Source organism: Lynx canadensis, chromosome E1 (assembly GCF_007474595.2).
Source record: "Lynx canadensis isolate LIC74 chromosome E1, mLynCan4.pri.v2, whole genome shotgun sequence".
Classification (NCBI taxonomy): Eukaryota; Metazoa; Chordata; class Mammalia; order Carnivora; family Felidae; genus Lynx; species Lynx canadensis.
In genome coordinates, this window is record NC_044316.2 from 27,878,412 (window position 1) to 28,021,479 (window position 143,068).

At 42.4% G+C, this 143,068-nt stretch overlaps 4 protein-coding genes across 9 annotated transcripts in view; all 4 read left to right on the forward strand.

Annotated features, from left to right (window-relative positions):
• Window positions 1-726: 726 nt before the first annotated feature.
• Window positions 727-23,874, forward strand: SEPTIN4 (septin 4). Of its 2 annotated transcripts, XM_030296494.1 has the most exons (14): window positions 727-2,293; window positions 2,938-2,982; window positions 4,231-4,238; window positions 17,197-17,490; window positions 17,870-17,963; window positions 18,408-18,494; window positions 18,999-19,122; window positions 22,050-22,184; window positions 22,297-22,414; window positions 22,503-22,604; window positions 22,791-22,887; window positions 22,976-23,138; window positions 23,302-23,401; window positions 23,656-23,792. In XM_030296494.1, the coding sequence occupies exons 1-14, from the start codon at window positions 727-729 to the stop codon at window positions 23,713-23,715; spliced, it is 2,994 nt and encodes a 997-aa protein (XP_030152354.1). In that variant the 3' UTR covers window positions 23,716-23,792. The 2 variants fall into 2 exon arrangements, with proteins under 2 accessions (XP_030152354.1, XP_032447056.1); XM_032591165.1 differs by lacking the exons at window positions 727-2,293; window positions 2,938-2,982; window positions 4,231-4,238; window positions 17,197-17,490 and adding an exon at window positions 12,222-12,307 and having other exon boundaries at window positions 23,656-23,874.
• Window positions 23,875-25,498: 1,624 nt separating this feature from the next.
• On the forward strand, window positions 25,499-52,170 carry MTMR4 (myotubularin related protein 4). Of its 3 annotated transcripts, XM_030295674.1 has the most exons (19): window positions 25,499-25,598; window positions 26,784-26,822; window positions 30,535-30,624; window positions 30,982-31,098; window positions 31,638-31,720; window positions 33,746-33,906; window positions 34,018-34,114; window positions 34,285-34,398; window positions 35,248-35,444; window positions 35,693-35,821; window positions 36,250-36,361; window positions 36,849-37,044; window positions 37,276-37,461; window positions 37,538-37,708; window positions 37,860-38,014; window positions 44,618-46,016; window positions 48,731-48,841; window positions 49,077-49,165; window positions 49,876-52,170. In XM_030295674.1, exons 2-19 carry the CDS (start codon window positions 26,820-26,822, stop codon window positions 50,051-50,053), a joined length of 3,588 nt encoding a protein of 1,195 aa, XP_030151534.1. In that variant the 5' UTR covers window positions 25,499-25,598; window positions 26,784-26,819; the 3' UTR covers window positions 50,054-52,170. The 3 variants fall into 3 exon arrangements, with proteins under 3 accessions (XP_030151534.1, XP_030151533.1, XP_030151535.1); XM_030295673.1 differs by lacking the exons at window positions 25,499-25,598; window positions 26,784-26,822 and adding an exon at window positions 29,009-29,105; XM_030295675.1 differs by lacking the exons at window positions 25,499-25,598; window positions 26,784-26,822; window positions 31,638-31,720 and having other exon boundaries at window positions 30,537-30,624.
• Window positions 52,171-53,638: 1,468 nt separating this feature from the next.
• On the forward strand, window positions 53,639-95,877 carry HSF5 (heat shock transcription factor 5). Its single transcript, XM_030296917.1, has 6 exons — window positions 53,639-54,266; window positions 59,385-59,759; window positions 71,449-71,546; window positions 74,382-74,903; window positions 77,198-77,375; window positions 95,744-95,877. Exons 1-6 carry the CDS (start codon window positions 53,639-53,641, stop codon window positions 95,812-95,814), a joined length of 1,872 nt encoding a protein of 623 aa, XP_030152777.1. The 3' UTR covers window positions 95,815-95,877.
• Window positions 95,878-100,890: 5,013 nt separating this feature from the next.
• The window catches only part of RNF43 (ring finger protein 43), a 64,278-nt gene continuing 22,100 nt past the window's right edge, over window positions 100,891-143,068 (forward strand). Inside the window, exons 1-2 of one of the 3 annotated variants that reach the window (XM_030295027.1) lie at window positions 100,891-101,454; window positions 102,496-103,135. In XM_030295027.1, the coding sequence (XP_030150887.1) occupies window positions 102,884-103,135 (252 nt within the window). In that variant the 5' untranslated portion in view covers window positions 100,891-101,454; window positions 102,496-102,883. Of the gene's footprint in view, window positions 103,136-133,497; window positions 133,835-143,068 lie in introns of those variants that run through there. The other 2 variants (XM_030295026.1, XM_030295028.1) reach the window with 2 other exon arrangements.

A 143,068-nucleotide genomic window follows, 5' to 3' on the forward strand; every position in this document is an offset into this window, starting at 1 on the left:
GCTCAGACAAGTCAAATAACTTGTCTAAGGTGCACAGTCATTTACGATTGAAACCAATGACTAATTCCAAATCTTTCCTACAATCCTATACTCACTCCTAGGCCAAGAATGTGAGACTTTATGATTTGAGAAATCTGGATTTTTACCCCAGGGTCAACCAAACCACTTCTGATACCTGGAAAAGTATGGAGCTCTATTTTTTTACTTCTATACAACTAAATTGGGAACAACTTTGTACTTGCATCTTATTAAAACTGGTATTAACACGGAGTGATTGAGTTGAGTAGCCTTGCCTTAGCAGGATATTCAGACTGATTCCTTCTCTAGATGAGTCTGGGAATTCCTAGAATCTGTGGAGAGTAACAGAGAGTCTGGAGCCTTCCCTGTGTACTAGGGAAAACTGGTTTTACTAAGAACTTGACCAAAGATCTGGTGGTGTCAACTCCAAAGACAAGTCGCAGTTTCCTTGCAGTTACTGCTTGAGATTCTCTGAAGAACTGTGGCAGTATGCCAGGATGTTTAGTAGGAAGCTCCTTCCTTTATGACATCACCAGGCAGGTAGCTAAGGGGACTATTTGAGACACTCTTAGAATAACAGCCACTTTTGTGGGAGTACAAGAGCAGCAGCTTTTAAAGCCAAGGGTAAACATTCAGACTTCATTAGGATCCTCAATACAAGCCAGCCAGTAAAATATGGGATCTACCCAGAGGAGCTCAGTCTATCGGATGGTCAAGACAAATAAAACTGGGTCCAAGGTAGCAGTTTCAGCACAGAAAGGGTCTGAGGTTACTAACACAACCCCTCAGCGGGGACAAGGATATATGATTGCCTCGAGCTCACGAACCGCTGCAGCCCCCCGAAGTCCTTCGCCCCATCGAAGATCAGAAGCTGGGCATCTCCCCTCTTTCCATTCAGCATCAGACTATCCACGTTCTATCTCCCCCCAGTCAGGGCCCAGTGGAACACCCATCCCTCGAGGAAGCGAGGCCCAATCAAAATCAGAATCATACCGCCATCCCTCTATTCATCGAAAGATCCAGCAAACTCAAACATCAGCTTCCCATGCTGTCCAGACGCAACGGAATGTTAGCCCATCCAGAGAGGAATCAGCACGAAGAGGGGGTGAGAGCAAGCCAGGGCGTGACATCAGTAATCGCTACTCATTAACCCCTGATGCCAAATCCTCTCGCCGGTTGAGTTTTGTAGACCAGAAGGATAACTTACAAATCTTGCAAGAAGACCCACCCTCCAAGGTCCAGTACCCACAAGGGGTCAGAGTTCCCCGTAGGACTTTGGTTTACCCAAAGGATGAAGCAGTCCAAACTGAACCCATCCAAAAGGGTTTGACTGCTACTGAGATCAGATCTCCAAGAAGACCTTCTAGCCCAGAACATAGCAGTGGCCGAGTCAGTGCAGACTCTCGGACAGCCCAAAGAAAGATCCCTGGCCAAGAGTGTGAAATGAGTCATCCCAGCCCAATTTACACAGAACCCAAGACTTTGCATAGGAATATGAACTTGGAATCATCCCTCAGACTCTCTATACTAAAGGATTTGAGTGGTGGACACCGAGTTTCTAGGCGTTCAGATCCTGAGACTATCCCTAAGCAGTCTGTCTACACTGACACCAAGACCTCCCCAAAGAACTTAATATCATCAGAAGTAGAGTCCAACCTGAGGTCCTCAACTAGAGGAGATGGCGAGGTCAGCCGCAGGGTCACCATCTCTTCAGCAGAACAGTTATACTCAGCTCCCCGTGTGACATCTCGAGCAGTGTCTGAGAACCCCCACAAATCTATGTTTGTCACTCCAGAACCCAGCTATAAGCAGCACACCCAAAGACCCTCAGAAAGTGTCTGCATGTCCCCAGGACCTGCACTCAGGTATCCAGAACCCTCCCCAAAGCCCTCGGTCCATGCAGAACTGGAACTGACCCCTCGGCCCTTACCCCCTCGGGCCTTACCTAGGTATGGACCTGACTGTTCATGGTGGGCCTTACTCAATCCTGAAGTTGAAACATCCCAAAGCCGGCCGACAACACCTGATTTTGAGTCTAAGTCCCCTCTTCCCCCAGACCCTTTATTGTCCTTTTTTGAAATGGACTCAAGTCCTTTCTGTGAGGAAATGATGTTCCAGCGAGAGAAGGCAAGTCCATCACCACCACCATCAGCAACACCACCACCACTATCACCACCAAAGGAGTCTCCAAACCAGGCACCATTGAGGGAAATGCCACAAGCCCTCAAGCAGACCTCCAAACAACCCATTCAAAGGTTTAGTGCTTTCTTCTTGGGTATGTGAAGAAGCAGACTGCCCAGGTGCAGCCCCAATTTAGTGAGGTGCGACATTGGGGTGGGTAGGAAAGTCAGTCCCCTTCTTCATTCTGGGCCTCAGAGCTGCTCTCCTGCCAGTGCTCAAGCTAAACCTTGAGCCTGTTGCCCCATTCCTTCCCTGCCAGCTTTTTTGAGCTCCAAGCTAATGACATCAATAACGATGCTTGGGCAGGCATCAGGCATTGATTCTTCCAGGCAACGCTGCTTAACCTTTCAATGGAAAGTAATAGAGAGTGGTTTTCAGGGTAGGAAGCGCTTCTCAAGAATGGAGATAAAGAACTGAGTTGGGACTAGGGCTGGTTAGGGCTAGTAAAGAAAATAAGGTTCTCAGGTAAATATTCTGACAACAAAGTGGAGAAGGTGAAGCACAGATACGCTAGGACCTAGACTTCCAAGAGGGGAAAGGCATTAACAGTGGCACAGAGGGTGGAGAAAAGGGTGGGGCAGGATTTAGTCCTAGACTGCAGGGGCTTCTTGGAGAGGATCAAGGGCTGAGGGCACCTTTGGATGGAGAAATGTAGAGCCTAAAAGGGAAATGTTAAGTAGTGGGGAGAGAGGTATACATCCCACAGTGAAAAAGAGCAACAATTTCTGTTACTTTCAGATGTGTCTGAGGAAATGTATAATCGTGTCATCTGGTGGCTAAAAGGTCTGTGATTTTCCCTCCTGTGGGTCTGTTGTTGGAGTTTGGGAGGCAGGAGGACAGGTGGAAGGATGACCGCTATGTATCTACAGAGCTAGGTCTATTAGCACCACACATACTAGAGGGTTGACTATAATTCCACTATTAGAGTCATTCCTTTGGGACTTGGAACCTTTTTCATTTTCGAGAGCCTCCTTTCAATGGGAAGTAGTCATTTCTGAAATGGAGAACAATTTAAGCCTATGCCTTTCAGTTTAGCTAGTCTTACCTCTCGTGATTTTTAACCCCCTCCTCCCCCCCCCCAAAAAAAGTCACCAAGACAAACTACCTGTTTCACGGTTTTACTCAGGGTTTACCCCGCCCTAATGTAGGTTGATGGGTCTCCTCTTGGGTCTTGTGTCAGAACTCTCCTCAAGCCCCCTTGCCCAGACTTGGGAGGTATTTATTGGCTGCTTCCCAGGCACAATCTCCAGGGATTTCCAGGCCTCTGTCTTGAGGCCATCAGTGGGTCCTGTAGCCAACTCTAGAATCCTTAAGTATCCCCAGGGCCTCGTGACACCCTCCCCCCCTTTGTACTCTTGACCTCTCTGGTGGAGAGAGAGGGGACCAACCCTCGTATAGTGAATATTAGTAACAAAGAGTTTCTGCCTTGAATGTTGTGGCCCAAGATATGCTTTATTCCTGTGAGCATGAGGGAGGCCAGGGCTCTGGATGAGGAAGTCCCTAGGGAGGAGAGAGTCCTGTGAATGCAATCCAGTCCCAACCGCATGAGCTATCAAATTGGCAGCAAAGAGCAGAGAAAGTTGTCCCTGCCCCGCAGAGAGAGCAAAGCTCTATAAAGCTGAAGTTTAGTAGTGTGGACTCTGGAGTTATAGTATTAGGTTTGAGTCCTGTGTCTAGTATTTTTTCACTGTGACCTTGGGTAAGTTATTTTATTTTTCCAATTGTTAGTTGCCCCAACTGTCAGTGGGAACAATGGCTACCTCTAGGGTTTATAAGAGGACTAACCAAGCTACTACATGTACAGCACTTAGCATGGTGCCTGGTAACAGTGAGTCCTCAGTATTTACTGCTGTAAATTTACTAGCTGTTGCTATTTGGGCCACTTTCACTAGAAAGGATGTTGGGCCAGGTTATGCCAAAGTCCACTGGAGATCTTTAGTAAAATTCTCTTTTTCCCTTCCTGTTGGTACTCTCTGAATTCCATTTGCCGTCCCTTGGGAATGCCTGACTTCTACTTCTCCATTATGACAGATGAGGAGGTAAGAACACCCCTGGGAAGTTACTTCCAGTCTTCCCATGCTCCCCCTTATCCAAGTCCCTCTCTTAACCTCTTATGGAAGCAGGAATGGAGGGAGACAGACAGAACTCTCCCTATAGTTGGGCAAGTTGTTCATTGCACAAGGGTACCTAGCAGAGAGGGCAAGTGGGGGCTGAAATCTAGCCTGTGTTCTACTTGCCATGCTGTGCACTTGGCGGGGTGGGGGGAGCTGCATCTCCCCAGGAGGAGATTTGCACAAAGGTGATCTAAAAGCTGTCTGGGAAACCATACATTGGATCAGCCCCCACTTGGCTCTCCCCTCTTCAGCCTAGGGCAATCCAGAAAGGGAACACTTTTCTGGGTTACACACTATTTGAGTCCTCAACTTGGAAAGGCACAAGGTAAACTCTGCTCTCAGCAGCCCTGTGTCCTGAATTTGGCAAAGAGTGTCCTGATTTCAGAGTGCATTATTCCTATAACTACTTTAGTTCTTCTTGGCCCATGTTTGATAAGATAGTCTGAGCTCTTCCTGCCTCCATTCTTTCTCTTACCCTATCTCTCCCTTACCTAGAGCCTAGCATGGCTTTTAATGGGTCCCATCCATAGGTTAGCCCAGAATGGACAGTTAATTACAGATAGAAAACAAATAAAGGAGGTGGAGCAGGACAGCCTGAGCTCAGATGATGGAACAGCTGAAGGGGAGGTGCCAAAAATGTGGCTGCCACTCCCTCTGCCATGGCTTCTTATTCAGCCCCATGCCCTAAGCTCAACTGTGGGTGGGAACAACTACATTTAGAGATCACCTCCACGAGAGACAGTAAATCCTTCTCTCCCTCTTTCCTTTTGCTCTTCCTTCCTTCCTCCCTCTCTCCCTTCCTTTCATAAACAACTTCATTCAGATACCTAGCACTCTGCTAGGCACTACTGGAGAGAGCATTGAAGCCTCAGAGCACACACATTCTTTGGCCATGAGAAACTTACCATCTGGTTGGGGAGATAAGACATGGACAGGAAACATTTAAACAACAATATGAAATAGTTTGTGCTCAAATGTCCAAATAAATGCAACAGACTGAATATGTGCTCTTGGAGGAACTTAGGAGAGAAGGAGTCATTAGGGGATGTGTGTGTGTTGGGGGGGGGGGTGGTCAGGTTACACTCGCCTTCTCAAAGCTAGAGATATCTTAATAGCTAGTCTCTTACCTTTGGGAAGGGGTTAGTGTTTTCCCTCATTCTGGATATGACGGTTTTGACTGAGAAAGTTCTTCCCTTTTCTCCCCCATCCTCACCCCCTTTCTTTGTGCATCTTGTTTTAGTTTAGAAAGTCAAAAGCCTTGGCAGCAGAACGGCTCCTTCCCAAAATAGCTCTTATCCTGTCTGGATAATTGCAGCTCTCCAGCCCTGTTCGGCGGCAGAGCTGCTCCCCAGAAGCTGGGAAAAGAAGCTGGGGAGAGACCAGCTGGGCCTGCTGGTCTTCTCTGGCTCTTTGGAAGTGCGGTGTCATGGAGGTGGGCCAGGGACTCCTCACAAACCATGAGAGTGCTAGGCTTTCCCCAGCCTGTCCTCCAGGCTGAGTGGCCAACAGACCTTCCCACATTAGAGACGATGGTGCTAGTGTCCAAGGCCTCTAGTTCCTCCGATCTGGGAATGGTTGACTGTAGAGTCTGTTCCAGATTCCATTCCTGGCAGGAATTCTCTGGTGGCCAGCCACAGCTCCTGGCTTGTGAACAGCAGCATGTTTGTTGTTGAACTTCACAGGCCCTTCTGGGTCCATAGTTGAGGATGGAGCCTGATTCAACCATCTCTCTCTCTCTCTCTCTCTTAAGTGTCAGTCTCCTCCCAAGTGGCTCCTCAAGGCCCTTTTGTCTAAGGAGCAGGGATTACAGATGCTTCTCATCCTTGGATTGGTAATTTAGGGGCTAGAATCTCCCCAGAGAAGGTTATGCTGGAATGAGGGAATCATTCCTAATGATTTTGTTTTTTTGTATCAAGACTAGCAGAAGCTCAACAGGAAGGTCTTGAGGGTGCCCTATGGTGTCAGCTGGGGCTGTCTTCCCACACGGTCCTGGGGAATTCCTTGGAATAAAGCAGCTCTTGATGGGAGGGGCTTCAATGCTCCAATGGATGGAGCTGCCTTGGCCCTAAGAACCTTGTCCTCAAAGCACCTAACCTACTTGCCCTTGCAAATGACTTCTCAGGCTGTCAGCAGACAAGGTGGTTTACTCCCTTCTATCTCTATCAATTATGCAAGAAACCAACTCTGGAAAACAGGCCAGGAAACAGGGGAGGCCATCTCAGTGATACCTAAGGCAAACTTCAGTGTCTTTAGAGTGACCTGTCATTTGGCCCCTGGGGGATGGTATGGCCAGCCTCCTGTTGGCTTTTGAGTCTCAGGGAAGTTTTGCTCAGACTTCCTCGACAGAGAAAAATCCAGAGTCCAGGAGGAACACAGGGAGTCTCTGGATTCATGGGAATGTTAACAGAATCCCAGGATATGGGCTGTCTGAAAGGAACCTTAGAACCATCTTTCCCACTCCCCTTATTTTCTCTTGCTTTGTACCAAGGCTTATAGTTGAGAGGAGAGAGAACTGAAAGAATGGAGCAGAGCTGCTAAAAATGGGGCAGGGCACCTCGGGAGGCTTTTCATAGCAGCCTGACCCTTGATACCCAGCTTCTTTTCGTGTCAGATGGCACCTTGTTCATTTTCAGCTACCATGGGCAGCAAAGTCCAGAGCTGGATGGGAGGCTGGTAACCTCTGACCCACATTGCTATTCTGGGGACAGGCTAGGTTGACCCAACTCAGGGTTTGCCTGGGATGTTCCTGGTTTTAGCATCCTGTGTCCTGGGACCCCCATCAGTCCTGGGCAAACTAGGACAAATGGTGACCGTAGGACAGGCTAAAGTGCATTATGCCTCAGCAAGAGCCACTGGAAGCACAGGGCAGGGGGGGTGATGTCCTGCCTTCACTGTGAGATCTGAGCAGATTGCTCCCTCTGACTATAAAATGGGGGCAGGAAAATCCTATGCCCCTCCCTTGTGGTCGATGGTAGAACTGAGGCCAGAATCCTTTAGTTTTTTACTCTTCTCAGAATGATCCCACATAGGGAAGAACCTGCCACATTTATTTTGGACTTTCTGGTGTATTTCCAGAAGTTACTTGGTTCCCTGCTTGGAACCCATCTCCAACATTCTATCTTTCTATCAGAGAGGTTTGGTGGTGTTTGAAATGGTGGGGTTTTCAAGTAAGAGGAGAAATAGCAGGACTGGATAGATTAGGGAGCTTGGTCTCAGAGAGCAAGGAAGCATACTTGGGCGAGGAAGAAAATCTGTAACACAGAAGCCACCCTGACAGCTGCTCAGCCAGAGGAAGGTTATCCTGAGTGACAAAATGACCATGTCCCTTTACCCTCTTCTGCTCAGCTGCCTTTGGCCCAGCTGCCATGAGGGGAGAGGCCAGAGACAGCTGCACCTTGGGGGCCAAGTGCGCGCTTGAAGGAAGGGGACAGAATGTGAGGCAGCTCCTGAGAGAAGCTCAGGCTCTGACGCTGAAGGTGGGAGGGCAGGGCCAAAGTCATTTCCTTGGCACACCCACCACAGGCAAAGTCATTTAGCTCCAGGAGTCTCTATGATGGCTGTTTTTGGGAATTCAGCTCAGTAAGTCTGAAACCAAGACTAGTTTTCTAGAGATGGCGTGGGGTTCAGCTGGAGAAGCTGACTCTACAGTTGGTGGCAGCATGGTCATTCCAATGTCACTTTAGTCAAGGGCTCTTTTCCCATCCCTCTATACTATTACACATGCACATTCCTAATTGTTTGTAGAGAAAGCATTTGAAATGGTCACAGTGATAGTTGCTGATTTGGTGTTGATAATTTTCTCATTAGCTGAGATAGTAGCTACCACTCATTTTAGTGCCTGCACCATTCTAAGTGTGTTACCTTAGTGAATCTTCACGGCAACCTTATGAAGTGAACTTTTGCTCCCCATTTTGCAGAGCTGGCTCCTCAAGACTGAGAGTATTTTAGGGAGCACCCTGCCCCAGGGATTCATATGTGGTGTAGAAACCCTTCTTCCATAGCCACATCTTCCTGGAAAGTAACTTATCAATATTTCAGCAGCACCTTCAGATATCACAAAATATGAAGGGAAAGGTTTTAGTGAGGGTAACATTTGTGTCTTTGCATGGAAATTACAAGGCTGGGAGATGAAGTATGAGCTGGCAAGCAGCCAGAATGAAGGGCAAGTTATGGATGGGTCAGTGAGGCCCAGAGCCTCAAGGCTTGTCTGTGCTCCAAAATCAGAGTGGAAAACTAATCAATGAATCCTTTCAGTCAATTCATATTGATCAGACACCTCCTGGGGGCAGAGTCCTGGGCATCCAGGAGGACATTATATCACATGTTCACTGAATTGAAGTGAGTAGAGGTCATACTCGCTGTCCTTGAGGGGCTTATGGTTAGTTTGGAAGAGAAAAGTCTATAGATGGGTCACTTGAAAGAGTGTGGACATCAAAGAACAAAACAAAGTCCAGTGAAATGAGTTAGCAAAGCTTCTAGCATGGAGGCACTTGGAGGGTAAAGTCCAGGTACACACAGGTTTCAACTCCAGGTAATGAAGACCTTTGATAACACACTGCCCAAAGATTGAAGGTCAGTAGAGTCAGTTTTTAGTCGTGGGAAACTTTTAAGAAGATGGGATGTAGGGTGGGGGCTCTTGAAGGGGTCACACACCAATGCATATGTAAGTCTCTTCCATCTCTCAGCTCCTGTGCCCTGCCCTACTGCAGAGAAGGTGTTGGAAAGGTCCTCTGGCAGGCCTCTGGCAGGCCTCTGGCACTCTACTGGCTCCAGAACTGCCTCTTACCACAGCTAGACAACAGGTGCCAGGAAACAGTGCTCCCTGACATTACCACCCACATTTCATGCCTGATCCAGGATCATGAGACACTGGGGAACATTAGGGGTGGGAGTGAGGTTGAGGGTATTTTGGTTTCTTGCCTTTGCACAGAACTTTCTGGACAGGCTGGCTAAGGTTTCCTTGAAAGACACAACCCGGTAATAGTTCTTTGCCCCTACCAGAGCTCTCTGACTATATCATCAGTGACTCATCACCTCTGGGGGAAGGGAGATACAATTAGTTCTTGTGCCACTTAAGAAAACTCTGCTACTGAGAGGCAAAAGTGGCCTTTGCTAGTCATGCAGATCCGAAATCCTGATTTCCTGTGATAATCACTCTTTATTCTTGGCTTTTGAACCTGGACCTTGACTTTGCCCAAGTACAGCATCCTTATTTAGTTTGGTGCCACACAACCTTCACCCATGGGTAGGCAGGAAAGATCCAATGGAGGGGGCCAGGAGTTTTTCCACATAGACCATGCTAGCCTGACCTAAGCAGAGGGACCTCCTGATAGCAGACTGGAGGTGTGTGCTGATCTGAGTTCCCAGAAGAGTCATCCCTTGTGCCAAACAAAGTGTTCATTCCCCAGACCCTTGGCTTGAAATCCCCACTCCAGCAGTGCATGGGGAAATTGTACTCTAGTCAAGGATATCATTTCCTGGTGGGATGTTGAATTTCAAGGAAGAGTCAGACTCTAAGGACTGAGGGGTACCTGAGGCAAGGTTGGCCAGTCCACATGCTAACTGGAGATGGGGAGGAGCACTCAGTGGTCAGTGACTCATACAAGGGCAGCTATATTTTGGCCCTGCTTCTGACCAGGTGTCAGACGCTACCTGCACCATCACAGAACACAAGAGCTGGAGTTGGGGGGAGTCCAGTTCTCTCTCAGTGGGGGAAAAAGAGGCCCATGAAGGAGAAGGGATATTCAGGCAGTGAGCTAATTGCCAAAGCTGGTATGGGGTCCTAAGCCAAGGCCAAGTTCTCTCAGAAACTCACAGTGCTTCAGAGTTAGTATGCGAGATTTATGTAGATGGAATGGCTCAAAGTCTGTCTTTAGCTTTTACTTCACCCAACATGCCTCATGTTGGGCAGCTGATGTAGTGATTACAAAGACACTGGTGAGCATCAAGACCCTAAGAGTCTTGGTGTAGAGATGAGTTCCACAGTCCCAGGCCTCTCTTTGGGGCTCACTTCCCTCAAAACAAGCTGGCACCAACATGCCTCAGGACACACAGGGCTTGCTGGGGGCCAGGGCAGCTGGTGCCAGAGCAGAGTTGGGATTCCAGCCACAGCTGAGGATGAGCTAGCTGGGCTGCCTTCTGAGACGTGTCTGTGTCCACACTTGGACTACAACCAGGACTGGGGGGAGGAGGGAAGTACACTTGGCGGAAAACAAGGGTTTGTTTGTGATGGGGCCTGTCTTCCTTGACATAGGTTTTCTCCCCTCGGCCCAGCACTCCCAGCCCAGGCCATGCAGAATGCCAGTGGAAGCACTCAAGAAGCAGTCTTATGAGTGCATACGTGAGTGTTAGTGGCCTATAGCTAGTTCCCAACAGTGGGGCTTTGTGTAGTGAGTTTGATGTTCGGGTCTGACGGCAGCAGCTGCTGCTACTTCTGTAGCCTTCCAATAGCCATTGGTTTCTCTCTAAAGAAACTCTTTCATGTCTTTGTTTTCCTGAGTACAGCTTCAGATCTCTTCATCTACCCCAGGCCTTTTCCAGGAAACTCTCTATACATTCAGAGGCTCCCTCTTATCTGAGCCAAGCTGCTGGCGATATCCTAGTTTAATCCCCTCATTTTCTGGTGTGGGAACTGAAGTCCAGACAGGTAAAGTGAGTTGCCCAAGGTCACCCAGCTAGGAAGGTTCCTCCTCAACTTGCTAGCCCGTGAATGCCCCTGATTTCTTTAAGCAATGGCACTCCTTCCGTCCTTCAGTCCACCAGTGCCAAATATCTAATAACGTCTCCAATAGCCATCCCATGTTTTCTGAACGTGTTCTCATCTGTATACCTAGGCCCCCCTCCGTCCCTCTGCTAAGTTCTAACTTGATCCCAACCATGACCACTGGTCACAGATCAGACTGAAATAGAGTAGGCAGGCTTCTGGGTGTTCTACCAATAGAGAGGGCCATGTCTGTGGACCTGTTTTATTCAAAGTGTATTCAGGCAAATCAGCATGCCCTGGAGGAGAGTTTGTGGGAGTCAGGAAGAGGCATACTTCTGGAAACTTTCACAGAAGCCTGACCAGCTCAGCCCTGTATTAGCTCGGAAAATCCTCACCAACCCCCACCCTCTAAGCATCTACTTCTTCCTTGCTGCTGCTGACCCTTCTGAGCCTCTAATGCTTCTAAAGCTGCTGAGGCATCTGTCCCCACAGCATCTCACCTGCTTGCCCAGCATAGACTGGCTCACACCTGGGCTGCCACTTCCCGCTTCCCTCAGCCCCAGACAAGACTCTACTGCCCCATAAAGGCCACTCAGCCTCTTCCCTTCCACCTTTCCAGCAGATGATCCCTGGATAATTTATGCAGCAAATCCTCTTTAATCTTTAATCTAGGGTCCTGCAGGAAGGGAACATTTTGTCTCTTCTTCATAGCTTGGGTAAAGGTAGAGAAAGTCTGACATTCTACCTTAGGAGGTGTAGAGGGGGTAGGGACAATCAGTTAACTTGGACATCAGTTGGGTTCATTTCCTGAAAACCTTCGGTAACTAATGGAGTCTCTCCCGACTCGTGGGGCAAACCCCTCTCCTTCGAAAGACCTCTCCTAGGGATGCTAGGTTGGCCTTTCCCTTTTCTTGGGGGATTTGCTCAAGCCCCCACGGTGATGCGCTGCCTGAAGAGGCTACTATTACGGGCTGAGTAAGGAAGACCCAGGTGAGCAGTGCTGCGCTGTCCTGAGCGCCTCTGCTCATCAGGGGGGGTCACGGGCTGCAAGGCCCGCCTCTCCCCGCAGCCAGCCGCCCGCGGCCGCCTTCAGCTTTGCAGGCGTCCGCGCCTCAGAGGGCAGGCCCCGCCCCAGGGCCGACTCGCCCCGCCCCCGGCCCCGCCCCCGGCCGGTCCGCACTCTGGGCGGCGGGCGGGGGCCGGCGGTCCCTCGAGGTCGGCTCGCAGCTCCGGCCGCGGGTCGCTCGGACGCTGTCCCTGCGGAGCTGGCCCGGCCCGGGCTGCAGCCATGGTAAGGCGCGCGGGCGCGGGGCAGGGCCGGGGCGCGCAGGGCCCGCTGCTCCCAGCGGCTCCGCGGGGACCAGCGGCGCAGCAGCCCCGGCTGTGCCGGGCGGGAGGCGCTGTCTCTGGCTGCTGGTGGTGGACGGCGTTGCGTCGCCGCTTCCAAGTTTCTCGCTCTGATCCGAGCAACGGCGGAGCGGCCCCCGAGGGCTGGGGTGCTGTCCGCGTTTTGGGACCGGGGAGTGGGTCGGTGCTGACGGGAGGTGGGGGGGCCCGCCGGCAGAGACGCGCGTGTTAGGCTGGGGAAGGCGCGTCAGCGACACGCGGAGGTGAGGGTCCCCCGCCCTTTCCTGAGTCAGCTGTTACCTGGATGACCCCTCCTCACCCACCTACCCTGGGCTCAGGGGCAGCACCAACTTCCTTGGGAAGACACACAGAGGAGGCCTACAAACACTGCCTGCCTCCCGGAGAGGGATGGTGAGACGCTTGGGCCCTCCTTCCCGCAGCCTGGCAAAGGGCATCTCCTGGCTCTTCCCACAGCGCCCTCTGCCCAGGGACCCCTGAGAGAGGGAAGCCTAGCCTACCATCCTACCCTTGGGATCATCTATACATCACTGCCTCTGAGACAGGACCCATGGGGAAGCTTCCTCCTGCTGCATCCTACACTACCCCAAACCAGGTCCCTCTGCAGTGGTGGGGGTGGGGGAACTCATTCCTGCCACCCGCCTGTACTGGAAGGAGAGATACTAACCCCAGTCAGCCTCCTGGATACCCCCAGGTAGGAAGTTTTGATGTCTGACTGTAAGGGTGCCAGCTCTTCTGCCATCCTTGCCAGAGCCTGCCACAAACACATTATGCTGGGTGTCAATGCCTCCAGGCCCCATGCCAGCCTCTCCTCCCAGGTTGGAGGCCCCCCAACATTTGCCCACTGCATTAGGAGGCACAGGCTGTTTACAATAGGAGGAGATCCATGACCAGCCTGTGGGGCAGGATGTTGGCTGTGGGCAGCCTCCAGAAGGGAACTCCCTGGGCCCCATGGAATCAGAAGCTTCCAGGTCTGGAAAGGCCAACCTTTTGGGCTTTTGTCTTTCAAGCTGTGTCCAGGCTGAGGCCCAAGCTTTGGCTAGGAAGTCTTGGTGACTCTGTGACCTTCCCCAGAGGGGGTTCCTGGGAGAGGCCAAGTGGTACTGGTCTTTATCCCTGCCCCACTTCCCTCCACATGGGTACCGTCACACTGATTGTTCCAGTGATAGAAGCCTGGGGAGAACTGACTGTCCCCATTGCCAAGCCCAGCAGGGACCAAGAGGGGCTTTTCTGCCACACACTAAGTTCAGTTCAGCTGAGGTCTTGGTGCTTTCAACTTGGCTGAAGCCACCCTCTAATTAAAAGACATCCCCACCATCACCACAGTCCTCAGCTTTAGGCCTCTTAGGCCGAGTTCTTAGGCTGACTGATTTATGTCAAGCCAGACTTCTCTATAAGAGGTCTCTCTGTGAAAGGAGATCAGTGTCCCAGCCACTATGGAGGTCAGTGGGTACAGTGGGGAGAGCTCCCCAGCCTCCCCTGGAAACCTCCCCAGGGGGTTTTAGTTTGCATGGGAAAAGAATGATAGGCCAACATTAATAACAGTCCTGTGACTTGAGATGTACACTCTCTCTCCTCAGCTTCAAAACAGCTTGAGTTATCTCTCCCCAGCCTTCCTGGGAGGCAAGGAAGGGCCATTCACAACTGGACATTAGAGGCCTGAAATTAAGACAATATTCAAAATCACAAAGGTTTCTGGACAAACCAGAAACACTGGCCTCCTGATTCCCAGTCAGGTGCTCCATCTGCACCCTTCCAGCCAAGCCCTTCAGTTTGTCTCCCACCTAATTGGCAACTCTGAAGCCTCTGGGATGCCAGCCTCCCTTTGGTCTCTCAGAGAACGAGTGCTAGCAGCTCTTCCATTGACTCTCTAGAAGCAGTGGGGTGATGGAAGTGATATGGGTCCCCATGAGTCAGAGGTCAGGTATCCTAGGGTGGGAGGAGTCCTTTTGTGGCTGGGACTCTGCAGGGAAATCTAGGGGCAGATGTCTGAAGAGACTGGGGTTCTCTGCTGGAAAACACAAAGGGACGCTTAGGAAGAAAAGCAGGGCTGTTCTCATGAGAACATATTTCTAGGGGATTATAGGACATCCCACCCTACTTCAGCACTGCTTAAAGTTAAGGTGAAAGAGATTGGAGTCCTTTGACAGTGGAGTCTCCTGGGTGGCTGTCCTCGTGTACTGATGGGCCAGGTCACCTTGGGGACAGCTCATGACCCTCTGGCAGGCCTCGGTGCCCTTGGGGGTTAACAGGCCAGGTGGATCAAGAGCCTGTGCTGCAGACAGACTCGGGAGGCTGGTGCTGTGCCCACCGGGGTAGGCAGAGGGCAGGCGTCATGAGACAGCCAATCAGAGTTGGAGGGGACTGCAGAGAGACAGAGTGATCCTGCTGCAGCCGAGCTGTCCTTGGAGGGTGGGAGCCAAGGGAAAGGGAGGAGGATGGGGTGGGGAACGACATTCCACAAGCTGTTTTGGCCCCTGACAGAGACAGGGAGGGGGGAGGGGGGGGCCAAAGAGAAAGGGAAAGGAGCAAGCCAGGAAGCTGGATTACAAGAGCATTGAGACCAGGTTGTTTCCGTGTGTGAGCAACTTTTCCTGGGGGATAAAATTAGACCTAGAGCTTGCCGACAGGGTATCTGAAGTGTGGGAGGGACATGGACCATTCACTGGGATGGCAAGGTAGTTCTGTCCCTGAGGTTCTGTCCCTGGGGTAAGGTGCTACCCTGGGAGCTGGGGGTGGGGAAGGACAGGCAGCAGGTGAGGAGGAGCCTAGTGCCTGACGCCTTGTCTAGGGCCTCTGTGGGCCGCTTCCTGCTGACAAGTAGCCAGGACTGGCAGGGAGAATGATGCTGGGTTCCTGGTGACTTTTGGAAGACTGGATGGTAGGGGTCCCAATCAGGGCCTTCCTTTCTCTTTTAACTGCTGCCCCTCTGCTCAGTGCTCCTGGGGAAACCAGGTGGAACACAGTCTTCTTTCTTCCACCCTGACCAACTGCTGGGTCACTGTGGGGTCATGCAGAGAGGCGGGATTTCCTGGAATTCCCCAGACTCTAGCTGCCAGAAAACAGGACCTGTGGGACCCCACCCTCCTCAGTCCCATCTCTTCTCTGTTGCATATAATTAATTGTCCAAGCCGGGACACTTTTGAGAGTCAAAAGGGGCACAATTAATCATTATGCTGCAACAACAAACAAACTGAGATGTACGGTTGCTCCATGGGATCCCATAAATACTTTTGCTGAGAAGAGCCTGTTAGGTCAGGCTTGCTTCAGGACACCCTCTTTTGGTCACTAAGCCCCCACATGCTGGTTCCAGTTTCAGTCTAAAGGGCCTCTTTCCTCCCCTCTGTCCAGGCAAGCCTTGGAGATGATGGCTACAAGCAGGTGTGGGGACTTGAGAGGTGACAGCCTAGAAGTAGTTCTTAGGGGACTTTTCCCTGTAGCCTCTAAATCACTTCCCTCTAGCATAAACCTGGCAATGTGTATGTCTGCCTCCTTCAATTCTTCCCTTTGTAAAAAGGGGACCTGCAGAAGACTGTGGCCATCTTCTCTCCCTCCACCCTGGCCGGGTCTCCACAGTGGTCCGGGATAGCCCCCACTGGCTTGGCCAATCCCCAGGGAGTGAGTCAGCCTCTGAAGCCAGCCCTTGTCCATTGTCTGGAGGTGGCATGTGGGTATTGTGAGGCAGAGCTGAGCCCAGCACTGCCAGGCACTCCACAAAGGGGACTGGCCCCCAAAGGAGAGAGGAAGTTTTAGGGTCTAGAGTTGGTGGCAGGAGTGGGGGGAAGTGGCCTCTCTTCCAGGTTGGGAGATGGGGTGGAACAGGTCTCTACACAGAGCCAGTCATTGTTTGTCCACCCCACTGTGGTTCACCACTGGGGCCAGATCCCTTCCTGCGTGGCTGGCTGAATCTTACTCCAGGCAGAGGGGGCAAAAGACAACCGATGGGTGCTGTCTCCTATGTGTCCCTCACAGGTAGGGGCTGTCAGCAGCCTAGTGTCCTCCCATCCTCCCTCACTGGGTCCCTTCCAGCTCCCTTCTACCCTGCACTCAGCATCCACTGGTGGGTTTGCCCTAGTCTCCTGGGGCCTACCCTCAGGCTCTGGTGTGGCACAGTGTCTGGAATAAGGGACAGAGGTGTCAGATCAACTGTACTGAGCTCCGGGCAGTGAGCCCTGGAGAGTGAGCACCCCCAGTAGAGTCTGCATCTCCCTCCCAGAGCTCACTGACCTGCAGTGACAGGAGGCACAGGGCTCTCTGCTGGCTCTTGATTTACCTGGGGCTGGCAGGTCCCTTCTCCCCTCCCTACTTCCCTCCTGCCCCTGTCCCATTCTGACTGACTCTCTGCACTGTCCTTGGATCCTGAGCCCGCATCCTCGTCTCAGTTCTAATGCCTCTGTTGCTCCCCCTTATTCAGTCTGACTTCCTGGCCTTTAGGGCATTCACTGGCCTCTGGCTTGGCCAGACCCCCCAGGAAGGGCAGGGCAGCAGGCACCCTGTCAAGAGGGAACATCAGGACTGGAGCTTCTCTGATCCCAAGAACAGTTGCTGCCTGCAACAACTGGGGGCTGCCTAGGGCTGCTCCAGGACTCCAGGGTCTTTCCTGGCATCTCGGCTGGGGAGGCACATGAGCAGGTGAGGGAGGAATGGTGAGCACTTCCTCTGGCTTGGCTGCTAGTGCAGTTTCTTTTCCCTTCTAACCACAATCACTTTCCTCTCTCTCCCTCTCACCTTCTCTGGACTTCCTCCTTCATTCTTCCCTTCATGCCACCTACCCACTCCCCCCCATCCTCCCACCACCTCCCCTCCAACCCCCAGATCAAGCGCTTCCTGGAGGCCACGGATGACACAGAACTGAACAAGTTCGTGAAGGATTTCCCAGGAAGCGAGAGCTGCCACCAACCAGAGGCCAAGACCTGGGTGTCCAGGCCCCAAGTTCTGGAGCCAAAGCCCCAGGCCCCGGACCTCTACCAGGATGACCTGGAGTTCAAAGGCCCCTCGTGGCCCCAGCCCTCTGACAGCCAGCAGTACTTCTCTGCCTCAGCCCCTCTCAGCCCCTCAGCCCGACCCCGCAGCCCATGGGGCAAGCTTGATCCCTATGACTCCTCTGAGGTAGAGCCTCCAGCCCTGTCTTTGCCTTTCAGTGGGCTGGTGCTGGAAGACCCAGGGAGGGAGCACAGAGATCCCGAGTGTCTGTGCATGTATGTGCATGTGTGTGTATAGGTGTGCACATATGCATGCATGCATGTTGAGCTGGGGCCTCTCCTGTCTAGTGTCAGCACCAGTTCTGCGGTGTTGGCCCCCAGGTGCATTGGAAACTGACTATCAGCAGGGGCAGGAGCCCTGCTGGTGGCCCCAGATGGGGCCTCAAGGGAGTTTGACACCATTCCTCTAGGGCTGGGGCAAAGACCTAGGAGGGAGGGAGAAGGTGTTGGGTCCTGGGACCCCTCCTGCCTCTCACTCTGACACACTCTGCCTTCCTGTCCATTAGGATGACAAGGAGTATGTGGGCTTTGCGACCCTCCCCAATCAAGTTCACCGAAAGTCTGTGAAGAAAGGCTTTGACTTTACCCTCATGGTGGCAGGTAGAGCTGGGGAAGGGCTGGGCTAGGCAGGGGGTGTTTCAGGTGGGGCTGGTATGTATTTGGGGAGGAGGTATAGGTAAGGAAGGAAGAAGCAGCCAGCAGCCATGCAGTTTTGCAAAGTAGCCAGGAGCCATGGGTGGCCAAAAGTGTGTATGTGTGTGTTGGGGGGGAGGGGGGTTGAAATGGTACAAAGAACACCTGACCAACAGTTTTCTAGTATTTGCCTTGTTCTGTGTGACCTTGGGCAACCTCTTATCCTCACTGAGCCTCATTCAAATAAGAAGGCTAGACAAGCTGTTTTCTCTGCTTCCTTCTCGCTCTAAAACGCTATGGTTCAGTTGGTCTCTTCCCAATTTGATGAAAAAGCAGCTCTCTACACACCTTGTTCTGGTGGGGTTGCCTTTTGGCTATAGATCTTATCTTCTGTCCTCTCTCGCCTGTCAGGAGAGTCTGGACTGGGGAAATCCACTCTTGTCAATAGCCTCTTCCTCACTGATCTGTACCGGGACCGGAAACTCCTCGGTGCTGAAGGTAAGGCAAGGAGAGGGGCAGGGAGACTGGCATGCAGACTTGACTTGGGAAATCAAACTCATGCCACAGCCTGGGGGCTGGGGCCTTCCCCAGCATGCAGGAAACCATGGCTTCCTAGAGGGCCTTGACGGCATCTCTCCATAGGCCTATCTAGCCTGGCAGCCCACCAGCCAGCTCCCTAAAGATTTGGGTGCTGAAGCCAGGCAGGGACCAGAATCCTGCTCTCTGAGTGAGTCTCTGACCCCCAAAGGATTCCAGGAATCCAAGAAAAGAGCCGGGAGCAGAGAAGAGGCTGGGGCCAGAGCCAACAGCCACCGGCATTTCCTGTGTTGGGAAATGTGCTCCTTGCTGGTTCCCAGAGAACAGGCCCCCAGGCGGCCTGGGGTGGGAAGGGGGGCAGTGTGGATGAGGCATTCTGGGCAGCAAAGCTGATTGGGGTGGGCGGTTTGTCCTGACTGGGCAGGTCCTTGCCCTTGCCCTGGTCTCAGTTTCCCTTTCCTGCAGAGCGGATCATGCAAACTGTGGAGATCACTAAACATGCAGTGGACATAGAAGAGAAGGGTGTGAGGCTACGGCTCACCATTGTGGACACGCCGGGTTTTGGGGATGCAGTCAACAACACAGAGTGGTATGTCTGACCACGCACAGCCCCAGCTGCCCCCTTCCCATTACACACACACATACATCCACGGATGCACACATAAGCACAGACATAGCCACAATTGGTCAGGAGTTTATGGCCTTTGAGCATGCCACCACCCTTTACAGGGCAGCTGAAGTGAGAGGAAAAGAGTGGGAATAGAAAATCTTTTTTTGTTTATTTTTTCCTATTTATTTATTTATTTATTTTTAATTTACATCCAACTTAGTTAGCATATAGTGCAATAATGATTTCTGGAGTAGATTCCAGTGATTCATCCCCTATGTATAACACCCAGTGCTCATCCCAACAAGTGTCTTCCTTAATGCCCCTTGCCCATTTAACCCATCCCCCCACCCACAACCCCTCTAGCAATCCTCAGTTTGTTCTCTGTATTTAGAGTCTCTTATGTTTTGACCCCCTCCTTGTTTTTATATTATTTTTGCTTCCCTTCCTTTATGTTCGTCTGTTTTGTATCTTAAATTCCACATACGAGTGAAGTCATATGATATTTGTCTTTCTCTGACTAATTTCACTTAGCATAATACTTAGCATCTTGCAAATGGCAAGATTTCATTCTTTTTGATTGCTGAATAATACTCCATTGTGTGTGTGTGTGTGTGTGTGTGTGTGTGTGTGTGTGTGTGTGTGTCACATCTTCTTTATCTGGGAATAGATGATCTTTAATGAACTTTCTGACTCTGACCTAATGTACTTTCTGTAATGGGGGTGAAGACACAAGATAAGAAAGAAGAGCCTCAAAAAAAGCAAACACATGTGGAAACATGTAGCACAGGGCCAGACATCTAGTAGGGGCTCAATAAACACCACCTCCCCTCCTTCCTTTTCTTTCACCAGCAACATTTTAGGTGCCACAAACAAGTTTATTAAAGGGATGAGAGTGCACTGATGGAGTGGTGAGGAGGAGAAAGAGGAGGCAAAGGGTAAAAAAATAGGTTGAACTTTGTTTAAATTCCAGGCGTCCTCTAGGCTACCTTCCAGAAGAAGAGGTGGCTTTGCCACATACCCCATCATCCTTGGCTTTATTTTTTCAGAAACTGGAGGGATGCTTAGATAATGGTCAGACCTAAGTGAGTAGATGAGAAGGAGGATGAATGATAAAGACAGGAGAAAAGGTGGTGCCCTTGATGAAGAAGTTAGGCAGGCAGTGTTAAGATGGCTAGCCCAAGAGTTCAGATCTTGGGTCAGCATATAGTAACTGCGTGGTCTTCAGCAAATGACTGCATTCCTGTTTCTTCAGTTGAAACATACTGGCCCTTACCATCTTATCCAGTTGATCTGAAAATCACCCAGATTGATGCATGTGAATGTGTATTAGCAACTAAAGTAGGGTGTCCAGGTGGCTCAGTCGGTTAAGTGTCCAACTCTTGGTTTCAGCTCAGGTCATGATCTCACGGTTCATGAGATGGAGCTCTGTGTTGGTCTCTGGGCTGACAGTGTTGAGCCTGCTCAGGATTCTCTCTCTCCCTTTCTCTCTCTCTGCTCCTTCCCTGCTCACGTGCATGCTCTCTCTCTCTCTCTCAAAACAAATAAACATAAAAAAACCCCTAAAGTAAAGGGTTGTTTACATTATACCTATTATAATTGCAGCACCAGTACAAAATGTAAATGCAGGGCCCCTTGGTTAGAATGATTAAGAATTTCAAGACAGCCATAGCAGAGAAGTAAACCAAGCATAGGCCCTTCTGAGATCAGGACCTGGTGTTGATTGCACAGTTTGCATTCCCAGAAAGCTGACCCTGGGTAATTGCCTCACAGACTCATCAGACTCTTACAGACCTTTCTGTGCTCTGAGTCCTCAGCACATGCTTTATCATTAAAACATGTGATTTTCAGCTCAGCACACTGGTTCATCTTCAGCTTCAGTGTCTTAGTCTTGAGGGGAGGGCCATTTTTTCTTATATTCTTGCCACAGCACTGTGCTGGCACATGGTACATGGTCTCCTGATGTAAATATTCCTGATGAATCGAGGTGGCCTCCGTGTCATCATGACCCTTTTTACTCTTGGTATATGCCTCAGTACACTGGGCTTGCCATGACACTGTACCCAAACCAGCACCTGGTTCGTACTGTAGCAAGTATCACCCTCTCCTTCAATCAACCTACATACCTTTCCTTTCCTTCCACAAGAATAATCATTTCATTTGCTTGGCACTTCACAGTATACAGTGCACCTCCACATATACTTTAGTCAACAAGTAGGAGTTTATTGAGCATATACTAGGTGTCCAACCAGTGCTGGGCATTTTAAGGGATACAGAACAAGTATGAATCATCCTTGTCACTGAGAGGCTTATGGTCTAGTGGCAGCGGGGATGGGAAGGGTTGGCAGCAGTTCTCTGACATATGTGTCAATCAACTTCAGTTAGTAAATAGGTCAGACAGTGTAGTGGCAGACACAGAGACAAGTCAGAAGGCCAAGTGTGTATATGTATACATATATATTTACAGTGTGGTGGAGAGAAGGGGAGAATAGTGTACATAGATGTACACTGGAAGGAGCCTTCATGGAAGGGTGGGTTTAGAGTAGAAACACATAAATAAAGATTCTGAGGCTGGACTGTGAACCTGACTGAGGGCTGTCCTGGCTTCCAATTGGTGTTCACCTGCAGGCACCTTATTCTTATTGGTTTGTTTGGTCACCTAGGCTTTTTTCCTCTCATCAAACTAGCATTTATTGAACTTTGCCTGTGTGCTTAGTCTGATTTTCTATTGGGACATGTCAGATGCACCCCTGTCCCACCCAGGGACCTCCATGAAGATGTAGTAAAGCAAGCCAGGGGATAACAGAGTCTTGAAAACACTGCTCAGGATGTGGGCTACTCTGTAGTCCCAAAGCTCACGAGGCAGCCCCCACTCCCACAGTTTCTCTGCTTGTCTGTCCCTGCTCCAGCTGGAAGCCTGTGGCAGAATACATCGATCAGCAGTTTGAGCAGTATTTCCGAGATGAGAGTGGCCTGAACCGCAAGAACATTCAAGACAACAGGGTGCACTGCTGCCTGTACTTCATCTCACCCTTCGGCCACGGGTATGGTCTGAGCCTGAGGCTCCCAACACTACCAGGTGCTGCCAAGGGAACAGGCTGGGAGCACCAGGGCAGGGCTGCCACTAGCAGGTGGTCACAGATTCCTATCTCCCAGGCTCCGGCCATTGGATGTTGAATTCATGAAGGCCCTGCATCAGCGGGTCAACATCGTGCCTATCTTGGCTAAGGCGGACACACTGACCCCTCCTGAAGTGGAGCGCAAGAAACGCAAAGTGAGGGAAGCCGGTGGGGGGAGGGTAGCAACTGGGCTTCTGGAAAGGATGGGGTCCCCAGAACTGTGGGCCCTCATGTGTTTGCCAGATCCGAGAGGAGATTGAGCACTTTGGAATCAAGGTCTATCAGTTCCCAGACTGTGACTCTGATGAGGATGAAGACTTCAAATTACAGGACCAAGCCCTAAAGGTGGGGCTACGCGAGGGCATCCCTTTCCATCTTGTTTCTTCTGGGCAGAAGAGGGAAGTGGAATTCTATATAAGGGGTGGGAGAGCACGCTGCTTTTCTAGAGTGAAGCAGAAAAGATAAAGATATAGGTGAAAAAGAACAGGTGAGAACAGGGAGTATTGACCAGGCACCCTTAACTTCTTCCAGGAAAGTATCCCATTTGCTGTAATTGGCAGCAACACTGTGGTAGAGGCCAGAGGGCGGCGAGTTCGGGGCCGTCTCTACCCCTGGGGCATTGTGGAAGGTAAAGCATTGAGCTGGTGACCTGGGTATCTCCTTGCCCTCAGTGGCTCTCCCAGTGCTCCTGGTTGACCCCTAGCCTTGCTGTGCAGTGGAAAATCCAGGACACTGCGACTTTGTGAAGCTGAGGACAATGCTGGTGCGTACTCACATGCAGGACCTGAAGGATGTGACACGGGAGACACATTATGAGAACTACCGGGCACAGTGCATCCAGAGCATGACCCGCCTGGTGGTGAAAGAGAGGAATCGCAAGTATGACCAGAAGCCAGGACAGAGCTGGCAAGGGTGGGGATCCCAAGCACAGCCTTGAGTGAGACCAAGCCCTTCCTTTGTTCTTCTACAGACCCTGGGCTCAGTCCAAGCAGGTGCTGGGGTCCCCCTAGCCTTACCAACCCTCCTTTCCCCTTCCCCTCAGCAAACTGACTCGAGAGAGTGGTACCGACTTCCCCATCCCTGCTGTCCCACCAGGGACAGATCCAGAAACTGAGAGGCTGATCCGAGAGAAAGATGAGGAGGTGAGAGCAGTGTGGGGTGGTAGGGGTTGACAGTCTGGGGGCAGTCCCTGCTTAACTATAAACCTCAGTATTTCTATCTGGGTTTAATGGTCCATTAAACCACCTGGACTTGTGGTTTAATGGTTCTACCCCGGGTCTCCATCACACCTCTGGGCTTCCATGGCCCTGGCTCAAGGGATTAGAGCTTGGGGGCACTTTGTTAACACTATAGGACTCTCTAAAAGGCCCCATTTTGATGGGTGTGCCTGTTCCAGCTGCGGCGGATGCAGGAGATGCTGCACAAAATCCAAAGACAGATGAAGGAGACCCATTAGCTGGCTTTCAATCCTGGATATTTAAATCTCCTCTTCATCCTGCCCAGGCCGGCCCGTCCCAGCACCAGCTCTGCTCAGGCCCCTGCAGCTACTGCCACTTCGCCTTACATCCCTGCTGCCTCCCCAGAGACTCAGAGGAAATAAAGTTTAACAAATCTATGGCTGCCATATGGTGTCACTGTCTGTATTTTTACCAGCCCCTGGAGACCAAGAAGATCCTAGGACCCACTTTTGAAAGGGTGCTGAAGGAGGGTGCTGGTTTCTGGCTTTTAGTAGGGAAAACTTTCCTTTCCTATGACAGGTTTCAGTCCCTGCCTAGAATCCAATCTGGCCTCTCCATCACACTGACCACAGCTCTATTATCTAGGGCCTGATCCCCTCTTCATCTTTCCCACATACAGTAGTTTCAGTTCTATAGAAGATTTGGATCTGAAATCTGCTCTTGGGAAAACATGGTATTACCTGCATGCAGCCTCCTGACTTCCTTTTTTCCCTGATTTGGGGAAAGGGATATACAGAATTAAACTCTGCACTCTAGGAAGCCTGTGATAGAACACTGAACAAATATGGAAACCCTTGTGATCTTCAAAAACTGTAGTAAGTGCTAGGAGTAAAGTACAATCGTTGTCCTGGAAGAGTTCAGTAGTCATTTAACAAATATTAAGCATCTGCTAGGTTGCAGACACTGTTCTAGATCCTGGAGTTAAAGCGAACACGGGCAAGGTTCCTGTTTTGCTGGAATTTATCAGCTGTGGTAAAAGTTCCAATGTTCTATAAACAAAGACACGTGAAGACAGTTTTGTCCCCAGGGGCTAGTATTAAAGCATTCAGGCCAACTCCCAAAGTGAAGCTATCGGTCGAGAGTCTGAATCAACGGTTCTCCATTTAGGCTGGGTTGGTGGTGTCGCACGGCCACGGCGACCTCCAGCGGCCACCTTCAGCCATGCTATGCTGCCTGCTCTGGTTCCCCGGGGCCGGGGAGGGAGAAAGGGAGGAGCGAAGAGCCGGGTGAGTCCTGTTCCCACTCCTTACAGACCAGGAGGTCGCAGCTAGCTAGTGGCAACCTGAGATCCAGATTTCATCTCTCACAAGTGAGAGATCTTTACTCAGGACTGACGGCACCATGCAGGTCCCGAAGGACGGCAGGGTCGATTCACCGATGCAAAGTGAGGGTTGGAGGAACCCGTCAAGATGCAGAAGAGAGGAAACCCTTTCGCCTCCAGTCGAAGAAGACCGAGGCAGAGCCTCGAGCCTAGGCCTGCCTCCTCCCTTAGCCCGCGGGGTCTTTTCTCCCCTTCTGGGTTTGGGACGCGATGACCGCAGCGAAACCAAAACTGAAATGGATAAACTGAGGTGCCACCGGGGATCTAGGGATCTATTTGAGAACTACACCCAAAGCACGGTCGTTTCCGGAAGTGGCTGTAGGGCCACTACCAGGCCCCGCCTCCAATTGCGCTACCAGTAGGCGACAGCCACCCCCCACTTCCGGCCCCTGGAGCCTAAGCCAGCAGCCCCCCTTTTACTGCTCTCCCATTGGCTGCCGCAGGGACGCGCTGTGATTTCTCATTGGTCGAGCCTCCTCTCCGGGGCCGCACCTCCTCCTCCCAGGTACTGTCTTGTCTTCCGACACCCGATAGGCTAAAGGCTGGGAGGGCGTCTGCCCTATTCGACCAATGAGCGGAGTGAAGAGTGAGGGCGGCGGCTGCGTGGTGGGGGCAGGGCGGGACTTGGTGTGGCTATTGGCCAGGGCGCGCACAGACCGGAGATACGATTGGTTGGGGTAAGAGGCACCGTGGTGGGGTCGAAGCTGCGCGGCCTCAGCAGCTGGGGGAGACGGAAGTGGTGAGAGCGCGGCCTCGGAGGGTCGGGCGGACGCCGCCTGGGTGAGTCACCGTGCCCCGTGCACTGCCAGTCTGGGAACCGCAACGACTGCGTCTTGCCCCGCCCCGCCCCAGCCCCTCCGCTTTTCATGAGCCCCGCCCTCTGTCATTCGGGGCCCCGCCTCCGAATCTTTAGGCTCCGCCCCTAGAACCTGGACACCTGGGCTCTTCTGCCAGCCTGGCCCGCCTCCCCTCTCCCCCCTCGCCCCGGGGCCAGATCCCCTTGGTCTGGGAGCCCTGGGCATCGCAGGTCTGGTCCTTGTCCTTCCCTTCCTCCCTCCCTCCGTTTCCCTGAGGCTGCGTGCCAGTGGGCGGTGAGGCAGCACCTCTGGCTTGCCGCTTGCTGGCTCCCCCGTGAGGAAGGGTGGGCTGTGATCAGGGAGGCGGGCAACACCACAGATGGAGGCTTTTATCCCCACAGACTTGCGCAGGGCACTGCTGGACTGCTTCTGAGCTCGGATAGCAGGCATGAAGGAAAGTGTCAGTAAAACCGGGGCCTGGCTCCCTAAGTGGGCCAAGGAGGCCCATCCTGAATTTCTGTTGCTTAGGCCCATTTGACAGGTACTGACTCGGAGGCCTTGAACTGGCCTGATTCTGTCCCTGTTGTGTGTGGCCTCCCACAATCCTGCATCCCACTTGGTGTCAAGTACACTCAGCAGGACCTATCCAACGCCGCTGCCTTCTGCTCACAGGTTGTGGTCCCCTCCCTCTTGTCCTCTGCTCTGGACTCTGCCCCCAGTAAACAGGTCAGGTGGGTGCTACTCCCAGACTTAGAGGCTGGCAGAGCATTCCTGTGGATTCATATCCCTACCAAGGCCTGAAGTAAGTCTTGGTTGTGCAGCCTCTCGTTTCAGAGTTGGAAGTTCCTTTGCTCTCCCAAAAAGAATAGGGTTTGGAGTGTTCTCCTTCGGGTCTCAGAATCAGGACTCTTGAATTTTGCTGAATAATCTTGGATGACACTCATTCCTGCTCCAGAACTTTGTAACTGACTTCATGCCCTGCAGAATCACTTGTTGCTTTTCTCCCCATGTAGCTCGCATTGCCTCTGTCTGGCATGGGGACTTGTGGAGAGGCTGGATTGTCTGTGAGATTCTCTGTTAGAGGTCCGGAGTAGGTGTGTGGCATTTGCTGATTCTAAGGTAATATTAATGGTGCTCTTGAATCCTATGTTTCTCTGTCTTCTTACAGTAAGAAGCAGGCAGCCAGGACCCTCACCACAGTAGAATGGTGAGTACTCTCCCTTTCCTCAGATCGTTGTGTTTTCTGTAGTCCTGTCTTTCTCCATGAAGCTGCCCTGCCCCTCCTGGACCTTGAGCTCCAGGCTACTCTGTTCAGCTCCTAAACGGGTTCATCTGTGCTGGAAATAAATTAGGGTTTCTGTAGATTGCAAAACATCAGCCAGTATATGGCCCTGGGACAGGGAGCCTGTAGAAGTCTTTTTTTGCACATGCTATGCCATGCGTTCCCTACACTACCTACCACTGGCACTCTTAGCCTTTTATAATGGCCCTTCTCTTGCTTTTCTTGGGTCCCTGGTGGAAGCTCTCTGTTCTCTTTGTTCTGGCCTGAAAAACCAGGCCTCCTTTATCTCAAGATTCTTGTACTTCCTAGTGGGCCCCTTGGATATTGTGGGTCCTGTATCAGGAGTGACTCCACCAAAACACTGGGGCTTCTCCAGCTCTAAGGTGCTGCTGTCTCTTAAGCTACTGCAGCCAATAGCTGACTGGATATACAGCAGGACAGCAGCCTCAAGATGCCCAGAATATCACTGGGCTGTGCTGGGGATGGGTTAGGGAGGGGGTTGTAATGATCCTGTATACTCTTCCACTGACTGTAAGTGCCCTTGTCTCACTTCAAGTTCAGGGAACCCCTTACTTTATCCCTGAGAACTAGGAGAGGAAGCAGTGAGATGAGAAGAGAGTGGAGAATTGTAGGCCCTGGCCCATACCAGGCCCTTGCTCTTTTCAGTTCCTTTAGGTATCTTCTGTACTTAGGGACATGTTAGGGAATTCAGCTGGTGAGAGGACTCTCTCCTTCCCTCCCTAGGCATGTGGGTATGTGGTGTGTGCGGTACTGTTCTGGTATCTTCTTAGAAAGCTTGCTGGTCTTGGTCCCCACCAACTGATAGCCCCTTTCCTTTTTCTTTTCTGTAATACCCTGAATAGACTGTTGGCTTCAGGGTTAGCCTAGTTTAATTTTGAATCCTAGCACCACCACTTAAATAGCTTAGGTAAATGGCATACTTTCTTTTTAAGCCTGATGTCTCACCAGTAAAACAGGATAAGGCTTAATTCTTGGGGAGCTGAAAGGTTTTAGTGAGATAATATTTGGAACATGTATGGCTCATAGTAGATGCTTAATGCAATGTCAGGTTTTCTCCTATTCCTCCCTTGCCCTCAAATCCAAACCAAAGCCTTGGTTTCTGAAAGTAACCCGGCACAGGAAAGTGTGGGATTCTCACCAGCTCCTTCTGTGACTCCTGGTGGCACTTTGAGCCTTTCACTGCTCCCTATTCCTCGGCCCTCTACCCAACTCCCTCCATACTCTCGGGTTTCAAGTTTTATTCTGCATGCTTCTGTGGTCTGCAGTTCCAGTCTTCTCTTTCCCAGCCTAAAAAATTCTTTTCCAAGAAAGACTTTCTTACCCAGATGTCAGAGGATGTGAAACAAGAGGGATGTGGAGCTTAAAGAGTAGGGTTGGGCAGGGGTCTTAGAATAAAACACTTAGAGAACTTCCCTTTCAGGAGTGTGGAGTGACTAACTGGCATAGATCAGTGTACGTTCTAAGGGGCAAAAAAAAGGGAACGGGATTTAGTGACGTTAGGGGATGGGAGGACATTGATGGACAGGGGCATGGTGGGTGGTGGTTTGGGAGGGAAAGGAAGAAGCCTTGGAACTGGAAAGGTCACTGGGTGGAGGTAGGCGAGCTCCATTTTGAGAATTCAGAACAGGCTTTGAGGGAACTCAAGGTGGGGAGAGCATGGGGATGGAGTGGGAAAAGGGGGGTGTGGGGTGGCTCACCTGGGAATATGGGAAATGAAAAGATGTAGGAGGTCTTGCCTTACCTTTTCACGCTATCTGGGGGCAGTCCCGCACCCCAGACTTCAAAAGCCCCTAGACTTCCCCGGAGGACGCCCTCGCACGCTGCGGAGGGGCTCCGAGGAGGGAGGAGCCTTGGAACTGTGGGCGGGGCCGCAAGGTTCCGCCCCATCCCTCCTCTCGCGGTCTGGGTCTCTCCCCTCTCTTATGCGCTCGTGCGGGAGGGCGGAGCCGGGCTCGCTCCATTGTGGAGAGTAGGGGAGAGGCGCGCGGGAGTCCGCGGAGGCCCTGCTACCAGCGCGCTCGCCTCCTGGCCGCCGCGGCTGCCCCTGGCAGGCACCGCAGCCGGGATGCGGCGGGCGCCCGGCACTGGCGGGCAGCGCAGCGGCTCCGGGGACATGTGCGCTGGCCCAGACCGCCCGCGACCATGAGCCTGACCGCCCGCGTCTCCTGCTCAATGCTCAGCTGCTTCGTAAGTGTTGGCCTCGCCTGCGGGGGCCCAGGGGTCCTAATGCATGCTGCACCCCCAGCCCCGCCCAGGGCCAACCCTTGAGATTCCGGATTTTCGCCCATCCCCCTTCCCTAGGCCCCTGGCAGGGGAGCGGGGCGGGGGGGGGGGTGCGGGGGGCGGCGGGTGGTTCCCTTTTCTTTCTTGGACTTGCTTTCATCTTCGGGTGCCGGGGGATGTGGAAGGACGGGATGGAAATTCTTTGACCCATCTTGGCCCCGGAGCCACTGCCCTTGACTGCAGATCTCCAGGCCCCGCCCTGCAGGGGTACATCCCTTTACCTCCACCTCTCCATCTTGGTCCCACCCGCTGCATCCTTGCATGGGGATGTGGGATGTGGCTGGGATGTTAGGGGGGCAGGTCGGGGAGCACAGAATGTCTGAGCTGTTCCCCTGGCTCCAGTCCCCTCCCCCTTCTACCACTCCAACCCTCACCTGACACGCCAGTCTTTTCTCCTTGACTGTCCCCCAGACAGCCTCTCTTCTCCATCTTCCCTGCCTCTGCAGGGCTCTGTACCTCTGCATCATTCCCAGTCCTCCCCCACCCCCTTTGGCTTAATGCTCCTTCCCAGCTTCCCCCATCTGTCCTCTCAGATGTTCCCACCCTTCCCCTCTCACCGCCCCCCTCCCCCATCCCTCGTGGGTGGCTGCCAGGCCTCCTCTCTCTCTCCCCTGGCCTTCCTTGGGTCTCCCGGTTTCTCCCAGGTGCGTGGATCCCCTCTTTACCCCTCCCTGGTGGTTGGGAGAGGAGTTACTTCTGCTTGCTGTGGTTATTCCTTAGGAATTCCCCTCTGATCAGGGGGCAGGGCAGGTTGCTTGGCAAGTGGTGGGGGCTCTTTAGCAGTGTGGGCCTAACTGGAAGATAAGCTCAGCTCCAAAAGACATCCTCCTTTTGAAAGCAACCATGAAGGCCCTCTAGAGGCTTGGGACTGAATCCCCCAACCCACTCCTCTTTGTCTCCTTCACCCACCAGATTGACAGGTCGTGGTCTTAGGTGCCTGTTTTCCCTCTCATCTCTAAAACCAGCAACCACACCTGGTTCCTTTTTCTCAGGGCAGCACTTCCCATTCTCACTTCTGTCTTACCCTCACATTAGTCTTTTTCTTAGTTTTCTCTCTTCTTCCGTTTGGGAAATTTTGGTTCTTTTTGGTTCTGCTTCTTTTTGAGGAGTGCAGATTCCCAGGTCCTCTTTGGACCTTACTCTTCCCTTAGGCTTAATAGGCTTGAGTACCCCCCTGTCCCAACCAAGCCAGGCCTCTTTTCTCTCCTCTGGTGACCAGAACCTTTATAAGTGTGTATGGGGTGTATCCCGGTTTGTTGAGGGGAGGGGAGCAGAATGAGACCTAATGGGCCAAATGGAGCCTGGTGACTTAGGGCTGAGGCCTTCCCCACAGGGTGAGGAAGGGCCCCCCAGCCTGGAGTACATCCAAGCCAAGGATCTGTTTCCCCCCAAGGAACTAGTGAAAGAGGAGGAGAATCTGCAGGTAAGGAGGAGTTGGGGGCCCAGGGTGGGTTGAACTCTCTGCCCAATTAAAAACACCTTTTTTTCCCTCCCTTCAAAAAATATCTCCAAGGGAATCTAGTTCTGGGCTTTGGCTTCCTGTTTCCAGGTCTCTGGAGGGAGGGGAATCTGTCTACATGTGCATTGTAGAGCCTTTGGCCCCAGGGAGGGAAAGGCAGCTTTCCTGTACAGCTGTTGCCTGGTGCTGTTACCGTGGAGAGGACTCTTCTGTTCTGCCTTGGCCCAGCTTTTCCAGAGGGAATCCCACAGATCAGGGTTTGGGGAGGGGAATGGAGGGGTGACTCACTTCTGGACTAAGGGTTCCTCTGCCCTTCAACAGGTGCCCTTTACAGTGCTGCAGGGTGAGGGAGTGGAGTTCCTGGGCCGGGCAGCTGATGCCCTCATTGCCATCTCCAACTACCGACTGCATATCAAGTTTAAAGATTCTGTCATCAACGTGAGTTCCTGTCTTGTTCTCCCACAACCACGGTAGAATCCCTGTCTGGTTCAAGGTGGGATTGTTCCAATGCTCTACTTGATCGTGTCTCCGAACAGTTGGGGTTCCCTTCTTTTTCTCACCAACCTTTTATTTTCCTGCCTCGTTCTCCTAGCTATAGGTCTGTCTTTCTGCCTGTCTCTTATTCTTCCATCCCCTCTTCTCTCTTTCCTTTTACTCTGTTCCTGGCCCTTCTAAGGGGTGCAGTGGCACTGTTGGAAGAGTGCCACTTACCAACCGTGTGGCCTTGGTCAAGTCACCCTACTCAGGTCAATTTCTTCCCTAATAGTTTGTTGTGAAAACACTTGGCTTGCAGGGTTCTTGTGATTATTAATTAAGGCCCTGTATGTAGAGGACCCAGCACAGTTCCTAGGCACTTAACTGGCCCTCAGTAAATGTGGGTTTCCTTCCTAGTATTGATATATCAGCATCTGGGCTGGGGTGGGCATGAGGAGGGGTGAGAGTGGGGATCTGAGCTTTCGTTTGCCCTTCCTCTGAAGGTCCCCCTCCGGATGATTGACAGTGTAGAGAGCCGTGATATGTTCCAGTTGCACATTGCCTGCAAGGACTCCAAAGTGGTGAGGTGAGAACAATGGGGCTGCACGCAGGTCCTCTGGCCCTAGTCTTGCCCAGGCCTCTCTGATGCAGGGTTTCTCTGCAGCAAGAAAGGAAAAATCCTGCCTCACTTTCCCCATTTGGAAGAAAAGGTAGAAGCCCTGTCTAGGTTGGGAGGTCAGTTTATTGACCCACAGTATCTTGACCTGGAAAAATGGGGATAATGCATAGCTCATGGGGTTGTCATAAGGATTAAATAGGATAATGTATGAGAAAGCACCTAGGGTTAGCATACAGCACTTTATTGTTGGTTCGTTTATTAATTCACTTAACATACACTTATTGAGTACTCTCCTCTATGGCAGACTGTTCTTTTTTTTTTTTTTTTTAACGTTTATTTATTTTTGAGACAGAGACAGAACATGAATGGGGGAGGGTCAGAGAGAGAGAGAGAGAGACACAGAATCTGAAACAGGTTCCAGGCTCCGAGCTGTCAGCACAGAGCCCAATGCCGGGCCTGAACTCATGGACCACGAGATCATGACCTGATCCGAAGTTGGATGCTTAACCCACTGAGCCACCCAGGTGCCCCTATGGCAGACTGTTCTAAGCACTGGAGATACAGCAGGAACAAAGAGACAAAATTTCCTACCCTCATGGAGCTTATATTCCATCGGGGAGATAGCCAGCAGTAAATAATGAATAAAATATGTTAAATGATGGTAAATGAAAGGTGAAAAATAAAGCAGGTAAAAGGGATATGGAGTGCTGTGGAGGTGAAGGTTGTAGCTTTAAACAATGTGATCACAGAAGGTTGCATTGCAAAGGTGACATTTGAGTCAAGACCTAAAGAGAGTGACCATGTGGATATTTGAGTGAAGAGGGTGCCAGAGAGAGAGAGAACAGCGAGTGCAAAGGCCCTGAGGTGGGTATATACCTAGCATATTGGAAGAAGAGCAAGGAAGCTAGTGTATAGCTGGAGTGGAGTGCATGTGGGTGAGGGTGGTGGAATGTAAGATCTGAGAGGTAAGGGGGGGTGTCACATTGTCATAATGACTGGCTTTTACTTTGAGGTAAATGAGAAACCACTGCAGGGTTTTGAGCAAAGGAGAGATGTGATCTGATTAAATGTTTTATAGAATTGCTTTGGCCGCTATATTGTGAATAGATGGAAGTGAGTTGGGGGCAAAAGCAAGGGCAGAAGCCGAGGGATTAGTTAAGCTATTGCAGTTAGCCAAGTGACAGAGCATGATGGCCTTGCTAGCGTGGTGGTGGTCAAACTGGTGAGGAATGGTCAGATTTTTGAAGGTAGAGATGACAGAATTTGCTCTCAGATTGGATATGAGAGAAAGAGGAATCTGGAATGATTCCACGGATTATTAAAAGAATGCTCAGTTTAGAGGCTGTCATGTGCTCAGGTCTGTAGGGATTCAGAAAGAGAATCCACAGTGGCCTTGCCTTCAGGGAGGTTGAGGTCTAGTTGCTGAAGGAGGATTTAACAGTGGCAGTATGCTATGGAAAAACATACTGTTTAATACTCTAAGCATATTAAGAATAAAAGAGGAAGGGGTCTTAAAATGAGCTGGGAAGGCTTCAAAAAAGAGTTGTGACCAGAACTATCTTCAGAGTGTCAGTAGGATGTGGCTTGGCCAAGACGAGGTATAATCAAGCAGAAGTGAAGAAACAAGGAGACAGGAATGATGTGAACAGGACTTCCTGCCTGAAGCAGGAGTCATGGGAGATAACGTGGAATAGCAGACATTCAGGGACATGCGGTAGCATTTAGATTTGATATGAGAAATGAAATGGTAGGGCCCCCCACTAGAAGGTACAAGTATGTCTCAAGGACTAGAGTTCTTGGGAAGAGAATTGTCAAAAAGATAAATTCTCTTGGGTATTCACCAGTATCCCTGGTTCTCCTCAGGATCCCCATGCCTTACCTCCTGCTTTAAAGCCTCCTCTCCCCACAGCCTTCTTGTGGCCTTGTTTTTGACCCTTATGGCCCCAGTGCACACCTGCCTCTTATCTCACTCTGTCGCTTCTTGCCTGGCAGGTGCCACTTCTCCACTTTCAAGCAGTGCCAAGAGTGGCTGTCACGGCTAAGCCGGGCCACGGCGAGACCTGCCAAGCCTGAAGACCTCTTTGCCTTTGCCTACCATGCCTGGTGCCTGGGGCTGACTGAGGAGGACCAGCATACTCACCTATGTCAGCCAGGTAAGGCCAGGCTGTTTTCTTTGGAAGATTTCCTGTCTCTTGGTTCTTACCCTCCTCCACCCCTGGCCATGGTTCTGTTGGATGCTGACAGGTGTGGGGGCTGTGTTGCAGGAGAGCACATAAGATGTCGCCAGGAGGCTGAGCTCGCGAGGATGGGCTTTGATTTGCAGAATGTCTGGAGAGTCTCCCACATCAACAGCAACTACAAGTGAGAGGGCAGGGGTGGGGGAACCAAAATACCAATCTAGACTTAGACCTTGCCGGGCACAGCCCCTGGTTCTGTGAGGGGAGGACTCCTGACTCACAAAGCCATCTCTGGGGATCTTGTCATCACATGTCTTAGATCAAGCTTGGTGATCCCATCTGTTCTCTTCGCAGATTGTGCCCCAGTTACCCCCAGAAGCTGCTGGTTCCTGTGTGGATCACAGACAAAGAGCTGGAGAACGTGGCTTCCTTCCGCTCCTGGAAGCGGATCCCGGTGGTTGTGTATAGGTGAGGCGGTAGGGGACAGGAAGTAGAGAGGATACTTTTTATGCAATAAGGAAAGAGTCAAAACTGGAGATTTGTCCTAGGTGACCGGGAATTGACACCCTGCAGGGAATGAAATAATTTCAAATCAAAAACTGCCTCAGTTTTTTTCTCCTAAAGATGAGGCTTTTGGAGAGTACATTCACTTTACTCTTTTTTGGAGGGTGTGTGTGTGTGTGTGTGTGTGTGTGTGTGTGTGTGTGTGTGTGTAAAATGTTGCATTAGAACAAGAGTTGGCAAACTGTCGCCTGTGAACCAAATCTAGCCTGCAGCCTGTTTTATGTACAGCCCAGAACTACGAATGATTTTTATATTTTTAAAAAGTTATTTTAAAAAAAACAAAAACCAAGAAAACCAGAAAGGAGGATGTATGACAGAGACTGGCTATGACCTGTGAAGCTGCATATTTATTGTTTGTTTCTGTCTGAAAAAGCTTGCGGGTTCCCTGCAGTAGAACATTATAGCTAACATAGAGCGAGGCATATAGTAGCGAGGAGGTTTGGAGTTGTTCTGCTCTGGGCTCAGGCTTGCTCTCCTGCTGGTGTCTGTACCTGGAGCAGGTGCTGTGCAGATTCAAGAAGTCAAGGTCACCCTGGCAACACAGAGCCTATTTGAGAAATGTGTATGACAGCACTTTCTAAACTATAAAGCCCTCTAGATATGTCAAGGGCTCTTGGTGTTTATTATCATGGCCTGGGTGAACTGGTAGCCCCTGTTGGCTCTGGAGATCTTAGTTCTTGGGGCCTTGGTAGTAGGCCTGGGGGGTGGGAGCTGCAACTGGCAAGGGCATGATGGCTTCTTCCATTTTGTCAGACACCTACGCAATGGGGCTGCAATTGCCCGCTGCAGCCAGCCTGAGATCAGCTGGTGGGGCTGGCGCAATGCTGATGATGAGTATCTGGTCACGTCCATCGCTAAAGCTTGTGCTCTGGACCCGGGGACAAGGGCCACTGGGGGCTCCCTCAGCACTGGGAATAGTGATGCCAGCGAGGCATGTGACACTGACTTCGGTAAGGTGTGGGTGGTGCTTACGCCCTGGGGAGCAGGTCCCCTCCTTGGTCTCATTGGCTTTCAGGGAGTCCCCAGTGAGAGGATGGGAAGAAGATGACAACACACAGGGTGCCAGGGTCCCTGCCCTTTGGGAAGCTGTGGGGTGGCAGGGGACTATAGTTGTATGTTCTCCTCTGAAAGGGAGTGTCCCAGGGTAGGGTGAGGCTGGGCTGGCTGACCCAGGGTCTGCTCCCTGCCACATGTTTAGATTCTTCCTTGACTGCATGCTCTGGAGTGGAGAGCACAGCGGCCCCCCAGAAACTGCTGATCCTGGATGCTAGATCCTACACAGCGGCTGTGGCCAACCGGGCCAAGGGTGGAGGCTGTGAGTGTGAAGGTACTGCTGTTACCCCAGTGTCTGCAGTCAGTCTGTGCTCTGGGTGGCTTTGGTGAGGAGGGACCTGGGGGCAGCTCGTGCAGTGGAAAGAGCCAAACACTTGGCTTGGAATCGGGACTCTGCCACTTAACTAGCTATGACTAAATTGCTTAATCTAAGTTTTATTTTCTTATCTGTCAAGTGGGGATGATAATAACAATTATTGGCTAGAGAAGCTACTATATATTGAGAGTTTACTATGTATTGCCATTGCTAGTAGTAATAGGACTATCATTTGTCATTAACATCATTATTACTACCGTTAGTATATGGCTCCTGAGCATCCAGACATAAGTGGTCTGCGCTGCCAAGGAAGCCTGGCCCACTTGTCCTGGACGCCTGTTTTCAGGACATGCTCTTATGCTCCACTCTCCTCTGTATGTCTACAGAATACTATCCCAACTGTGAGGTCGTGTTCATGGGAATGGCCAATATCCATGCCATCCGGAACAGCTTCCAGTACCTTCGGGCTGTGTGTAGCCAGATGCCTGATCCCAGCAAGTAGGTGGTCCCTGCCCCAGTTCCATCCTCTCTTGTCTTGTCCTTCACCCAGTTCTAGTTCTTAGGAGGTGAGAGAGGGAACTGGGGGGTATAGAGGTATGGGAGACCTGAGAGCCTGGGTGCAGTGGGCCAGTTCCAAGATCACTTCTTCTGCTTTTTAGCCAACACTTTGGAACAGCCACAGGACACTGGGCTCCCTTTGTTTGGATCCTCTCCTACTTAAAGAACACAGAGAACTGGGGAAAGAATGGCTAAATGTGTGTGTGATGCTTCCCGTTCTCCCTCGGTCCCTAGTCTCTTGTCTACCTCAGGTCTTGTCTTCCTTCCTTTCCTGCCAGATACCTCCTGGCAGAAAGGCCACAGACTGGACCGCTTGGCTTCAGCCCTCCCTAGGGACTTCATTAGTTGTGGCTGGCCATGGGTGGTGGAAGAGACCATTGGATCCTCAGCGCCCTTGGTGACAGACTTGATTTCTGCTCTTGCGTAGCTGGTTGTCGGCACTGGAGAGCACCAAATGGCTACAGCACTTGTCGGTGATGCTAAAGGCAGCTGTGCTTGTGGCTAATACTGTAGACCGGGAAGGCCGGCCTGTGTTGGTGCACTGCTCAGATGGCTGGGACCGGACACCGCAGATTGTAGCCCTGGCCAAAATACTACTGGACCCATATTATAGGACGTTGGAGGTATTGAGTGGGGTTGGGTGGGAAAGAACAGAGGGAAAGGGGGGCGGAGAAGGCGTTGGGTCCTCTGGATCTGTCTTGGGGATCTTTCAGTGGAGGCCATGGGTGGCTTTGAGTCGTAGGATTGGTTCTGCTCTTCTCTGAAGCTGCCAGCTCCTTGCTTCGGGCATCCCCTGGGGAGTAGCATACCAGCCTTTCCAGAAAGGCCCTGTACTTGGACTCTCTTTTTTGCAGGGCTTCCAAGTTTTAGTAGAGTCTGACTGGCTGGATTTTGGACACAAGTTTGGAGATCGCTGTGGCCACCAGGAGAATGCAGAGGACCAAAATGAGCAATGCCCTGTGTTCCTCCAGTGGCTTGATTCTGTTCATCAGCTGCTCAAGCAGTTCCCCTGCCTGTTTGAGTTTAATGAAGCATTCCTGGTAAGTTAAAGCCTGTGGCCAGGGTCAGGGAGAAGGTGGCCGAGGCTCCCAGTTGCAAGCTGTCTTGGCCCTCTAGGTAAAGCTGGTGCAGCACACATACTCCTGCCTCTACGGCACGTTCCTGGCCAACAACCCTTGGGAGCGAGAGAAGCGCAACATCTATAAGCGGACCTGCTCTGTGTGGGCTCTCCTGCGAGCTGGCAATAAGAACTTCCATAACTTCCTCTACACACCTGGCTCAGACATGGTAAGTCCAAACCCTTATCCTGTCAGTGCTTCTTCGAGACCTATAAGGAGAACAGGCTGAGTCAGTGGGGAGAACGTAGAGCCAAAAGCTTGGGGAAGGAAGAGGGACCCGGAACAGCTCACAAAACACTAGTATGGTGCTGCTTCCCTAGGTCCTGCATCCTGTGTGTCACGTACGGGCCCTACACCTCTGGACAGCTGTTTATTTGCCAGCATCGTCTCCATGTACACTTGGGGAAGAGACCATGGATCTTTACCTTTCCCCGGTGGCTCAGAGCCAGGAGTTTTCTGGCCGTTCTCTGGACAGGTAAGAAGATCCTTTCTTGCTCTCTTCTCTCCCCACCAGGAAGGCAATACTGCTTTGTGTCTAGCCTAACGTTCTCCTTCTTTTATGAGATATTTAAAAGCAACTTCTTGATATAGTTGAAGGAGAAACTTGGCCCAGGACTTGCAGCTAGCATGGAGTGTACTCTGTGTGTCTTCAAGGTCCTCTCCTAAGATAAGATTGGTTACCTTCTTTCCTGGAGCTGCTCTCACCCTTTGTGACATAGCCAAGCAGAGGACAGGAGAACAGAACAGAAAGGACTGTTTCAGGAAGGTTTGTGGGAATGGGCTTGATTTATGTTCACTGATAGAAGGCATTGATGGGGCACTTCCAGAAGCATCTGATTCTCAGGGAAGTGGGTTTCCAGAAGAGGGATGGCCTTCATGTTCTCCCACAGGAAAAGGCCAGAATTTAAAGTTTTTATCTTTTTGATTTATTTTGAGAGAGAGAAAGAGGAGGAAAAAAAAAAAAAAAAAAAGCGTGAGCTGGGGAGGGGCAGAGAGAAGAGAGAGAGAGAGGAGAGAGAGCATCCCAAGCAGGCTCCTTGCCATCAGTGCAGAGCCTAATGCAGGGCTCGATCCCTTCAATTGTGAGATCATGACCTGAGCCAAAAATCAAAAGTTGGATGCTCACCAGGTGAGCCACCTGGCCAAAAAGGCCAGAAGTTAAAGGGAGACATAAAAATTAAAGTTTATCTTCTGGCTGAATATTTGGGGGAAGTACAGTCAATGTTGTTTACGTTATAAGAGTAACACAAGTTCCTATTTTAGAAAAAGTTGAACGATGTAAAAGTAGAAAATGAAAGTCCTCCCTCCCTGATCCTTGTCCCCACAGGCTGGTAACACTTTGCGTGTCTTTCCTGATGTTTATGTTTACATACATGTATCCACGCTTTCATATAGAAACGTTTTTAAAATACAAAAACAGGGGCACCTGGGTGGCTTATTTGGTTGAGCGGCCAACTTCAGCTCAGGTCAGCTCAGGTCATGATCTTGAGGTTTGTGAGTTCAAGTGGGCTTGCTGCTGTCAGCACGGAGCCTGCTTTGGATCCTACTTTGGATCCTCTGTCCCTCCCTCCCTCTCTCTCTCTCTCTCTTTCTCTCTCTCTCTCTGTCCCTGCCCCTCTGCCGCTCGTGCTCTGTTCCAAAAGTAAATAAACCTTAACAAAATAAAATACAAAAACGGAACCATATTTTGCATACTGATCTGCAAAATGTTTTGCCCGCTTTGTATTAGGCTGTCACCCCTGTAAAGCACATGTAAAGCTGCTGTTTTTTGCTTTAGCGGCTGCATATGTTAGTCTAAAATTAGAGTGTAGCATTATTTATATAACCAGTTTCCAACTGGTGATCATTCAGGTGATTTTTTTTTTTTTAACTATTACTGGGAGTGCTTTAAATAACATCCTTAACTATGTGTAAGTTTTTTAAAACAGTTGTCAAATACACATAATAATTATCATCTGAACCATTTTTTTTAAATAATTTTTTTAAGTTTATTTATTTTGAGAGAGAGACAGCATGAGCCGGGGAGAGACAGAGAGAGTGGGAGAGAGAGAGAAAGAATCCAAGTAGGCTCCATGCTGTCAGCACAGAGTCCGATGTGGGGCTCAAACTCACAAAACTGTGAGATCACAACCTGAGCTGAAACGAAGATTTGGTTGCTTAACCAACCAACTGAGCCACCCAGGTGCCCCATCAACTGAACCATTTTTAGGTGTACAATTAAGTAGTATCACCTTATATGTGTATCTTGGCATTTGTGCTAGTGTTTTTGCCAGATAAATTTCTAAGCAATGAAAATGCTGGGTTCAAAGGATATGTATGATCTTTGTTTCTTGGTGGAAGATTTTTATTTTTTATTTATTTGTTTATTTATTAAAGTTTATTTATTTATTTAGAGAGAGCACATATGTGAGCAGGGGAGGGGCAGACAGACAGAGGGAGAGAGAGAATCTCAAGCAGGCTCTGTGCTGTCACCATGGAGCCCAATGTGGGACTTGATCTTATAAACTGTGAGATCATGACCTGAGCCAAAATCAAGAGTCTGACACTTAACTGATTGAGCCAGCCAGGCACCCCTTGTGGAAGACTTTTAAAGCTAAAATATAGCTTAAATTACTGGTTGAATATTATAAAGGAAAACAAAAAAAACCACGCCCCTATAAATTACTGGTTTTAGGGTCTTGAGTCCATGGTCAGCTGCCCAGGGATAGGCTTCAAGAATTCTGTGATTTTTCCTCTTTCCCCAAACTATGCAGAATTTGAGTATACTCAAATTTATAAGTTTACTTTGCCAGGGAGAGGGCTCAGAACTTTTTATCAAATTCTCAGTAAGTTCTGTGACTTGTGTAAAAATCACTGTCTTAAATTAATATCTAATTTTTCAATTCAATCAGTGTTTTTTTTTTTAAACCTACTAGTTGTCTAATACTAGGTTTATGGGCCAAAGAAATACAAGATATTGATTCTATTTAAGATATTCTTTAAAAGCTGTAATAAGATAGACATAGGAGAACTACTACTAGAGAACATTTCTAAGTCAGCATCCAAGCAAGTAAGAATGTGTATAGTTCAAAGCTATTAGAGAAATGAGAAGTCAGAAAGGGGTCATTTGGTGACTGTTTACTCAGAGAAGTTTTAATGGAAGACCAAGCAGGAAACCTTGGCTTTTTTGTCTAGCATCTGGTGCAGGGCCTGGCACATAATAGGTGCTTTAGTAAATGCTTAAATGAACAAACAAATGAATGGAATACCTGGTAATAAGTAGTGGAGAGGGGTCCAAAGGAATTGGATACATGAGAGTTAGTTGTTTTGTTTAAAAAAAAATTTTTTTTTTGGGGCGCCTGGGTGGCGCAGTCGGTTAAGCGTCCGACTTCAGCCAGGTCAGGATCTCGCCGTCCGTGAGTTCGAGCCCCGCGTCAGGCTCTGGGCCGATGGCTCGGAGCCTGGAGCCTGTTTCCGATTCTGTGTCTCCCTCTCTCTCTGCCCCTCCCCCGTTCATGCTCTGTCTCTCTCTGTCCCAAAAATAAATAAAAACGTTGAAAAAAAAATTAAAAAAAAAAAATAAAAAAAAAAATTTTTTTAATGTTTGTTTATTTTTGAGAGAAAGAGAGACAACGTGAGCAGGGGAGGGGCAGAGAGAGATACACACAGAATCTGAAGCAGGCGCCAGTCTCTGAGCTGTCAACACAGATCCTGACATGGGGCTCAAACCCATGAACTATGAGATCATGATCTGGGTCAAAGTTGATGCTTAACCAACTGAGCCACCCATGCACCTCTACATGAGAGATAGTTCAAAGAAAAAAAGAGGAACCTCTTTGGAACTGGCAGGGGTTAGGAAGGGGCCATTCTGAGGAATAGAAAGAAAGAAATATGGGATAGTTCATTGAGGGCTTTAAACATTTCCCTGAGGAGTTTGAGTCAGTTGTCAATAGGAAGTCATTGTAGGAAGTCATTGTGACCTGGTGACCATGGGATTTTTGGAGAATGAACCACTGAGCTGGGTAGTTGGGGACACAGAGAACAGCCAACACTATTGTAATTCAGATATGAGGGGAAGAGTCCTTGGAAAAGGAAAGGATTAAAATCCTTGAAGAGGAGTCATTAGCAGATTATGGAGTGACTGAGTGTGGGAGTGTGGAAGTGAAGAGGACTCGTCAAAGGTCATGACTCTCCGAGCCTAGAAACTAGATGGATATTAGTACTAACCTAAAGACATTGGGAAGTTGAGAAGACGAGTCAGTTCGGGGAAGAGGAGATACAGGCAGGTTGGGATTGAAATATTAGCAAAGAGAAGGTGTGCTATAGGCAGTTCAAGATGGAGAGTTGGATTTGGAGGACTAAGTAGCATGCAAATTAAAAAAAAAAAATGCTTTCTTTAACAGCTGGCCTGACTTGGTTCTACCTTTCTCTAGATCAAAAATATCCTGCCCTCTTTTCTCTTTTTCCATTAAAGTACAAGACATTCTGCTATACCCAGCTCAAATCCTACCTTCTCTACGTAGCTTTCTTTGACCACCCTTGTTGGATGAGTTGTCTCTGTTCTAAACTCCTCAGGCATTATTGTCTCTACCAGCATTATTGATTAAACCTTCTGTGTAGGTAGTAATTGGCTGTTGAGGCTTTCAGACTGTTGATACTGTTGAATTTGGGTCAAGAATACATGGGAGGTCTTCATACTCTTCTATTTCTTTTGTATGTTTGAAAGTTTCCATGATAAAAAAGTAAAATAAAGGGGGGGGGGAACCAAAGTTAGCTGTGGTACTTTTTAAAAATACAGATGCCTGGGTCTCACTCTTGGCCATTCTCATTCATAGGTCTTTGATGGGTCTGGTTTTCTATATATCTAGAAGATCTATAGGAGCTCCTAATGTGCACCAAATATTGAATCTCACTTGTCTTTTTCATTCAGTTGGTACCTAGCTGTGAACACTTGATGTTAGATTTTCAGCTCACTACTCATTTCTCAAATTGTTTGATTGGCCAGTGTTGGGAATTCAAATAAGAAACAGTGCTACCCTCAAGGCACTTTTATAGCAGGAGAGAAACAAGTAAATAGTAAGTGCAGTAATGTAGGAAGTACTGAGCGATGTGCTTTGAAGTGGATTGTTTTGTTTATTTTTTTTTTTTTAATTTTTTTTTTTTTCAACGTTTATTTTATTTTTGGGACAGAGAGAGACAGAGCACGAACGGGGGAGGGGCAGAGAGAGAGGGAGACACAGAATCGGAAACAGGCTCCAGGCTCTGAGCCATCAGCCCAGAGCCCGACGCGGGGCTCGAACTCACGGATCGCGAGATCGTGACCTGGCTGAAGTCGGACGCCCAACCGACTGCGCCACCCAGGCGCCCCTGGATTGTTTTGTTTAATCTTCACCACGGTTTTAAGAGATAGATACTGTTACCTTTCTCTGATAGATGAGGGAATGGAGGCTTAGAGAAAGAAGTTAAGGTCACATAGTTAAAAAATTGCCAAGCTAGGATTTGAGCCGAGGCTATGGGACTCCAGAGACTGTGTAATCATAACCATTGCCATTGCCTTCCTGGAATTTCATACCATACACATACACAAAATCAAAATTGATCACGAAAGTAAAATCACACATAAAAATACTTAAAAAACATAATAAGGTGTTTTTTAAACCTGGGTGGCACAGTCGGTTGAGTGTCTGACTTTTTTAAATTTTTTAAATGTTTTTTATTATTTTTGAGAGAGAGAGAGACAGAGCATGAGCGGGGGAGGGGCAGAGAGAGAGAGAGGGAGACACAGGATCTGAAACAGGCTCCAGCACAGAGCCTGAGGTGGGGCTCAAACTCAGGAACCATGAGATCATGACCCGAGCCAAAGTCGGCACTTAACTGACTGAGCCACCCAGGTGCCGCCCCCCTCCCCCACATAAAAAAAAAAAATTTTTTTAATGTGAGCGTCTGACTCTTGGTTTTGGTCCAGGTCATATCTCATAGTACACAGGATTGAGCCCTGGGTCAGGCTCTGTGCTGACAGCTTGGAGCCTGGTTGGGGTTTCTCTCTTCTCCCTCTGCCCCTCCCCCCACTTGTACATGTGCACGTGCTCTCTGTCTCTCTCTCTCAAAATAAGCACTTAAAAAAAACCTAAAAAACCCCCATAAGTTTCAAAAACCAAACACTTAAAAAATCAGCTATATTTTAACTCCATCTTTGAGGGATTTTTCTGTGTGGGCTGGACTGACTGAGGCATCTGAAAATAGGAGTCCAATTAAGTCTCCACTGTTTCCTGGCAAATTTCCCTGAAGTTTTCGTTGCTCAAAGGACTTTTGAAATGTTTTAAGAATCAGACATTCTTGAAAATGTCTGTTACCCGTTTGGTGTGCACAAATGCTTCTAGAACTCTTTTGAGTGCTTTATGCTAGGGGAATTTTCCATGGTGACTTAGGACTCTGAGGCATGCACTGCTGCTAAGGGGTTGTAAAAGGCTGTGCTGGTTACTACTGTGATGGAAAGATCATTTCTAACAACGAAGGCAGTAAAAATGAGAAGTTGTGAGTGTAGTCTTAGTAAGTTTGCTCTTGGCTGCCTATAGTTTGAATCCTCATAGCATCTCTATAAGGTATAATTTATGATGATCATTTTACAGAGGATGATAGTACATGTCTAAAAGGTTAAATAACTTTCTTGTAGTCATATGGCTAATCATTGTCAGAACCAGTATTGTCTAGCTCCAAAACTGGCTTGCTTCCATCTTACCGAGTGTGATAGAGGTAGTTGGACATTAGATTTAAGGCTCAGGTATAGTCCTGGCTAGCATAGTCAATTTAGATGGCATCAACATAGAAAGCATTGCAACCATGGGAGTGGTCAAGATCGCCCAGGGAGATTGTGTAGAGTGAGGACTGATAAAAGTTGGGGGCAGATGCTCAGTTCTGGAGGACAGAGTTCATGTCCTTCACTTTTTGCAGAGTAGACTTGTTGCAGTGAACATTGGTTGTTTGTAATCTTAAATGTTGTATCTTGGGAACTCAAGCTTTGATGTTGCTTTGATGGCCTGATTCTGCATATTAGAGGTAGCTCCCATTTACTGACCTGGAGGTGTGTTTGTCTTTCCAGATTACCTAAAACCAGATCTATGGACGATCTGCTTTCTGCCTGTGACACAAGCAGCCCCCTGACTCGCACATCCAGTGACCCTAACCTGAATAACCACTGTCAGGAGGCCAGAGTAGGCCTGGAGCCCCGGCACAGCAGTCCTGAGGGCTCAGAGACCTTTGTGGAATCTGTGGTAGGAGGTCCTCAGCAGACCGTAGGAGAAATGGGTCTTCCTTCCCCTCTGCCCAGCAGCCAGAAAGACTACTTGAGCAAGAAACCTTTCAAGAGTCAGAGAAGCTGTTCTCCAAGTTACAAACTGTTTAATACTGCAGTGCCCCAGGAAATGAAGAGCAACATCTCTGATCCTGAGATCAAAGTCCTGGAAGAGACTGAAGCAGCAGCTCCAGACCCTCCCGCCTACAATGAGATGAATAGGACTTTAGATGGCACAGAGGAGCCACCTGAACATTGTCCTGAGAAAGAAGCTGTCAGCACACTCTCCGAAGTTGTTTCCAACAAATGGAATGGAGTTTGTGATTTTCCTGAGTCTTCCCAGGACTCCCTTTCAGGTGCCCCCCAACAGGCCCTGCTAGATTCCATGCTAGGTGTGCCCTCTGGATGTGCTGCAGATCACAGTCTGGGTACCCTTTGCGACCCACTGAGTGCTACCAGCCAAACTCCTTCGGAGCCAAGCACTGACTTCCTCAGCCAAGATCCCCCAGGGTCTGTGGCAAGGAGTTCCCACCAGGAACAGCCCAGCTCTGTGTCCGATCTGATTCATAGGGAGGAATACGCTGGCAAAAGAGGGAATAATAGGAATGGGCAGTTATTGGAAAATCCTCGCTTTGGGAAAGTGCCATTGGAATGGGCCCGAAAGCCAATTTCTCAGAGCCAGATCAGTGAGTTTTCCTTTTTAGGATCCAACTGGGATAGCTTCCAAGGGATGGTGACTTCATTCCCAAGTGGGGAGACCACCCCTCGGCGGCTGCTTTCCTATGGCTGTTGCAGCAAAAGGTCAAGCAACAAGCAGGTGCGGGCAATAGGGCCCTGCTTTGGGGGCCAGTGGGCTCAGAGAGAAGGGGTGAAATCACCGGTCTGTTCTAGTCATTCCAATGGACACTGTACTGGTCCAGGGGGAAAAAACAACCGGATGTGGTTGTCCGGTCACCCAAAGCAGGTCTCCAGCACAAAGCCTGTTCCACTGAGCTGCCCTTCTCCAGTGCCTCCTCTCTACCTGGATGATGATGGACTGCCCTTTCCCACGGATGTGATTCAGCATAGATTACGGCAAATCGAAGCAGGGTACAAGCAAGAGGTAGAGCAGCTACGCCGACAGGTGCGTGAGCTTCAGATGAGGTTGGATATCCGTCACTGCTGTGCCCCTCCAGCAGAGCCCCCCATGGACTATGAGGATGATTTTGTAAGTATTCACCACTGCTATCCATCCATTCATTCATTCTTTCCATCCAGCCTTCCATGCATTCAACATTTATTCATTGGGTACTTGCTATGTGCCACTGTGTTAGGTGGCTGGTCTGTAGGATGAAGGACATAGTCCCTGCTCTCAAGGAGCTCACAGTCTATAGGAGAGAGAAGCAGACAACTAGAATGATTTTTTTAAATGTTATCCTGGAAGGAAGCATCAGGTGTTGGGGGCTCAGGCTTTCCTGAGAAGATAATACTTGAGGTGAGTGCTGAAGAACTTGTCATATTTGGCTAGGTGGACCATGAAAAGGAAATACCATTCTCAAAAGCATGGAGGCAGTAAGTATTCTGATGGGATGACTCGAACAAAGGGATGGGGGTATGTGTGTGTGTGTGCACGTGTGCATGTGTGAGACATGCATGTACAGGTGTGCTGGGGCCATGGAGGAGGGAGTTGGGTAGGGAGTTGGGTAGTGAGGTGGGAGCTGATATTGGAGAAGTAGACAGGGATTGGAAAGGTCAGCTCGAGATCCCTTCTTGTGTGGATTCTACCCTCAAGGCAGCATGATTTTGGCCACTGAGAATCATGATCAGATCTGTATTTTTTTTTTTCAATGTTTATTTTTGAGAGAGAGAGAGTGTGTGTGTGAGCAGGGGAGGGGCAGAGAGAGAGGGAGACAGAGGATCCGAAGTGGGCTCTGTGCTGACAGGAGACAGCCTGACATGGGGCTCAAACTCACAAACCGTGAGATCATGACCTGAACTGAAGACGGACACTTAACTAACTGAGCCACCCAAGTACCCCAGATTTGTACTTTTTAAAATATTTTTTAAAGCTAATTTATTTATTTTGAGAGAGTACCCACGTGGGAGAGGGACAGAGAGAGACGGAGAGAGAGAGAATCTGCAGCAGGGTCTCCATGCTGTCAGTGCAGACCCTGATGCAGGACTCAAACTCATGAACTGTGAAATCCTGACCTGAGCCAAAAACCAAGACTTGGATGCTCAACTGACTGAGCTACCCAGGCACCCCATCAGATTTGTATTTTAAGAATACTACTCTAGGGGCGCCTGGGTGGCGCAGTCGGTTAAGCGTCCGACTTCAGCCAGGTCATGATCTCGCGGTCCGTGAGTTCGAGCCCCGCGTCGGGCTCTGGGCTGATGGCTCAGAGCCTGGAGCCTGTTTCCGATTCTGTGTCTCCCTCTCTCTCTGCCCCTTCCCCGTTCATGCTCTGTCTCTCTCTGTCCCAAAAATAAATAAAAACGTTGAAAAAAAAAATTAAAAAAAAAAAAAAAAGAATACTACTCTAGCAATGGTGTGTCAAGTGGATGAGGCACTTGAAATGCAGGTTGGGAGGCTGGTTAAGATGTTTTGGAATAATCCAGGGGTGCCTGGGTGGCTCAGCTTGTTAAGCTTCCCACTTCAGCTCAGGTCATGATCTCACGGTTCGTGGCTTCAAGCCCAATGTCGGGTTCCGTGCTGACAACTCAAACCTGAGCCTGCTTCAGATCCTGTGTCTCTTGTCTGTCTCTGCCCCTCCACCATTCATGCTCTGTCTCTGTCTCTCTCAAAAATAAACATTAAAAAAAAAAAAAAAAAAAAAAACATTCCATTTTTTTGGAATAATCAAAGTGAGAGATGATGAAGACTATCTAACCTTTGCTGTGTTGGGAGCCTTCAGATTTGGGTCCACAATTCTTAAGAAGCTTCTAGGAGTCAGTTTCTTGGTCACAGTATCATGTCATCAACACGGACACTTCCCTTCCTTCTGTTAACACATTCCCACTTGCCTGCTGCCCACTTACTGGGATGGGATGGTCAGGGCTAACAACTTCCTAATATTCGGAGTGTTGGTTTAGAACAGGAGTCAGCAAACTTTCTGGTAAAGGGCCATATTAAATACTTTAGACTTTGTGGGATATATAGTCTCTGTCCCAGCTGCTTGTCTCTGCTGTCACGGCACACAAACAGCCATAGACAATACGTATAAAAATGAGTGTAGCTGTCTTCCAGTAAAACTTGATTTACAAAAACAGGCAGTGGGCTAGATTTGGCCTGTGGGCCATAGTTTGTGAATCTCTGGTTTAGAATGTAAAGAGAAATATGTCCGTGCTGTGATAAAGCATATTGGTTAAGAGCATAGGTCTGAATCCAAAATACATTTGACCCTTGAACAATGCAGGGGTTAGGGTGCTGAACCCTCATGTAGTCAAAAATCCACATACAACTTTTGAGTTCCCCAAAACTTAACTAGTAATAGCCTAAGAAGCCTGATAATACAGTAATTAACATATATTTTGTATGTTAGATGTATTGTATGCTGTGTTCTTACAATAAAGTAAGCTGGAGAAAAGAAAACGTTACTAAGAAAATCATAAGGAAGAGAAAATAATACATTCATAGGAATATACTATATTTATTGAAAAATCTCTGCATACAAGTGGACCTGTGCAATTCAAACCTGTGTTGTTCAAGGGTCAACTGTACAACGTTGAAAATTCAGGTTTACTACTTACTACCTTTTAATTTTCTCAGTGTTTAATTTCCTTATTTGTAAAATAAGGATGATGATAATATACATCATATGATTCTTGGGAGGAATTAAAGAAGTTCATGCATGTAATATTCTTAGAATAGTACCTAATGCATAGGAAACAGTACATGTTAGTGATGGTGAAGATGGTGTTGATGTCTTTGCCTTTCTTCAGACATGTTTGAAGGAGTCCGATGGCAGTGATATAGAAGATTTTGGCTCTGATCACAGTGAAGACTGCCTTTCAGAAGCAAGCTGGGAACCTGTTGATAAGAAAGAGACTGAGGTATGTCCAGGCAAATACATGCTTTTGTGAAGCACTGAATTCTCATATTTCTCAGAGATGAGTGACATGCTATAAACTGAACCTTCTCTTGGGCGAGTGTCTTCTTTTTAGGCAAGTAGAGACCAACTATAAAGACAGACCTCATCATTTTCTCCTGGAATGCTTTCCTTGTTGCAATGTTGCTCTTCTACTTTGTTGACAAGGACCTGGAATTTTTCCTTGTGCCTTCTGTTAGGTGACTCGCTGGGTTCCAGACCATATGGCATCACATTGCTATAACTGTGACTGTGAGTTCTGGTTGGCCAAACGAAGACACCATTGCCGGTAAGATGTTTTATATGATTCTGTAAGGCTCAAAAAGGAGTGATTGATGTATGTGTATCTGAGCTAAATAGAGTTAATCTGAAAATAGAGATATCTTTATAAGGACTACTTTTGTTTTCTGCCAACTTTTCTCTTTATTTACTCACATACGGCCTTTTAGAGTATCCTTCATGTTTTTTTTTTTTTTTTTTTTTTTTTTTTAGTGTTTATTTTGAAAGAGCAAGAGAGAGCATATGCAAGCAGGGGAGGGACAGAGGGAGAGGAGAGAGAATCCCAAACAGGCTCTGCACTGTCAGCACAGAACCTGATGTGGGGCTTGAACTTATGAACCATGAGATCATGACCTGAGCTGAAACCAAGAGTTGGATGTTTAACTGACTGAGCCACTCAGGGGCCGTGAGGATCATTCATTTCTTTTTTTTTTTTTTTTTTTTTTTTTTTTAAATTTTTTTTTTTTTCAACGTTTATTTATTTTTGGGACAGAGAGAGACAGAGCATGAACGGGGGAGGGGCAAAGAGAGAGGGAGACACAGAATCGGAAGCAGGCTCCAGGCTCTGGGCCATCATCAGCCCAGAGCCTGACGCGGGGCTCGAACTCACGGACTGCGAGATCGTGACCTGGCTGAAGTCGGACGCTTAACCGACTGCGCCACCCAGGCGCCCCGGATCATTCATTTCTGATGAGCTCTTTCCTCTTTGTTCTTTGGCAGAAATTGTGGGAATGTATTTTGTGCTGGCTGCTGCCACCTGAAGCTGCCCATTCCTGATCAACAGCTCTATGACCCAGTTCTCGTCTGTAACTCCTGTTATGAACACATCCAAGTATCTCGTGCCAGGGAACTCATGAGCCAACATCTGAAGAAACCCATTGCTACAGCTTCCAGCTGAATGCCAGAGGAGATGACCTGTCCAATTTTAGCAGGTTTGAAGGGAGGATCTGCTTCAGGTGTAGTTTTGAAGGTTCCTTGGTGTGGCTCATGAAATAACAGAGCTCAAAGATACCGTCTTGAGAAATCCTCCATGGTACCATGAGACTGGAGCAGAGGAATTCCAATTTGGCAGGAGGTCTTCTATTGGTGAGACCCTCACCTTGGGGTAATGGTCCTGATCCAGACCCAGAGTCTGGAAGCTTAATGTTGAGCTGGTGACTCCAGCTTTTGTCCTAGGGGCCACAAGATGATGATTTCATAGATACCGCCTGGTGATACATGCCCCAAACAGCAATAGAAAGGCATAAGTATAACCAAACTCCAAGTGATAAACAGATCCATCTCTCCTCCACCTTGAAAAAAGCAGATTTTAGTATACAAGATAGGAATTCCTATCCTATTTGAAATGAACTATATCCTGTTCCTCTGTGCTCTGTGTCTGTGCATGAAGGCTCAGTCTTTAGAGGCACTCCCTCTAGTTGCAGTAGTTCTGTCTCTCTGTGGAGTTTGGTTTAAAGACTGGTTCAGCAAGTGGAGGTTTTGCTGTATTTTTCACTTGGCTTATTGGCCAACATCAGTGAATATTCAGTTTAGAGGGACAGTTCTAAGGAGTCAGACATTCTTGGGAGCAGAGGAAAGCTCTGCTGATGTTCAGTCCTGGCAAAAATCAGTTATTTTGAGCTGCGAAGGCAGTCGTCTCTGTTACTCAGTGGCAGCTCTTGAGGTATGCACTGTGAAGAATGAGAAGGGAAAAGCAGAAATGATCCTTGTCAAATATTTGCTGATCGTGCCCTGCCCTTTGCGCCTGACTTTTCCTAGTTGTCCTGGTGCTAACACAGGAGTTACACCTTGATCCTCTCCTGGCATGAAAACAAAACAATGGATTTTTGTTGTTCCATTGCCCACTTCCCTCATGTTGTCTTTCCCTTGGCTGCTGCCTCCTCTGGGTCACACTGCTTCTTATCCTGAACACTTGACACCTTGAGGGTAGAATTTAGCATTTGGTTTTTACCTCCTAGAATATGCTGTTTGGTATGTGAGGGTTTCAGTACAAATGCTGCTGTCTATTTCTGTGCACTTAACAATGGAACCCAAACAGAAGAGAATAAAGCCTTGATACCAAAATTGGGAGAGAAAATGTGTCCATTTGGACCAAACATTGTTTTTTTTTTTGTTGTTGTTGTTGTTGTTTTGTTTCATCTTAATATGTACCAGTGGCACTTAACCAAAAGATACAGTGATATAGCCATGTACTGTGGTTGGGACAGATATAGTCTCCTTGATCTATAATGAAAACACTAGTATTTCCTTTATACATTTTCCTTAATCCATTGGTGTATAAAAGGTGAATTACACTTAGGCTTATCCTGTTTTAAAACTATGGTAGCTGTCTGTCTAACTGCTACTTTCATGTTACTTCCTAGAAAAAAATTTTTCATTTCAAAATAACTAGGATCTGCATTTAGAACAAGAATTGTTATTTGTCCTGACCTTTTCTTTAGTCCTACAGAGAAGCATCTGTGCTTTTATACTTGTCATGGATGTAACCTAAAAAGTTTTGGCGTATTTAGGTCAGCCTAGCAGAATTTTTTTTTTTTTTTTTTTTCTCATTTAAATGGAGTTGAATAATGGAGATTTGTGTCTGGGAAATTCCTGAGATCATTGAAAAAGTAACAAACTATTCCTTGTCTCTGATACGTGAAATTCTAAGCATTTTCTCAATCATTAAAATTTACTGCCAGTTGCGAGTGGCTTTTTAATTAACTTTCATTGCACTTCACTCTGCCCATTTTCAGGGGGAGTAAGATTGGTGGTAACATTTGAGGAGACTGTATCTGTCTACTTCGTGTGGCTGTTTTGAGGGACTGTCCCATCAGTGAACATACTGCATGGCCTTGGAGAGAGACTCTGGGCTCTCAGCTCAGATGTATTCATCAAATACTCCTTTCAGAGCTCTTGTGGGTGTAAGTGACATGATGTGGCCAAAAATCCAAACTGTGCAGTTGCGTTGTGACAAACATGCAATGTGCTGTAAAAACTCAATACAATTTAAATAAAATCTCTATATTAGTGCTGCTTTGTTGGGTCTTTTTATTCATTTTAATTTCTAAGTAAACTTAATACTCATTTTTTCTTTGACCATGAGAAAGGACTAAAACATTATACTCCTTCCTCCCAACCATTTCCATTTTTAAAGTTTTTAAAATTTATTTATTTATTTTGAAAGTGAGGAGGGGGAAGGGCAGAGAGAGAGAGAGGGAGGGAGAGAATTCCCAGCAGGCTCCACGCTGTTGGTGCAGAGCTGGAAGGTGGGGGTGAGGGGGGAGGGAGATGAGTGCTGGATTTCATGAAACATGAGATCATGACCTGAGCAGAAATCAACAGATAGAGGCTTAACCCACTGAGCCACACAGGTTTCCCAATTTCCATTTTTAAATGGACCTTTCTTTTCTTTTTTTATAATTTTTCTTCAATGTTTATTTACTTTTGAGAGAAAGAGATTGCAAGCTGGGGAGGGGCAGAGAGAGAGAAAGAGAGGGAGAGAGAGAGAGAGGCAGAGGATCCCGAGAAGCAGGCTCCACATTGTCAGCGCAGAGCCCACTCAAAATCAGAAGCTGAACTTACTGAGTCACCCAGGTGCTCCAAATGGACCTTTCTATCAGCATAGCTCTCACCATATTCTTATCTATTGATAGAAAGGGATTTATCATTATGACTACCGTAGAACTCTACCCCATCTCATGTCAGGTTTCTCTTCAATGTCTAAAATAGCATCAGCTGGTTGACCAGGTACAGAGGATTGTAATTATATTCTGATTCCCTCCTCATTGCCACCTCAGTTCTCATCCCACCTTGAATAAACCTGTCCTGAGCAAAATATTGACGTAAAAGAGTATATCTAAAAACATAAAATGCTACTCTTTAAAAGATCACTTTGTTTACTCAGGATACCATACCCCCATCACCATTCTTATTTTGGGAAGACAAGCAATTAAACTGTTCGTTTATACTTAGTTTATGGCTACTCAGATTATAGAGTTAGTTAGACCCTTTGTTCTCAAGAATGGCTGACTTTGAATTGGCAAGTGCACAGTTTCCGAATTCTAAAACCTCACACGCTGGTTGCGGTGATCAGCATGAATCTTGGTATTCCACCATGGATAATCAGGTTTATTTATTTTCAGGACTTAATAGTACCTGGTGGGCTGCAACACCACGGAGTCTGGCGGTTTGGGGACGTCGCCGAGGAAACGTGCCTTGCTGCCGCCGCGCCCCACGCTGCTGCAAGGGTCCGACGACGCGGAGTCCAGGGGGAGGGTTGGCTCGCGCCACGTCCGGCCGCGCGGTGGGAACTCGAGGCCCCATTGGCCGCGTTGGAAGGCGCGGCAGAGGCTCGTGCGCCAACGGTCCCGGGGTACGCGGCGGGCCTGGCGCAGGCAGGAGGGGGCAGGGCGCAGCGAAGGCCGGGCAAGGGGGAGGGGATCGAGAACGGGGTGGAAGAGCCAGGCTCTGCGGGGCGAGGCCCAGTGCCCGGGCGGGGGCGATGGAGGAGGCGCTGCTCTCCACCCCCATCAACCCCAACAACTTCCCCGCCAAGCTGTGGCGGTTGGTGAACAGTCCCCGGTACCGCTCGATCCGCTGGGACGGCCGTGGCGAGGGGCTGCTCATCGACCAGCCGCTCTTCGAGGCCGAGCTGCTCAGCCCGCCCGGGGCGGGGGCCGGGGGCGGTGGCGGCGGCGGCGGCAGCGGCGGTGTGGGGGGCAACGGGGCCGAGCCCGAGCTCTTCAAAACCACCAACTTCACCAGCTTCATCCGCCAGCTCAACCTCTACGGCTTCCGCAAGGTGGTGCTGGGCGGGCCGGGCGCGGCGGGGCCCGGGTCGGGGCCGGGGGGCGGCGGACCGGCGGGCGACGGGCCGCTCCACCACTTCCACAGCCCACACTTCCGCCGCGACCAGCCGCAGCTGCTGGTGCACCTCAAGAGGCTCACCAGCGCCAACAAGGCCAAGCTGGCCGCCGGCCTGGAGGTGCCCTGCCGGCCGCCCAACCGCTTCCAGAGGCTCCTCATTACGTCGGCCTCCGCCTCGGCCTCGGCCTCGGCCTCGGCCTCCACCTCCCCGCTGCAGCACCAAGAGCCGCCGCCACCCGCGGGGCCCCGGCCCGAGCCGCATGGTGAGTCCATGACCACTACCAGGCACATGGGGCGACGGGGAGCAACTGCCGCTTCCGAGGGCATTTCACACATCCTCAGGTGCCAAGGTGATCCACTGTCTGCTGGGCTTCCCGAGAAATAGGTCACGTCGCCCCCACCGTTTCCCACGACCGCCAGCACCCCCTTTCCGCCGGTGTGTCCCCTGGAAGGACTTGGCGTTTTTAGTCCGTTCTGGTTAATTGTCCACTGGCAGCCAAAGGGACCTCTGCTGTAGTCTTTCTGCTGTACCTGGCCTCTCTTGAACTCCAATCCCCCATAGCCATCTACCTTCTTGAGACTCTTCCCTTCCCTTCTCCAACATCTAGAATAAGTAGCCCTTTGTTGGAGCACTAGGTCGGGAAGAAACACCGGAGGGTCTCCTTTGCTCTAATGGGAAGCAAAACAGTTACTGTAGAGGGTGAGGATATGATGGCCAAGGTGGGGAGGAACAAAGTCAGCCAGGAAAACGTAGAACATTTATACCGACCGAAGGGAACCACGGTACCTTGAGTGGAAGTTTGCCCTTGAAGAGACATGCCATCTTCTACCCATTGACACATCTAAGAAGTCTGAAGAGATGTTCTGACAATAATCATATTTTAGGTTCCAAGTTATATATAGAAAGGTAAACATTGTGTGTCTTAAGGGCAAGTATATAATAATATATTAATTCTTCATAAGATACCGTTCCTGCATAGAACGATCTGGCCAAACGTTTCTTTCATCATAGCTAATTAGAGCTGATCTTTACTTGAGGTGTTATGGTTAGACAAACAGAAGGCAAAATGGTTTTCTTTACTGTCAAGTTGTAGTTAAAAGGAATTTTAGGAAGTTCACATTTATGTCTTTGAATCTTTCACTATTGGCTACAACCTTTCAGTCATGAAAAAACTTTGTATAAATATGTTTACTGAAAACTCAAAAATTCTTTCTGATAGAAAATTATTTTGTAAACTTGGCTTCCGATGCTCTTCCCCCTCTTCCAGGAAGGTGAGGGTGGCAAATATTCCTTTTCTCTGTTTAAAGAGTCCATGATATGAGGCAGTATTTCGAAACAGCAACTGGATATAACAGTGAGAATTCATTCTTGTCTTCAACAGAAACATTTTCACCATGTTAATTTGGATCTAACATAAATATGTAAGGATTATTTTTTAGTTATGGGAAGCTAAAAATATACAAATAAAAGTAACACTTTGTTTGATTTAACCTAGGCCCAGGGTTATGAATGAGGCAGCATTTTGTTCATTTGGAATTTAGAAGATAAGAGATTAGCTTGTGTGTGGAGTTTAGAAGATAAGGGATTAGGTTAGAGTTCTAGTAACAAGTTGGAAAAATAGCAGTGGCAAAGGAATGTTCTAAAGGAATTCTAAAGGAATATTAAGCCACTTCCATGTGATGGCCATTGATTTTGGTGGGGAATTGCATGGGGAAAGGCACTGGAGACAATACCCTGGCATGCATTTGACAGAATCTCTGACATGGGTATTTGTTTTTTAGGTTGTGTATCTGGTGGGTGTAAGGAGAAAAGACTGGAAAGTGTGTTCTTGGGAGTAATAGGGTAACTACTTCAGGCAAAGAAACATACAAATGTGCATACATAAAAACCAAGTCTTGCTCACTTTTTTCACTTCTCTTTTTCTCCTGATGTATCCTAAACCCAGTTGTATTCTAAGAATAGAGTCCATTTTAATGAAAGAAGTACAGGGGCTGCCGACGGTCAGATTTTCTTATAGTTGAACTCATATATATATATATATATATATATATATATATACATATATATATATATATATATTTATAGAAATTCAATGTGTGTGTTTATATATATATATATACAGAGTTTATATATATAATATATATATATATACAGAGTTTATTTATATAATATATATATACAGAGTTTATATATATAATATATATATAAAGAGTTTATATATATATATATACACACACACACACACATTGAACTTCTATAACTATATAGATGAACTTTAGTTCAGTTGGTCAGCATTTTGAAGATTTGTTGAATAACATGAATTTAATTCATATTTTTGCAGTGTAGATATTACATCAATCCACATATACCTAGATTATTGTAGTTTTCACACATTTCCTATTTTTTACCATTCTGCCTGTTGGTATGTGCAGAAGGTATATCAGTTGTGTATTGTCTACACGATAGGCTTGGTTCACTAGGGAATTGTGTTTCTGATGTGGGTGGAATGTAATTCTAAGTTCAAGAATACTGGGCCAACTTCGTTCGCTTTAATTCTGTGTTCTAAGCCCTTGGCTCTTCTGTTTCTCTTCACCTAGTTTTTATTCTGCTTGACCATTTCTTTAGTTATATGTCTGACTGTACTGCTACTTCTTAGTCTCCACTTTGTTTTCTGTGTTCTACTTCAGCTTATGGTTTGAATACTTATGTCATTTTTTTTTTTTTTTTTACAATAGCATCCTCTGTTCTAGTACCTTTTTATCTAGATCCATTGAAATAGTTGTCTTGTTCACCTTTCAGGAATGTCCTTGATAAGAAATGTGAAAATCACATGTTTTTCCTTTTTTTTTTCTTTTGCTCCACTTTGTTATTTTGTTTTTAGTGGCAATTTATTTTACAATATTTGTTAAAACTTTCTAAACTAAGTAACAAGTGTGAGTAATAGTAGATAATCTGTTTTGGCCTGGGGATATCAAGCTCTCAAGAGGAAGACTTTTTTCCTGGGAATTGATTAGTTCAGAGCCATTTATATAAAAGGAATAAGACCTTTGTGAACAGAAATGCATCCTGCCTTACATTTCTAAAATTCTGGATTTAAACTTTGTCAAATATATCTTGCAGATGTTCTGAAAACATACAGATGATATTCTGTGAAGTTAGTCAGAATAGAGCCCTATGAGGTAACCCTTAACAATAAATAAGAGCTGAATGTGTTTTAGTTCTTTATTTTTAAAAAACAAATGTAAAAGAATGCCCTTCTAATCCTATCAGTCTTCATATGCATCTAAAAACATCTAAAAGTATATGAATGTTTGGCCATCACTTTATCATGATAGAAGTAGATTTTATATTTTGATAAATCAAGGTAAAGAATTCTTTAATTAGCTGTTTAAGTTACTGACAATCTGAAAATTCATCAATATCTTAACCCTTAAAGAAGGTGGAAGAAGGGTTAGCTATTTCACACTGTAGCGATATATAGTTTTAGCATGTGAAGCATCCAAGGAAGAATCAAGTGGTGGGTAGTTTTAGATCTCAGAAACACCTGTTGTGAAGAGCAAAAAATGTTTCTTTAGGTCTTAAAGGATTGTTTCTGGTAGTTCAAAGTGTGTATACATATGGAATTGCTAGTCCAGTACCATAAAAACTGTTTTTTTTGTACTTTAAAGGAAAAAAAAAGAAAAGCAGTTTTTAAGAGGTATGTATCATTTGAATACATTCAGTCTTCTGAATTAGACTTTTTTCCCCCATTAGATTTAGACTTCTTGATTTCCAGGTTACTTTAGAATTTGTGTGTGTGTATATATATATATATATATATATATATATATATATATGTATTTGTTTTTGTCATTAATGCTTTATTTTTTTAATTTTTATTATTTTTTAAGAGTTTATATTAAGAAAATTGGCTTGAATCAGGCAGTGCCAAACCAGAAGTGGTTAGGAGTGCTCCTAGTGCTCTATTCTTTAGAGGAAATTAAACACCACAGAAATAGAATGAAAGATGTATAGCATGTTGAATGGGTTTACAATTAAAATATTTGGAAAAGTAGGTATTTGAGTGCCATCTTTTACCATATAGTTTAATGGAGGAGTAGCACATGAATTAGACGTCCCCTCTGTTTTATAGATTAGTTTAATAGAACAAATTGAAAGGAATTTGTGAATCACATAATTTAACATCCTCCCTGGGAAAATAAAGCTAGCTTTTTTTTTTTTTAATTTTTATTTATTTACTTTGAGAGAGAGAGAGAACCACTGGGGGAGGGGCAGAGAAAGAGAGAAAGAGGGAGAGAGAATCCCATATGGACTCTGCAGGTTCCATGCTCAGCTCAGAGCCCAATATGGGGCTTGATCCCATGACTGTGAGATCATGACCTGAGCTGAAATCAAGAGTCAGATGCTCAACCAACTGAGCCACCCAGGCACCCCAGGCTAGTTTTGTTTATTGTGTTCAAGAATCACAGTCTGAAAAATAAGCTCAGCCTGCAACATGTATATTTTCTTTTTTCCTCATTATATAGTAATGCCCTTTCTCTCTCTTCATCATCTCCACTTTTGAATTCCTTTCTACCTTACTAGATAGGAGAAAGCAAATATCAGAATCCCTGGGCTTGAGTATATGGATTTTTAACAAACTCTACAGGTGATTTCAGATGTAAATCAATGTTTGAGAGCTGCCGATACCTAGGATATCTAGGAAGGGACTCTACTGGGGATACTCTGAGGAAAAAAAGAGTATGGAAAATAAATTTTTTTTTGATCATAGAGAATTTTTGATTAGGAAAGGAAGAAAAGAACTGAGTCAAAGTTTTCAAGCCTGACTTTTCTGCAAAGATGAGCTTTAAAAAAAATTGAAAAGGAGTAAAGAGCATTTTCTTTTTGGTTTGTGTTATAGTTCTTATTTGATCCCCACTTATTTCTTTTATGTATATGGTTAAGTGTTTACTTCTGTGCATATTATTAAGGTTTCTCAATGATCTGAAAGACTGAGTGGAATTTCTAAAACTTCTACGAAGTAGCTTATAGATTGGAAAAATCTGGGTTAATCAACTGAGGTTAAAAAGGTAAGATGACTGAATCATCTATAAAAGTCTCTGAACATTGAATTTGATTTAACATTTGATTTAATATTGGAGTTTGGCTACTTTGTCTCTTACTAAGATTGAGAACCAAGCAAAAGTTTATTTGATTATTTTTTTAGCATTGTATGTGTAATCTTGTATTCTGGATCCTGAACTTGTTTTTACCAGAACTAAATTTCTGTTGTGTTAAACATGGCTGAGAATTGAACATATTCATGTTTTGTAACTTTTAGTTTACTACATCCAGTGGTACAATATAAAATTAGTAAACGCGCTCTTCCTCTTTTATGCAGGACCAGTGGCTGTAGGACAATTCCACCGGTCATTCCGGCGAGATAGTTTGTCTCCTTACTCCTACGTATCAACTTCATCCCACAACCATAGTACTTTCCCTCTGAAAGGTTTAGATCGGACCCCGATTCCTCCTAGAACATGGCAGAACTCCCTTGGAATGCATCCAGGACAAGTGGAAACGTCTCCCACTTTTTCAGATAAAGGGGTTCCATTTCCTGTACTGCAGAGGTTTCCGACTGAGGTTACCTATACCTTGCAGCCAAGCGCCACATCTGTACACGTTCAGCAAGGTCCTCAAACAATGGTCAGCTCCTCCCAAAAATACAGTAACTACACACCCTCAGCGCAGTACTCCCAAGCCTACTATCCAACAGGTATGAGAAATTCAAGTTCAGTGGCTTCTCTTAAAGTATTTTATAATGGGCATTTGTATTTCTATATGCATTTCTGCATTCTTAAAAATAGTATGAATATGCACATAAGAAATGTCAAAGATTTCTCATCAGAACATATTTTTGAGCAATATATAAAATTTCATTGTGTTCTTAAAGATTGTGAACATTTTGTTGGTACAGAAAGATGTATGTTTTTAGTGAAACTTTTATATCTTCAAAATGGGTCCTAGTAATGAAATTAGGACATAACTACACTGGGACCTTGTTCTGACTCTGCTCTTATTGCAGTATTTTGTTTCTTTAAAAAACATTCATATACATGTTATAGTTGACCCTTGAACAATGCAGGGTTGGGATGCTGACCCCATGCAGTTGAAAATCTGTGTGTAACTTTTCATCCTCCCAAAACTTAACTACTAGTAACCTATTTTCACTGGAAGCCTTACCTAAGATAACATAAACTGTTGGTTAGCACATTTTTTGTATGTTATGTGTATTATGTACTATATTCTTATAACACAGTAAGTTAGAGAAAAGAAAATGTTAAGAAAATCATAAGAGAAAATACATTTACAATACTGTACTGTATCAAAAATATCCAAAAATACCCACATAGTTCAAACTCATGTTATTCAAGGGTCAACTGTATATATTACATTTTTTAATGTTATAGGTGAGATTAGCTCATAATGAAATCATTTTAGCATCTCAGTAATGAAGTTTAATAAAAGAGCATACTTTCTATCTCTTAAAACTAAATTATATTCTTCTAGTAAAAATGTGATGGTGTGGTTTGACAGGGCAGTCCCTGCAGTGTTAATCCCAGCCAACTAAGAACTGCAGAGTAGCAGAGAAGAGAACCTGACAGTGACAGCTGACCTAGAGCTCAACCAAGGGTATTGAAGACATACTGTAGATCTCAAGCCACTAATCAGGAATCCTTATGATAGTGACCATGTGTTAAGCTTCTTGGGGTGGGTGGGAAGAGTGTTTTTTTTTTGGGGGGGGTACACTTTTGCAAGATAATAGCCTTACCTTTCCATTCAAATGTATTTTCTGTTTTGCAGGAACACCATATAATCGTGGTGTATTTCATCATGTAAAGTGCTTTAATACTGAGTGACAAAAGGGGCAATAGACATATGACAAGGGTCAAGGCTTTCAGAAAAGACCAGAGAGAGAAGAAAGAGGGTATTCCTTTGCCCAATGAATTAAGGTTCTAGGAATATTAATTTTCTCAAATATGTAGATCTGGAAGCACTATTTCTGCCAGGCAGGAAGAAATCCAAAGCTAGAATAGGTGAAAAGAATGTAAATTAGGGGAATTAAATAATTTGTTGACTTTTAAAAGTTATAAATCTGTTAACTTCTGTTTGTAACAGTACTCACTATTTTCTAGCTGTATCACCCAACTGTATTCTTTTACTATCGGCTTATTGCATTCTACCTAAATATAGCAGTAAAAGAGATTGCTTGATTTTCCCAAAATATATAATATTTTGATATTAAAATAATAAAACAAGAATTTAAATTAGATTGGGTTTTGTATATTTTTAGAGCTGCTACTGTTTTGGTGGATGGAATTAAGAGGGAAAAGGCAAAGGAAGTATATGGATTAAGGATGACTTAGCACTTTTATTCATTTTGCCTATTAGAAATTTTTTTTAGGGGCGCCTGGGTGGCGCAGTCGGTTAAGCGTCCGACTTCAGCCAGGTCACGATCTCGCGGTCCGTGAGTTCGAGCCCCGCGTCAGGCTCTGGGCTGATGGCTCGGAGCCTGGAGCCTGTTTCCGATTCTGTGTCTCCCTCTCTCTCTGCCCCTCCCCTGTTCATGCTCTGTCTCTCTCTGTCCCAAAAATAAATAAAAAACGTTGAAAAAAATTAAAAAAAAAAAAGAAAAATTTTTAAAATGTTTATTTTTGAGAGAGACAGAGCGCCCATGCGTGCACAAGCACGGGAGGGGCAGAGAGAGGGGGACAGAGGGTCTGAAGTGGGCTCTGCGCTGACAGCAGTGAGCCTGATGTGGGGCTCAAACTCACCAACCAAGAGATTATGACCTGAACTGAGAGATAATGACCTGAACTGAGAGATCATGACCTGATGTTCAACCGACTTAGCCACCCCAGTGCCCCTTGCCTATTAGAAATTTTAAAAAAGGTTGAAGCCTAGTATTTTTTCATATTTTCAGCTACTTCTTTGAAAAACAAAAAATAGATGACTAAATTCATGTTAGAAGTTTTATATCTTCTAGTGAATAGTATAGTTCAACATTTTAATGAACAGATTAGGCATTACTATCTAAATTATAATTTCAGCTGTGTTCCATGCATGCATACAATACATATACATATAGAGAGAGACAGTCTGTGTCTTCCTTACACTTGTTTTACATTCTGTAGTCCATCAACTGGATAATACCCTTACCTCCCTTCCCTTTACCAGTAAGTGTTTCCTTTCCTAAACTCCCTCCAAACCCCCTTCCTCACACTACTAAAGACTCAGAAGCTGTTGGGGAGTTTAAATTTGGAAGGCCTGCAGCAAGAGAAATGTAGAAATGTACTTGGCTTTCCAATTTGGAATTTTGGAGGCATTTTCCTATGGACAGATTAGATATGGTGGTTAGGTTCTATATTACTATTAATCCTACACTTATGGTACAGGTGGTTATAATCTGGTCTAGGAGCCAAATTAACTTATATGATGTTGTTTCTATGGGAACATGTATTTCAAGTTCCAGACAATCTTCTCAGAAACACCTAGTTCTAAATTTTTTGAGAACCACTTAAGTATCATTTACCAGAAAACACTACAAATAGTTACTATTATTCATTCATTATAGAAATACTGTTTGTTAAATTATTATGATTTAGGATATGTTATTTAAAAAGTATTTTATGTTAGCTTGGATGTAAAATTATAAGTTGAAAATTGTCAAATAAAGAAATAAATAGGTGAATAGATTAATTAATGGAAAATTATGTCCAAGAGTTCAAGGTAAGGGCTAGGAAACAGACATTAAAAGAACAGGAAAGTGCTGCTGATGTTTTGATAGTGTACAGTACATGTGAAATAGAATCTTGTGTTATCTGAATTTTTGTTTTGGGAACGTTGAAGTGACGATAAAGTTTCTGAGGTTCTGAAAATAAGTTTCATGATCTCATGATGATACCTACTACATAGACTAGGTCTATGCTATAATGTAATAAGCAAGACTGCTTTGAACATTCTAAAGTACTATATAAATAAAAAGTTGTATTGTTGGGGTGCCTGGGTGGCTCAGTTGGTTGAGCATCAACTCTTGGTTTCAGGTCGGGTCATGATCTCAGAGTTCATGAGATTGAGCCCCGCATCAGGCTCTGTGCTGGCAGGGTGGGGACTGCCTGGGATTCTCTCTCCTTCAGCGCCCCCCACCTCAAAAATACATAAATAAACTTAAAAAAAAAGGTTGTATTCGTAAGTAAAAGAGACCTACTATGGAAAAGAAAGTGCCATAAAAATACTGTAGAAGTATTTGACTCCTCCAAATTTTAGGTGAAGGAGGCAAAAAGTAGTGAGCAACTTAACCAGTAGTTAATGAGTACCTGTTTATGAAGAGCATTACAAATGACTTAACCAAAGTTAAATAGAATATCATTCTCAGAGGCAGGATAATGATCATTTTCAAACTCAGCTCTTGAAATAATAATGAAGTAACTAATTTTGGAATAATGGTCACACTTGAATCTTTTTGAAGTGAACTATATGATTTGAAGTTTGGATCAAATTTTAGTAAACAGCAACAGCTGACTTCATTTAAAAATTCTATTGATAATAGAGGCTCCTGGGTTGGCTCAGTTGGTTGAGCATCCAACTTGGGCTCAGGTCATGATTTCCGGGTTCGTGGGTTTGAGCCCCACACCAGGCTCTGTGCTGACAGCTCAGAGCCTGGAGCCTGCTTCAGATTCTGTGTCTTCCTCTCTCTCTGCCCTCCCCCTCTCACACTCTGTCTGTGTCTCTGTCTCTCAAGAAAATAAATAAACATTAAAAAATTTTTTAAATTATATTGTTAATAAACTTGAATCTGGTCTTCAAATATTATAGTCAGTAAAGTTTGAGTTTTGTATTACTTTATAATTTCTTTAGTAAAGCCAAACATTGAGACTAGAACATTGCTGTCCAACTGACTCAGAATGACTCATCTGAATCGTTTCTTACATTTGTCATTCCTCTCTTGAAGTGCTTATTTTCTTTGCCTAGTTGATGACATTTTTTCCACTCTTATCATTGCTTCAAAGACAAAATGTTGTAGATCCAGTATTGATTGACTCTTTTTAGTCTTGTCCTATCTTAGATTCATTTCTTTCTTTTGATATTATTTTCGTAGCATGTTACTGTTAATTTAATTTCCTTTTTTAAAAAGTTTTTATTTACTTATTTTGAGAGACAGAGAGAAAAAAAGTGTGAGTGGGAAAGGGGCAGAGAGAGAGGAGAGAGAGAGAGAATGCCAAGCAGGTTCCACACTGAACTGTCAGCAGGGAGCCCAACTTGGGGCTTGAACTCATGAAGTGCAAGATCATAATCTGAGCAGAAGTCAGATGCTTAACCTGCTGAGCCACCCAGGTGCCCCAGTTTCCCTTTTGTATACAAAACTTTTAGACCTTTTTATTTTTTATTTTATATTTTTAATTAAAAAATTTTTTTAATGTTTATTTTTGAGAGAGACAGAAACAGAGCAGAGTTGGGGGAGGGGCAGAAAGGTGTGGGGGAGACACAGAATCCAAAGCAGGCTCCAGGCCCAGAGCTGTCAGCACAAAGAGCCTGACATGGGGCTCGAACTCATGAGCTGTGAGATCATGACCTGAGCCAAAGTTGGACACTTAACTGACAGAGCCACCCAGGTGCCCCATATATTTTTAATTTTTTTTAAGTAAGCTCTACACCCAGTGTGGGGCTTGAACTCATGATCCTGAGATCAAGGGTCATGTATGTGCCTCACCAGAAGCACCAACCAAGCCAGCCAGGTGCCCCTAGATCTTTTTATTGTATTAATTCTCTACATATCTGAACATACATAATAATATTGATTGATTGATTCATCCATTCATTCATTAATTCATTTTTAAGTAGGCTCCACGCTCATCTCAATGTGGGCTTGAACTCATGACACTGAGATCAAGAGTCACATGCTCCGCTGACTGAATCAGCCAGGTGCCCCCAAAATATTCATATTTATATAGAGGCCTATATTGAGGAATGTTTTCCTTTAACTAATGTTATAATGCTAAATTGACCCAAAGTCAGCTTTGCATTGTTTTTAAAGTTAAGTTTTAAGCTTAAAGCAGTGATGAGTAATTTGTAGCTGCCCTTCATCTCATTTCTTTTCTTTATTTTTGAGGGAGAGAGGACACAGAATCTGAAGCAGGCTCCAGGCTCTGAGCTGTCAGCACAGAGCCCTATGTGGGGCTCAAACTCACGAACTGGGAAATCATGACCTCATAACCGACTGAGCCACCTAGGCGCCCCAAAAGAATAAAATATTTTAAAAGCTATCTTTCAAAAGACCCTACATATTAACATCTTAAAGGTTAAATACAGTCATGTGTAAGAATATACAACTTCCTCTGCAAGGTGCCTATGATATTTTATTTTTTATTGAAAAAATAAATATTGTATCATTTTTTTTGAATTGAATCTTGGGCAAAAAGAATTGATTATTATTGTTTTAAAGTATATTTAAATTCTCAAGAATTTATTTTTTTTATTCTATATAATGTACATAGACAAATATAGAACTGAAGTTATAAGAGCTTTCCAATGCTCTTATTCTTGTGCTCAGGCAGCCTTTATTGTCTGTTTCTTTGAAAAGGTCTGATTTTCTTCTTATGGAAAGAGGAAGTTCTCTTTAGCTGCCAGAAGAAACTAAGCAAAAGCACAATTATATTTGTCTTTCTTTTTATTGAGGTAAAATATAAATAATGTAGAATTTACCATTTTAAACATTTTTAAGTCTACAGTTTTGTGGCATTAAATGCAATCACATTGTTGTACTAGCATTATCACCTTCAATCTCCAGGACTTTGTCATCTTCTCCAGCTGAGACTCCATACTGTTAAACACTAATATCATATTCCCTTCTTCCCCTAGCTCCTGGCAACCACCATTCTACTTTCTGTCTATGAACTTGACAACTCTCTGACACTCATATAAGAAGAATCATACAGTGGTGCCTGGGTGGGTCAGTCAGTTGAGCATCTGACTCTTGATTTCAGCTCATGTCATGATCCCAGGGTAATGGGATCTATCCCCACGTCTGGCTCCACACTCAGCATGGAGAGACTTTTAAGATTCTCTCTCTTCCTCTGCCCCTCTCCCCCAATTTTGCGCTCCCCCCTCTCTAAAAAAGAAAAATAATTAAAAAAAAAAAAAGAATCATACAATATTTGCCCTTTTGAGATTGGCTTACTTCACTAAGCATACTGTTTTCAAGATTCATCGATATTTTTACATGGGCCAAAATTTCCTTATTTAAAAAAAATTTTTTAATGTTTACTTATTTTTGAGAGAGAGAGAGAGACAGAGTATGAGCAGGGGCAGGGGAGTGGCAGAGAGAGAGGGAGAGACACAGAACTCGAAGTGGGCTCCAGGCTCCTTGCTGGACTGAGCCACCCAGGCATCCCTAAAATTTCCTGATTTTTTAATGCTGAATAATTTTCCATTGTATGTATATACCACATTTTGTTTATCCATTCATCTGTTGGTAGACATTGGGTTGCTTCCACTTTTTGGCTATTGTGAACAATACTGCTGTGAATATGGGTGCACAAATATTAGTTTGAGTGCCTGCTTTCACTTTTTTGGGGTATATTCCCAGAAGACCTTTACCTTACTACAAATGAGGAAGTGTTGGGGTTCTAGATATATATAGTAACTTATCTTGAAACTAAATTTACTATTAGGATGTTTTTCCTGCTGAGCATTTATATTGAGAATTTTCTCACTGCTAACACTACTATTCTGGAGTAGATTCAAGTCCAAAACATTTTAAATATATATTTGAATAACTTCCATAGGATAAACAAGTATGAACTTGTTTTCCTTACCTGTAGTAGGAGTGAAAATTTTTACTTTTGGATAATTTTTAGTAATCCTGAATTTTTCTAATTACCATAATTCTTTTAAAAATGTCATTAACTATTATATTTATATCTGAAATAGAATTCTTTTTTTTTTAAGTTTTATTATTTTGGGGGAGAGAGAGAGAGAGAGAGAGAGAGAGAGAGAGAGAGAGAGAGAGAGAGAGAATCCCAAGTAGGCTCTGCATTGGAAGTAAGGAACCCGACGTGGGGCTCAATCTCATGAACCATGAGATCGTGAGTGGGAAGCTTAACCAACTGAGCCACCCAGGTGCCCCTGAAATAGAATTCTGTCCATTATTTCCAGTTTTATATTCTACATGCAATTTAATACCTTAAGTGAACAATGCCTTCAGGAAGATAGTGGAAGTTCTTTATGCAGATGAATGTACCTTAGGACATAGTGATAATTTCAGTTTTATAAATGTCAGTGCTTTCACAATGCTTTCATAATACACACTAGGTTAATTTTTCATGTACTAAGCGACAGTTGCTGTTCTATAGCTAAGTTTTTCATATTCTGTAAGCTAACTAGTATCTTACTTTGTTCTATTTTGTTGATTATACAAAATGGGATTGCACTGGTAAGGAAATAGCCATTGAGGAATCTTTTTGGATTATCTATTCATGTTCCCCTTTTCTTCATGCAGGTAACTTTCTACTTTCCATTTGTTACTGGACACTTAAAAGGATAGTATCCATTTTGCTGTTTCCTTAGATAATAAATCAGCTATCAACTATATACTAATATATTCTCTATTGTTTATTTTACTTTGTTTATCCAATAAATTTTACTATTATTATTTTTAATGTTTATTCCTTTTTAGAGAGAGAGGCACAGAGTGTGAGTGGGGAGGGGCAGAGAGAGAGGGAGACACAGAACTCAAAGCAGGCTCCAGGCTTTGAGCTGTCTGCTCAGATGTGGGGCTTGAACTCATGAACTATGAGATCATTACTTGAGCTGAAGTTGGACACTCAACCAACTGAGCCACCCAGGTGCTCCTTATTATTTTATTTTTAATGTTTTTAATTTTGAGAGGGAGAGCATGTGTGCATTCGGGGGAAGGACAGAGAGACAGGGAGACAGAGGATCTGAAGCAGGCTCTGTGCTGACAGCAGACAGCCTGAGGAAGGGCTTGAACTCACAAACCAGAGATCAGGACCTGAGCTGAAGTCGGACACTTAACTGACTCAGCCACCCAGGAGCCCCCAAGAGATTTATTTTAATGTACACTTTAACAACTATTCAAAATATGTAAGCAATGGAATCAGAGCAGTATTAGCAAAGTAAACCTAATACCTTTTGTTGTTTTATTTGTAATGAAAACACTATTTTATGGTACCCTGAAGGGTAAATACTGCAGCTCCTGACTGAGGGTTTTCCTGCCACTAGGGGGCTAGGTTTTCCTTAGCTGTTAAAACTCTAGAAAAAAGTCCCAGTTTTTTTTCAGAGTTTTGGCAAACCCTACAGATGCTTCCTTGGTGTTTTCCTTTTGGATTTAAGTTATTTCCCAGGATGTTTGAAAGCATAAATATCCTGGGAAATCAAATTCAAATCCATAACATTGAAATTATATGCTTGAATAATCTTCAAAGGTTAAAGTGTAAGAACCTGTTTGCCTAACCTATATTGGAAGTGATAAGAATATGAATTTTATATGGCCATCTTAGTCATGTCTGGCTTTTTAAATCACTGGAACTGTTAAAATGATGTAATTCAGAAAACATCAACCCTTACATGTGTACTGGAACTAGAATTCTGTCCATTATTTCAGGTTTTTCCTTCCATGTGCAAGATTTAATGGCTTAAACTGCATATGATATTAGAAAATATTTATTTTTAGCATACCTTTATGAACTTCTGACATTTAAAATTTTTTTCATGTTTATTATTTTGAGGGGGAGGAAGGGCAGAGAGAGAGGGAGACACAGAAACCAAAACAGGCTCCAGGCTCTGAGATGTCAGCACAGAGCCCTACATGGAGCTTGAACTCATGGACTGTGAGATCATGTCCTGAGCCGAAGTCAAACACTTAACCAACTGAGCCACCCAGGTACCCCCGAACTTCTGACATTTTAAAAATCAGTAGTCAATAACAGATAAGTTGGGAAACATTGCAATGAATTTTTATAACACAGGCTGATTTACTTTCAAAGATTATAGAATAAGTTTTTTTTAAGTAATTTTATTAGCATATACAAAATATGAAAAATGTGGACATAAAAGTAGAAAGCTGCCATCTTAAAGACAAAAATATTCATCAAATGGAGTTCTAGTAAAATTAAAGTGTTACATTTTAGGAAGAAGAAAAGATTTGGGAAGTATTGTGGTACACTAAAGAGCATGTGGGGGCACCTGGGTGGCTCAGTTGGTTGAGTCCAACTCTTCAGTTTGGCTCAGGTCTTGATCTTATGGTTGTGGGACTGGTGCTGGGTGTGGAACCTGCTTGGGATTCTCTTTCTCTACCTCTCCCTCTGCCCCTCCCCTGCTCTCACACTCTCTCTCTCTCAAAAAAAAAAAAAAAAAAAAAAAAAAAAGAAAGAAAAAAAAGCTTGGGCTTTGGAGTTTGATGCTGACCCTGTCAATATCAGCTTTGTGACTTTCAGCAAATTATTTAACATCTCTGAGCTTTAGTTTCCTTATTTTTGTAAAGTAATGTTAATACCTCATTTAATTGTTGTTTGGATTAAATGAAGCAATATATGTAAAGCACCTACTACTGTGCCTGGAACATGGTAGGCGCTCAATAAATGTCATCCTCTGTTTAATCCAAAGGTGTGATGTGTTATAACTGATTCTCATTCATTCTGGAGAGTCTCTCTCTGGAAAAGAGGAAACTCAACCGATTATTAAGACTGCATCTGCCTGGGTGGCTCAGTCGGTTGAGCGTCCAGCTTCAGCTCAGGTCACGATCTCACGGTCCGTGAGTTCGAGGCCCGCGTCGGGCTCTGGGCTGATGGCTCAGAGCCTGGAGCCTGGTTCCAATTCTGTGTCTCCCTCTCTCTCTGCCCCTCCCCCGTTCATGCTCTGTCTCTCTCTGTCTCAAAAATAAATAAACGTTAAAAAAAAATTAAAAAAAAAAAAAAAAGACTGCATCTGTGGGGCACCTGGGTGGCTCAGTTGGTTAAGCGTCCAACTTCAGCTCAGGTCATGATCTCACGGTTCATGGGTTTGAACCCCATATCGGGATCTGTGCTGACATCTCAGAGCCTGGAGCCTGCTTCAGGTTCTGTGTCCCCCTCTCTCTCTGCCCCTCCCTCACTCACACTCTGTCTCTCTCTCAAAAATAAACAAACATTAAAAAAAAAAAAAAAAGACTGCATCTGTAAGTGTAACTATCCCAATACAAAGAGTTCAATCTTTTTATGGTATCCTAACTGTAAAGAGAAAACTAGGAAAACCTACTTTTTTAGTTAAAATAATGGCATTAGCTATTTATTTTTTGATTGCTTACTGTATTCCAGTACTATTCTAAGTGCTTTATGCCTATTAGCTCATTCATTCCTCACAAGAAACATACTAGGGTATGTACTATTATTACCCCCATTTTAATAAGATGCAGAAACTGAGGCCCAAAGAGATTAACCTTGCTCAAGTTTATGTAGCAATTAAGATTTTGGTCTTGGATCCAAATTCTTAGTAATTTCTTTAAGTGGTTAAAACATTTTTGCCTGGATTTTACTGGATGTGTTATATAATGGTAAGAACATTTGGACAGTATTTCACTTATTTTATCCTTAAAATCACACCCTCCTCCAAATGTTTGTTACTATTAAAATATTTGAAACAATTATTTTGGAATTCCAAACATGTTCTGATATTTTCAGTAAAATGAAATTTTTTTTAATGTTTATTTTTGAGAGAGACAGAAACAGAGCTTGAATGGGGGAGGGGCAGAGAGAGAGGGAGACAGAATCTGAAGCATGTTCCAGGCTCCGAGCTGTCAGCACAGAGCCCGATGCAGGGCTCGAATCCACGGACGGTGAGATCATGACCTGAGCCAAAGTCGGATGCCCAACCAACTGAGCCACCCAGGCACCCCTTCAGTAAAATGAAATTACATTCAATAAGAATAAATATTTGGTTAGAAATGTGACAAAATGTTTAGGTGCCAGAGAAATCATTTAGAAAAGTAGACATGACCCTTTAAAATGACTTAAAAAAATTTTTTTTAAGTTTGTTTATTTTAAGAGAGCGAGTACAAGCAGGGGAGGGTCATAGAGAAGGAGAGACAGAATCCCAAGCAGGCCCTGCATCATCAGCACCAAGCCTGATGCTGGGCTTGAACTCATGAACCATGAGATCATGACCTGAGCCAAGATTAAGAGTCAGACGTTTAACTGCACCACCCAGGCGCCCCTAAAATGACTTTTTAAATTGGTTAATTACCATGTTGTTTTCAACAAATAATAGCACTTGATTGTACTAAATCTAATTTTATTGCATCCCCAAAGGAAAACCTTTGGAATTTTTCTTTCCAAGTTGAAAGGGGAGTGCTTTAAATGCTACACAGGTTAACTTGGTTGATGCCTCTTCTCTGTTTGAATTTGTCCCAGCTGTACTACAGTGCTGCTCTCCTTCTACTCACATGGACGCTCTAAGTAGTTGTGTGACTCCCACTGCCTCTTCCTATGCACACTGCAACTACTTCCAGGTAATATTCTTGGAACAATGGACACACTCTGTACTTCACGTGTAATACGATTGACCTTGCACAGTTTTAAAGTGTAATTTTATCTGAACGAGTAGCCAGAGGTAAGCTGTGGATTATGGCTTCAGTTTTCTCAATTCTAAAAAAAGGGAGTTGATATGAATGGTGTCTGAGGATTCTTCTAGGTCTGCACTGTCCAAAACAGTAGGCACTAGCTACATCTGGCTGTTTAAATTTAAATTAATTAAAACTAAATAAAATCTAAAATTCATTTCTAGTGCTCAAAGTCTCATGGCCAGTGGCTACCAAATTGTACAGCAGAGATAGCATTTTCATCATTGCTGAAAATTAGTTTGAACATTGCTGTTCTAGGCTCTTCTATGGTAAAATGAATACCAGGTAAATTTTAAAAGTGTGTGTCACTATTAACAGATTCTTCCAAGATAGTACAGATAATTACTTTTTTTTTTTAATGAGAAAGGAAAAATGAAATAAAAAATGAGAAATTTAAGTGGTGATCCCCTTTTGCCCCCATATTGTACACACTATATTTTAATTATTTTCTGATTATTTATTGTTAAGCAATTGCATTGATTTAAGTGTTTTAGACTGCTATTTCTAGGATAAGGCTAAGTTCCATGCTTTGTCTTTTAATGCTATAATTGCTTAAAGATTGGAATTATGTGTTTGCCTTTGATATCATCCAGTTGAGATAGCTTCTGTGTTAACTGACTGAGCCACCCAGGCGCCCCTATAGCTTCTGTTTTATTTTTATTTATTTTTTTTTAATTTTTTTTCCAACGTTTATTTATTTTTGGGACAGAGAGAGACAGAGCATGAACGGGGGAGGGGCAGAGAGAGAGGGAGACACAGAATCGGAAGCAGTCTCCAGGCTCTGAGCCATCAGCCCAGAGCCTGATGCGGGGCTCGAACTCACGGACCGCAAGATCGTGACCTGGCTGAAGTCGGACGCTTAACCGACTGCGCCACCCAGGCGCCCCAATATAGCTTCTGTTTTAAATGCTTATTTATTTTTGAGACAGAGAGAGAGAGAGCGCATGTATGTGTGCACAAGCAGGAGAGGGGCAGAGAGAGAGGGAGACACAGAAACTGAAGCAGGCTCCAGGGACCAAGCTGTCAGTGCAGAGCCTGACATGAGGCTCGATGCGGGGCTTGAACCCACGAACTGTGAGATCATGATCTGAGCTGAAGTCAGATGCTTAACTGACTGAGCCACCCAGGCGTCCCTGAGATAGCTTCTGTTTTTAAGAGAATATCTTACTAGTGGCATTCCGGTATGTAAAGGAACATTACTTTTTTGTGGGGTTTTTTTTTTTTTTTTTGACAAAGCTATGTAGGAAGTCAGATTGTTGTTCAAAGAGTATAGAATCAGATCAAATGGACTTAGTTGGATATTTTTAAAGGCAGGTACCATCAGGCATGATAGTCCAGTCTGTTCATCTTCACTAGAGGGACATATCTGTCCCACAAATTAGATGTTTTTGTTTGTGGATCCAGATGCTCTCTCCCTTGGATCATGCTGGAGATTCTCTGACAGTATTTATGTCTTGATTATGTTTATGTTTTAAATAAATTTTTAAAAATATCTTTAAAAGACCTTTTCTTACTACAAAGACAATACATGTTACAGGAAAATAAAGATAGGTAGACATAAAATTTTTTAAATGGAAAAAAGAACGTGTTTTAGGTGTCATTCTGGAATTAAAGGATTTGGTTGGATTGCAGATATCGGTAAGAGTGTGCATGCATGGTCAGGATAGCATAATGGTTAGGAGCAAGAGCTCTTGAGCTAGGCAACCTATGTTTGAAACTTGGATATGTCAGTTATTTCATTGTGACTTTGGGTAAATTACAGAGTTTCTCTGAACTTCAATTTCATCATTTGGAAATGGAGATGATCACATTTTATAGACCTCTTAAGAGGAATACTGTATATGAAGTACTTTGCATGTGTTTGGCACATAGTAAGAACTCGATAAATGGTGCTATTGGCTACTGTAAAGTGGCTTGATGCTTACACCATTTAAATTTACATTATTTGGCATTAATGTCCTTTGAATAATTGACACAGTCTTTGTAGTGTGTTTGGCAATATCAACCCATTACGTGTTTTATTTAGTTGTTACTCTTTAGTATTTATGTTCATAGCTTGAGATTATTTATCACTAAACATGTAATTGTGTGTCTACTCTGTGCAAAGTACTAGGTATAAGAGAATGCATCTTAAAGGTATAAAGGATACATCTAAAAGTGACAGCTATTTTTAATCTATTGTTTTATTATTAAAAATAAACAATCTCAGGAACCAAAGGACATTCGATATTCCATCCATTTTTTCCCAGATCATTTGGAACAGAATATCAGTACCTCCCCCTGAATGTATAGAAGCATTGGTGGACTTGTGAGCATCCTGTGTTTGAAATTTCACTACTACATTCCTAAAACAGTATATGATAGATATAAGTGATGTTTTTGTCAACTTTTATGGAAGAATTTGGTATATAGACATTTTATCAGCAAATAGGTATTTGAGTACTGTAGCTTTTTGATTTTGTATACTTCAACCCTGAAAATTATTCGTCCTTTCCAGTATTGAACTTGGCATAGTGGTTGACATCTATTAGTTGCTAAGTAAATGTTAACAATAGAATTGAAGCTACCATTGCTGAAAAGTTGATTGGTGTTCATGTTGTTTCAGTGAGCTTTAGTTAAATTTAATCTATTTGTTTAACATTTATGAGCCTAAACATTGTTGCTTTCTTCCTTAATCTCATATTCAATTTTCTATCCAAACAATCCTGTTTTCTCTTTTCCCAGAATCCTCCAATGCAATCCTCCTATCCAGTTGAATTTCTGCCTTCTAATTGGCCTTGCAGTACAACTGATGAAAATAAAAAGACAGAAGTTAACCTAGAGGCTGTTTTTCAGATAGTAGATGAGTTGCATTCCTCCCCTAAATTGGAGATGGTGAAGGTGGAGCCTGTTGAGAATCAGTGCCCAACATCTCAGTCTAACAGAGGCCAGCATATCGTAGCTAATTCAAACAACAGCAATCCATCTTCCACAAGTCAGGCTAGCCAGCTGGAGCCACTTACTCCTGTAGGCTCAGACATTACATCTTTTGTAGTCGGAACAGAACAAGCAATTACCTGCTCTCTACCACAGTCACCTGAGTACATCTATACCATCCACACAGCTCAGCCTGTTGAAAATACTACAATGCAGGAATCTGCAGCCATCCAACAAGCTCATGTCAAACTGAAGGAGCAGCTAAGTCATAATCCATCTCCATCTTCAGTAGTATTTGTGCAAGAAGGGCTACCATTCAGCACACACCAGGTAAGGGGGCAAAGAAAAAATCCTAATAAAGCTCAAAGTACCTAGTGCTTCTTGCTATAAACTGGTCTAGTGGAGAGTTTGTCCACCGTTAATTTGGGTTTAATACTGGTTCATTATGCTTTCCAGAAGGATCATGTCCCAGTGATTCTGCACAAAAAATTCAGAAGTAACCTTAAGCCCCAGACGTGTTCTTACTATGTTATGGTCTGAAGTCAGCCTCTAGAGAGGCAGTCTGAGCATTGTGGTATAAAACTTACTTTCATGTTAAAAGCATCCCTTGAGTTTTGCTTCCTATCTTAATTTGAATGGACAAGGTGTGCCTGGCTGATTCAAATCCACTACTCAGAAAGGATGGTTTATCTGACAGATAGTATCAGGACTTTCCAAGCTATTTGTAGCCTGGGGGTAAAGAGATGGTTAGAAGTCTGTTCATAGTTTCTTACAGCATTATTGAATTCTTATTTCACTTGTGAGCATACTGTGTTTGAATTTCCTTACTAATATCTACATTCTTAAAGCAGAATTCTGACTAGTTTGAGAGACATATTCTGAAGGTAGAAGCTAATTCCTTTATTGTTTATGACCAGAAAATGAATAAAGTTGATTCTAAATAAAAGCACATCTAAATTACAGTCACTTTTTGTGAATTAAGTATTTTTCCTACTTTAAATTTTTTTTCTTGATCTTAGCCTGATATATATTTTTAAATTTTTGTTTTTTTTTCTTTAATGGGACTGAAAATATTGTCACTGTTAGATTCCCAAGATAACTTTTAGATAGTTGTGTTTTGTTTTTGTTTTTTAATTAAAAAAAAGTTTTTTATTTTGTTTATTTATTTTGTTTTGTTTATTTTGTGTATTTTTGTTTTGTTTATTTATGTTCGTTTATTTTTGAGAGAAAGAGAGAGTGCAAGCAGGCGAGGAGCAGAGAGAGGGAGACACAGAATCTGAAGCAGGCTCCAGGCTCTGAGCTGTCAGTGCAGAGCCCAACATGGGGTTCAAACTCAAGGACAGTGAGATCATGACTTGAGCAGAAGTCGGATGCAACTGAGCCACCCAGGCACCTGATAGTTGTTTTTTAATGCATTATTTTTTAGCTCAAATTTTGGATCCAAAGTCTTAACGTATCTATCAACTCATTGTCCTTTTTGAGTCCAGCTGTGGAAATCCAGTATATCATGTGTTAAAATAATATTATAAATTCAGTAGATCAAAGATAGGCCCATTGTGTTTCAAATGTGTTGTGGAAAGAACATAAAATTTGTCTTTGTTCCTTCATAGTTCACATCCAAAATATTATATTTCATACCTTAAAATTGCATTTATAAAGTTACTTTCTCTTTAAAAAATATATTTGAACAACAGCTGTTAAAAGTTGTGTTTTTAACTTTTAGCTTTATTTCATTATATAGTTTCATTTAAAAAAAAAAATTTTAATGTTTATTTTTGAGAGAGACAGAGTGTGAGCAGGGGAGGGGCAGAGAGAGAGAGAAAAAGACACAGAATCTGAAGAGGCTCCAGGCTTTGAGCCATCAGCACAGAGCCCGATGCGGGGCTCGAACTCATAAGCTGTGAAATCATGACCTGAGCTGAAGTCGGATGCTCAACTGACTGAGCCACCCAGGTGCCCCATATAGTTTTATTTAAAATAAATTCATAAAGAAATAAGAATATTTCAGAAGTTGGTCACCTTTATGAAAGGATTTGACATTCCAAAGAAAACTTAGGAACTCTAAAAAAGAAACTCATATCTCATAAGCAGAACAGATCTAGATTTTGTAGGGGTTGAAGCTTATACAATTTTGAGGGCTTGTCTAAGACAAAGAATACAAAATTAGTAGAATAAAGTGTCCTCAGCTCCACTGACATTATCCAACAGGATTATGCCTATGACCATCTCAATGTTACCAATGGGGGTGGAAATCTGATGGAAGAGATACTAGAATGGAAAAAGATAGTGGTCTTAACCAGTTGTAAATTTGTGTGTGTGTGTGAATTGTACCAAAAAAAAAAAAAATCAACAAGCTTCATGGTTAATCTTCCTCTGATCATAAGTAAATGTTTTAACTCCATATACATTTCAGTGGTTTGTGTATAGGGAAATAGATATCTTACTAATGAATATTCAGATTAGCTCAACAAAATTAAACGTGGTATCATTCATAAGAATGAAAAGCCTTTACAAACATGTTTGTTGTATCATGTGTCAATAATAGAACTCCTCTGATAAACTATCTTAACTTTTAGTAGATATTTGAGGGAAATTCATAATAATTAGTGGGTTTAATATTTTAGGTGGATGCCAGTATAAAATGCCAGGCCAATCCACCTGAGAATATCTTGCCTTCAGAACAGATGGGATTCCTCATTTCAGAAATGGGCCCTGCTAGCAAGCCTAGTAAAGACACAGGTTTATCCACTCCAGCCAGATACAGAGAGCGAAGAAGCAACTCGCAGCAAGGAAAGTCCCCTGGTAAGGATTACTGTGCTCAGAATACTAGAATTAGAACCATGGTGTAAAATAAATGTATGAATGACAGTTTTTTTTTCTGAGCCTTCATTTTTTTTATTCATAATTGTATGATACTTATCACATTGCTTTTTTACATAACTGTAATTTTAACTCTATATGTTTTCTTAATTGTCCTTATAAAGTATGTAAAAGTTATTTTCCTAATATTGCATGTAAAAATTTGAGCTTTTGAAGAGCTAGAACATATTAAGTAAAAACACAGGAATTTGGGTTATTTAACTTGAAGACAAAGATGAAGGGTGATTTAATCACTGCTTCAGATGCCAAAGACTTTGTAATTATTGATGTACTTGTTCTCTTATTAGCAGACTGTAGGATAAGAGGGAATATACTTAAAATTGTAGCAGTAAAGAATTAGATAGTCATTAATAACATTATCCTGAACACATTATGATAATAGTATCAAGAGTGGCTTTTGCAGTGGCATTGTTTTTCCTGTAATTTATAGGAACCCAAAATTAATGATTGTTTTAGGCACATAGAGTTGGTTCTATTGTTTGTAAGGCAATTGGACAAAACCATTTTTTAAGAAAATAGTAACATCTAATAAGACATGTTTCTTTATGTGATTCAAAAACAAGTCATCAGAGTCTTCAATGGCCAGCTTTAATATTCTCAAATTGTATGCATGTCAGAGGCATGCAATCCAGGTAGAATTAATCAGGTCAGACAATCATTTTAGCCATAAAAAATTAAAAAATATTGAGAAATTATTTGAGAATTTCTCCAAAAAGTAAACTAATAGTGATATGATCAAGATCTTGCTCAGACTCATAGGATTCTTTCTGCAAAACACCTTTTAGGCAAAGAACTATCCTGGTCACTACTCTTATTCATTGGACTTAGCTTGTACTGTCACTTTTAGTTGAATCTATATGGTCCAATCCATGATAAAAGATTAAGAGATTAAGATTCCTTACCACTGGAGATGTTTAAAACAATGGCATAGACTTTGAAGGTGATTTAGAAAAGGACAGGAACTAATATTCGTGCATACCCATTTTTAATGCCATAACCAAACTTAATGAAAGTGGTATTGTCATCATTTTGAAGATTGGGAAGTTTAGGCTTGGAGAGGATTAATAACTTGTTCAAGGTCACACATTAACTAATGTAGCTAATATTCTACTCACAATCACTCTGTTGACTGTGTCCTTACATAAAGGACTGTGTCAAAACATAAAAGTTTTTAAATTTGATGTAGTCCAATTTGTTTTTTGTTTTTGTTTTGTTTTGGATTTTGTTTTGTTTTGTTTTGCTTTTGTTGCTTATGCTTTTGGTGTCATTTCCAAGAGATCATTGCTAAGTCCAATGTCATGAAGTTTTTCCTCTGTGTTTTCTTCTAGGAGTTTTACAGTTTAGGTCTTACATTTAGGTCTTTAATCCATTTTGAGTTACTTTTTGTATATGATGTAAGATAAGGGTCCAACTTCATGCTTTTGCATGTGGATATACAGTTTTCCCAACACCGTTTGTTGAAGAGATGGTCCTTTCCTCATTGAGTGATCTTGGTGTCTTAGTGAAAGATCATCTGATCATATAAGTAAGCATTTGTTTCTGGTTTCTCTATTCTAGCCCATTGGTCTATTTGTCTCTCTTTATGCTAGTACCATATGATCTGTTTAACCTCTCAGTTCTGCCCTTGTAGCACAAAACCAGCCATAGAGAATATGTAGATGAACAGTTATGGTGATGTTCCAGTGAAGCTATATTTACAAAAACAGGCGCAGGGCCCAGTTTAATCCAGTGGTCATAATTTGCCAACATCTGAACTAAACTAACAGCTTCTTTCTGAACAGCAATAATGGAAGCCAGAAAAGGGTAGAATCACATTTTAATATACTGAAAGAAAACTGCAACCTCAGAAGTCTCTACCCACGAAAATGATCATTCAAAAATGAAGGCATGACAATGAAGACATTTTCAGATAAACACAAAATTGAGTGCATGTGCCACACCAGATCAACACTAAAGGAAATTCAACTGGGTGTTCTTTTTTTTTTAAGTTTTTTTTTTTCTTCTGAGAAAGAGAGAGAGAGCAAGTAGGGGAGGGTCAGAGAGAGGGAGAGAGAGGACCCAAAGCGGGCTCTGTGCTGACAGTGTGGGGCCCGACACAGGGCTCAAAGTGGGACTCAAACCCATGAACCATGAGATGGTGACCCGAGTCAAAACCAAGAGTTGGACACTTAACTGACTGAGTCACCCAGACACCCCTACAGGGTGTTCTTCAGGCAGAAGGAAACTGAGGTAGAGGTATTGATTAATATGGGCTTTGATGAATCAAGAGTAGGTACTGTAGTTTCTAGGATAATCACCAACACAATAGAAATAATCCAAAAGAAGGCAGGAAAGGGGGAAGGAAGGAAAAATAAAGAAGACAATGAGAAAACAAATAATACAATGGTTGACCCAAATTCAACCAATACAATGATTATATGTAAATGGTTTTAAAAACTTTAATTCAAAGGCAGAAATTGCTAAAGTGGATAAAAGAGCAAACTCCTACAATAGACTATAGGAGACACATAGGTTAAAAGTAAGTGTATGGGGAAAGATATAATATGCAAACAGGAAGTATGAGAAGCCTGGTATGGTTATTTTTAAATATCAGATAAAACAGCCTTTAAGACAGAGTATTATAAAGAGAGTCTGCTTCATAATGGTGGACAGTTAATCAGTGAAGCATATCAATTATAAATGTGTTTTTGTGTAGTAATAGGGCCTCAAGATGTATGAAACAAAAATTGACAAAAGGAAAAACAGGCAATGCCCCAATATAGTAGGATATTTTAATACACCATCTAAGTAATTGATAGAATAACTAGACAAAATATTAGTAAAGACATAGGAGATCTGAACAACATAATCAGCCACCTTGATTTAATTGGCATTTATAGAACACTGCATCCAACAACTACAGAATATGCATTATTTTCAAGTGCACATAGTACATTCACCAAGAGATGTCATATACTGGGCCATAAAACAAGTCTCAATAAATTTACAAGAATTACAGTAATACAAAGTGTATTCTCTTAATATAACAGAAGTAAATTAGAAATCAATGACAGTAAAGTAACCAGGGAAACCTCCAATATCCGGAAATACAGTGACATACTTCTAAACCATAACTCAAAAACAAAATCTCAAGAAAAATTAGAAAATATTTGGAACTGAGTGACAATGAAAATATATCAGTTTGTGAGATGCATCTAAAACAATGTTAGCCGGGTGCCTGGGTGGCTCAGTCAGTTGAGCATCGGACTCTTGATTTTGGCTCAAATCATGATCTCGTGGTTCATGAGTTCAAGCCCCATGTGGGGCTCTGAGCTGATGGTGCAAAGCCTGCTTGGGATTCTCTCTCATTCTCTCTCTGCCCCACACCTGCTCGTACTCTCTCTTTCTCTCTCAAAATAAATAAATCAACATTTTTTTAAAAACTTAAAAAAATAAAACAATGTTAGCATGAAGTGTGTAGCTTTAATATTAAATTAAATTAGAAATTTTAATATTAGAAAATATTAGCTAATATTAGAAAAGAAGTAAGATCTAAAATCAATGACCTGAAGTTTCAATATAAGAAACTAGGAAAAAAAAAAAAAAGAGGAAAGTAAACCCAAAGTAAACATGAGGAAGGAAATGATAAAATAAGAATAGAAATCAATGAAATAGAAAACAATTGAGAAAATTAACAAATATAAAACTGGCTCTTTGGAAAGATCAACAAAGTTGACAAGCCTCTAGCTAGACTGATCAAGAAAAAAGAGAACCCAAATCATAACTATCAAGAATGAAAAAGAGGGGCACCTGGGTGGCTTTGGTGTCTAAACATCCGATTTTGGGTCAGGTCATGATCTCACAGTTCGTGAGATCAAACCCCACATCGGGCTTTGCACTGACAGCTCAGAACCTAGCGCCTGCTTCTAATTCTGTGTCTTTCTCTCTCTGTCTGCCCCTCCCCTACTTGTGTGGGCCCTCTCTGTCTCTCTCAAAAGAAACAAACATTAAAAAAAAAAAAAGAAGAAGAATGAGAAAGAGATTACCAGGGTGCCTGGCTGGCTCAGTTGGTGGAGCATGTGACTCTTGATCTCGTGGTCATAAGTTCAGGCCCCACATTGAGTTGTAGAGGCTACTTAAATAAATAAAACTTAAAAAAAAAAGAAAGAGATTGCCACCTCAGAATTTATGGATATTAAAGGAATAAGAGAATACTGTGGACAGTCTTACATCAATGAATACGAATGGAATAGACACATTTTTTGAAAAATATAACTTACCAAAATTCACACACTTCTATTAAAGAAGTTGAATTGGTTATTAAAAACTTTCCTCAAAATAAGAACAAAAATTATAGACCAATTAATCCTCTTGAATATAGATGCAAAAATCATTAACAAAATAGTAAATTGAGTCCAACAATATTTAAAAAGGATAATACTCTACAACCAAATAGAATTTATCTGAGGAATGCAAGGCTTGATTGATTTTCAAATGTTAAACAATGTTATTTGCTATATTAACAGAATAAAGGAGAAAAACTCTACGATGATTTTAAAAGATGCAGGGAAAGCACTTGACAAAAGTCAGTACTTATTCATAATAAAAACTCTCAACAAAGTAGGAATAGTAGAAAATTCCTCAAACTGATAAATAGCACCTATAAAATATGTATGGCAAAGATCATAATTAATGGTGAAAACCAAACTTTATACTTTAGAGACTGGGAACAAGGCAAGGATGCCTACAGTCACCACTTATATATTCAGTATTATACTGGTGGGCCTAGCCATTGCAATAGGAAAGAAAAATAAATAAAAGGCATAAAAATTGAAAAGAAAGAAGTAAAAGTATCTGTTGATGATATGATTACTTATATAAAAAAAATCTAGGGAATCTACAACAGAACAAATAAATGAATTTAGCAAGGTTTTAGGACATAAAATTGATATATAAAAAGCAATTGTATTTTAATAAACTAGCAGCACACAATTGGAAAATGAAATTAAAATACCAAACATTTACAGTAAGACCAAAATCCTAAGATACCTAGGAATAGGTCGAACCAAAGATGTCCAAGACCTCTACATTGAAAACTATAAATTTTGCTGAAAGAAATTAAAGAAGACATAAATAAAGTGGAAAGATATGCCATATTCATGGATAATAAGATCCAACATTGTTAAAGTGACAGCTCTCTCTAAACTGATCTATAAATTCAGTGCAATCTCAATCAAAATTCCAGTAGACTTTTTTTTTTAAGTTTTTTTTTTAATTATTTATTTTTTGAGAGAGAGAGAGAGAGAGAGACAGTGCGATCAGGGGAAGAACAGAGAGAGAGGGAGACACAGAATCCGAAGCAGGCTCCAGGCTCCGAGCTGTCAGCACAGAGCCCGACGCGGGGCTCGAACTCACGGACTGCGAGATCATGGCCCAGGCGCCCCTGTATTTCCTTTTAAATCTCAGAATCAGATTATAATTTTTAAAAAAGTCTACTGGAGGGGCGCCTGGGTGGCTCAGTCGGTTAAGCGGCCGACTTCGGCTCAGGTCATGATCTCTCAGTCCGTGAGTTCGAGCCCCGCGTCGGGCTCTGTGCTGACAGCTCGGAGCCTGGAGCCTGCTTCGGATTCTGTGTCTCCCTCTCTCTCTGCCCCTCCCCCGTTCATTCTCTGTTTCTGTCTCAAAAATAAATAAAACATTAAAAAAAATTAAAAAAAAAGGAAATACAAAGGTTATAGAGTTAACAAAGCAATTTTCAAAGGAGATTTTATCTGATTTTAAGACTTACCACAAAGTCACAGTAATGAAAATTGTTTGATATTGGTGAAAAGATAGACATATCTTTTCTATTTGTGAATGAAACAAAATAGTCCAGAAATAGATCCACACATATGTGGTCAGTTGATTTTCTAAATTTTTTTTTAACGTTTATTTATTTTTGAGACAGAGAGAGACAGAGCATGAACGGGGGAGGGTCAGAGAGACAGGGAGACACAGAATCTGAAACAGGCTCCAGGCCCCGAGCTGTCAGCCCAGAGCCCGATGCGGGGCTCAAACTCACCAACTATGAGATCGTGACCTGAGCCGAAGTCGGACACTTAACCCACTGAGCCACCCAGGCGCCCCTGTGGTCAATTGGTTTTCAACAATGGTGCCAGGGCAATGCAGTAGAGAAAGGTAAGTCTTTTCAACAAAAATTAGCGTTGATCCATACCTCACACCATAATTAAAAATTAACTCAAAATGAATTACAGATCTAAATATAAAACCCAAATATATAACACTCCTTGAAAAAAAAGGAGAAAACCTTTGCTACTTTGGAGTGAACAAACCTAAATATAAAACTCAAACATACAAAGCTTGGTGAAAAATAACAGAAAGGCTTTGCTACTTTGGAGCGGACAAAGATGTCTTAGAACACAAAAACGTGGGGCGCCTGGGTGGTGCAGTCGGTTAAGCGTCCGACTTCAGCCAGGTCACGATCTCGCGGTCCGTGAGTTCGAGGCCCGCGTCAGGCTCTGGGCTGATGGCTCGGAGCCTGGAGCCTGTTTCCGATTCTGTGTCTCCCTCTCTCTCTGCCCCTCCCCCGTTCATGCTCTGTCTCTCTCTGTCCCAAAAATAAAAAAAATAAAAAAAAAAAAAAACGTTGAAAAAAAAAAAAGAACACAAAAACGTGATCAATAAAGAAAAAATTGATAAATTGGATTTCATCAAAATTTAAAACTTTTGCTCTTGGAAAGGCATCATTCAGAAAATGGAAAGACAAGCCAAAGTCTAGGAGAAAATATCGACAACACATATGTGAAAACAAAGGACATATTTAGAATATAAAAAGAACTCTTACAGTGCAATTCAAAAGTGGGGGGAATATATGAACAGACATACCACTAAGTGGTACAAGTGGTCAATAAACACATGAAGAAATGCTTAACATGTTAAATAATCAGGGAAGTCATTGGGAGTCACAGGGAGACATCACTACCTGCCCATTAGAATGGCTAAAATTTTTAAAGAAAAAAACAAGACCGTACCAAGCGTTGCATGAGGCAGCTAGAACTCTTCATACACTGCTAGTGGGGAATAAAAATAGTGTAACCATTTTTGGAAACCATTTGGCAGTTTCTTAAAAATTAAATTAGGCATACACTCATCACAAGTTATGAATTACATATAAATTACAGTGTATCCATACAACAACAGAATAATATTCAGCAATAAAAAGGAACACATTATCAATACATACAAATCATTACGTTCATGTGGTCCTTGGGGAATATACATTTCTTTTCTTTCTTTTTTTTTAACATTTTATTATTTTTTAAATAATCTCTACACCCAATGTGGGGCTTGAACTCACAATCCCGAGATCAAGAATCACATTCTTTATGGAGCCAGCTAGGCACCCCTGGAATATACATGGTTTCGGAGCAGTCCAGTTTTTGTTGCCTATATTTTGTTAGAGAGTGTGTAAAGGGTGTGAGGATTACTTAAGAAGCTGAACAGTCCTATATCTTAGCAGGGCATGTTTGTTATTTCTCTGGCATTTCAATTCTTAAAAAAAAAAAAAAAAGGTAGACTACTGATTTGTTTGCCTTTGTTCATTCCAAATGTGAGTTATAGCAGAGATCTTATTTAGGTAGTTTTTAAGCCTGAAAAGTCTGGTATTTGATTTACTGTCTGTACTTTGTTCATCCCTTTCATTCAACCTAATGGAACCTATATTGAGGTCATCTAAAAGAATGGGTTCCATTGGAAAGATAATATTCTTAATCTGATCTTTGCCACAGAGCTCTCTCCCATTGTCTATCAGAAGTACTTGAGAAAAGCTTCAGGCCCTCTTACTATTATTTCATGTTGGGATAATGAAGTGGTTGGGTGCACAGTCCAAATTGCTGATCTCTAGACAATAGGTTATCAACTACAGGCAGAGAAGTATTCCCTTCTATCTTTGCTTGTGCTTTGGCTACCTCTAGCCTGAGTTCATCTCTTATTTTAGGACTTTGCTGAATGTGTCAAGAAACAACTAACACTGTGAATTTTGTCAGCCTTTTCCCTTATGGTTACTTGCTCACTTTGCATGTGGCCTGTCTTCCAGGGTATCACAGTAACAATTTTATCAAATGTTTTGACATGGGTTACAAAGATCACCAGTGTTCTAGCTAGTGTCTAGTGTCATAATTACCTGCTGTCTGACCACCAAGCTCATAACGTGTATTTTAATTTGAATAATAGCAGTACCTCACTTCTAGATTCCAAATTCCATATTAGTCCATGTATAAGTTAGGCTGCTGTAACAAAACAAAAAACTAGTAGCTTAAACAGTTTAGAAGTTTGTTCTTCCCTTATGATATATTCTGAGGATAAGCTGTCTAGAGCTGATGTGGCAGCTTTACCTCTCTCTGGTAGCCCTCAGGTGTTGCAGGGTTAAAAATGGCTCACCACTATATCAGTATGTTGGCCAGCAGGCTGCTATAAATATCCTTTCCTTTTATGAGCATAATCATCACTTATGCTCTCATCAGTTTGACTAGAACTTGGTCACATGGTCAAACTAGCTGAAGGGGAGCTTGGAAATGTAGTCTTTACCTGGGGACCATTTGCCTAGTTAAACAACACCATGATTTAAAGGAGGAATAAATATCAGGAGACAAGTAGAAGTTTCTGTTACATGGACTAAGAGAAAATATTTACAACAAAATACAAAGTATTCTATTCATCATACATAAAAACTCCTACAAATCAATAAGAAAAAGTCAACCCAATAAAAGTAAAGAAAATGATATTAATGTGCAGGTCGGAAGAAATAAAGTGGCCAATATGCTTGTAGAATGATGTTGAACCCCTCAGAGAAATCAAGTAGAGAAATGCAAATTAAATCAACCCAAAAGATTTTTTTTTTGATTGGCAAAACTTAAGCTGTTGATAATATCCAGGTTTGATAAAAGTTTAGGGAAAAAGGAACATCTTAATACACTGTAACTGGAATGTAAATTTGTATAGCCTTTTGGAGGGCATTTGGCATTATTTGCAAATAACTAAAATGCTCATGTGCTTTGACTCAGGAATTCCAGTCCTGGCAGAGTTCATTGTTGTGTCATATATGATAGCACAAATTTGGAAAAAGTATAATTGCCTAATAGGGAGCTAGATAAATTATAAAAAATTAATGTAATGAAATACTATGCAACCATTTAAGAAAATTAGCTTGATATGTTGTTACCTAGAAAGGTCGTAAGTGTTCATAACATGTGTTAAGTGGATGAGGCAAGTTGCAGCACAATATGTCTAGGACAGCCTCCTTTCTAGGAGGAAAAAAAGGAAGTATATACTATATAATTATAGAAAAAAGTATAGCAGTATATGATAAAATGGATTCATGTAATAGTGGTTACCTCTAGGAAAGTAGAATTGGAGGTGAAGAGAGGTACTTTTTTATTTTTCAATTTGTGTATGAATATACACAATAGTAGGATTATGGGAAATTTTTACTCCCTTTTTGTATTTTTATAGATTTTTAAAATTGAAAAAAAATCCAAAAATACTAAAAATTGTTTAAATATTTTAAAGTATTCTTTCAGTGTAAATTTAAAACCATCAAAATAATAGGAATGGGAAATTAAAAAGAATATTTTGAAAAAATATTTATATCCCGGTTATTAACCTGACTTCAAGGTTTAGATATGATTGACTCAAGCTAACTGTATCCCCCACCTAAAATGCTTTTCCAAGATTTTTTAGAATTTCTAGGGCTTACAATGACTTTTAGTTTTAAATTTCCTGTTTCTGTTTAATTCCAAAGTCATCCATTTCTCACCTCCTACAGCTCTTCTCTCTTATCTGCTCCATGCTGTTCCAGATGTAGAACTTGGCCCTCTTCCTTTGTTTCCAACCTTTCCCCATGCATTTACATTAGGCATTTGTATGTGTTCAACTCCTTTCTGAAGTTGAACACCTTTCTTTTTAAAAGGCTGTCAGTCACTTTGCCATTTTCTCACCTTTCTTTGTCACTAATCACTATGGCCTCTGCCATGTTGTCATCTTTACTTGTACCAGCACTGTATCTTCTCTTCTCTGGTCTTTTTTTCTGTGCCTTAGGGAGAGACGTTAGATATTTCCTCTATTTCCTAATGTCTTTGAGACCTTACTTTCTCCAACCAAAACAGCTTGTCAAGTATAGTCTCTACAAAGATAGTTACGTGCCCAAGAGGAACTCTGGTGCCTACTGTTAAAATAATCACTTCATCTCTTTCACTATTAAGGTTATAAGTGTAACTGATAAAAGAATTAGGACATTATCTTTATTATCTCTTCATTTTCTTTTTTTCCTTAAGTAAAGACTTATCCTTTGGTCAGTGTTGTTGATAGCTGAGTCTTAATTGGCCTTGAATTCTTGCTGTGAAATAGAAGAGTTGTGACATATTAGCATTATTATGACAACTGGTCACATTTCCATTTATTAGGGGCAAGGAGTAAATTACTTAAGCTAGAACCTCTTTACTAAAAAGTTAGCTTTTGTAATGAGAGTGTAAGCAGAAATACAGTTCATGAAGTACAAAATTATTCTACCTTGATAGAACTTAACCTAATGGTTGGCTTATGAAAACATGGCTATAAATAAGGTTCGATGGGATTAAAGACCTTAACCAAAGTCAGTTTAAGTTTTATGTAATATCTGTTAGAGTCTGTATAGCATAGCTGATACGAAGAAGGCTTTTGGTATTAGAAAAACCTTCTATTTATTATTTTTCTCCCTTCTTTACAGGTAGTTCCATGAGGCAAAGGCCTTTCTTTTGTTAAACGATGTATCCTCAGCACCTACAGTATTAGCATTAGCTGTGGCACTCAGTGTTTGTTGAATGAATGACATGCTTTTCCACCCCACTTTAATCTTACTGATGTACTTCAAAAAAAATCCTTGGAAAAAAAGCAATCTTTTAAAAAAATGTGGTAAAATATATATAACATACAGTTTACCATCTTAGCCATATTTAAGTATATAGTTCAGTAGCATTAAGTACATTCACATTGTTTTGCTCCCATTACCACTATCCATCTCCAGAACTCTTTTCATTTTGCAAAATGAAACTGTGTACTCATTAAATAATAACTCCCTATTCTTGCTCACCCCCAAGCCACTGGAAGCCACTGTTCTACTTTCTATCTGAGCAATCTTTTAGTTAGCCACCAAAAGATAAGTTTTGAACATATGAGGAGTCAAAGCACTCCTCAGGTTTCTTTTAAAAAGTACTTATTGGGGCGCCTGGGTGGCGCAGTCGGTTAAGCGTCCGACTTCAACCAGGTCACGATCTCGCGGTCCGTGAGTTCGAGTCCCGCGTCAGGCTCTGGGCTGATGGCTCGGAGCCTGGAGCCTGTTTCCGATTCTGTGTCTCCCTCTCTCTCTGCCCCTCGCCCGTTCATGCTCTGTCTCTCTCTGTCCCAAAAATAAATTAAAAAAAAAAACGTTGAAAAAAAAATTTAAAAAGTACTTATTGAACAATTGCCTAGGGCTTGGTAACATACTGGGTACAATAGAGACAAGTCGTGTCCTCTATAGTTCTATTCTTCTGGAACCAAGAATTGTGGATGTCTTACTAAGATGTCATTCCATATCTCGTTATTATGCTCTGACATTTATTTTATATTTTTTTAATGTTTATTTATTTTTGAGAGAGGAGACAGAGCACAAGTGGGAGAGGGGCAGAGAGAGTGAGAGGGAGACACAGAATCCGAAATATGCTCCAGGCTCTGAGCTGTCAGCACAGAACCCAACAGCGCAGAGCTCAAACTCGGAAACCATGACCTGAGCGGAAGTCGGACACTCAACCAGGCGCCCCCTGTGTTTTGACATTTAAAACCAAGATATGTTTGGTTATGAATTTTACTTTTTGTAGCCATTTATTTTCTGTTTTCCCCTTCTTTTTGTCTGGTCATTTCAAATTAATAGGAAAATATACATTAAAAAATTTTTTTAACGTTTATTTATTTTTGAGACAGAGAGAGACAGAGCATGAACGGGGGAGGGGCAGAGAGAGAGGGAGACACAGAATCGGAAGCAGGCTCCAGGCTCTGAGCCATCAGCCCGGAGCCCGACGCGGGGCTCGAACTCACGGACCACGAGATCGTGACCTGAGCTGAAGTCGGAAGCTTAACCGACTGAGCCACCCAGGCGCCCCGGAAAATATACATTTTTAGATAAAATTCACAAAACATAAAATTAACCATTTTAAAGTGCAAAATTCAGTGGCATTTAGTATATTCACAATGTTGTGCAACCTCTACCTCTATCTAGTTACAAAACATTTTCATCACTCCTAAAGAAAACCCCGTATTCATTAAGCGGTTACTTCCAATTCCTACTCCCCCAAGCTCTTGGTAGCCTCCAATCTGTGTTCTGTCTCTATGGATTTACCCCTTCTGGATATTTCATATACATGAAATCCTGTAATATGTGACCTTTTGTGTCTGGCTTATTTTACTTAGCATAATGTTTTCAAGGCTCACCCGTGTCATAACATTTGTATCAGAACTTTCTTTGTATGGCAAAATAATATTACATTGTATATATATACCACAATTCATTTATCCATTCATCTGCTGACGGACATTTGGGCTGTTCTTACCTTTTGGTTATTGTGAGTAGTGCTGCTGTGAACGTGTGTGCATGTAGTGGAGTATCTGTTTACAAGTCTTTTGGGTATATACCTAGGAGTAGAATTGCTGGGTCATATGGTAATTCTGTGTTTAACTATCGGCCAAACTATTTTCCATAAAAGCTCTAGCATTTACGTTTCCTACAGCAGTGTAGAAGGGTTCCCATTTTTTTCATATCCTCGCTAGCACTTGTTATTTTCCCCCTTTTATTATTGTTATGGCCATCCTCATAGGTGTGAAGTGTTATCTTATTGTGGTTTTGATCGCATTTCCCTAATGATTAGTGATGTTGAGCATCTTTTCATACGCTTGTTGGCCATCTGTATATCTTCTTTGGAGAAAAGATAATTTTTTTTACAACTATTATAACAATATTCTGTTTGATGAAATCTTCTGTTTTGGTTAAAAATCTCTTGATTATAGCCCTAGTGAGTGTTACAAGTTGGTACACTATGGCCTGTGAACCAAATCTAACATACTGCCTGTTTTTAAATGGCCTGCAACATAAGCATGGTTTTCGTATTTCAAAATTTTTTTAGTGCTTATTTATTGTTTTGAGACACAGAGACAGAGCATGAGCAGGGGAGGGGCAGAGAGCGAGGGAGACACAGAACCCAAAGCAGGCTCCAGGCTCTGAGCTGTCAGCACAGATCCCGACGCAGGGCTCAAACCCACAAACTGTGACCTGAGCTGAAGTTGGATGCTTTTTAAAAAACTTTTTTTTCTTTAATGTTTTATTTATTTTTGAGAGAGAGAGAGACAGAGCATGGGTGGGGAAGGGGCAGAGAGAGGTAGACACAGAATCCAAAGCAGGCTCCAGGCTCTGAGCTATCAGTACAGAGCCTGACGCAGGGCTTGAACTCACGAGCTGTGAAATCATGACCTGAGCCGAAGTTGGATGCTTAACTGACTGAGCCACCCAGGCGTCCCATAGTTTTCATATTTTAAATGGCTGGAGGAAAATCAAAAGAAGAATATTTCATGTCACATAAAGATGATATAAAATTCACATTTCAGTGTCTATAATAAATGAAGTTTAGTTGAGCTGCCTCACATGGCAGGAGGGATGAGGGAGCTCTCTGGGATCTCTTTTATAGGGGCACTAATATCATTCATAAAGCTCCGCTGTCATGACTTAATCACCTCCCAGAGGTCCAGCTTCTAACACCCATCACAGTGGGGTTAGGTTTCAACATATGAATTTCAGGGAGTTAAACATTCAGTCTGTTGCACCCTGTGTTAGAAAGTTCTTGTTCTTAGCTTCTGATCTTTTCACAGCCCTGATCCTTGATGACCAGAGAAGCCCGTAAGAGAGTAAGGAGGTACTTGTGAGGAGGGCTCAAATTGACTAGTATTCAGTTTAGTTCTTACAGATGACCAAATGTTTTTTTATTTTGATACTAAAAGGTTAAAGAAGTAATGATAGAAACCAAAGGTAAAATTCCTAAAGTATCACTTAAATTTCAACTGTGGCTATCATTAGGACTATCTCCCCTCAGTATGGTTTCAACTCTCACAGTACATTATTTATGATAAAAATAAGGAAATTTCATGAAATCACCTCTAAGGACTCCTTTGCTTCCAAATTCTGAAATACTATGATTCTAACATTAACTGTTGGATGTCATTTTGTTGCTCGATATCTCATTGAACAGGGGCATCCTATATTCCAGAATTTATCAGTGCCCTTCTGTAACTGAGTTATTTTGAAGATGTCTGCCATGTTTAAGTAGGAACATGTCACACTTCAAACTTTCTTTGAGGTTTTGTTTTTTTTTTCAAGTAGACTACAAGTTGATTAAATAATCCAGATTGTATTGATTTCAATAGATGTGTGTTTTGTTAGAAGGAGATGGTCAGTCACAATCTTTGCCATGCTGTGCATAGGCTTTTTGAGCACAAGTTAACTTAAGGAAATACGTTTTGGATCAAAAATACCAAAAGGTAAAGGAAATTAGATTCAGTCATGCGCCTCCAATTTCTTTGATGATATCACTCTAAACTGAATATACCCAAATGTTAATTTTATAGTAGAAGCTACACTCATTCATGTTCTCATGGGATGTTAACTTTCTGGTTAAGGGAAATTGAAGGTTTACAAGCAAAGTTCTATTCATTCCTAAAGGAAGGACTTCTCATTTTGTAGCTATTGGATTATGGATGAGATTTCATTTAGATAATAACCCCCAAGCTCTAGAGGGTGCTCTTGGAAGGAATTAACATTCCCAAACAAGTAGATGCAATGCTCTTGGCCCTCAAGGCCTTTCAACTCTCAAACCAACTGAGCTACTGTGATCCCCAAATACTTACCTTCTCTGGTGAGTATGCAAGCTTCTCTTCTAAATGAAGTCATATAAACCTCTAGTAGCACCAGGCTAGTCTGTCTTTTCATATTTTTATTGGTCTCTATACTCTTTTAACTCCTTGATTGGCAGCTTTGCTAATGAAGGAAGTTCACTTTAATAAAATTACTATGTTTAGATGCTCATTATTAGAAACTGTGTGCCAAGTGCTATTTTAAAGCCCAATCATTAAGGTTAAGAGGGTTTGTTGTTCACACTACTTTACATAACTAATTCTGAGGCTATTAAAGAGCCACACAGGCTATTTCTATTTTATTTTTTTTATTTTTTTTTTTTAATTTTTTTTTCAACGTTTTTTATTTTATTTTTGGGACAGAGAGAGACAGAGCATGAACGGGGGAGGGGCAGAGAGAGAGGGAGACACAGAATCGGAAACAGGCTCCAGGCTCTGAGCCATCAGCCCAGAGCCCGACGCGGGGCTCGAACTCACGGACCGCGAGATCGTGACCTGGCTGAAGTCGGACGCTTAACCGACTGCGCCACCCAGGCGCCCCAGGCTATTTCTATTTTAAACATGCCTATCTATGATGTGTTCTTGTCCATTATTTGAACCTATCAATATGGTAAAGTCTTAATAAGCAATGAAATGAATGACATTTGTTCACTGATTTAAAAAAAAAAAAAAAAGGGTTTGAGGCACCTCGGTGGCTTCATAGGTTAAGCCTCTGACTCTTGGTTTCAGCTCAGGTCATGATCTCACAAATTATGAGATGGAGCTTCGTGTCGGCCTCTGCACAGTGCAGAACCTGCTTGGGATTCTCTCTCTCTGCCCCTCCCTTGTGCTGTCTCTTTCTCAAAATAAACTTAAAAAAAGAGGGAGTTTGTTGCTGCTGTTTTTCAGTTTACCTCCCCATGTGAAATCTGTAGTGGCTTTAATAGCCTTTACCTTTGTCATTATCAAGAATTCCTACTCTGCTTTCAAAGCTGGGTTATAACTGGGTCTATTCATATTCCCAAGTCTTATTTTAATATGTTCTATTACCATTTGGCCTGTCCTTCCCCCTTCCCCCCCCCCCCAATATGGAGCTGAGATGTTTAGAGAATAATCATTAGGTGTTACTCCTACATCTTCTGGTCAACTTTTAGAGATCCTGATGCCTAAGTAGCACTCCACACCAATTAAATCAGAATGTATGGGGGTAGGAGTCCTATGCATCAGTATTTTTTTTATTTTAAATCTTTTAGTGTTTATTCATTTTTGGGAGAGAGAGAGAGAGCACGAGCATGGTAGGGGCAGAGAAAGAGGAAGACACAGAATCTGAAGCAGGCGCCAGGCTCTGAGCTGTCAGCACAGAGCCTGACACGGGGCTCGAACTCACAACCCATGAGATCATGACCTGAGCCGAAGTCAGATGCTTAACCAACCGAGCCACCGAGGTTCCCCTGCATCAGTATTTTTTAAAAGATCCTCCAGGTGATTCCAATGTGCAACAAGGTTTAGAAACCACTGGCTTTACTTAATAACCATGTAGACTTAGCGTAGAGGTTCTTGCTCCCAGTATCAATTTACGCCTCAGAATTAATTAGATGACCTTATAATAATGCACTTTAAACTATTTGGAAAAAAAGATGTTATATAAATATACCCTATCACTATTTTTGTTATTATATAGACTTTAAAGAAAGACTTTTGTGGTAAAATATACATATCATAAAATTTATCATTTTAACTATTTTTAAGTGTACAGTTCAGTGGTACTAAGTCCATTCACATTTGTTGCACAACCATCACCACCAACCACCTCCAAAACTTCTTCATCTACCCAAACTGAAACTGTCCGTTGCACAGTAACTCCCATAACAGCCCCTGGCAACCACCATGCCACTTTCTGTCTCTATACATGTGACTGCTCTCGGTACCTTACGTAAGTGGAATTATGCAGTATTTGTCCTTTTGTGACTGACTGATTTCAGTTAGCACAATATTTTCAAGGTTTATCCATGTTGTAGCATGTATCAGAATTTCCTAATTTTAAAAGCTAAATAATATTTCAATGTATGTATATACCACATTTTATGTGTCCATTCATTGGTCCTTGGACACTTGGATTGCTTCTGCCTCTTGCCTACTATGAATAATGCTGCTATGATCGTGGATATACAAGAAGCCAATTTTAAGTGATAAAATTATGGCCTTTCTCCCACTATAAGATGCTCATCTGGATAAATTGCTTGTTCTTTATGGTTAGGTTGTAGTGTAATTCACTGGATGAGATGACCTGCCCCTAGTGACTGGTCTACCTTTTACAAAATATGGCAAAAATTAGCTCTTGTTCCATATGCTTTCTGGATTTTCTCAAATATGGTGGTAGAATTATTTTGTTGAATAAGCTGTTGAATCAGCTCTCTTGCCCAGTCTGTGGATCAGTCCCACAGAGGCTGTGTTCTAGAAATACAGTGACAAAAGTCTGTGTCTAGAATGAAATAAAGGACTTATGCTATATAGTTTAGTTTAATTTCATTCCCAAATGCTACTATGGCAAAATCGTAAGCTTCAAAACAAACCTAGAAAGGTTGGTTCCCCTAGAAATTATAAACTAGAAGTCTGTATGTTGCTCTGGAAGTTGTAAACTAATTAGCTTGAGTCTAGAAGCCACAGTAAGATCCTCTGACTTCTGCCTGTGTTACTCAGGCCATTTAGCTCTACTCCCATACATGGCCTCTTTGTATTACAAAACCTAGTACTTGAGCTGAGAGTTCAGTTTTTTAGTTCTTTCCATTCTTAGTGGACCCTTTTTGTCTCTTGACCTCCATGAAGGGTATGCTTTCTTTTTTACAGACAGTTCAGGTAGGTGTTTCTTCTGCAAGAGATCAGCTGTGTTGTCAGTAAGAGGAAATTGTATGGAGTCAATCAACTTTGGAAAAGTAGTGATTACTTATTTTAACATTGTGTTTCTGAAGGCATTATTTTCTCATATTCCCAAAACCCACCCACCCACTCATCTTTATAGGATCAAAGAAATGAATTTTCATTTGTGTGTGTATATTTCACTTTGATCCCTTGACACTTTTCCTTAATTTTTCACTTATAATAAAAGGCAGTTGAAGTGAAAAGAGGCTTAGCTGCATCATTGAAAAGATAGCAACTGTACACATTTTGGTCTCACTGGGTTAACAACTGGGCTGCATCTGTGTTCCTTAGAGATACAGGAATGTCCCAAAACTGAGATCATAGAATTTTAGAACCAATTCTACACTTAACCACGAGCAACTTGTTCTTCTTGTCTGAAGACTGGTCTATCAAACTCTCCAATCTGAGAGGCCAAGAGTGAGTAAACAAATCTTCTTTCTTTCTAGATCTTCATCTGCTGGTGGACGTGGCCTGCAAACAGGAGCACTTTCCAAAGGAGGAAGAATTAAAAGAGTGAGGAATGGAGGACATACGTGACATTGTGCACTAGCTGTAGCTGAGGGCAGACTAGCCTTGCACATGACACACTGTTCGGAGTTTTTCAGTTCTGTTAAGGAAAAAAAAAGTATTTTTGTTTTGTTAATTGAGAATTTTGTTAATTGAGAATTGGGATTTTGGTATTTACTACAGCTTTTCAGTTCAGATTATTTACCTTGACAAACTATTAAACATCTAGCAGCCTTTTTTTTTTTTTTTTTTTTGCGCCCAGATCCCTTTCAAATGGAAAGTCCTGGCCTTCTGTTACAGTCAAGACGCATCTAAAAACTGCTGTATCTATGGTACTGGAGAATAATCTGTGTGTGTGTGTGTTGATTTGCTGTCTTGCCACTCTCAAACTTTAGTCAGCACAATTCCAGAGGGGGAGTTCAGTCTATCTGTTTCAAGTCACACCGTGATCCTTCTAGAGAAGACTGTGCGAAACAAAGGCATGTGAGGTCACCAAGATCACAGGTCTAAATGGGTCAGGAATTCCAGGGAAGAAACTCTGAGAAAGAGCTAATTTTCTAACTGATTAACCAGGAAATGCTCTTACTTCCTAACCCAACATTCTGTTTCAAAAGCGAGGCACCTGGACTTGGACCATCCATCACACTTAACAGCTCCTGATTGTTTTATATTAATGGGAGCATTCTTCTATTTTCGTACCTTTCTTTAATTTTAATGATACATTATCATAAATGGTAAGAAGGTTTTGTTATATATCACTTATTTAAATGTCTTCTAAAATTTTTTTAATTTGTTTAATATATTTATAAATGCTGGTAGAGTTAAAAGTTTTAAAGCTTTATATTTTTATTAAGATTGCACAATAGAAGGATAAAGGATGCATGTGTAAGATATTTATTTTGAAGGGGAAATGTGTGAACAAAAACATTAAGAGGTTTAACACTGTTTTCTTACTTTAGATTTTTACATTTGGTACATGTAAATTCTCATCTATATATACTGTGTGCAAAATTTTGGGAAAACCTGATCAGTCATTTAACAGAAGCTATACCTCTGACATTTGTAATAGTTTATGTCTGGTTTAAGCTTCTGAGAGAATTTTGGATAGTGGGATATACCATAACATTTTTATTTTATCCCCTCTACAGGATTCTAAATTCAAGTAGTAGGATTGTGGGACCGGTTTTTAGGAGAGGTATCTTGGGTGTCCACTTTCTGTGGTTGATCCCTCACTTGCTCATCTAGTGATAGCAAGAAACTTTATGATTTTAAAGTCTTTTACACTGACTAGAACTTTCTTATTGGATTCTGCTTTGGTTGTCCTAATAAGAATTGCAGAAACAAAAGGAAAGTGTAGGAATATGAAACTAATTAAAAAGAAAAGGCACTTAGTGATATGACATAAATACTATGCTAGTCATTGTGGGTGTAACAATTCATCTCTTAAATTGCATTGTGCCTTCCCAATGATGTCAAACCATAGACGTGTTAACAGAGATAGTAGTTTTTTGGAAAAGGATGAGTTCTGTATTGGTCTGCAGTGACTCAGTTTAGATATGAAAGTAGGTTCTGAGAAGTGACCTGTTTGGTCCATCTGATTAGATTAGTTGATGTCCACGTGATGGGCATTTATTAATCTTTATTAGCAAGGTTTAAAAAAGATGAACAGATTATCAAGACTCCTCCATCTTTTGGCCAGACTATGTATTTTGGCAGAGTATGTGAAGAGGAGACCCAATTTCCAAATGAAGGAACTTTGCCTTTTCTCTGTCATGTTGAGAAGCTGACAAACTGTGTAGGTGACATTCCTTCCCTTAATATGCCTTTTCAGCTTTGTATCTGTTGAAAGAGATAATATCCTTTGAGGAACATATGTCAAGCAGAAACCTTGGCATGGCTTAATTAATGAAATGCCTTTATCAACTTTCCAAACTTTTTTATATGTGAATACAACAGACCAAGGAGCTGGATCTCCTGTTATACTCACATGCCTGCTATCTATCAACTAAAGCTATCATCGCTGACTTGGGAAAAATGTCAGAAGATAAAATAAAATCTTTGTGTGAATTGGCCAGTAGGGTCTGACGCATACTAACAAGGTTTCTGACTAGCTCCTCAGTATTTCAGCACCTTAAGCACAATAAATTTCAATCAGTCAACAATAAAGTGAGTGTTTCAACTGGAGTTGTCTTGCTTGTTTTTACTGTTTAACTGGTGATCAATACAAAACTAAGTCATTATGACTAGTATTAATAATAGCAAAATTTGAAAGATAATGTATTACAGAGAAAGACAGATACCACATGGTTTCATTCTTATGTGGATCCTGAGAAACTGAACAGAAACCCATGGGGGAGGGGAAGGAAAAAAAAAAAAGAGGTTAGAGTGGAAGAGAGCCAAAGCATAAGAGACTGTTAAAAACTGAGAACAAACTGAGGGTTGATGGGGGGTGGGAGGGAGGGGAGGGTGGGTGATGGGTATTGAGGAGGGCACCTTTTGGGATGAGCACTGGGTGTTGTATGGAAACCAATTTGACGATAAACTTCATATATTGAAAAAAAGCAAAAAAAAAAAAAACAAAAAAAAAAAAAAAGAAAGAGAATGTATTCTGTTTTTCAAAGAATCTACTTAAAAAAATGTCCTGGCTTTTTTTGTTTTTCTTGTGATTGAATGGAGATTGAATCTTTAAAATGCCATTAAGGATAAGGACAATTCTTGGACATATTTATAGAAATCTGTTTTTTTAGGAAAAGGACTCATGTCTTCAGTAACTTTAGTCAATCCAGATGTGAAAATAGATCCTGAAGGATGATATTTCTCACGGGTAAGATTAGGTAGTAAATATTAGTGACATGGCATTTCATTACCATGGTAATGACATCTTTATATCTCTGTGGACGTTGTAGTAGATAACCTGAGGGATAAGCCAGAGAATAATTTCTCTTGTTTGTCAGTTCTGGTGACCCAATAAATACAGTGTATCAGTGAAGTAAAGTACATTGGGCTGTTTAGTTTGATCCTGAGTATCTAAGTGGATATCCAGGTTCATGATACATATTTTCATCATTCCTAGATCTTGGAGTTTCCTCAAGAGAGGGCAAACACATCTATATTTTCTTCCTTCTTTCAACTAAGTGTGTTTATTAACTCTTAGGTTTAGGTCTCTTATTAACTCCTTTCTAAGTTTCAAGCAGGAATAGGTGAGGTAAAGTCCATTAGTAGATCACTTTTTGTTTATGATAATTTTGCATATATCAAATATATAGTAATGTGTATTTTGCATTTTTTATGCTATACTATTGCACAACATACATAAAATAAAAATATAAAACCACAGATGTAAAAAATTCTCTCTAGAAGAATTAGATATATTCTTTTTTTTAATTTAATTTATTTTTTAAATTTACATCCAAGTTAGTTAGCATATGGTGCAACAATGATTTCAAGAGTAGATTCCTTAATGCCCCTTACCCATTTAGCCCATCCCCCCTCCCACAACCCCTCCAGCAGCCCTCTGTTTGTTCTCCATATTTCAGAGACTTATGTTTTGTCCCCTTCCCTGTTTTTATATTATTTTTGCTTCCCTTCCCTTATGTTCATCTGTTTTGTATCTTAAAGTCCTCATATGAGTGAAGTCATATGATATTTGTCTTTCTTTGACTAATTTTGCTTAGCATAAGACCCTCTAGTTCCATCCACGTAGTTGCGAAAGGCAAGATTGCATTCTTTTTGATTGAGAATTAGATATATTCTTTTGGAAAGAGCTGTAAAGGTCTATACTTGCATTGTATTCCTAAGGTCCAAGCAACAAAGAAACATGCTAAATTAAGAATTTATTTTATTCTGCTCTATGTCAGTCATTAGGCCTAAAATGTCAAAAGTGTTCCCATAAACCTTCTCTAGGGAAAAAATGCTCAAGGTGAAGAGAGCTCCTATACTTTTTGCTTTCAGAGGTATTATGTCATTTAAGTTTTACAACCAACCTACAGTGCAATTATTGTTATCCACATTTTACAGATGATCAATTTGTATGCTTTCATTTGTAAAATCAAAACATTTTTAAATCTTATATGCTTCTTACCACAATTTAAAACATTAAAGTGTACATTCAGTAGTGTTAACCACATTCATACTGTTGTACATTTGTACCATTTGGAAAGATTATTGTCAAAAGGTCAAAAATAAAATGTCTGGCCACAGTCAAATATAATCTGGTAAATATGAAAATTCAAATTTTAGAAACACATATGAGAAATTTTTGCATTCTAATGACAAGGTAACTAAAAGGGTTATATATAATTCATGAATGTGGTTATTAGCCAAAATGGGTTTTCTTTTTGCCTACAGGCTTCTCATTAATCATATATATTTTGCCCCTTTGGTTGCATTTATGACATAGACTTACTTGCAATCTTACATTGAGGGCATAGGTCTGACCTCCCAAAGATGTGGGAAGAAAATAACAGGCTCAAGACCTCTGACATCAACCTGACTAAAAGCTCCATACAGGAACAGTTTTAGAAAGGAGATACTGAATTTAAAGTAAGTAAAAGCAGAAGAAAAAGTATGCATAAAATGGACAGAGTTCCTGCCAGGGTAGCAGACATAAGACAGCAGTAAACACTACAGCACTGGATGACTTTATTCTGGCTTTGTGCCACTTATAGACACGAAAGCCCCAAAAGAGCAGAAACCCCTTTGAACTTACATTTGCAAAGCCCTGTGTCCCCTCTCTCATGTTCCGCGTTTTCATTATTTTGTTCTCTTTATTTCTTTATACCACCATTTATGTTCTCTTGGGTGCAATCTGCTTAGATACCTGTTTGAGTGAACCTGACTTACCTGTGGTAGCTTGCTTACCCATTGAACTGGATGCAATTTGGCTGTGGCTCAATAGAGGGAGTAGAGGAGCTGAGAGAGGAGAGAGCAAAAGAACATGTCTGGCTCAGTTAAGTGTGCGCGCACTCCAGCCCTTGCCCTAGCCAGCCAGGAGGAGGAGGGGCGGGAGGGGGGGTGGTTGCCTGTAGCTGCTCCACCCTCACTTTGTGTCAGCAGGTAGAGAGCGTGATTGCAGTCCCAGGGGAGGGAGTCAGAGCTAGAACACCAATTACAAACCACAGGCTTCCTCCTCTAGGGAGTTGATCCAGAATTGTCTTTCTGGAAGGGAAGCACTCGAATCTTTCCGAACTTTCCAAGCCCATCCATGATTCAGAGATACTGCTTTCTCCCTCTGGGATTTTCTGTGTTCCTGGTAGTGAATTGTTGCTGATGTATTTGCTACTTTGCTCCTTTTCTCTCTCAAGATTTGATCATTTTATATGCTGTTCGGGGAGAAAAAGAACTTTTGTTAGAAAGGAGATTTCAGAAATGATTTTGGATCCTTTATAAGTGCTTTTAGAGTCTTGGGAACAGTAGCTCTAACCCTGGAGTAAATGTTTGCCTTTGACCTGCATGGATTATTTTTTCAGGCTGCGGAATTTCTCGGCACCTACCTACAGTGTGGGGCACTTGGTTTGGTTGCAGTGTAAGAAGGTGGAAGAATGAGCTGTACTTGGTTAAGCAGTTGAAACCTTTTTTGAGCAGGACCTATAAAAGCATAATTGAATTTGTTTCACCCCCGTGGATTCCAGTGGGCCCGACAGCGCAACAGGTTTGCAGATTTCTTTTGAAATTCTTATTTTTCTCCCTCTGCCTCAGCAAAAGAAAAGGATCTATGTAACAGGTTCATGTTCAATTGCTTGGCTTTTCAGCACTTTTTCTGAAGACTTTATAAGACTTTTTAACTTGACCTCTGAACACGGCGGGCTTTATGGTTGAAGTGCATTTGTATTTACTTAAGGGTGCACATTTTAATATCTTAGATTTTGTTTGTACAAAGACCCAAATTCTCAAGTGTGCCTAGAAATAGCACAGATCTACTCTACTCAGGCTTATTTATACTTTTTCAGGGTGTTCTACTTAGAGCCTGTAGACTAATCACCTCCCTACTCCCCCTATCTTTTATTCCCCGCCCCCTCAAGGAATTTGAAAACGTGTTAGGAATGGTCCTTTGTTTTACTTATGAACCTAGAAAATTACAGATTATAAAATCTGGATAATAAAGTAGTTTCCAAAATCATCTCATGGGAAATCAAAGTACTTGACATTCTCAAGCAGGAGAATAAAAGCTGGAATCCCTAACAGAGAAAGGAAAATAAAGATAGAAATATCAATTTTAACTGGGAAAAATAATTGGAAAGCTAAACTTTTCAAATATTCTTCGAATTTTGAAAGTTGGAAAAAGCGGTGATACTCAGGATTATCCTGTAATATGTGAAGACATATAAATTAGCATCTAATTTATAGACAAATTTAGGTAGAACATTAAAAATGATAGTATATTTAAGTTCATGAAAAGTATTATAAATTCAATGGGTCTAGAACTTTGGCTACCCTAAAATACAGTTTAATGTGGAAACTTTTATGAATACGTGTTATAGCATCTTTGGACATCCCTCACGGTGTGGCCTGAAATATATTGTACCCTCTCCTTCTCCATTAAAACAAAAATCCTCCTATGACCATTGACAAGTTTTGTGGCTTAAAAAGGACCATCTCTTCATTTTCTGAGCTGGCGTGTTTCACTCTCACCTTCAGTGCATGGCTTTAGTTGTTTACTTTGCCTTGTTTTGTTCATTAACATTGGATTTAGTGGCTCAGCAACTTGATGCATATGGAAGACCAGCACCAAGTGATCTGACATAATAAAAATTCAGGATGTGACATTCAACCTCAAGCAAAGTTGGAAATTCCAAACAGAAGTGGTGATATCTTTACTAATCATAGTGAAGATGGGAGAAAATGACATCCCTGCAGCAGAAGTGGGCTGAAAACACCTTCTTCTCTGCCAGATCAGGAATGCCACCTGTTCTTGGGAATACACTTTAGAGAAAGGAAGGGCCAAAACTACGACTTGGCTTTCAGAAACTGAAGCATAAATTCTCTTTTCCTCCATATTTGTCTGGATCTGAGAACCTGCATTTGGTATTAGCTAGTGGAAGCAGTATGTATGGCCGAGGTGCATTGCTGCAGCTGGTAGCATGAGTGGTGGCCACCAGCTGCAGCTGGCTGCCCTCTGGCCCTGGCTGCTGATGGCTACCCTGCAGGCAGGCTTTGGACGCACAGGACTGGTATTGGCAGCAGCGGTGGAGTCTGAAAGATCAGCAGAGCAGAAAGCTATTATCAGAGTGATCCCCTTGAAAATGGACCCCACAGGAAAACTGAATCTCACTTTGGAAGGTGTTTTTGCTGGTGTTGCTGAAATAACTCCAGCAGAAGGAAAATTAATGCAGGTAAGGATAACTTTATTATGTTTCACTTTCCATCTGTTCGAAATGTGTCTTTCTTCTTTTGTCTCCCAAACCAAATACCATACAAGAGCTTCTGCTGTTGAGTTTTCTGTTTGTTCCATCTTTTAAGGATATTGCGTTATTGGCATTCTAAAGCAAATTCTTATTCTAAAAAAGAAACATACAAATTCCACATTTTAGAAGATCATCTGCTTAGTTTTAACTCTGGTGTTACGTTGCCATTTTAGATCCACGTAAGACCTTTCTTTGCAAGTCCAGTACTCTGGACGCTATTTTTTGATAGATTAAATATACGGACTTGTATTTAATTGACATGAGGATCATACTTTATATCCTGTTTAAATTTGAAGTGAACACTGAGGAGGTTGATATTTTTTTTATTGAGTTAAAATTGGTATATAACATTGTATTAGTTTCAGGTGTACAACATAATAATTTGATATTGTATGCATTACAAAGTGATCACCACAATAAGTCTAGCTACCATCTGTTACCCATACAACTGTAAGGAGGTTACAATGGTCAGCAGCACCCTGAAATTCTAGAATGCCCTTGGAGCATATCTGATTACTGTGTCACTTTTAAAATTCAGCCAAGCTTGAATGCTATGGCTGGCTTTATACCACGTGGAGCACCCTATAGCTAAGCCCAAAATGGAGAGGACTGAATTACAAAATGGACACAAGGTGTAAACTTGCCTCCTTTGGTCTTGTCTATACATAATTTTATTTTTGAAAAATTTTTAATTTAACATCTATTTTTTATTGACCCACAGATCTTTTCAGACACAGTTTCTTAGGCTTTCAGGCTGTGAATTTTGCCTGTGATTCATTCATAGCCTACTCTTTATGTGTTGAATTTATGAACTGACTGGGTCCATAGCATTTCATAGATGAATTACCATTCCCCATGGTGAAGATAGAGCCCAAAGGGCTATACCTTTTTGCTGTGGCGTTCTAGTGTCTTATTCCATAAAATTATGTTGCTTATTGATTACAATTCATTTTATGAAAGGACACTTGCTGTAGCTCTTGGATATAGGTTAAAATGTTATTAAATGTGATTTATTCCAGTATCCAAACTCAAATTTTAATTTTGTGGTTTGAACAGAACCAAAGTATTGTATGAATTTCAATTTTTGTCTACTTAAAGGAGGTGAGAAAATTTAACAAAGTATAGAACTCTCTTTTCCAAACATGGATTTTAGCATATATGATTTAGTGGTTCTTCATGGTCACTTTTTAAGCAATATTTTGAAACTGGGATAAATTAAGTAGAAGAAGAATTGGATGACATGGAAGGCTTAACTATTCAGAGAAATAAACAGGCAAAGATAATGTATCAGGGAAAAATGGCCAAAGGCTTTTTGGATGAGTCTGTACATATAATTTGAACTGTAGGATGGAATTAGGAATATTTAAAAATTGAAGTCACAAAGAATTTTGAATATAATTGGAAAGGAGACTTCCTGGACTTGCCTAGTTAATACCCTAAAGCATGAGGTATGTGTTCCATTTTCATTTTTTACCCTAAGTAGTTTTACTATAGAACCATATTTTAATATCTCTGTGGTCTTTGGGAGCCATACTAAGCTTTGTGTCTTATTAATGTCCTGTGGCAGCATGTTCAATGGGTTAATTATATGCTGTATAAAATAGTGTCTCTTTTATTTTAAATGTGTTACCTTTTATTATCATAAACCTCTGTGTATTCAGAAAGGAAAAGGTATATAACAGAGACTAGCTGGTGTTCTCTTTGCCATTCATTATTTTACCAATCTTTATCATATCTTCTCTTGCTCTACCCTTTTTCTCTGGTAAATCCTGCCAATCTTTTTATTATTATTATTATTATTATTATTATTATTATTAACTATTAACTTTGAGCCTATCAGTATACTTTACACGTTGTTTCTTTACTTTGTGAAGAGGGAATTTCATTGTATCTATTATTTAGCAAGGCCTTTCACCCTTTATTATAGGGTGGTTTGCATCATTGGCAATTTTTAGTCTTTCTTCACTTTTTCTGTCCACGTAAGCTTCTTTTAGGTCATTAATAAACTTGTACACAGGTCTAGTATTAATCACTGGACACTGTCAGCATTGGTCTTGGTTTATTGTCTATTAACCAATTCTTAATCCACAATAGCTACTAAATTTTCTTAATAGCTTCTTATGAGAGACTTTATTTTAAAAATACAAAGACAACTATTTGAATAATATGCACCAGTTTTTCTTTATCCACTATTTGATTAACTCTTTCAAAGAACTCTAGAGTGGCGATACATGGTTTCTAATTCTAGCATTCATGCTATTTGTTCCTTATCAGATTACACTACAACTCAGGTTTACTCAACTGTGGTTAACCAAGCCTTCCATTTAACTGAAGTTTATATCTCTTAAAGTTGTGCTTTGCTGCACTTTAGTTTGCTTGATAGATAGCTGTAACCTGGTGTCACAAATCTGAAGACAGTCTTCTCTATTGGCTTTGAGGAATTTTGGATAATTCTATGTATCCTTCTGCCTGTGAATTACTCTAGCTGCCTGTTAAGTTTGATTGTCTTCAAAGATGTCGTCAGGTCTTTTTAAGATTGAGGATGTAAGATTGGGGATGTAGGCATTGGGAAATGTAAAAGTACAAGAACAATGATTTTAAAAAATAGTAACCTTGTTATGGTTTCTGGAATTCTCAGAGAGCTTCAGAAAATCTAACATTTCTTTACATTTTGCTCAATTAATCCATGTCAAGGAAATTTTCTAGATTTCCTAATTCCTTGTCTATGTCTGATAAAAAGGACTAGATGATAGTGATTATGATTTATTACTGTTTTTATTTTTCATTTGAGTATATTCTTTTCTCCTGGTTTATACCATTGTAGATGGAAAATGTGCTAGAGCTTATGCATGGCCTAATTGTCCAGTTTTCTGGTTTATTTACCTCTTGTTGAGGTTTATTTCTATTATTTCTAGTAATGGTGTTGCTACCTCTTCTGTAAATGATTACAGTCCTATTTTCTTTTTCAATTCTTGTTCATTATTTATAAATGTCATTTGAAGGGCCAACTTGAAATCAATCTTTTAAAAAATTTTTTTTTTTATTTTTTATTTTTTTAAGTTTATTTATTTTTGACAGAGGCAGAGTGGAAGCATGAGCTGGGGAGGGGCAGAGAGAGAGGGAGACACAGAATCCGAAGCAGGCTCCAGGCTCTGAGCTGTCAGCACAGAGCCTGACACAGGGGCTCGAACTCATGAACCGTGAGACCATGACCTGGGCCGAAGTCAGACACTTAACTGACTGAGCCACCCAAGCGCCCCTCAATCTTTTTTCTTAAAGCAAAAAAAGAAAAAAAAAACCAAGAGGATTTTGGCATAGCACAAGAGAGCTCAACAATTCTTTGACTATCACACTCTTCCTGCTCAGCTGGTTGTCTTGGATTTTCTTAGGCTGTAGGATAAAGTTATGATCAAGATTAGAATGTACTGTCCTGTGGCTTCATCCCTACAGTTGGAGTTGTGGTGATTTGGCATTTGGCCACTAGCAGTGAACACCTCCTGGACAGATTCCCCCTTACACAGTGTCTCTGCTTGTCCCTTAATTTACCTATTAGTCAACAAGTAGCTATCCTATCTTTGCATTTTTGCTTTATTTGTAGTCAGGGCCTGAAATGAATTATTTGAGGAGGGAGAGAAATCTTAATAGTTAAAGTTGGCCAAAGCCAGTGAGACGATGCTTTAGCAAACTGTAGTTGACAAAGTGACTACATTGTGGCTCAAGGGATTTGATTTTAGTTCTGGCTCTGTCACTAAGTAGTTGGGTGATTTGGGTCAAAATAGTTACTACAGTTTTCTAGGCTTTAGATTCCCCATCTGTAAAATTGAGAGATTCAAATATAATAATGCATAGCAAATTCGTGCTATTCAGTTTGCGTGTATTAGCTTATCGCATTCTCATAATAACTTTGTGAGAGAAGCGCAATACTTTTATTCTTCACATTTTATGGATAAGGAAATTGAGGCTCAAATATTAGTATCTGCCAAGGTTATGTGGCTAGTAGGTGGCATAGTTGGAACTTGAACCCAAAAGCCCAAGCTTTTCTTGCTCTAAAATTCTGTACATCAAAGAATGCCACAGATGACCAGAACACCAGTGTAGACTTTGTATAAATGATTTATTTCCAGACTAGAAAGGAATGAAAATGATGAGTACTAGTTTCTGAGGTTGATCCAGAATACACAGTATCCTGCTAGTTTCTAAGAATCTCTGTATTCTGTATTCATTCTATTTCTCTCATTTGTGTTTCATTTGCAAAGATATTTGTAAATCAGAATGTTTATTTAAATTTTTTTCATGTTTATTTGTTTATTTTGAGAGAGAGAGAGAGAGAGAGAGAGAGAGAGAGAGAGAGATAACATGAGCAGAGGAAGGGAGACAGATGAGAGAGAGGGAGACAGAATTCCAAGCAGGCTCCATGCTGTCAGCACAGAACCTGACATGGGGCTCAATAACATGAACTGCGAGATCATGACCTGAGCTGAAATTAACAGCCAGACACTCAACCGACTGAGCCACCCAGGCACCCAAAGAATGTTTACTTAATCAGTATCTACCTTTGTTTTTAATTTAAAAAATTTTTAATGTTTATTTATTTTTGATAGAGAGACAGAGCACGAGTTGGGGAGGGGCAGAGAGAGAGGGAGACAGAATCTAAAGCAGGCTCCAGGCTCCGAGATGTCAGCACAGAGCCTGACACAGGGTTCAAATTCATGAATCATGAGATCATGACCTGAGCCAAAGTTGGATGCTCAACTGACTGAGCCACCGAAGCATGCCCAAAGTTTACTTTTTATACAGTATTAAAGACATTTCTGGAGCTCATGGTTTTGTTTTTTTGTTTAAAAAAATTTTTTTAATGTTTATTTTTGAGAGAGAGAGACAGAGCGTGAGCAGGGGAAGGGCAGAGAGAGAGGGGATTCTGAAGCAGGCTTCAGGCTCTGAGCTGTCAGCACAGAGCCTGATGAGGAGCTTGAACTCAGAAGCCGTGAGATCATGACCTGAGCCGAAGTCGGACGCTCAACCAACTGAGCCACCCAGATGTCCCTGTTTGTTTTTGTTTTTAATAGAAGGCCCTTTACATTTTATTCATTGGAAAATGTTGGAACTTTTTGGTACTTTTTTTCCCTTTAAATTGCTAAGTACAGTAGAGGAAAAAGATGTTATAAATGAGTGCTGTACTATTATAAATGTCCTGTTAGGAACCAGAATTGGTAGTACAGGGTATTGTTAGAGAAGAGTGTAGTAATGATGTTCCACTGAATTTATATAGTAGTTTTCTCCCAAGAAGCTTAAAATGATTCACAAATACCTGCAAGCCAAATAAGAATAGGTGATATATACTCCATTTTACAGAAAAGGAAACGTAATGGGGGAGAGAAAGCAAATAAATTATCCAAGAACAAAGTTGCACAGAGATGGGCCCAATCTGCTTTGCAGGAGATAAAGGAGTAATCCAATTTTTAAGGTACCCAAGGATATGGATTTCTCTGGGATCAATTCTGCAGAGTGGCAATCCTAAAAAGCTAAAATATTGTCAAAGAGTGAAATATCTACTCTATTTGAGCCTATGTTGCTCAGTGTGATAATTCAGTCAAAAAACTATTGGTGAAGCAATTTGCCAACTTTATGTCTCAAAAAGCCCTATGAGCCACTGCTCTAACCTGCATTCATTGTTCTTTTCAGCATTGTTATTACGGTAAAAGTCAAAGTCTTTGCAACGACTTGTAAGGCTCATCAGGATCTGACCTGGCATTCTGATGTTTTGCTTCTTCTGCCCTCACTCAGTTCTCATTGCTCTGACCTCCTTGCTGTCCTTCAGTTAAACCAGGCATACTCCCACCTCGGGGCCTTTCCACATGCCAGTCCCACTTATGGGATTTATGCCCCAGGTATTTTCTTCTCTTAGTCTCTCAAATGTCACCCCCCAAGTGTCAAATATGTCACCTTCTCAGTGAGGTCTTCCTAGACCATCCTATTCTGAAGGGCTCTTCCTATTCCCTCTGGGGCTCATATTCTCCTTCTCTGCTTTGTTTTTCTTTATGAACTTATTGCCATGTAACATATTGTAGTATTTTACTTTTGTACTTGTCTCTGCCCCCTCAGTGAAATATGAGCTCTGTGAAAGTAGGGATTTTTGTCTTCTTAGTTCAGAGCTATATTCTTGGGAGTAATGCCTTAGTATACTTAGTGCCTTAGACATAATAGGTACTCAATAAACATTTATTGAATAAATGTAAGGAACATGATGGTGGTGCTAAGTAACTCTAATAGCTGGGAGATAACTTTAGGATAAAACAGATTTATTATGTCATCACATTTCTAAGTATACTGTGAGGTCAATTATTTTGAGTGCTTTGGGTTTGAAAGAACATGCTCTATTCCTTCACTCTGACTTATAGACAGCATAGTAGCTCCTTGATTGCCTCTTCCAAATTGTAAACATGGCTATAATCAATACATTTGCGGTGCTCCTTTACACAGCATTTTTACACAACATTTATTTGATTTAATAGATAGCTCAACATCTGCTTTTTAGGAAATTCTGATTTTCCAAGAAAGATTTATTGAGATATTGACTTTAAATCTGTGATTATCAGATATTGGTATATATCCAAAGGACCTCACCTTCTTAGTCCTTAAGCTTGTGATTCCCAATTCTGGTTTTGAGCTACCCTAACACAGTGATTCTTTATCCTTTTTTGGTGCCACAGACCCCTTTGAGGATTTGAGAAAAATTGCTGACTACATGTATTTGAACATATAATTTTGCATAAAATCTCAGTGAGTTGAATCTTTGAGATGTAGGGATCTAAGGACTCCAGATTAATGGCTGCTATCCTAGAATAATCCCTATTATTTCAAGAAATGATATCAAATTCTCAAAACTAATTTACCCTCAGTTTACTTAATTTAAAAAGTATTTATAGGGCGCCTGGGTGGCTCAGTTGGTTAAGTGTGTGACTTTGCCTCGGGTCATGGTATTGCGGTTCGTGGGTTCAAGCCCCGCATTGAGCTGACAGCCTGCTTCAGATCCTCTGTCCTCCTCTCTCTCTCCCTCTCTCTCAAAAATAAATAAACACTAAAAAAAGTATTTGTATATATTACTTGAAGTCAAACAGACAACAATATTATTAGGCAGTTATAAGAAGGTTGGCCTAAGATTACCTCAGATGTAAAAACTGGCATGTGACAAAGATCTGCTCATGTTTATTTAGTGAAGGAATTGTGCTTTCCAAATATTAAGTGAAACTCCATCAATTCAAGAAATGCTTACAACACTTTCATCATGGTGGTTTCACTAAAAGGTCCATAAGAATAAAGGATATTTTACTGATTTGTTTTGATGTAGGTAGAACAATTGTAGCTGTATGTGTCTGTTTGATTACTAAATTCAAAAAACAGGCTGTAACACTAACTTTGGTTACTTTCTATTTTTTTGGTTTCTATCCTTTAAGCTTCACTTCTACCCTAGGGTAGAATTCTTTGAGCCCTTAAAATTTGCTATAATGGAAAACTTTGAATCTTTTTTAAAAAGGTTTATTCTTGCTAAGTTACTTTATATACTCTAATTTTTGTCTGGGCTCTAAACATTACAGTTCATGAATACATTTTGTTTTGATACTTTTTAGTAAGAGTTTGTGTTTAATATGCAAATTCAGGAACACCAAAATAATAAAAATGATTTAAGTTAAAGGGTTTTTTTTTTTTTTTCCTGAGAATTATAAACACAAGGCTCACATTTTCCTTGGAGATAGGAAATTAGATTCTTTAGAAATTCTAATTCCTAAAGGCAGCTTGGGTAGCTCAGTTGGTTAAGCGTCCCACTCTTGATTTCAGCTCAGGTCATGATCTCACAGTTTACAGGTTCAAGTCCCGCATTGGGCTCTATGCTGGCAGCATAGAGCCTGCTTGGGATTCTCTCTCTCTCTCTCTCTCTCTCTCTCTCTCTCTGCCCCTTCCCCGCTCATGCTCTCTTTCTCTGTCTCTCACTCAAAAAAAAAAAAAAAATCAAATCCCTGGATTTTGAAGCAGTGGTAGTTAAGACAGCAATATAACTATCTTCAAGACCACTGTATGTTTTTTTTTTTAATCTAGGATACTTCTGTTATGATGGAAATCAACTATAATATAACTGTAATTTAAGTAGCATATTCAGTTATCATATGCCTGTCAATTTTGTGCATGCTTATATATCAAAAGGTTACTATTATGCATATTTAAATATATGATAATTGAGAAACACTGTTGCTATTGTTATTTCTGTAGAATAATTTGGATGAGACTGAAGGCCTTATGTTTTACGCCTATTTATCTTGCTAGTTCCTAAAAACTGATTTTGGATTCCCATTCTTTTTTCCCTAGAAAGTACAGTTTGTGTACAGTCTTGTGAATTAGCCACTCAGAAAAATATTTTACATGATTCAGGTTTTAGGTTTTAGGTCCTTTAATTTTTGTATCTTCTATCTAGAACCATATAGGTATCTGACTTTACAATTCTGTGGCCAGTTTTTTTTAAACTTGGTGAAATACTTCTTTGGACTTACACTACAATTAAGTCCTATTCAGTTTTCCATACCTAGGGTAAAATACAGTTTGGAGAGGGGAAGGGCAGAAGGGTAGCCTATTCCATTTAAAAAATATAACCAGCAAATTTCAAGCTAGAAAAACACCTAATCCAATCATTTGATTTTACAGATGAAGAAATAGACTCAGATTAGTAGTTTGCCAAGGAGCTGCCAATCTACTGCCATATCTTACTGGCCAGCATTTTTAGCAAACCTTATTTATTTATTTATTTTAAACTTTTTGGGGGGTCATTGCAAGGAGATTAAAAAGCAGATGTTGGCAGAGATTTTCCTCTGAGCATTCCATTAAGAAGATATTATAAACTGCCATAGGGTCTTTCTCCTCTTTGATCCCTAGTCAACCAGAAGGCATACTTTAAAATAAGTGAACAAACATAAAGTATCTTACCACAACTTAGCATTACTTCACATGGTGCTTATGTCATTTATTCTGCTGTAGAGTCACTGTGCACCACATGGCCTGTTGACCTGGATTGTCTCCTCAAAGCAGTGGAGGCTTCTTATGAAATCTAGGCCAAGAACCGTACCCAGACTGGGGGCAGCACTGGAGTCTCTCAGTGTCTTATAATGTGGATCTCCTAGTGCGTACCAAACACTGTGGCAGTTCCTGTAGGAGTACAAAGAACAGGACCCTAGCCTAGTCCATCGGAGGAGAACAGCAGAAGCCAGTATGAGATGAACGCCAAGCAAGAGGCTCAGGCATAGATGCTCTAGAGTGCTGATTTTCATTCTTTCAGGAGTCTTTCAAATGACTGTGGTAGTTCTGTTTCTCAGTCCCCTAGGACCAAAGGAAAAACAAACAAAAAACACAAAATTTTAACCCAGACAACTTCAAGTGGCTTAAAGCTAGAGGACAAGTACAACCCAAACAATCATACCTTCTAATTTTACTGTTATCAGTTAAATATAGGTTATAATATTGTCTGTGTAAATATTCCTGTATGTATAATACTCATCTGTAGCATTTTCTTTAGAAATGCTACATTTTCTTTAGTTAGTTGAACTAAACACCATGGTTTTCTTCTCAAGTTGCAAACTGTCTTTCTAAAATGTACAAGAAGTTTCTGTTAAGTTGTAGTGAAATTAAAACAGAACATTTAGCTTTAAACAGAATGCAACGTATTAGTTCTGTTTGAATGGAGAATCTCAGTAGCTCAGTTTTAATTCTTTAATAACTGCATAAAAGAAGAAATAAATATTATGTAAAAGGTGAATATTTGAATATCATCTCTATTCAGCAAAATTTATTTCTAATTTTTTTTAACGTTTACTCATTTTTGAGAGAGAGAGAGAGAGAGACAGAGCGCAAGTCGGGGAGAGAGAGGGAGACACAGAATCTGAAGCAGGCTCCAGGCTCTGAGCCGTCAGCACAGAGCCCAGTGTGGGGCTTGAACCACAAACCACGAAATCATGAACTGAGCCGAAGTTGGACACTTAACCGACTAAGCCAACCAGGCACCCCCAGCAAAATTTATTCATCATACCAAGATATTAAAAAATCATTGACTTTAGTCCTCTGTATCTGTTATTTCCATTCTCTAAAATGTGTTGTGATTTTAGTATAATATGAGGAATATAGACACTTAACTCTAGAAGAATGTACATATCTGCTATGACAGCAGCAACAGGTTATTACCTGCTCTGAAGTTAGTAAACTGTATGGTTATACATCATATATTTTGATCATTGGAGATTATGTGGAGTGTAATTGTCCCCTTTGTAACTATGCAAAGTCCCTACGTGCCTCATGACCATTTAAAAAATAAGAGTAAGTTGTGAAACCTATCATCTGTTGGGGTATGGTTGGTCGGGTAAGTAAATAATCTTTAAGATCCTTTCCAGCTCTAAACATTGAGAGTTTATGTTTACTTTAGAAATAGACTTATTGTATTAAAGAGACATGTAACTTGCTTATTGATTTCTCTTCCCTGAGATAAAATTTGTTTTGCAGGTGGTACAAAAATCTGACCAAATTCCTTAAAATCACACAACAGATTGGTAGCAAAACGAAGTGTCAGACTCAGGTGCACTCTGGGTCCTCTGGTCCTATACTGTCTTTACATTCAGTTACACACACAAAAAGGAATTTTTCTCTGGAGATTTAGATTTTAAAATATCTGTTGTGGATTGAGGACCCTTATTCTAAATTCTTCATCAAGGTGTCTCAGTGATCAAACCACACTGACTTCAATCATGAGCCTACATCTAAGTGAATCTGAACCTTTGGAAAGGCTTGGAAAAGCCACGTATAACCTAGAGCCAGTCTGGACCATAGTAGTAAAGGAGGATGATGCATCTGATTCTAAAATATTTGGGGCGGGGGGGGGGGGCGCCTGGGTGGCTCAGTCGGTTAAGCGTCCGACTTCAGCTCAGGTCATGATCTGATCTGTGAGTTCGAGCCCCGTGTCGAGCTCTGTGCTGACCGCTCGGAGCCTGGAGCCTGCTTCAGATTCTGTGTCTCCTTCTCTCTCTGCCCCTTCCCCGCTCATGCTCTGTCTCTTTCTGTCTCAAAAATAAATAAAAACATTTAAAAAAATTTAAAAAATATTTGGTAAAGTTGAATTATTGGAGATAAGCTAAATAATTACACTAGAAATAAGACTTTCAGAGCAGCTGGTAGGTGTCCATGTGTGGGGCTGTGGGATAGAGCTCTAGTATATAAGCATCTGGAGGCATCTGGGAGGAGTGGAAATGGGGCCATCTGATTAGTAACTATGCCTTGTTATTAAACCGTGACTTTCTGCATTGTACATCCTCAGAGTTGGAAAACTTCCGCTGGCAAAAAAAGAAGAGAGGGCTGCGGTGCTGTTACTGAGGGCCATACAGTAGACACAAAAGCGCCTTCTTAGAGGCCTGCAGCAGAGGCAGCTTGTACAGGCAGGCCCAGTCCTCTCCAAGACTGGGAATCAGATTCTTTCCCCAGGGGGTTTCCAGCTAGTTTGCACTTCAGAAAAATCTTTTCTTTCTCCTGCTGTTCACGCCCTGCAAAGAATTTTCTTCCAACCAAAGAAATTGTTTTATAATCAAAGATCCTTGTCCTTAGTTGTTGGACATCAAAGAAAGTTTGGAGGAGACTGGGGGATTATGTGAATGCCTCGAATTTATTTTGAATGCAAACTTGCAACATTAGCAGGTCCCCCAAAGAATATACTCATCTCAGACTTGGGAGAGAGCCTAATATAACTAAGTCTGTATTCTTCCTTGGTTGGATGTGCCCCAGTAAGATACAAATGAGTTGAATAGCTCTATCTGGACTTAATTCCTGCATTTGGTTCTTGAGGTTCTTACTGGAAGAGAGACTCTTACTCCACCTGCCCTTTTAAAACCTGATATTGGGAAACGTGAACATTTGTTGGCAAACTTGAAACAACAACAACAAAAATCTTTTTTAACCTTCAACACTTCAACTCTTGGGAATTTGGGGTTTCTCCCAGGGCAGTTGATGATATCACCAATGTTGGGAGCCACATTCCCTGCATTCTCTGCTGTCTCCGAGGTGTTGATGATGTCATTTTCTCTCACAAAGGAAAACCTCAGCACCCTGAGGGCCTGAACTCAGGTCTTGGCAGGTAAATGAAGGAGGAACTTACTTCTGGATTTAAACTGTTTGGCACAACCATGTTAAATACTAGGGAGAATTAACACTGTAACTTTAAGAAATTATTTTCTGGGTCAGAGCAATGATTGATTTAATATTTTGGTTCTTGCAATTGGGACATTTATAGGCTGTTGTTCTAAGACATTATGGCAACTCCTCCTCCTCCTCCTCCTCCTCCTTCTTTTAGAGAAAAAGAGTGAGAGTGTGAGTGGGGGATAGGGGCAGAGGGAGAGAGAGGCTAAGCAGGCTCCACACTCAGTGAGGAGCTGATGCAGGACTCGATCCCATGACCCTAGGATCATGACCGAAGCCGAAATCAAGAGTTGGATGCTCAACCGACTGAAGGGCTCCTTCTTAAATATCCTCTGAGTCTATGAATTTTTCCAAGCTTTTCTGGAATCCAGTTATAAATTATCTGACTTTCCTTCCTAAAGCAGATTAACAACAACAAAAACAAGAATTAGAAAAAAATAAAGTGATGGATAGGACAGATTTAGGCAGAATTATGCCCTGGGCAAAGTACATTCTTGTTATTTTAATCTTGGCTCTGTGGTTATGAACAGAAGAGAGTATTTGGTCTAGGAGACTTCCAATCTCTTCTGTCCCTTCATTGCAACCACAAAGTAGTGGTTGGAAATAGAATTCCAGGAACACCAAAAATGCTCACAGTTTCCAATAGTGGCAGCTCCAGTGCCCCAACAAGGATTCTTTGAGCACTCTTCCTCAGAAACTTCTTGTGGTGTCCTTGTGGTTAGGAGCCTACATCATCAATCACAAAGGCTTGTCCTGAAGACAAACCTGGTAAAAATGTCAGTTGTCTATCTTTGCCACCAAAAACAATCCTTTATGTTTTTACTCTGTTCTAAACGAATATGCTCTATAGGTTTTTAGAGGAAGACAGTTTCTTTGAAGGAATCATCAACTGCCCATTCTCACAAAATTTTAAATGCACTAGTTTGTTCTAGAAAGGTAAGTCAGGAGGTATAGGTTAGGCAGGATTTGACAGAGGTTTTTATTCCACTCAGCAGTGTTAAACTAACTTCCCCGTGTTACTCCAATGCAGACATTAGATTATAGTTTTGGGTTTTTTTTTTTTACACTAAGAATATATGGGTAAAATTCACTGAAATACAAGAATATCCCTTTAGTTTATATAGGGGAACAGGGAATTGAACTGAAGGGAAGAGCCTGCAACTCTTCATTATTATAATCTGATGTCTCCTGAGTTGATGTGTACTGGAACTAAATTAATATTATTATATGAAATGCCCTAGTTTTTGCAGCAAAGGTATGGAACAGGATTTGGCATTTTGTTTCCATTTTTATTGTTTTGTTTTCTAAAGGGAAGTTTGAGTTGGAGCCTGTCTGGCAGGATTCCATACTTCTACCAAACCACCTGCCCTGGCAGAGACAATGGAATCAAAAGTCAAGTTCTTTATGGAATCAAAAGTCAAGTTCTTTATGGCTGCACCTACCTTGTCAGTGCTACCAGAAGATCTGGTTTTCTCCTGTAGCCAAACTCTACCCAGAAACTATAGTATTTGGCACCTAAACAGTGGGTACATATACCCCAAAACTTGGATGTCCCAATTTTAGGAGGACACTAGTACTAGTTCTCCATTGACATCTAAGGTAGTCTTTTTTATTGCATTCAGTGACTATTTTATTACTTATCAAATGGAGGAGATGTAACTTTCTGGTTCACTGGTTTTTAAGATTTTTGTCAGGATCTATCAATGATGATGAATCATTTGGTAATTTATGTGTAGAAATTGCCTTGCACAATTATGTCTCTGCTAAGCATGAAGGAGAATTTGAACTATCTAAAAGAGATCAGGAACATGATCTCCAAAGTCAGAACACCATGCAGTGTTTGCCGGGAGAAGAAGCTACCATTTGTCCCTGCTGCTCTTTCCATCTCCCAGAAATGTAAGTTACCCTCTGGGTCACCAGGTGAATGCTCTCTGATTAGGCAATTGTTTTGGAGGCCATCTAACTTCCATGATGAGGACATTTTCCTTTTGAATTATCAGCGTGTATTTTGGGTTCCCTTAGGGTAGAGTTACTTCATTATGTTCTAACTTTATGTATAACTGGAGGCCTTCTGGCCTAAGAACATAATTTCTGTCACCAATCAGATCATTGAAAATAACACACCCACCAAACTCTTTGCACAGTATTCACATATAATGATATAATATAATAAGGCATAAAGGGTGTTCTAAAATGAGTGGCAACATCTCACAGTAAAAAGAATTCTCAGTAGTCTTGTGTTTTAATCACAGCTCTAATCCTTAAGGAAAATTGTTGAACTTCTTTGAGTCTGTATCCTCATGATTAAAATGGGGACAATAGTAATAGTCTGCCAACCTGAAATGAAATGAGGATTGTCTTTGGAAATTACAAATGTAAGGTATTATTATTATTATTAATAGTAATTAGACTTGAGCTCTTTCTTATTCACCTAATGACTGTTAAGAAATATGAAGTTTCAGGGTTATGGATTTAAGCTCAGTTAACCTATTTGAATTCAATTTGGCATTATCCTGAAATAACTAAGTATAAGACTATTTATATTTTTTATGTGACCAAAAAGACAAAGTTTTAGATTCAAAATTTGTGGGTTAAAGGGCTGATTAAATGTTACCATAATGTAGTGGCAGGTAGCCTTAATGGCTTAGAGAATGACTAATGGCATATATGTTCTAGGGTGGGAACTTAAGTCCTGTTATGGCCTTGCTTGTGCCATGGTGAATCACTTGCCCTCCCTGGACCTTTGTACATGTGGCTGTTCTGTATTGGTGAGCCCATTAAGTTCCTTCCAGGACCAATGAGGTGGTCACTGACACAACACAACACAGCTACTTTCTAAGTTTTTACTTCTCAGCGTCAGAGGGATCCTAGAACCATATTATACATATTACTCTTACATTTTCCCTTTTGGAAATTTTGGAGTATTCTTTTCATTGCTGCTGCCATGAAATGATTGCTCAGAATGCTGAAGCTCTCAGCCTCCTGTGTAGGTTTACAGTTGTTTTCTAAGGGATAGAAGGAAAGGAGTTCAGGATTGAGAAGGGAACTAATTTACCCGGTTCATTATACTTGTACTGTGCTGGTCCCAACATGTTATTCTTTGAAGCTTGGCAGATAAGGTTCTAAAGCCTGCTTGGAAATTATCCCACAGGTCCCTGAGACTCCCAGCTCCCCATCTGAGAAGTGTTAGATCAAAATGAGAATAAACAGTTTTAAGCATAGCACCTATCAAATATTTGTAGCCCGGAAATCATTTTTGGGTAAAGATATCCTTTGAGGCATCTCAGAGACTAATATTCTGCACTATGGAAAAATCTGTATTCCATGCAGTTACTTTATGAAGTCTACCTCCAAAATAGGTAAATAATGGGATAAAGGTAATTATGGGGTTTCTCATCTTTTCTGCTTGCCTGTTCCTTGTTGTGATTAAACACATGTGGCTTATAACTCTTTTAGAAACCAACTGAATTACCATTATTATACTTTCAACACTTGCATGGTATTATAATCCATTTCAATCATAGTGCAATATAGTGGGAGTCAGGAGACAAGTGTGTATAGGGATGATGGAGAGGGCAAATGTTTTCTCTTGTGTTGGTTTTGAGAAGTGTCTTTCTTCTCTTAAGGTATCTCTTGGGGAGGGGCGCTTGGGTGGCTCAGTTGGTTAAGCATCTGACTTTGGTTTGGCTCAGGTCAGGATCTCACGGTTCATGGCTTCAAGCCCCGTGTTGGGCTCTGCACTGACAGCTCAGAACCTGGAGCCTGCTTCAGATACTCTGCTTCAGATTCTGTGTCTCCCTCTCCCTCTGCCCCTCCCTCACTTGTGTGTGCACAAACATGAGCACGCCCGCCTGGCTCGCGCGCGCGCGCGCGCGCTCTCTCTCTCTCTCTCAAAAATAAATAAGTAAACATTAAAAAAAAAAAAAAAAGACTTCTTGGGGAAAGCTGTTTTCTTCCCGAGGCCTAATAAAGATTAGTGAGAGAGGTCTGTAAAGCTTTTGAAGCTCTTTGAAATAAAGGCATGGATAAACACTCAGTATCATTGTTATTATCATTACAAAGGAAAACCCAGCATGTGATGTTTTGGGTCACTTCCAGCGGCATTTTTTGATGTTCCTGATTCCTTTTTTGACCTTTGCCTCTTGATAGCTTTATACATTTATTGAGGCTATTGGACAAAGTCTTGCGATCCTAAGTAATAGGGTGTTAACAATGAATGACTGCTAGCCTCCATTTCTATGGGTCAAATGTCTGAAAATGTGTTTAAAGTAAGTAGGTGTCTGTCTGTCTTTGGATACCTTGTTGTTCAAGTTTGGCAATCTTGGTGGCAAACTTAATTTAATATCTGATCATTTGAATTTTTATTTCCAATTCTATTCCTTAGAACCTGGGTTTTATAGGGAAATTTTCATTAGCTACAATAATTACTAAATAAACTGGGATATTTTTCTGTATTGTGCTTATAAGTTAGAGATAAATTAAAAGGAAGAAGCAGATAGAAAGGATATAAAAAACAAATAATATGAGGGGCGCCTGGGTGGCGCAGTCGGTTGGGCGTCCGACTTCAGCCAGGTCACGATCTCGCGATCCGTGGGTTCGAGCCCCGCGTCGGGCTCTGTGCTGACTGCTCAGAGCCTGGAGCCTGTTTCCCATTCTGTGTCTCCCTCTCTCTCTGCCCCTCCCCCGTTCATGCTCTGTCTCTCTCTGTCCCAAAAAATAAATAAACGTTGAAAAAAAAATTAAAAAAAAAACAAAACAAATAATATGAGAACTTCCAGAAATAATACAAGAATTTCCTAGGGGCACCATAATAAGTTCAGCCAATCTCCTATACTTCAGAATATAAATTATTTCATGCTAAAAATGATCATAATGATATCTTATAGTGTTAGAAGATACCAAAGATACCAAATAAAGGCTATATTATGTTCAGCATAATGTATTTAGGCAGGAAAGTATACTAAACATTTTGGAAAGGGTTTGTCTGGTACAGATTAAATTGGTCCTTAGCAAGCTAAATAAATCACAAACTTTTATTTTGTGCCTTCTGTATTCAAGGACTCATGCTAATCAGAATATTCTCTTCCCTGATTGGCAGCTATATTTGAGAATTGAGTAGAATTAATGCTCAATTTTTTTTAAATGCTGCTGGTCTTTCCTTTTGAGTTTGTGGGGTTGCTATGTGTTGCTAAAAAAAAAAGAAAAGACAACCCTAGTTGATGAGTTGGGGTTTTTTGTTTTAGATTTAAAATGGTTATACACACACATATATTTTCCCCTCAATTTTTTCAGTTGAGTTTGGTTTTTTTTCAATCCCCACCCCAATTTATGCATCTATACACACACAGGTTTTTGTATTTCTAAGCTTAGCTTTTGCCAAAGAAATGTAGAAAAAAGAATTGAATATTTGCATCAGAACCAAAGGAAACTCAACAAATTCTATAGGAAATTGGATATGAGGATGGTATACATTATGCCAACCACTAATATAAAATTATTTGAAATTGGGGTACCTGGGTGGCTCAGTGGGATAAGTGTCTGACTTCAGCTCAGGTCATGATATCATGGTTTGTGAGTTCCAGCCCCACATCAAGCCCTGCATGGGGCTGTCAGGGCAGAGGCTCCTTCAGATCCTCTGTCCCCTTCTCTCTTTGCCCCTCCCCGTCGTGTGTGTGTGTGTGTGTGTGTGTGTGTGTGCGCGCGCGCGCGTAGGCGCGAGTGTGTGTGCGTGGGTGTATGCGCACACACGTGCGCACACTCCCTCAAAAATAAATAAAATTAAAATATAAAATTATTTGAAATTAACAGCATGTTTAGCCACCCTGAAACTACTAATAATGGTAAATATGTGTTTATGTGTATATACACTTGAAGAATTGAAGATGAGTGTTTAGATTAGAATGAATAATATGTATTAGATATACTTATAAATGACATATTTTTTAAATGTTATTTACAGTCTTATCTTTTTAAATATATTTTTTAATGTTTATTTTTGACAGAAAGAGCGTGAGTGGGGGAGGGGCAGAGAGAGAGGGAGACACAGAATCTGAAGCTGGCTCCAGGCTCTGAGCTGTCAGCACAGAGCCTGATGCTGGGCTCAAACTTATGAAGCATAAGATCATGACCTGAGCCGAAGTCTGATACTTAACCCACCAAGCCACCCAGGCACCCTTATAAATGACATATTGTATATGCTCTATAGAGAATATGTTATTTATATTATATATAGAACATGTATATGGAATATAGAATACATGTATATATTCTAAATACTTATTTTCCATCCTTTATAGGAAGCTTCTTCCTCTATGCGAACCTTAGACCAGTCTCTGAAAACAGTTGCCTTTGGAGACCCTAAAGGCAAATTACTTATGTGGCTTTTGAAATTTTTCCTATTGAGAGGATGGTCACAGGCAAAATGGATAACCTTAGGACAGTCCCCCTCTGTGTCCCTTTTTCCCTGATACCTGTCTTTCAGTTAAATTTACCTAGCAGAAAACAATCAATTCTAACCCCAAAGTGGTGTCTTTTGCTTTGTTTCAGCCTTGTCTCAGATTCAGGATATTGGGGTTGACTTTCTTCTCTTTCTTGTTGACTATCTCCTTAAGAATTTTTATCTACATAATGGTCCTGTTTCTTTTCTCTCATTTTCATTTTGGGGTCATTAAAGAATCTGTGCCCACTGTCAAATCAAATGTCTCTTCTCACTATGAAAATTTGCTATCACTTTTGTATCCTCCATATCATGTTGGTCTTACTTAGTTTGGGATTTTGACAACCAGGCCTGTTTCTCTGTATGCCATGTACTGCACCCGACTCACCGTATAGGTTCACTCATAATTTTGTCTAATAAATTGGTGTGTTGCTGCTATTGTTCCTCTGGAGATAGTTTTCTGCAGGCAGCATTAACAGACAGCTGCACATCAGATTACATTCATGCTGACAGCAATGTCTTCCCATCAGAAAAAAAATCCTTTTTTCCTCCCTACCAAATGAAAGCTCAGATTTTAGAGAAAATTACAAAATACAGAAAATGAAAGAGAAGAATTGAAATCACAGTATCTGTGGTTTTCTCTATCCTTAATGATAAAGCAGCTTCCTAGAGAATTTTCTTATAATATGTTGATGAAATGTTTATAGTCATCCCTTTGCAGTTTATTTAGAAAGTAGCTTCTAAGCAGCAGTTCCTGAATCATCTAGAAAACTTTTAGCTAGAGAAACCACATTTCTTTTCTTTCTCAAGCTGCAGAACCGGTCTAATCTTTTTTTTTTTTTTTTTGAGTTTGTTTAATACTTGATATTTATGGTGAGGGACTAAGTTACATGATCTTTCTTCCAAAAGAATATTTCTCAGATATTTGTGTTTCATAGCTTTCTGATTTCATTGCCATAATAGATTTACTTGTCAGGGAACTGTGGATATCTCTAGGAGTTCAAGTGTACACAATAATAAACTATCTTTCATGAAGAAGGGATAACTTCATGGTATTGCTATGATAGTAGGTTTGGGTGCATCTTACCATGCATGGACCCAGAGCTCTGATCAGAAATAGTTGAGTCATGTGTATGTTGAAACTAGGAACCTACCAACACATTATATTGCCTCATATTGACAATACCGTTTCCATAATCTTTGGATAGATAGGTCATGCTATGACAGACCATTTGGCTGCCTCAGAGCTTTTACCTTATATTTTTACTCAAAGGAATTTCAGATCCTATTTAATATTTGCTAGTTTTGCTAAGTAGTGAAGGCATGGAGGTTGTAGTAGTAATCTTGTGAAGAAGGAAATCAGTGTTTCTTATCTATTTTCCATATATTGTCAATCTGTGCAAGTAAACCTATTATATGGAAAACTGATAAAGAACTTTGTTTTCTTCTTGATATACTTGCCTGCACAGCACCATGCCCCACTTTGGAGAACCCTGTGGTGGAGTTTCAGCTTTCTAGATAAGGTGGAATATCTGTAAAATAGCCGAACCGTTGTGCTTCCACAGATTTTCACAACCCTGAAGGTGAAAGGAGTTGGGAGGATGAAAGAGGGTCATCCCCCCACCCCCAAGACTCCTAAAATTGAAAGACACAGCTGCTGTTCCAGTAGAACCAGTGCATCTGGAGCAGTCCAATTACTAGAGAGGTGACACTACAGCCTTCCTGGTATCCTCTAAAGTGTTCATCTGGTGGCTCTTATCCTTCCCTGGGAATCATCTCCTCAAGTCCTTCTACCCTTTTGTTGGCCTGCTTTGAACTTCTTGGGTATTCCTCTCTTTTACAAAGCAAGGGCTGTAAGCAGTACAGAGTAAGTACTGCAGGTGTACTCTCTTCCATGCCGTATAAGGAGAATTGTTGAACTATCTTGTTTCTGCATATTAAAAACTGCAATAGCATCATCCTCTGAGTTCTTGTTTGTGTGACTTCTTCTGTTTCCCTAACAATTTTCTAAATTATTTCTTTTCATTTGTGCAATATCCAGTGCATTGATTTTTTATTCTATCTGATATCAAGTCATTGGTAACTACCTACATAGAGAGGCTAGAAGCATGTTCTCTTCCTTCTTTGAGGCTATTTTCTAGAAGAGTATGGAGCCATATTCTATGAGATTATCTGGAATTTCCTCATAAAATTCAACACCAACTGATAGGATTTACTTTTGTAATTTTACCCCTCAAGCTTACCACTCACTGGGTCATATTGTTTCTATGATTTCTGTGCAAACAATATTTTTATTTGTATTCTTTTTTTTTTGTATTCTAAAAATAAAATGGAACTCCATCTAATCTTACCCCAGGAGAGAAAAGTATCCCCATTAGATAGGAGTCTAGAGAATATTGGAGGTGCTTTTTGAAGCAACTCAACAACACCTAATTGTGTTTCTATTCAAGTTTTGTGCAAGTAAATGCACATGGGTTATGGCCTGTTGTAGAAAATACAAATATTACAACGAATCTCAAAAATCAGGTCAATTTCCTAATCTACACCGCAATCAAAATAGTCACGTCACGTTTGCCTCCACCTCAAGGTAGATAGTCTAACATGATGGCCTATCCCCTACCACACAGGGTGGGTCACTAGTTGCTTCATAATAGCAACATTGCTCAGCAAGTTAGGACAGGAGGATAAAACAACCGTATCTAGTTGAGGCTGCAAAGGAAATTCAAGGAAACACAATGTAATAATGATGACTATATTTACGTATGAATAGAAGAATATGAATTGCATGCACTGTCTCCAAATTTTCTTGCGAGAGTATTTTGTGATAAGTTATATGATGTCTGTTCCCTCATCAGGCCATGTATGGAAATAAAAAAAAAAACACCCATATAACCCTTCCTTAGATTTTGAAGATATGTATTCCCTTTGAGAGAGTTGTAGTAATGATGGTAGTTCTGGAGTGAATGTGCAACTGTCTTATGTATTGACTTTAGATTTATAAGGCTTAGTTGTAGAAACTGCCATTTATTCCACTTTCAAATGTGTTCAGGGGCCAATAGTTACTTAATAAAGAAATAGTAGAAATTCCTACTGTCTTTCTTTGGAGTCCATAAGCTAGTATATAGTTAAATAATAACTAGACTTGGTGTTCACTGGCTTTGAGTTCTCTTTAATATTTGCTGCTTCCAGAAAGCTTTTCTGGCATTCTTGGTGTTAAGTCTATTTTTCAGTTATAAGCTAGCCAGTTTTCCATTATATCTCATAATTAGTAGTTGTATGTATTTGTATGAAAAACACTTTGCTAATGTTCAAACAGCTGCCATTTTGTCTCTTGGGACTCACCTCAGTAGAGGTGTCTTTATAGCTCCCTTTAACTTTATTTACTGTCATTTTTGAAATCTCTTATTCTTTCTTAGTCTTGAGATGATGTTCTTTTTCAGCTTGTATATTACTCTCAGAAAAAGCAATATACTTCCATCCACCCTCTGTATGCTGCCCCATAGGAAAGCCAGCCTTACAGATCTAATGTCTTAGGGGCTTCTGTGTCCTGTGGTAGGTGCAGATTTCTGCTTCATTTCAAGGGTCTTATTTCCCTACTCTAATCAACCTCTAGATGCCAGCTGTGAAGACTCTTACCTACACCTCCTAAACGGCTTAGAGAGGAATCTGGTTCTTCTGGACTCCGTGCTGACCTTGACCCTTTCCCCAGTCCTGAGCAGTCCTGGAAACTCTGCCCCTCAGCACCTAATTCATGCCTGATATTCTAACTTTCTTGCCCTGGCCTCAGGAGAGAGAGCACATTCTGAACACTCCTCCTTTTGTGTCGGCATCTCTGTGAGGTGCTTTGGAAGGACTCCAGCCAGGCATGGAAGGGTTCTTTGATAATATCTGACGGGTGGGTAAGAATTTCGGGCACCTGGCCAAGATACACATAGCCTGTAATCGTTAACTCAGTCTGTAAACAGTTCAAATGGCACTGAGAGGCCGTCAGTTATTACATTAGAAGAAGCCTTTCATCTCTCTTGCTTAGAAGCCAGGCGTCCAACATTGGCCCCTACTGTGGCGATTGGAACCATAGTGCTCTATGCACAGCCACCAAGGTCCGAGACATGCAGGGACATACAATGGAGCCTGCTCCGACTGACTGACTTCCAAACGTTCAGCATTGGAGCAGTAACTAAATCATTAATTTCCTTTTGTTCTTCACCTGGCTGATGCTAGAAAGAAAAAAGAAAAAAAGAAAATCCTGACCAGAAATAATTAGGGGGAAGGAATTATCATCTGGGATTGGAAATTTCATTCTTCAGCTCAATTTTCCTACCCATATTCGTGTTCTGAAACCTTTACAACCTCACCATTTACCTTTTTATTTTTTCCCCTTTGCTCCAAATTGAATCCAACTTTGGTCCTCAGTATACCCCATACCTTGAATTAGCTTTACAGTTATTCAGTATTACTAGACCCTAGGTAAAAGGCACAATGCTGGGCCCTGGAGAGGGCCCAAAGGAGCATAAGATAACAGACATCCTGCCCTCAAGGTGCTTACTAATTGAGACCTTAAGATAATACTAGATATATACTAGAGATAACTACCACCATGGGAGTTTATAATAAGTGCCAACTAAGGTGTACAGTGAGTTTCTGTGGGAGTTTACAGAAAGGAGAAAGAACAGCAACATGGGCAGGAGTGATTAGGGAAACTCCCTTCCAATTCTATGACAGGTTTTTTTCAGTACTTTTCTTTTTATTAGTTTATTTTCTTTCATGTTTCTCATCAATTTTCTTTTGCCTTTTCCATTAAATTGCTCATTTTGCTAGCCACATTTTGAGCGTTCCAGGCAAATAGTAAATGGAATCATTAAGCCTCTTTTAGAATTTTTCTGATGAATAGAATTTTGCAGAAGCAGAGTTTATGAGACCTGCCTTCCCCTGTGGTATTCTGGTACCGAAAGATGGTGCAGGAAAATCAAGCACAACTTATTCTAAGCATCTTAATTGTGGAAGGCCCTTTCCTAATGAATATTTTTGAAGATATTTACATTAGTTTTTAGGGTATTGTTGCTGAAGCAGTTTGTTCTCCATAACACAGGAGCAAAATTTAGATTAGGCCATAGGTTTTAAGTAGACAAGAGAAATAAAACCCTACACTCATTATATTCAAGGTGAGCACCAAAGCTCCAGATTTTGCCCTTTACACCAGAATCCCAAGTGTAAAGCAACTAGACTCTTTTTCTCTACAAAACAGTGTCTTAACATTTGCCTTATTTACTTCAACTGAAGGAAGATGATAGAGCCATGAAATGTTCTTCCAAAAAAAAGCCAGGGTGGTGTATTGTATAGTCAGCTTGACTGGGGCCCTCACGACTTAATTAGTTAGAAAGCTCTGATGTCGCGCCTTTTATTTTCTGTTTTGCTCAGCTTTCTGGATCACCTTTTCATCTCCTATACATATTTGGGGGTTTGCTTCTGACTTACCATCCAAATTTTCTTTACTGTTTCTGAATGTAGCTTTAGGGGAGGGAAGCACAGATAAAATAAAAGAGAAGTCATGGCTTGTGGATGTTCTCTGCTTCTGATTTCCCAATCTTGGATGATGAACATTTTCTGTTATCTAGGATGACTAACACTTTCCCCTACTTCCTAGAAAAAAAGCAGCTCAATATTAAAGAAAGAAAGAAGAAAGAAAGAAAGAAAGAAAGAAAGGGAAAGAAATCAAATCCTTTGGAAGAAAACAATAGAGAAAACGAAACCAAGTTTCTTTACCATTTGCTCAGCATTTTTATTTGTTCATGGTAAATAAGAGGGTGGTTATTGGAAAAGATGTGTTAAATCACATTTATACAGTAGAATTGCAGAAATACAAAATTTATAAGGTATTTCTACAAGGAAGTTTTGTGGCTTGCTATCTGATCCACCCAATTCAATGCCCTGCTTAATTCTGAGGTCATTTACAGGTTTAATATGACAGGGAAATAATGGAGGAAGTCCCTGCTCTTCTACCTGAATATAGTCTGTTTTTTGGGAAATGATCATTCTTAAATTTTGACTTCCCATCTTCATCGTTTTCCTTATGTGTGTAGTACGGAAACTTCCTAGAATTATTTTGGTCCCTCTAGATCAGTGCTTCACAGATTTTAATGTATATCAGAATCAGTTTTAGAAGACCTGTTGGGATGCTTGTGTGGCTTAGTCATTTGAGCATCCGACTCTTGATTTCGGCTCAGGTCATGATCCCAGGGTCGTGGTATTGAGCCCTGGGTCAGGGTCCATGCTGAGTGTGGAGCCTGCTTAAGATATTCTCTTCTTCTCATGCCCCCTCTCTGTATATAAAATGAAATGAAATGAAATGAAATGAAATGAAATGTAATGAAATGAAATGAAATAAAGTTAAAATAAAATAAAATAAAATAAAATAAAATAAAATAAGGCTTGTTAAAATACAGATTGCTGGGCCCTACTTGCAGTTTCTGATTCAATATGTCTGAAGGTGAGGCCTGAAAACTTGGATTTCTAACACATTCCCAGCTGATATTGATGCTGCTGGGTCTCAAGGACCAAATTTTGAGATCCACTGTTCTAGGTTACTGCCTACTTTATAACCATGAAGACTTTAACAGATATCAGCTGCCTTCATAGGGCACAGCATACAGCTTGCATTGAAGTGGCTGTGGCTTTAATATCCAAAAGTGAACCCTTAGTTATGAGAGAATTTGTCCTACTTGCAGAGAGTAAGTGGTGTGAAGGCTATATCATTTACCTATAGGCACCTGGCAGACGCTTTTTGACTTTTAAGCAGCAGGTAGCTGGTGGGAGCTTACTTTTAGAAAAACTACTAGCTGGGCTATAGAAGTAGCAATATGACATAAGGAGAATGAAACCCAATGCTTTTGATTGGTTTCTGTATCATCCTCAAAGAGGAGATTCCAAGGTTGCTTTGCCTTTAGGAGTTCTCGTTTTTCTTCTCTCCACTGCCCTGAACTATAGAACCTTTTAGGTCATACATTAGATGATATTAGAAGCTAAGTGAGTGGAATCTCATTCTAGTGTGGCAGGCTACACAGCATCATCTCTTCTGGATTTCTTGCAGTGGGAATAGTTCAAGTGAACCAACAACCACAAGCTCTACTTTTTAATTGGATTCACTTACGTAGCCGTTTTAACTTTTCCTAAGTGTTTTCATGCATTAAATTTAGTATTTACAATATTATATCCATAGTACTATATCTGAAAGATGTAAACAGTATTTGGCAAATTTGTGTCTCTAGTCCTGTCTTTTCACTCAAACTCTGATTCTTATTTCAAATCGCCTATAGGATTTAAATGTTCATCTCTAATTCAGAATTAGAATGAATTCATTTTCTTCTGTGCAAAATTAATTTCTTTTTCCAATGTCCATCTTTGGATTGATGCAACTCCCCTTCTACCTGCCGCCAGTTCTCCAGGTTTAGAACCTTTAACTCTTTTATTCTTGTGGTTCAGTGTGTCAGCAAGTACTTTCTACATTTCCTTCGTGATTTCTGTGATTCATCCTTTCACCTTCTAACTGTTGCCACCAGGGTTCAAGCTCTCATCATGTTATGCTAGATTCTGGAACAGCTCTCTAACTGGTTTTCCTACCACCAGTTTTCTTTTCATCCCATTATAGTTTTTATTCTGATACTAAATTGTGTTTAAAATACTGTTTTGATCATGAGATCCCCTTGCTTAAGAATCCAGAGTGGTTCCTTTTTCTCGTATGCCAGCAAGGTCTGGCTCTTATCTCAGCATTCAGTGGCTTTCACAATTTGACCCTACCTCAGCTATCTAAACTATCTCTGCCGGTCTATTTTTTAGTTACATAAGTCTTCTTACTTTGAAGACTTGCGAGAGACTGGTCAAGAACCCCGCTTTTCCTCTCACTTGGCCCCATGTGTTTTCTCAAGGCTGTAGCTGGGAATTTCCCAAAATCCATTAGACAGATCCTGTGGATCAGATCCTGCTTATTTTACATATGTGGTTATTCTTCTCTTATTCAAATCCTGAATCCCCAAATTCAAATTCCTTAGGGGCTAGCTTAATTCATCTCCTCCACAAAACCCACAGGACCTATGGGCTATACCACACAATGTGATACTTGGTCATACATCATTTTATGTCACCATTTAGTTGTGTTTATGTGTTATCTCCCTAATAAGACTATAACCCCTGGGCTGGATCAAACATAATTTTGATGTTCATCAAACACTTGCCAACTAAGAGGCCATATTTCAGGCCCATTCTGATGTGCCCATGGGGCAAGACTCCATGTGTACCCATCCCGCATCCACTCAATAGCAACATTGTGTGACTGTGCATATCTTGACAAGGAACATTTGGAAGCTATTGATCTTCCCTGTAACAAAGAGTTTGGGAAGAAATTGTAGCAGCTGCTATTTTAGTGAAAAAGATGGCTCCAGAAATAGGCCTGATAGTGTCCAGGCTAAGAATCAAACTTAGTGCCAGACAGCAACTCTGCTAGTTAGGTATTTTGCTAGGAAGGGAGTTCAGCCTCTGAAGCATTTCATGTAGGTGTGGACTCCGCAATTAGATATGCTGTTACTTTCTGAAGTAAGCCTACCTAAAGGCAAAAGCATGGCCTGGTGACTGGGTGATTACTCCCGCACTGTGAGTACTCATTTATAGGCTACATGGAAGTACCCACCCGAACAAACACTATGAAGAAGCAAAAGAAAGTGCCCAGGACCTAAGTGTAGTCACTGTGTCAACAGCAATATCAGATAGGGTGATTTTTATAGAGTGGGGGGTGTGGTGGGGGGGAAGAGTCGACGCATCTGTGTTTGGTGATTCAGAAACTTGGTGACCGCATTATATGGCACCATGAAGCCACCTTATGTTCCAGCCACTCCATGGTGGCTGATGTCATATAATTACCCACCCATTTGCTAACTGGACCAAGAGGAAATGGATTGGATGAAAGCCAGAATAAGGTATACCTTGTAGCTGAGCCACAGTCAAAACCTGTGAAACCAGATGGCTTTTGGGGACTTTTGCCTATACCAGTGAAGTCATTGCCATTGTCAACCTAATAGTGGTTGGTTTTTATAGGTATCATGCATTTTTGCTTGCCTATTCCTCAGATATGTTCTCATCTGAATTTATTCAAATGAGCTCTGTAGCTCACAAATTACTAAATTATGCTATCTTAATCAGGAAAGGGTCCAGACAATTCCTGTTGGCTGAACTAGGACTGAACTTAATCCTAGACTGACTCAGCTTCTCTGTTAAAGTTGTTTGAAATTCTGATATCCCGCCAGAGACTGTTTCTAAAGAGTTCTCAGTGTGAAGTATGAATCACAAACAAATGGACTCTGGGGAGACCAAAAGCACAAGCTTTCAATGTGAATTCAGCATGCATTTACTGGTTGCCTGCTATTGTTAGGGCATTGTACTGTGTGGGAGAGAAAGAAATCTCTGCCCTCCATTTAGTAGATAAGGATGTAAAGCAGAAGGTGAAAAGTGCCACACAATAAATACAAGCAAGGTGATTGAGACATTTCAGAGGAAAAAGAGATTCTTCATGAAAGAAGTAGCATATAAACATGCCCTTGAATCTCATGGTTCGTGAGTTCGAGCCCCACATTGGGCTCACTGCTGTTAGCTCAGAGCCCGCTTTGGACCCTCTGTCCCCCTCTCTCTCTGCCCCTCCCCTGCTCACGCTCTCTCTTAAACAAAACACAGCACAACAAAATGAACAAACAGAAAAGCACGCTGCCTTGAATGATAATAAGTAGCATTTTAAAAAGTGACAGGATAGGAGTAAGGCATTCCAAGAGAACATGAGAGAAGAGTAAGACAGTTTGGTTTGGATAAGCAGTATGGTACATTTAGGAGAGAAGTGGAGATAAAGTTGAAAAGGCAGAGGGGAAGAGGAAGGAATTAATACTTTTTAAGTGCAAGAGATGCTGGTACTTTAAATATGTTGTTTAATCTCTAGGATGATCTTCTTGGGTAGGTAGTGGTATCTGAATTTTTTTTTATCCATAAAGAAACCGAGACTCAAGAGGTTAGCCTCCCCACTCAAAGTTACACACATTTTTCAAGTGACAGAGCCAAAATGTGAAACCAGGTGTTCTGATTCCAAAGCCAGGGCAGAGAGGTCTGAAGCCTTGATTTGATAGGCTAAGGAGCTTGGGATTTAATTCAGAAGGCAGTGGAGAGTCACTGATGGTATTTGAGTAGGACAACAATATGATTGGTGCCGTATTTAGGAGGATTGCTCTTGCAAAGATACATGGAGAGCTTTAGAACGTTGAGAGACTGGAGACTAGTCAGAAGCCTATTGTAATGGTTCAGACTCCAGGGACATAGAGAGGTAGGTCTCCAAAGAGGAGTTTAAGTGATTGGATGCAGGATGGGGGGGGGTCATAATGACTCTGAGGTGCTCGGCCTGGGTCTCTAATGACAGTACCACTAACAAAAACAGATGAGGTACGAGAGGTTATTGGTTTAAGGTGGAGTGCAGGAAGAAGATGATATGTAGGTTTGGTATTATTGGAGTTTGAAGTACCAGAAAGACTTCAAAGAAATAATGTATGGCAGGCATTTTATAGTGCAGGATAACTGGACTTAGGAAACAAATTTTGGAATTAGCATTGAAGATATTAGAATGAATAAGAACCCCAGAAAAAAGGTAATAGAAATCAGAGAACATATGCTTATATTTAATGAAAGGAAGAAGAAAAGAGGAAGGCAGAGGCAACAAACAAATGAGGGACAGTCAGAGAAGTGGAAGAACTAGAACAGCATTAGGTCAGGAATAGCAGTAGGGAGTGTGTCAAGAAGGGATATTCCACAAGTCAGAAGTTAAGTCAGCGATATTTGTCTTGCTTTAGTGTCAATCCCTTTTCTTGGGGAACTGGCACCACTAGGTTCAGATATATTCTTTTTTCCTTTCTCTTTCAATTCTGTTATGGAGGAAATTAGTCAACCAGAACTGTTTCCCTATTAAAGATGTGTTTGGTGATCACATTTAAACTCGTGAGAGCTCTCAGTTTTACTGCTGGCAAAATAAAGTAAAAGTTTCAGGTCTTGACGTTTATTTCCCAAGAAGGCTTTTATAATTTTGATGCTTTTATTCCTTTACTCTGTGACTCTTTCTATGGTCAGCAACATCTCCTCTTGTTATATTTAGTACATGAAATCCATGCCCAGAATTCAGGGTTCCTGGTTGCAAGCCTAATATGCGTTGTGTTGTCTCTTCAACCTAATTTGTGAAATGGGTGGTACTAATAAAGGGAGAATAAGAGAGCTAATGAAGGATTGTAAAGCACTTTGCTAATATACAGCGCAACATCAAAGCCGATAATAGTCTTAATTCAGGGCGAATGATTCCATTAGCAAAGTAAAAATAAAAGGACAAAGGGTAGTGTTGCTTTGTACCTTGATAACGGCTACAAATCAGAAGTGCTGTTATTGATCCTCATTGCCCTGTGAACTCTCAACTCAGGAGTCTGGCTCCCCTCCCTCCTGACCCTCCAAGTACTTCCCTTACCCACTGGGTCTGGTGATGGCATCTCTCCGAATGTCCTGAGAAGTGCAAACAGGAACTTCTGTTCCACAGAGCCAACCTGATAACTGAGAAGACTCTTCTTCCATTTATCAGCACTTTGATTATCTTTTCATATCTCTCACCATCTGCGCTTAGCAAGAAAAATAAAGAGGTTTGAGCAATTAGGAAGTAACAAAGAACTCATAGTTCACAAAGAGCAAGTCAAGGGATGTTTGGAATATTTGAACATACGACCACACTTGGCGTGGGGTGGCCCTCTTACGTCCTCAGGACCAGAGCAGGCTGGAGGGCTGAGCAGGCTGCGGGGAAGCTGAAACCCATGTGGCTCCTCAACTGAAGTCTTTAAAATTCGGGCTTCAGACACTTCAACCCTAAAGAATTTAAGGATGGAGGAAAGAAATATAATTCATCTCTCATTTCATTTAAGGTAAGAAAAATGTTATTTAAATATGTTACTTCATTTAATGTTAATCTGACCCACTCAGAAAAAATATGGAGTACTATTGGGAGTTAATCAACTCTGAGTTTTTCCAGACCTTTTCCATGCAGATCACTTGCCTGGGTCCTCATAAAATCTTGGTAGGAACTGAAGTTCACCAGAGACACTCAGCCAACACCATGGCCTAAGGCCAGTGTGGCGGCCTAAGAGTTTCTTTGAATCAACACTATAGGGATAAAAAATAAATAAAACTGTTTTTAATGGTTTCTAAACGGTTCCTATCCTGAAGGAGCTTCCCATCAGATCTGGGAGATTAGGCAGAAGGGCCCAAAGGACAAGAGAACACTTCGAAAACAAAGCACGAGAATAAGTTGGTCTGCCCATTCGTTCTACATTTGCTCAGTATGTATGTGCTGTGACCTGTGAATGTACATTCCCTGTGTGTTGTTGGACAAATGGGCTTGAGCCGCTTGTGTGTGTGCACATGTGTATGCATGGCTGTAGATTTACAGTTTGGCTTTAGTCTCTTGAAAGCAGTAGCCCTTTCCCTTTTTTGGCAGGGGGGCTGCTTTCTCTCCCTTAAGGCTTATGCTCAACTCAGCACATTGATACTGAGGGAAGACAATAAAAGAATAACTGAGGATGGGTTATTAAGCAGGAAGGTTTTCCTGAAAGAAGTGAGTTTTGTTCAAGGTTATGGAGGAGATTTAGGTGTGATACAAAAGGGAAGTGACCTCTCCCTTGCTAAGAGGTAAAAATACTATAAAAGCTGACTTTAAAACTTTAACTTATAGGGAGTATACAGAAGGTTTTTGAAGAGAAAGCCAAAATCTAAAAATGAGCATATCCTGATCAAATGACAAAGCAACCACCAAATTTATTTGACCTCACATCTGTTTATTCAACATGCATGCATTTTTTTTCTTCACATCTGTGTGCCTGGCATTCTGCTAAGTGATGAATAAGGCCTAGTCCCTGACTTGAAGTAGCTCAGGATCTACGTTAGAGGGAGGAGGAAAGGACTAATATTTTATTGAAATCTAAGAATCAGGCACTCTACTGATACAACTGTAAGACGTTAAGTGTCATTTAAGAATTTTGAATAAATCTGGGGTCCCTGGGTGGCTCAGTCAGTTGAGCGTCCAGCTTTGGCTCAGGTCATGATCTCATGGGTTGTGAGTTTGAGCCTCGCATCGGGCTCTCTGCTGTCAGCACAGAGCCTGCTTCCGATCCATCCTCTGTCCATCTCTCTCTGCCCCTCCCTCCCTCCCCCCCTCTCTCTTTCTCTCCCAAAAGTAAACATTCACAGAAAAGAAGAAGAAGAATTTGGAATATAACACTTTAGGGGAACAATGGGGGAAATTGTTTAATTCTGGGGACTTAAAGCCCAGTAGGAAGAGTAGAGAAGACTAGGCTGGAAGGTTGAGGGGAAAAAGAGGGGGAGAGCTGTAGGACTTAGACGTTGGACTCTTTGGCGCCCAGGGGAAGGGGAGGTGCCATTTTTCTTTTCTATGCGGAACCAAGGAGATAGGGAAAGGCCCATGAGAAGAAAGTAAAAGGAATTTATCAAAGAACCAAACTACTTTCCCAGCTCATAAATTTTTTTTTAAAGATTTGTTAAAGGCCAAGACAGTGTTTTTCTGGTTTCATTCTCTTTAACTCCTAGAACCCTGCCATAAGAGGCTACTTACATATCTTGCTCTTTAGTTCTTAGGAGCCCAGGAGATGCTGCTATTAGGAATTACTAGGGGTGCCTGGCTGGCTCAGGTGGTTAAGCATCCGACTCTGAATTTTGGCTCGGGTCATGATTTTGTGGTTTGTGAGATCGAGTCCCACATTGGCCTCTGTACTGATAGAGTGGAGCCTGCTTGAGATTCTCTCTCTGCCCCTCCCTCTGTTTATGCTGTCTCTCAAAATAAATATTCAAAAAAAAAGGAATTACTAAAATAGGGGCGCCTGGCTGGCCCAGTCAGAAAAGCACGTGACTTTTGATCTTGGGGTCGTGAGTTCAAGCCCTGTGTTGCTCATAGAGATTACTTAAAAATAAAATATTTGTGGGGAAAAAAAAGAAACTACTAAAATATTCAGAGGATGGAAATACCAACTGGCACCGATGCCAAGGTATCCAGGCACTATCCACGGAGACCCAGTGAAGTGCTGAGCTCCAAAAGGCAATCTCTTCTAGGCTCTTGCTACACCATCTTTCGCTTTTTCTTTTATCTCCTGCCTGGAAGGCTACACCATGGGTGGGAATAAAAATCTACTCTCCTGTTGCATCCAGGAAGCTGCCAGCAGTCTGTTTGCCTTGCTCTTTGCTGGCAAATCATTAAACAGTCCCCCCAAAGCAGGCCTCTTCCCCAGGGCCACCCCATGGACAAGGATTCAGAGCTGTGGTCAAAGGGCTGTCAGCAGTCAGGCTGGAGCCTTTGGGTTGTCTCCAACACAAGCCTCTTCTGACTGTTGCCTCTTCTGAACAGAAGCCTCCTTGGCCTGGTCTCAACCCCCAGTGGCTTCTGAGGAGAGACTCTGGGCATCTGAGTTGGCTGGTGGCTTGAATAATTTTGTCCTTCCCCTCCTAATGTAATTTCTAAGTACAACTAGGCCCATGCTCCACCCCTCCCCCTTCCCCTTTCCAATGTAAATGCAGTCTTGTGTGTTAGCTGCCCAGGAGCTGGGGCCTGGGATCAGCCAAGCAAATGCCATAACTTCCCATCACCACTCACAATGTGGCAATTAAAATCTGAGCATAGATTTAGTTGAATTGGCCCATCTGGATACAATATCTGCCCTTAAAGGACTCATAAGCACCACAGCCAGCCAGTCATAGATGACTGGAACAGAGTGTGCAGGGTAACTTGAAATCCCTACAACCCCTGAGCAGGAGACTAGCCTGAAAGACACAGAATGTGTGAAATAACCAGATTAATTTATCTATTTCACACTCTTGTGTTAAACTCACCAAACGTAGAAATACTTGGGTAGTTCTACTGGTAGTCGTGATATGCCTCTGGCATATTTAAATAAATAACCTGATTTCCTCAAATTTAATTTATTTGGTCTTTTTTCACAAGGGCTGTCTGGTTTTAGTCTTTGGTCTTTTCAGCATTAAAATCTTAACGTCAATAATTACTTAAAAACAATAATACTAACACTGCTTCCAGCAGATTTCTAAATTCCTACCATCATCTCTGGCATGAGTTTGGCTGCAACAAGAACAGCAAAATCATAAAGCAGACTGTGTCAAGGCTGTTTGCAAGTAGCACATTGGGTTCAGTTGGAGCACTTGTGGGAGTGCAGTTAACTACTGTAGAGTTAAGAGTTAAGGCCATCCCTAGGAGGGGCTCTAGCCAAAGCCTCTAGAGCCCCTTATCCTGGAAATTTGACGGCAAGTATTGCCCTAGCAATACTGCCACCTGTGACAAGACCTCAGCTTTTCTGCAGATGACCTCTTTTAACAAGACTTAGGTAAATGAGGGACCTCAAGTGGTGCTTCCTATAGGATGGAGGTCAGTGAAGGTGGTAGGATCTCCCTGGGACAGTGGTCACTAACTGAGCAGCAGAATTCAGCTGATATTTCAGGACATCTTTGTATAGGAGTCTTGCAGGTTTGATCCCTGAGATCCTAACCTGGTGGAGGAAAGGAGTTCAAACTTCGTGCCTGAAGCATCTTCTAAGATCTTGACCTTTGTGGGCCTGAGAACCTGGGTATCCTATTTCATAGCTTTTCTTCTAAAGAGCACTGATGTAACTAAAATGATATTTAGTGGGCTCCCACTCCTTTGTTCCTAACTTCTTGATTAGCTTCTTGGTGCCCCTATAACTAGAGGTCATTCTGGGCTGAGTCGGGACAAACTCTGTTTCTGTGTGAGAATATAATGGACAAAAATAGCTGAGATTTTTCTCTTTCTCTCTGTCTGATTATTGCCAAATAAGCTTCCTCTCTGATTATCAGTTTATTTCAAAAGCAACTTAGTTAGCTCTTTCTTCTTTCTCCTCCCCTTTTTTTTCCTGCCCATGACTCTGCTTATGACCCTGTGAACCACCCATACATAGATGCCAAGCAGAAAAACCACACCATGGGAACCATTTTAAGGTCATGAGGTCCATCTACATCATGGAGCTTGGATATGATCTGAGATGAGGATGGGTGAATTTTTTTTAATAATTTTTTTAACATTTTTTATTTTTTATTTTTTTTAACATTTATTTTTTGAGAGACAGAGAGACAGAGCAAAAGTGGGGAGGGGCAGAGAGAGAGGGAGACACAGAATCTGAAGCAGGCTCCAGACTCTGAATTGTCAGCACAGAGCCCAACATGGGGCTCGAACCCATGTGCCTTGAGATCATGACCTGAGCTGAAGTCAGACCCTTAACCGACTGAGCCACCTAGGTGCCCCAGAGGATAGGTAAATTTTAAAATTGAAGAATGAAGTCTTTAATGTGGAGCAAGACAGGGAAATTGCAGTCTGGCTGAATGACCATTATTTGGGTCCAAGCTTTTGTGAACTCTAATTTCAGGACACACCTTTCTCATCCTAAACAAACATGGACTATTCACTGGGAAAGCATCTCTGAGCAGTGTCTGGATCTGGCTGCCTTTGTTGTGGCTAGGAGAAGAGATGAGATAGGCCCTAGGAGAGAGGAAGGAAGCTGAGGCTGCCGGGAAGAAAGAGCCTAGGCCTGGAGGGAAAATGAGCAGACAGACCTTGCTTCTGTCCTGTTGCTAAGAATGATTCAAGTTTGAGCATTCTAGAAATGGAGGTCGTGAAGCCTTTCATCCATTCACCGCAGTACTCAGCAATGTTTGTTGTACCACACAGAATACCTCCCATTGCATGTACCTGGAGGTGGCATGGTAGGGTAAACAGGGTACTGGGATTGAATCCTGGAGACCTCCAGGATTTAACTAGCTGTGTAACCATGGGCAGCCTGTGACTTGAGTCTCATGTTCCTCATCTGTAAAAAAGGAAGTGTTGAAGGGCCCTTACAGGTATGAACCAGGCTCAGCTGTTAGCAAATCACATCTCTTTGTAAACTGTATGGCAGCTGGATTCAAATGAAATTTTATTCATTATTCCAGCAAAGACCAAGGGCCTCCAAAATGCAACGCCTCAGACTAGACTTTTGATGAGCTCATTTCCCCCCCTCAGCCTTGGTCCCCCTGCTTCCTGTTGGAAGCTGGCACATCATTTCAGTCCTTCTCTTCTCAGCACTCTTGCTCACCAGCACACCTGTCCACTGGGGAGGTCTTCTGGATCCAGTGAGAAACACTGGAGGCCTCTGTCACCCATCCTCTCTCTGTCAGTCCACTCTCATCAGGGGGCCCAAGGTTGTGCTGCTCTAGCCCCACCAATATTATTTTCCTTCGTACCTTAAAAAAATTACACAATCAAGCAGGAATACATTTTCCTTATAAAAAAAAATTAACAGAATAAAGGGAAACTCCTTTTGACAATTTCCCCAGCCTCCCAACTTAATTCAGTAGGAAACTCAGTCATCCCAAAGACAGTGACCGGCTGAGGTAAGGAAGAGAATGAGGTCTCAAGGTTTCCAAATCCAAGCCTAAACAATCACCAGTAGGGCCTAACCTGCGGATGTGAGCTGGGCCTCTTTCAATAAAAAGGACAAAGTGCCCAAACTGGGCTTCAGAGGCTATTTCAGTGCTGCAGGCAGGAAGCAGCAACTTCAGGCTGTTCTGTTTTTCCCAACTCCCGAGCTATAGGAGCTTGACTTTATGATGCTGGTGTGTCCCGGTGCTGGAGATAAGAGTCAGGTGGTTCTAAGTTCAGGTAATGGAGGTTGCATAGGAGAGATGGATTATAAAATCTGAAAAGAGGAAATGGGGGGAAAGGTGCCTTTGATGCCTGGCCAGTATTCCTGATTACAAAGGCAAAGTTGTAGCAGGCAGTAAAGTTACCTGTCCAAGGCCTGGGTGAAGGTCCGTATGTGGAATCAGAGAACTAAGAGATTATTGCAGGGGGGGGGGGAGGAGGGTGGCTGGAAACAAGAGACAGTAGAGAGTTGCTTGCAAAAGCACACGCCCCAAGATGAGGAGATGCCGTGGATAAAGAAAGACCAGCATTAAGTTTGGGGCTCAGTTGAGCCCTGGAATGCCCTTTGTGAGGAGGTAATGAGATCACATGGCTTCCTTCATGGGAAGGAGGCGGGCTGAGAACTGGAAGAGCTTGTTCAGTGGGGTTTGGAGGGCTGAGCACAGGGGGGAAGTGACCGTGGATAATGAGCTGTCCCAGACTGCGCCTTGTAGAACACTGGCATTCAGAAGCACTGTTGACAATCGCCAAGGGAGTAGCAGTCAGAAGAAGGTCTTTGTCCCTTCCAGCAATAAGGAGGGATTTTATTATTGCAAATACGATAATAAAACAATGACCGTTTAATGAGCACTTATTGAGTGTCGGGTTCTCTGTGCTAGGTACTTATTATATCCATTATCTCCAGTCTTCATGATAATCATCCCATTCTGTAGGTGAAGAATATGAGGCTCAGAAAGCCTAGGTAACCTGTCCAAGGTCACACAGGTGAATGGTGGAGTCAGAATTTGAGCCTTAGGTCTATTTTAGAAGGGAGGGGAAAATCAGAACAAATAAGTTAAAGGAGGAGGACAGAGACCTAGAGACCAGATCCATCCGAAAATATGAAGTATAACACATGCCACTAAAAGGACAGTATTCATGTCTTTACACAGGCATGGAAACTATGTGTGCAAAGCTGAGTTCTCAGCCAGAGTGGCCTGGACCCTGAAAGCAAGCTCAGGCTCCTCTTAATTTGCCCCTGAAGGCAGTGTCTGGAACAGGGGCATCCCATCTCCTGACTTTTCAGGAAGTCACAGATAGCCAGTCCTTAAGCCCCTCCAGTTTTCAGGGGCTCTCCCCAACCACACCCTCCCTGAATCCTACCAGTCAACTCCCTTGGCTCTCTCCTGGTGTCCTGAGAGGACAGGTGACATCTCCTTATTAGGAGACCTTGCATCCTAAGGAGGCAGGTACATTTGGATCTGTTTTCTCTCAGGGGCCATCTCCCCAGCTAGAATTCCCTGCAGGAGGGAGCAAAGACAGCCTGTGGTACACCCAAGGAAGACTAAAACTGCCTTGCTAGGTAATGAGCAGTGTCCTGGCTGGTCTTCTTTTTTTTTTTTTTTTTCTTGGTTTTGTTTCTAATCTGAGCATACTTGAAAAGTCTTACTGTAAAAGAGTCCAACCATACAAAAGTGCAGTGAGTATGGTATTCATACCACAATACAACTATACAAGAAATAGGTTTTCTTGAGAGCTTCCCCTCACAGAGCAGCCAAAACAGAAATATCTAAGACACCCCTCTGATATTTGTCGACACTGGTCACTACAAATACGCTCATTGTTCAAGCCCAAGTGTTCCCTTGAAATCCATGTAGGCACATCATCTTCACCAGGGTCCAGGCTTCTGGGGTCTACTCCTTCTGGGGCACAGTCTGGAGATTCCCACATCTTGGCATATCCCCAGATTCCTCCCCCCATTCCCCTAGGATTCCAGGGACTCTAATGGCCCCTGCCCTATCCCCCATACACACTCCTTTCTGTCTTCGGGACACTCACATTTTCCTCAAGGAATTCAATCTTTCACAAAAGCCAGGAAGATAGGTCTTTAGCATCACTTGTTTTGGGTAAATGCCCCTGAGGCAGGGAAATAGGAGAGGCTCTCTTCTTGGAGTGGCAGGAGAGAAAAGATACAAAATATAAATAGCTCTCATTCTTTTCTGTTCTTCCACAACAGCAAAAAAGCAAAACTCAAATTAATATCTCAATATATCATTCTATGATTGAAATGTTCAAAGCAAACCACCAAAGTCTCTCTTCACTATCTCCTCGCTAAATCCTCTCTCAAAGCCATTGTTACCAGAATTTTGGTGTGCATTGTGTTGCCTTTAGAGTTAACTGTCAGCTATCTGGTTGTAGACCGTCGATATTTAATAAAAAAAATATTGATCCGGATACCTACTGTGTGGCAGGCACTGAAGGGGCGGTGGAGGTGAGTTATATATAGCCTGGGAAGAGAGGGAAGTAAGCAAACAACTGAAATACCACTGCATAAGTCGTGATGGGGGAATACAGGGTGCTAAGAGAGCCCAGAGCAGGGGCCTCTGACCTATCCTGACAGAGCAGCAAATGCCAGAAGTGTTTGGAGACATGAAACACGTTATTTCTGGACCATGGGTTTCAAGGGGGGAGAAGAAGTATGGGAAGGGAATGGGAAGCCATGGGGCAAGGTGTATAGGCATGAGCCCAGAGCAGGCAGAGCCTTTTAAGCTGTCTTTATAAATACAGACTTTATTCCAAGAGCTATAAGAAGCTTTTTAAGAGCTTAATGTGGAAGAGTGACGCACTCAAGTTAGCATTGTAGATCACTCTGGCTTCAATGTGTAGAACTGAGAGGGGTGAACTGCCCCCAGTTATTTGGAATAACTGTGTTCCCAGTAAATTGGAACGGCAATGATGGTGGCCTATATTAGAGTAGCCAGAGTGGAAACGGAGGAAAGAGGACAAATAAGAGACATGTTTAGGAGATAGAATTGTTAGAAGCTGGTGATTGGTGGCTGTTGCTGGTGGGGGTAGGGGTGAAGGAAACGGAGGAGGCTAGGTGGAAAACATCTGTTTTGGGGAGTAGGTAGATAGCGATTCCCTAAAATAGGGAACACTGGAGGAGTAGTTTTGAGGGATAAAATGATTAGTTCAATTTTGAACATGCTGAGTTTGAGATGTCTCATTTAAAGCTCTTCATGTGCCTGAGTGGCTCAGTCGGTTGAGCGTTTGACTTCAACTCAGGTCATGATCTCGCGGTTCGTGAGTTCGAGCCCCGTGTCAGGCTCTGTGCTGACAGCTCAGAGCCTGGAGCCTGCTTTGGATTCTGTGTTTCTCTGTCTCTCTGTCCCCTCCCTGCTCACGCTCTGACTCTCTCTCTCTCTCTCTCTCTCTCTCTCTCAAAAATAAACATTAAAGGAAAAAACAGTATAAAGTTCTTCGTGCAGAAATGTCCAAGCCCTACCTGTCGGGCATAAAGGTCTGGAACTCATGAGAGGTCTGGGCTGCACATGTGTAATCAATGACCTCTGTATGGAAACCAAAGCTATTCACTGGTTGGAGTCATGTAGGGGGTGCATGGAGGGTAAAAAGAGACGAGGGCCTAGGACAGAATCCAATATTTCAGGGATTTGTTTAGGAATGTAAAATT

Excerpts from the sequence above, each read along its gene's own strand:
- SEPTIN4 (XM_030296494.1), top strand. The coding sequence starts at position 727 with ATGGTCAAGACAAATAAAACTGGGTCCAAGGTAGCAGTTTCAGCACAG. Across the intron at positions 18,495-18,998 it reads GAAACTCCTCGGTGCTGAAG|AGCGGATCATGCAAACTGTG; the intron begins GTAAGGCAAGGA and ends CCTTTCCTGCAG. Across the intron at positions 22,185-22,296 it reads ATCTCACCCTTCGGCCACGG|GCTCCGGCCATTGGATGTTG; the intron begins GTATGGTCTGAG and ends CCTATCTCCCAG.
- MTMR4 (XM_030295673.1), top strand. The coding sequence starts at position 29,061 with ATGAGCCTGACCGCCCGCGTCTCCTGCTCAATGCTCAGCTGCTTC. Across the intron at positions 29,106-30,534 it reads GCTCAATGCTCAGCTGCTTC|GGTGAGGAAGGGCCCCCCAG; the intron begins GTAAGTGTTGGC and ends CCTTCCCCACAG. Across the intron at positions 34,115-34,284 it reads CACATCAACAGCAACTACAA|ATTGTGCCCCAGTTACCCCC; the intron begins GTGAGAGGGCAG and ends TTCTCTTCGCAG.
- HSF5 (XM_030296917.1), top strand. The coding sequence starts at position 53,639 with ATGGAGGAGGCGCTGCTCTCCACCCCCATCAACCCCAACAACTTCCCC. Across the intron at positions 54,267-59,384 it reads GCCCCGGCCCGAGCCGCATG|GACCAGTGGCTGTAGGACAA; the intron begins GTGAGTCCATGA and ends TCTTTTATGCAG. Across the intron at positions 71,547-74,381 it reads CACACTGCAACTACTTCCAG|AATCCTCCAATGCAATCCTC; the intron begins GTAATATTCTTG and ends CTCTTTTCCCAG.